General features: G+C 47.1%; 1 protein-coding gene across 4 annotated transcripts; it reads right to left on the bottom strand.

Moving 5' to 3' along the window:
- Positions 1-621: 621 nt before the first annotated feature.
- SMOX (spermine oxidase) lies at positions 622-59487 on the bottom strand. 4 transcript variants are annotated; one of them, XM_083458823.1, is made up of 7 exons: positions 59261-59487; positions 25209-25443; positions 17392-17618; positions 6238-6393; positions 5169-5871; positions 2383-2543; positions 622-1147 (listed from the first exon to the last, which is right to left on the bottom strand). In XM_083458823.1, the coding sequence occupies exons 2-7, from the start codon at positions 25414-25416 to the stop codon at positions 1010-1012; spliced, it is 1593 nt and encodes a 530-aa protein (XP_083314949.1). In that variant the 5' UTR covers positions 25417-25443; positions 59261-59487; the 3' UTR covers positions 622-1009. The 4 variants fall into 4 exon arrangements, with proteins under 4 accessions (XP_083314949.1, XP_083314947.1, XP_083314950.1 ...); XM_083458821.1 differs by having other exon boundaries at positions 6238-6411; positions 59261-59471; XM_083458824.1 differs by having other exon boundaries at positions 6238-6415; positions 59261-59445.
- Between the last annotated feature and the right edge of the window lie 60268 nt (positions 59488-119755).

Below are 119755 nucleotides of genomic sequence, written 5' to 3'. Positions count from 1 at the left end.
CAGCAACTGCAAGGCTGAACTTGCAAAACCAAATTCGGCAAAGAAAGCAATGAACCACAGGATCACCACGGAGGACGCCACTGAATCATAGAATCATAGAATCATAGAGTTGGAAGAGACCACAAGGGCCATCGAGTCCAACCCCCTGCCAAGCAGGAAACACCATCAGAGCACTCCTGACATATGGTTGTCAAGCCTCTGCTTAAAGACCTCCAAAGTAGGAGACTCCACCACACTCCTGGGCAGCAAATTCCACTGTCGAACAGCTCTTACTGTCAGGAAGTTCTTCCTAATGTTTAGGTGGAATCTTCTTTCTTGTAGTTTGGATCCATTGCTCCGTGTCCGCTTCTCTGGAGCAGCAGAAAACAACCTTTCTCCCTCCTCTATGTGACATCCTTTTATATATTTGAACATGGCTATCATATCACCCCTTAACCTCCTCTTCTCCAGGCTAAACATGCCCAGCTCCCTTAGCCGTTCCTCATAAGGCATCGTTTCCAGGCCTTTGACCATTTTGGTTGCCCTCCTCCTTTGGTTGCTATGCTTTGACCTAGAAAAACGCTGATGAGTGTGATCTAGTCTTGGACAAGCCCCGCTGAAATGGAGCCACACAAGAGCACAGTGGTTATGACAACATTTATTGAAATATAGAAGGCACTTACAATACCAGGGACCTGGGGAAGAGGGGCAGGGGGGAGAGAAGCACCAGATGTGCAATCAGAAATCAAAATTACACCAAAAGAAAAGAAAAGAAAAAGAGAGATAGCTTTCACTCAGACAGGAAGAGCAACCTTTTCCTGTTGACAGATACAGTACATGGAAATAAACTACCATCAGTCAACTACGGGTCAAAATAATTAAGACTTTTATAGAGATATATAGATATAAAAAGATAAAAATGTGTTGTTTTTTTAATTCGTTTGTTTTTTTAGAAAAGGAAAAAAGAAAGAAAGACTTCTTTAAACACACAACCGTAAAAGGAATCACGAGTTAGTGGTTCAGGCCCCTCTCAGCTTCTGCATTGCAAGAGGTCTTGGTACATTTCAAGGAGGTGGTTTGCCTCCCTCTGGCCAGAAAGCAAAGCACCATGGGTAGTGGAATAATACTTCCTGTGGGTGGCCTCGCCCGAAAACATCACCTGCATAGGCTGGAGATCCAGGGAGGGAGGGGAGAGGTTGGGGACAGGGGGAGAGAACAAACGTCAGGGAAAGATATTTGGAGAGATAAAAATGTCAGGGGGAGGCAAGGACTGGACGCAGGCAAGAACACACACGGAACTGCATGGATGCTGGCGCTTCTCCATTCATGCAATAAAGGGCTTTCATGAGATGTGCAGAGCCAAAGGCGTCTTGAAAGACAACAGCCCTTTGCAGACACACACACAAACACAAACGCACCATGTTCCGTGAACGCATGGTGGGGGGTTTTTTTGGGGGGGGAGAGACCTGAACACCTTGGGCAAAGGATACTACTGCCTGAGTGGGGTGTGTTGAACTTTTCAAATTCCAAAAACGAGGGGTGCAAAAAAAACCGCTGTAACATGACATGGGAAGTCAAAATTTGCGTAAAACGTGTAAAAAAGCTGCATAGGAAATCAGGGTGGATAAAACCAAAGATTTTCTTTTTTAATTTAAATTGGATTTTTAAAATAAAATGCTTTTGGAGGAAAAATCTTTCTAAAGATGTTTTCTATTTAAGTTACATTATAGTCCAAAGGCCATTCATCAGGAAATAAGGATTTGTTTTAAGTTCTGCATCTGTGCTAAAACTCAGTCAGAGTTTTGTTTTGTTTTTAAATTGTTTAACCACATCAGTTAACAAACATGGATACATAGTTAAATGAATTGTTTAAATTGTTATTAAGGAAATGATTATTTTTCTCCTTCCAAGAAAGTACAGCAGAAAAGTTGTCCAAATATAAAGAGTGAACTTATTAAACCTTAATTACTACTACTACTACTACTACTACTACACACTGCCCTGATAGTTTACAAAATGGCAGCATAAAAATACTATCTTAAATAAATGCTATGAAGACAGCTTAGCCCAGTGGTTCCATCGACCAACGCATAGCTTGGATCCTGCAATCGCCCTTGCATGTTCTTTGGGGCTAAGATTTAGGGACTGGAGGATCCGGCCTACAATTCTCAAGCTGTTTTAAATGCTAACTAGAAAGGCTTTTAAGTCGATTAATTTGTTTAACATTGGCAATAGGACAGAAAGTGACCGTTTGCCCTTAGTCCTTTCTACTGCACCCCAGACAAAAAAAAAAAATTGCACTCTTCCCAGTTTTAATAATTCGTTGCGGATTTTTTCCTACCCAACAGCCCGTTTTTCAAATGAGCGTACTTTCAAGGGGTTCGTTTCCGGGATAATACTTACAACCGTCTTGGAGCTCTCGGTATAAGGCAGTGGCTTTGCGAGTTTCTCCACGTCCGCTCCGCTAGACCCAACTTGAGTGTAGGAATAGGAGCCGCGGAAGTAAGGATTGCTGCCCCACGAGGATCGCAAGATCCGCCGAGGTTTCGGAATGTCCGGATTCCCTAGACCGAAAGAGAAGGCGCAAAGTCGTCAGGGGAAGAGGCCTGGAAAAATAATCCAAGTTCAGCTAACCAGATATATATGGCATGGCCCTGTGAAAATATGCACACACTTCACTGACAGTCACTCCTGGTGGTTCAGATAAACATTGGATGGATTAATTGAAAGAGTCATGTTCTGGAGGAAATCAGTGTACTGCAATCCATGTTTCTAGTACAGTGGTACCTCTGGATGCGAATGGGATCCGTTCCGGAGTCCCATTCGCATCCAGAAGCGAACGCAACCCGCGTCTGTGTGGGTCGCGATTTGCCGCTTCCACGCATGCACGTGATGTCATTTTGACCGTCTGTGCATGCGCGAGCGGCGAAACCTGGAAGTAACACACTCCGTTACTTCCGGGTCGCCGCAGCACGCAACCTGAAAATACTTATCCCAAAGCGACTTCAACTCGAGGTATGACTGTATGAGTTTTTATCTTGGGTTGGAGTATTGAGGGACTGGACTGTAGCAGGTGCATTCTCTGCCATCTCCTGAGATGGGGTACTGTTTCAGGGTTTTTCTTGGGGTCAAGACTTAGTTTCAAAGGTGCCACCTTGATTATGTTCTTGTATTTTTATCATCCGTCTATCTCAGGAGACAACGGATAGGTGCACCTTTGGGGGTGAAGTCAAACTTTTGGGTTCTTTTTTGGCTGGTGCAGAAATTCAGTTCTCTTGTCAAGTGATACACTGAGCTCCATACACCCATTGAAGCAGGCAGACAGTGGCAGGTCAGCACTTATTGGACCGGGGACTGCAGATCTTAAGACTGGCAGTAGCTGACCAGTGAGACACGATGATCTTTCTCACCGACAAAGACAACCTGAGGCACTCACCCCTTACGCCAATCAAGTTGAGTTTTCAACTCTCGGGTTGTTTTCGCTGTGTTTGCAGCAGCAAAGTGTTATGCTTAGACTTTATTGTGAATTATCAGTGCACTGTTTAATTTTATTGTCCGTTGATTAATGTGAGATTAATCTATTGTTTATATGACTATTTAAGTTTTATTCCAGCTCCAGAAAGGAATACAGTAGTACCTCGGGTTACAGAAGCTTCAGGTTACAGACGCTTCAGGTTACAGACTCCACTAACCCAGAAATAGTACCTCGGGTTAAGAACTTTGCTTCAGGATGAGAACAGAAATTGTACTCCAGCGGCTCGGCAGCAGCGGGAGGCCCCATTAGCTAAAGTGGTGCTTCAGGTTAAGAACAGTTTCAGGTTAAGAACGGACCTCCAGAACAAATTAAGTACTTAACCCAAGGTACCACTGTATAGGAAACTGCATTCTATCAGGTCAGACCAGCGGCTGTCCAGGTTTCCAGGTAGGAGACATTCACAGTCCTGCTAGGAGGTGCTGGCGACTGAACCTGGATGTTGCAAAGCAGATGTTCTATCTCTGAACTACAGCCTTTTCCTCAGATGAGCCCCACTCTGCAATGGAACAGGAGATCACCACACTCCAAGATGGGTGGCCTGCTGGCAACTGCATTTGTGGCAACTGATTATTGACCTCAGACCAAAGGTGTGGCTCAATTCCAGTGCTGAAGCCGTCTGAGTACTATCACAGAAGACCAGCAACGTGGAAAGATCAAAAGGAGAGCTGAGATTTTAGCACGGCTAAAATCATCCTCAGGAACACAGTTGCACCTGCGAGCACCTGAATGGTTGGGCAGCAGCCAGAAGATACAGCAATCCTGTGAACTTGAAAGCTTCTGGCTCCCCTAAAATCCAGGCAGCTAACATCCGAGGGCTTAGCCGACAAAGGCCGTGTACAAGAAACTAAGTTGTTTTGAACAAGGCACCACTTTAATCAGGTTTACAAAGAGCCGCAGTTGTCAATGGCTCGTAGCCTGCCTGAAGTCTGGGGTGTTTGGACAGCAAATCCAAATAATCCATTATGCTAACGTGTGGGGGAAATCAAAGTCCCCCTAGATAAATAGTTTCTGGGATGAAAGGGGCACCAAGCACAAGTGATCACGAATGGAAAAGATGACAGAGTCTAGCTCTGACCCTGTCCGCAGGCGAAGTTCATGGGATAATTTTCCCAGGAGGAGCCATGGCAGCATTTTCCAAGCTGCGCACCAGGGTCCTCTGAAATTTACCAAGAGTCCTAAGTAATGAGAAGATCAATAATGATGAACAAAGTCAGAACTCAATTGCAGAGCTTTGCACACCTGCAATTAGTACCACCCCTTTAATGAAGCATGGTGAACTGAGGCGGAGACGTATGTTTGCCTAAGGCAACCCATTAAGTGTGTAGAAAAGCTAAAATCTGAGCATGACACATTAACCCATATCCTTATTTTACCATGGTCGCATCCGCACCAGACCTTTAAAGCAGTCCCGTGCCACTTCAATAATCATGGCTCCCCACAAAGAACCCTGGGAGCTGTGGTTCGTGAAGGATGCTAAGAGTTGCTGGGAGAACCCTCACAGAGCTGCAATCCTCAGCATCCTTAGTAAACTACACTTCCCATGATGCTCTGGGAAAGTCATGACAGCTCTAAATGCGTTACCTCCCACCCCACCTGGCCCAGACCTTTCCGCTCTCCGGACCCAAACGCAAAGGCAGTGGGGGCAGCCGCAGACCTGTAAATTTACGCAGCATCTCAGTGCAAGTCTCTGCTACGGTTTCATCGTCACATTTCTCCATGATCAGGGCCTCCTCCCCGCAGATCCAGCCGCTCAGCACGTGGCCGTAGCGCTCAGGCGGGTAGAGGACGTCGAAGCTGCAGATCTTCTTGTACCACATCCCCTCGGGGTAGGTGAGGCTCTCTGCCTCGGCCTCGTCCTCCCACACGAACTGGATGCTGTTGCACTCGGGGCTCCAGAAGGGCTCCTCGAACTCCAGGAAGATCTTGTCCGTGGTGCTGATGCCCAGCTTCTGGATAGCCATCACCTTCTCCTCGGGCAGCCGGGGGTGGAACATGTTCTCGTGGTGCTTCTTCAGCACCCCTAAGGACACCGTTACGATGACGTGGTCGGCCAGGATGAACTCGCAGTCCTCGCACTCCACGCAGACGTGGTAGCCCACGTCCCGCTCCCCCGTGCGGTCGCTGTTGTGGTCGGCCACCCCCTCGATCTCCTTGCTGACCGACTGGTTCCAGTGGATGCACTTGACCGGCTTGTTCAGCTGGATGACCGACTCCGGGATGGCGCGGGAGAGGATCTCCACGATCTTCATGAAGCCGCACGGGATGATGTGGTGGGCCCCGGGGATTTCGGTCCACTCCCCGAATTCGCTGAGCGACACCTCGTCCATGCTGTGGGAGCTGCTCTCACAACTCTCCACCTAGGGAAAAGCGGGCAAAGAAGAAGGGCTTTCAGATGGGGGCTGTTCTTCTCCTAGTGCGGCTTACAACAGAAAATCACAACAGGAAAAAACACAAAATTCGTAACAGGAATAAAGACAAGGGCAACCTAGTAACTCCTCTGCCCAACAATAGATTTTAAAAGGGCAATGAAGGCCTGGTTAAAGAGGAACATTTTCACCTGGCACCTAAAGGTGTATAATGAAGGCACCAGTCAAACTGCCCCGGGCAGAGAATTCCACAAATGGAGTGTTGAAAATCTCAGCCACGTGCCAACTTGCTATTGCCAGCCTATGCTATATGGTGCTGCAACGTCTCAAGCAAACTCCCGCCATCGCTGTCCATACCTTAAGGTATTGCTGGATCATGGCAAGCTTCAGCCTCCTGATCGTCTCCGAGTCGTCCGGATCGGCTTTGATGCGCTTGCGCACGACATCTCGCGTGAAGACGCCCACGCTGTTCTTGCTCTCGGCATTGACTGGTTTACCACTCTGGAAGAACTCCTGAGTCAGGTTATAGACCTGTCTCGAGACAGGGAGAGGGGACACACAAAGGGGGTTAACAACACCATACGTCCAGACGTGGTGGGAATGCAAACCAGCACAGCTGTTTCAGGAAATGGTTGCTGGAAAAGTTTCTTTCATTATGGGACAAGAGTATTAAATATGCTTATAGGTTACCAGAAGAATCTACTAGCTATGGACATACAAATATTTTCCATGTTTGCAGCTAGAAATATATTAACACAACATTCTAAAACAGCTACATTAGCAAGGAATGCAATGCGTCAGATGTGTTGTGCGTTCCACAGCTACCTTAGAGCAAACCAGACACTAAAAACAGTATTAAACGTAAGTCCAACTGATGAATGCCTGCTTTTGCTCGTGTAGATACAGTCGTACCCTGGAAGTCGAATGCCTTGCAAGTCAAAGCCCTGGTTTCCGAATGCTTTGGAAGTCGAACGAACTTCCAGAATGGATTCCGTTCAACTTCCAAGGTACAACTGTATAAACTATTTGCCTGGGATTTAGAGGAAACCCAGGGGAAACTGCACATTTACCTTATAACATAAATACTAATTATACAAAATACTTTGCATCTATATAGTGCTTCCTTGACTGTTGTTGTTTTCTTTATACCCTGCCCATCTGGCTGGGTTTCCCCAGCCACTCTGGGCGGCTTTCAGCATATATAAAACATAGTAAAGTATCAAACATTAAAAACTTCCCTAAACAGGGCTGCCTTCAAATGTCTTCTAAAAGTCAGATAGTTGTTTATTTCCTTGACATCTGATGGGAGGGCATTCCACAGGGCGGGCACCACTACCGAGAAGGCCCTCTGCCTGCAACTTCGCTTCTCGCAGGGAGGGAACCGCCAGAAGAAACTCAAAAGAGTTTCACATATTTAATCACCAAACTGACATCGTAGAAGCTCCATCCCACCCTATAACGAGCTATCCGCCAGGCTATCTGGGCTGCAGAAGCAAATGCAATCTTTTAAAAGCAGCAACGCAGCCCAGACTGGGCCATTTTAGCCTCAAACAGTGTTGCAATTCTAAACATTCTGAGCATTTTCCACAGACAGAGTTCTTGCCATCCCGATTCGCTCTCCACATGAAACTAGCCACCGGAACATGGATAATAAGCTCTGTGTCAACATGCATGGTAAGCAGAGAGAGAAAAACAACCTTTGATGGCCAGTAATTCGGGGGAACTAATCAGCCAAGGCGGGTGATGTGACCTTGATCACGTAGCTACAGAAACATGATCAAGGGCCTGGTGTTTCCAACTACAGAGGCTTGCTAAAAGTTAAGGGGGCACCCAGCTTCCTCCTCCTGTTGCATTAAATGGAACTGGGGGATTTCACCAGGGACCACCCCTCTTGCTTTGGGGAGATCAGAACCCCTGGCTTACACGAAGACATCAAAGTCGCTGCAACCCTTGGCTTCAGCAGAACACCAGGCAGCTTGCATAAGCCGCTCGCTGGCCGTAAGAAGATTGCACGTTCACAAGGAGAGCAAAACCACATTAAAATACATTAAGTAACTGGGCAGAGGCACAATTAGCCACAGCCTGTTTTCGACTGCCCTTCCCTTTTCCTTTGTACAAAAAGGGCCTACTTTTTAAAACTTCAAACACTTATCTGAACCAATTGCTGAAGAACCCCAAGAGGAGGGAGGAGGGGGAGAGCTTAAGTCAGCTGCATGACCCTAATTCCCTGCATTTTGAGTGGCGCTAGGAATGTTCTAAGAGGATCTAACTAATACATCTCCAAAGTAGCCCCCATAGCTTTTCGCAGGCAGGCTCAGTGCTGGAAACCTCTAACGCTGGAGCCCTTGGCAAACTTACATGGGAGGCAGCAGCACAGAACAGTACAGAGGGGCTTCCTTCCGAGTAAACACACATAGGACTGTGGAACACAGAACTGTAGAGCTGGAAGGGACCACGAGGGTCAATGCAGGAATCTTTTGCCCAACGTGGGACCCAACACACACATATATGAGAAACCGTCAAGTGAAAAGGACAGATATCAAGTCTGGCTCACGGTACAGGGCTTGACCTCTTCATGTTATTTTAAATACATTTCTGAGCACAATTCAAGGTGTTGGTGCTGACCTTTAAAGCCCTAAACGGCCTCGGTCCTGTATGCCTGAAGGAGCGTCTCCACCCCCATCGTTCAGCCCAGACACTGAGGTCCAGCGCTGAGGGCCTTCTGGCGGTTCCCTCGCTGCGAGAAGTGAGGTTACCGGGAACCAGGCAGAGGACCTTCTTGGCAGTAGCACCCGCCCTGTGGAACGCCCTCCTGCCAGATGTCAAAGAGAAAAACAACTGCCAGACTTTTAGAAGACATCGGAAGGCAGCCCTGTTTAGGGAGGTTTTAAATGTCTGACGCTGTATTGTTTTTAATATTCAGTTGGAAGCCGCCCAGAGTAGCTGGGGAAACCCAGCCCGATGGGTGGGGTATAAATATATATTATTATTATTATTATTATTATTATTATTATTATTATTATTACAAAGCAGGAAACCCAGGTCTGACTCTCCACTCACGTCTTGTGGCCAAGGCTCAGTTCAGTGCAGCCACATGTTGGTGCTTATCTATTTGGAAAGCTGCACCTCCCACACCAGGGAACGCAGGAAGCAGGCTTAATACTGAGTAAGCCCATTGGTTTATCTAGCTGAGCATGGTCAACGCTGATTGGCAGCAGCTCTTAGCGTTTCAGGCAGGGGTCTCCACCAGGAGACGGAACCTGGTGCCTTCGGCGTTCAAAGCAAATGCCCGCCCACTGAGCCGCCTCCCTTTGCCAAATGTGTGATGGATGCACAGGGGCAAGCTACCACTCTTGGCTTCCGGCAAGAACGTAAGGAGAGCCTGCAGGATCAGGCCAGTGGCCCATCTAGTCCAGCATCCTGTTCTCAGAGTGGCCAACAATGTGCCTTTGGGAAACCAGCTGCTCTTGAACACAAGAGCAGCACTCTCTCCTCCTGTGGTTTCCAGTGACTTGGATTCAGAAGCACTGAACTGTGGAGATGGAGAGAGAAGCAGTACCATTATGACTAGTAGCCATGGCTAGCCCTCTCCTCCATGAATACAGTGGTACCTCGGGTTACATACGCTTCAGGTTACATACGCTTCAGGTTACAGACTCCGCTAAGCCAGAAATAGTACCTCGGGTTAAGAACTTTGCTTCAGGATGAGAACAGAAATCGTGCTCCGGCGGCAGCAGGAGGCCCCATAGGCTAAAGTGGTGCTTCAGGTTAAGAACAGTTTCAGGTTAAGAACGGACCTCTGGAACGAATTAAGTACTTAACCCAAGGTACCACTGTATGTGTTATCTTCTTTTAAAAGGCTTCTAGATTGATGTGAAATCGGCTATGATACACCGGGCCAAAGATTTGGGATATAATATACAGCTAAAAGAATGGGAGAGGTTGTGGAAAGAAAGAATAAAATTTACAGCATGTAATGCTTTGAAAAGAGAATATGATGAAAATGATGTATAGATGGTATATTACACCTGTGAAATTAGCTAAAATGTATAAGACAAGTAATAAATGTTGGAAACGTGAAGAAAAAGAAGGATCATTTTATCATATGTGGTGGGAATATAAGAAAGTAAAAAACTTCTGGGAAATGATATATAATGAGATGAAAAAGATGTTGAAATAATACTTTTTTTTAACCCAGAAGCATTTTTACTTGGTATTATAAGTGAGGGCATTAATAGACAGGACATTAAACTGTTTTTATACGCAGCAACAGCAGCAAGAGTATTGTTGGCCCAGAAATGGAAGCAAAAGAATTACCAACAAAAGAAGAATGGCGGACGAAACTAATGGACTACGCAGAATTGGATAAGATGACAGCAAGGATTTGAAACCTGCGGGACCAGAGATTCACAGAAGATTGGAAGAAATATACGAACTATTTGAAAAGCAACTGTAATCAACAAATTATGCTAGTAGGACTACAAGAAGTTTTGTAAGGAGGAATATATGAAATATTGCAAAGAGGATAAAGAAGAGAGACATTAGTTATGATACTTAAATGTAATAGTGAAAGTAAGAAATGTAAATTAAGTGGGGAAGATTGGAGAATTTTCAGACGTGATTGATGGAAGTAAAAAAAAATTGTATAAGATATAAAAGCATGTTTAATAATTGTTGAAAATGATATGCTAAAAAATTTATATATGTGTTTGTGTGTGTATAAAAAGAGTGGCCCTCCCTGTCTCCTGTAACTTTCAGGCACTAGTGTTCAGAAGCAACGCTGCCTTCAGCTGTGGAGAGAGAGCTATCACACTATTTGGTGTGATTCCAAATGATCCTTTCCCCCTTTCACATGCACAGGCAGCAAAGTGCCAATTTATGAGTGACGGATCTCATGAACTGCCTCTCCCTAGGTGGCCTCATGCACGTCTCAACCTCTCTACCTAATCCACTTTCTCGAGGACCCGGAGAGGATAAAATGAGACAAAGCACAGTAAAGCAGATTTGCACGAGTCAAGAAACAGGACCTTAGAAAACCCTGAAACTTGGACAGGGGGGGTGTCAGGTGGGGGCTGGAACTGTGGCTGGCCAAAGGAGGATCCGAAAGAGAAACCCACCAGGCCAGCGGAGACAAACTTAAGAGCAACAGTCCCAAGTGGGTCATGACGGATTGCTAGGGTCACCAGACTTTCTTGTGCCTGTACGAACAACTGCAGGCTGGAGACTGCCTGTACGAACAACTGCAGGCTGGAGACCTTTCTCTGTTTATATGTTTGTTTTGCAACAGGGAAAAGCTTAAATAAAAACTTATTAAAAACAACAACAACAACAACAATTGCAAGCTGGGGAATCTGTTGTGCACACCACACAAACTGCAGCAGTGCACACATGCACAACCACACACCCGTGTTTTCCCTCCCCGCACGCAAAATGACAATTAAGTAGGGAGGAAGAAGTGAATTAGGCCTGGAAAAAGGTGTTTTTGCTCTCGTCCACTCTTAACTGGAGTGGGACACGGGTGGCGCTGTTGGGATTCGCAGGATACTGGATAAGTCTGCAGGCTTCAACAGGATGATGCAATACTCTACTGGGTCAGAGTGACTCAGCAGGAGTGTGATTAGTGTAATTGGCTATCACCTGTTTTAAAAAGGAAAGCCTGTTTAACAGTGTTGTTGGTGGTTGTGCTGTAGTGTGGTGGTGCTGTGGTGGAGAGTATTCGTTTGTAAGTACTCTGTTTGGACTGTTTCATTTGTAAATGCCTGTATATAACTCACATTAAAAAGGACTGCACTGAAAAACCTGGAACTCTTAATGCTTTGCTGAAAACGCCGCGTGGAATACGCGACAGGGTTATGGGCCCAGCACGCTTCCGCTGCGCAAGAGTACAGGTGGCAGTTATCTAGCCGTGAGTGCTGGAGGTGAGCTGCAGGGATGGAGCAGTCCCGAATTGGCGTGTTGCTGGAGAAGCTGACAGCCACGAACTACAGCACCTGGTCGGTCCGCATGCAACACTTCCTCAAGCGTGAGGGCCTGTGGAAAGTGGTGGAAGAGCCACCGCAGCCCCCTGAGGAGGATGAGAAGGATGAGAAAGCTTTGGCTACGATCATCCTTGGAGTGGACGACAGCCAGCTAGTCTATGTAGCTGATAAGGTGACGGCAAGTGAGGCATGGAATGCGCTCAAGGCTGTCCATGTGCGAGAGACAGCTGGCTCACTGATAACACTGACCAGGAGACTGTACCGGTGTCGGAAGAAACCGGGGGACTCCCTGGTAAACCACCTAAAATTCCTAACAGGCTGTTTCCAGGAGCTAGCCTTAAGAGGGAGGCCTGTGGGGGAAGAGGACAAAGTCTTTATAGTCTTGAGTTCCCTTGATGACAGCTATGATATGCTGGTCAACTCCCTCGAGTCTGTAGAGACTGATAAGCTGACTCTGGAATACGTGACCGGACGGTTGTATGCAGAGGAGGACAGGCGTGCCGAGCGAAAGATGACCTCAGCCCAGCTGTTGGAGCATCCCAGAGGGAACAACAGCCGGGAAGAGCAGAGGTGTCGGGAGCCGGAGAAACAGCCAGGAGGAGCTGCTGCAGACCAGCCGGTGGTCAACAAAGTAAAAAGGTGTTTTTGCTGCAAGTCCAGTGGACATCTGCTGCGGGACTGCCCGAGAAAGCAACAAAAACAGCGGAAGCACAAGTGGCAGCAGAGGGAGTCTACCGCTTGGGTGTCTGCAGATGGTCAAGAAAATGAGGAGCTGTGGGTTCTGGACAGTGGAGCTTCTCAAACCTTTTGTAAAAGAAAAGGATTGCTAACTGATGCTAGGGCTTCAAACAAAAAACATGTAAGTCTTGCTACGGGCCAGAAAGCTAATGTGGTTTGTGAGGGGGAGGTTGTGTTCCCACAGCTGGGACACACATTCAGGAATGTGTTGTGTGTGCCTAGTCTGCAAAACAATCTCCTGAGCATTCCTGACTTGGCAAAAGCAGGCTTTGAAGTAAATTTTGTGGGAGACCAGTGCCAGATAAAGCAAAATGGGGCAGTGTTGGCAAATGCTAGCCTTAGAACTAATATGTATGTACTGCAGTGTGAATCTAAGGTTGCAAATGTGCAAAATGTCCCGACCCATGATATGTGTATTCATCTCCTGCACAGGCGTCTGGCACATGCTAGCTATAAGGTGCTAAACAAAACATTGGAGTTGTGTGGGGGGATGAAAAACATAAAAAGTTGTGATAATTACTTAGACTGCAATATCTGCAAGGAGGTTAAAAGCAGGGCTTGCCCAGTAGCAAGAGCAAGCCAGAGAGAAACCAAAAAAAACCACTGGAGTTGATTCATGCTGATGTAACTGGTCCTTTTCCACCTAGTGTCTCCCACAACAAGTATTGTTTGATCCTAGTGGATGATTTTTCTAGATTTGGCTGGGTCTATCCATTAAAGCAAAAGTCTGACGTTGCCCAAACTTTGAAGTTCTGGGTAAGAAGGGTAGAAAGGCAACTTGGTGAAAAGGTGTCCTCTATTCAATCAGACAGGGGAGGGGAGTTTATGGCAAGCTCCCTAAGAAACTGGTTGCGTTCCCAAGGGATTAAACATAGGCTTACCAATGTGGCCACGCCTCAGGAGAACGGAGTAGCAGAGCGTAGAGGAGGTGTCTTGCAGACACAAATGAAAGCATTGTTAGCAGATGCAAATCTTCCAATTAAGTACTGGGCTGAAAGTATTAAGACCGCGAATTATATTGGGAATCGCTTGTGGTCAAGGGTACTAGATGACATACCCTATAAAATTCTCTATAACAAAAGTCCCAGTTTGCAACATTTAAGAATCTTTGGGACAAAGGCATGGGTTGACATACCTGTGAAAAACCGGAGAAAAGGTGGGAAAAGGGCACAGCAGTTGCTATTTCTTGGGTATGAAAGTGGTACGAAAGCCTACAGGTTTGAAGATGATAAAAACCTTTTGAGTTATAGTAGATCAGCCAGCTTTAATGAGCAAAGAAATTGGCCCAAGATACATGCAAACCTGCTGCCAGAAAAAGTTTTACTGCCGAGCATACCTGATAAGGCAGTTGAAACAAAGCTAAGAATTGGCAGCTCTCCCAGAGAAACTGAAAGGGAGGAAGTAAAGGTTGAGCATTTTTCTCCAGCTGCTAGCATGGAGCAGGGGAGAGAAGAAAGTGCAACAGGGACAGGAGGAGGTAGATCTCCAGAGTCAATCCACCCCAAAAGCAGTCCTGAAGGTAGCCCAGGGGGTGAGATTAATGAACCAAGGAGGTCTGCAAGAAGTAATAAAGGTCAACCTCCAGACCGTTATGGGTTCCCAGCCACCATAAACCAGGTTTGTGTAACTGAGCCAGAAAACTTTGAAGAAGTGCAAGAGTTACCTACTCTAGAGAAAGAGGCGTGGTTAAAGGCAATGCAGGCAGAGTATAACTCTCTGCTAAACAACAATGTGTTTGTACCTACAGAATTGCCTGAAGGTAAAAAGCCCATAAGTTGTAAGTGGGTTTTTAAAGTGAAAAAGCTGGCTGATGGTAGTTGTCAGAGGAAAGCCAGGTTGGTTGCACGGGGCTTTACACAGAGGAAAATGATACATTATGATGAAGTGTTTGCCCCAACAGCAAAGGCTGAAACAGTAAAATCAGTTTTAGCAATGGCAAGTCTGAGAGGGTTAAAAGTTAATCATTTTGATGTTGCCTCAGCATATTTAAATGCTCCTATTGACGCCGAGGTATATTTACAGCAAATACCAGGTTATGAGCTGGAAAAAGACAGCATGGTGTTAAAACTGCAAAGGGCACTATACGGTTTACACCAAAGTGCACGTCTATGGCATGAATGCATAGACACAACTTTGAAAAAGATGGGATTCAAACAAAGCCTGGCTGATTCCTGTTTATATTCAGCAATGGTGCAAGGAAGTGTTTGTTATTTACTTTTGTATGTTGATGATATCTGTCTAATAACAACTGCACAAAAGCAAGTGTCTTGGTTTATAAACAGCCTAGGTAACAAATACAAGCTGAAGTATTTGGGAGAGATTCAGAATTACTTAGGAGTAGAGGTTCAGAGAAATGAAGAGGGCGTTTACTCTCTGAGTCAGAAGGAAAAAATCGAAAAGTTACTGAAGACATATAGAATGGAGAGGGCAAATGAGGTTGACACTCCCATAACTACCCAGTACAAAAATGAACCAGAAGGGCAAAAATGTGAGAATGCAACAGCGTTTCATTCTCTGTTGGGTTCTCTGTTATATTTAAGTTGTTGGACAAGACCCGACATAACATTGGCAGTGCACATGTTAAGCCAAAGAAGTGCAGACCCGGCTCAGAGAGATTGGGTAGCACTTAAAAGAATCCTAAGGTATCTGAAAGGCACAAAAGATTACAAACTGGTGCTGGATACAGGACATGATCAGCAAGTGTATGCATACGCTGATGCCAGCTGGGGAGACAGAGAAAATGGAAAGTCTACCACTGGCTATGCCATATATATTGGAAATGCCCTGGTTCAGTGGAAATCCCAGAAACAAACATTTGTTGCCACAAGTACTTGTGAAGCAGAGTACTCAGCCATAAGCGAATGTGTATCACAAGTAGAGTGGTTTGCTTGCCTAACAAAAGAGCTTGGAATACCTTCTAAAATGCCAATCACTGTGCTAAGTGACAACATGGCTGCACAACAGCTTGCCAACCAACAGAACTTTAAGAGCAAGAGTAAACATATTGCGATAAGATACGGAAATGTGAAAAATGCTTTGGAAAGAAATGTGTTAAAGGTACAGCACTGTAACACAAAATGTAATGTGGCAGATTTGTATACAAAATGTTTGGATGCTCCTAAATTTCGAGACTTAAGAGAATTATTGGGTCTCAAGCCTTTGACTTAAGGAGGAGTGTTGGGATTCGCAGGATACTGGATAAGTCTGCAGGCTTCAACAGGATGATGCAATACTCTACTGGGTCAGAGTGACTCAGCAGGAGTGTGATTAGTGTAATTGGCTATCACCTGTTTTAAAAAGGAAAGCCTGTTTAACAGTGTTGTTGGTGGTTGTGCTGTAGTGTGGTGGTGCTGTGGTGGAGAGTATTCGTTTGTAAGTACTCTGTTTGGACTGTTTCATTTGTAAATGCCTGTATATAACTCACATTAAAAAGGACTGCACTGAAAAACCTGGAACTCTTAATGCTTTGCTGAAAACGCCGCGTGGAATACGCGACAGGCGCTGTGGGTTAAACCACAGAGCCTAGGACTTGCCGATCAGAAGGTCGGTGGTTCAAATCCCTGCAACGGGGTGAGCTCCCGTTGTTCGGTCCCTGCTTCTGCCAACCTAGCAGTTCGAAAGCACGTCAAAGTGCAAGTAGATAAATAGGTACCGCTCCAGCGGGAAGGTAAACGGCATTTCCGTGTGCTGCTCTGGTTCGCCAGAAGCGGCTTAGTCATGCTGGCCACATGACCCAGAAGCTGTACGCCGGCTCCCTCAGCTAATAAAGCAAGATGAACACTGCAACCCGAGTTGGCCACGACTGGACCTAATGGTCAGGGGTCCCTTTACCTTTACTCTTAACTGGGGATGGGGGTAGGACATGACTGTCCTGTACAGCATAGCTGGGGAGGCAAGAGTTAACCTTCTAACACCAGTTGCAATTTCCAGGAAGATCCTTCTGTTTTACACACACTTACACACACACTGCAATGATTAGGCTAAAAAAAAGACCTTCTGTTGGCTTCAAAATAAGGCCAGCCCCTAGGTTAATTGAGGGGAGACACAATCTGCAATGGGTGGGTAGGTGGGGTGTTAGAAGTGGGAAGGAAAGAGTTAACTCCCCCCAGCTGAGACACACACCAACAGCAGGGGATAAAATGCCTCTCCTTGATTGTTATTAGACCTGAAAGAAACCTTCTCTTGCAGTCAATTGAAAGCTTCTTAGGTTTCAAATTGTGGCTGGGAGTGGGGTCGCCATTTCTGGCCCACTGGGTTGTGTTATTTTGTCAGGGAGATAATAATAATAACAATAATAATAATAATTTATTATTTATACCCCGCCCATCTGGCTGGGTTTCCCCAGCCACTCTGGGCGGCTTCCAACAAAACACTAAAATACAATAAGCTATTAAACATTAAAAGCTTCCCTAAACTGGGCTGCCTTCAGATGTCTTCTAAAAGTCTGGTAGTTATTTTTCTCTTTGACATCTGATGGGAGGGCGTTCCACAGGGTGGGTGCCACTACCGAGAAGGCCCTCTGCCAGGATCCCAAAACAACCCCATTCCCTCATCCCTCTGCCATCATTACGCTTCAGAAAAGCCTTGTGTCGATAGAAGGAAGCTTTGCTCAAGCGTAATTTCAGCAGGGAGACGGGGGGGGGGGATATTACATGCAGATGTGTCTCTGTGGGGGGAACACACCTAAGCGACCCCTTCTTTGAAAAGCTCCCTGGTCAACCCTGAAACCGTGCAAACTGCTCTGCTGGGTCCGTACTGCCTACAAATTTGCTTTAGGAACTCATCGGCGACAAACCTCGTTGTATAAATCACTGAATTCTTCAACCACATCTTTCGGGATCCTTTGACCGTTGTTGGTGAGGTGATAAGCCACCCCATTCTTGGAGTACAGGCTGATGCGGCCCACACTCCTCTCGCCATCTGTCGTCTCTTCGAGTAAGCCATTATCTTCTGCTAGATGATAGATGGGGTTTCCATTGGAACCGTGGATCCACGTAGCTCCCAGTTCAAAAGTAGCGTTTTCTATGGTGGGAGGGAGAGAAGGAAGTCCTACGTTAGGATGCTTGAAGAATAATAATAATAATAATAAATAATAATAATAATAATAATAATAATAATAATAATAATAATAATAACAATAATAATAATAATTTATTATTTATACCCCGCCCATCTGGCTGGGTTTCCCCAGCCACTCTGGGCGGCTTCCAACAAAACACTAAAATACAATAAGCTATTAAACTGGGCTGCCTTCAGATGTCTTCTGAAAGTCTGGTAGTTGTTGTTCTCTTTGACATCTGGTGGGAGGGTGTTCCACAGGGCGGGTGCCACTACCGAGAAGGCCCTCTGCCTGGTTCCCAGTAACCTCACTTCTCGCAATGAGGGAACCGCCAGAAGGCCCTCGGAGCTGGACCTCAGTGTCCGGGCAGAACGATGGGGGTGGAGATGCTCCTTCAGGCAAAGGCAAAGCCAAGGGCTGTCACGGAAAACCAGCTGCAAACAGAGATGGTCCCCATGTCTTCCCACTGACCAATACTAGCCTTTGCCATAGGAACCTAAGATGAGCCTGGCTGGATCAGGCCAATGGCCCATATCTAGTCCAGCATCCTGTTCTCACAGTGTGGGAACGGTTTCCTATGGGAAACCAGCAATCAGGATTCGAACACAGAGCCCTCTCCCTTCCACAGAGCACTGCTGCCTCTCATCCTGGCTAGTAGCCATCGATAGCCCTCTCTTCCTCCGTTAGTTGGTAACCACACCTGTCTCTTCGGGAAGCAAGTTCTGCAGTTTAATTACGTGAACAAATATATTTTATCCATCCTGAATCTGCCAACACTCACGTTTCCTTGGATGTCCATAAGTTCTAGTGTCTTGAGAGAGGAAGAAAAGGTTTTCTCTATCCAGTAGCTGCTGGATAGCTCAGTTGGTAGACCAAGAGACACTCTCTCTCTCTCTCTCTCTCTCTCTCTCTTTCTTTCTTTCTTTCGTATTATTAAGTTAATTTATATACTACCCTATACCCGGGAGTCTCAGGTCGGTTCACAGAATAAATTCAAGATATAAAGCCACAAAATACATAATAAAAATAAAAACAACCCAATAGAGTCCCCCCACCCAAAAAGAAAACACGTTTTAAAAGGGGATAGGATGTAAATCATATCAACCAAAGACCTGATTAAAAAGGAACGTTTTTGCCTGGCACCTAAAGGTGTATAATGAAGGAGTCGGGTGAACCTCCCGGGGAAGAGCATTCCACAGACAGGGAGCCACTGCAGAGAAGGCCCTGTTCTTGTGTTGCCACCCTCCGGACCTCTCAAGGAGGAAGCGCACAAAGAAGGGCCTCAGAAGATGATCTCAGGGTCCAGGTAGGTTCATATGGAAAGAAGCGGTCCTTGAGGTGTTGCGCTCCTGAGCCATTTAAGGCTTTATAGGTCAAAACCAGCACTTTGAATTGGGCCCGGAAACTAATTGGTAGCCAGTGTACTCGGACCAGGATTGGTGTAAGATGCTCAAACCATCTTGCTCCGGTGAGCAACCTGGCCGCTGAATTCTGCACCAGCTGAAGTTTCTTAATCCCAGGGTTGTGAGTTTGAGCCCCACGTTGGACAAAATATTCCTGCATTGCAGGGGGTTGGACTAGATGACCCACGTGGTCCCTTCCAACTCTATTGATTCCATGACAATTTCTCCATGCCACACATAATTTTGCAAACTTCTGTCCTGTCGCCTGCTACTCGCCACTTCTCTGAACAGAAAAGTCCCAAATGCGGCAACTTATTGCCTTATTGTGGAAGGAAGAGTGTTAAGGTATATAGAAGTGTATATGTGGTTAATTTGAATATGTTATTATTGAATATTATTGAATATGTATATTATTGAATATTGTATACCCAATGTATCAGCCGCCTGGGGGATTTCACTGTTTGTGTTTTGCTGGTTGGTAAAAAATGAAATTAAAAAATAAATAAATAAGGGAATTCCCATGCGCACTGAGGCGGGGGCATCTATGAAAGCGAGACACTCGCTCTGACGGCGGGACCATCGGCTCTGCCGCAATCCGCCTTCCTTGCAAAGATGCCAGGAGAGCCGCACGCCCGGGGATGCTCACGATGGCTTCAGAAGTGCCGAGGACACCGGCTGAAACGTCCTCGTTTCCGTACAGCATCAGATGTGCAAAGCAGAGAAGAGGGACGAGTCAGGCTAAAAATAACCGAGGCCACCTGTAATGTTTACTAACTCATTAAGCCAGAGTCCTCAAAGCAGATGAGCTTGGTGCAAACGTACAACATCAAAGTGTGACGTTAATCACATCCTTTTAGACAACAGATGTTCCTGCTGACTAAAAGACCCCTTGGAGGCATGGAAGGGGGAAAGTACGCAGTCTCCTGCAATTAATGCAACAACTACCGCAGTCATGGATATGTTTTAAACAAAGGCTGCAATCACCTACATCCAGCATGCTTTTGCTGCTGTTTTTCTTTTCCCTGAGCTGGGAACGAATGGATATTTCCATAGGAATATAACAAAACATGGGAGGCGGGTGGCGCTGTGGGTTAAACCACAGAGCCTAGGGCTTGCCGATCAGAAGGTCGGCAGTTCAAATCCCCCGATGGGGTGAGCTCCCGTTGCTCGGTCCCAGCTCCTGCCAACCTAGCAGTTTGAAAGCACGTCAAAGTGCAAGTAGATAAATAGGTACCGGTGTGGCAGGAAGGTAAACGGCGTTTCCGTGTGCTTCTCTGGTTCACCAGAAGCGGCTTAGTCATGCTGGCCACATGATCCAGAAGCTGTACGCCGGCTCCCTCGGCCAATACAGCGAGATGAGCGCTACAACCCCAGAGTCGTCCGCGACTGGACCTAATGGTCAGGGATCCCTTTACTTTTATAACAAAACAACCCTGCGCCCCCCCCAAGGGCGGGGGTTTTCTGCCAGAACTTCCCTTGTGTATGGCTAAAACAAGGCCTCTGCAATCACAGGAAGAAATGGGGGTGGGGTCAGACAGGTCTCATGGGAGAGGTTTGAGATTACCAACAGATAGGGGGTCCCAAAGTATAAGGTGCCACCTCACTGAAAGGAGAGCCAGTGTGGTGTAGTGGTTAAGAGCGGTAGTCACGTAATCTGGGAAACCGCGTTCGCGTCTCCGCTCCTCCACATGCAGCTGCTGGGTGACCTTGGGCCAGTCACACTTCTCTGAAGTCTCTCAGCCCCACTCACCTCACAGAGTGTTTGTTGTGGGGGAGGAAGGGAAAGGAGAATGTTAGCCGCTTTGAGACTCCTGAAGGGGAGTGAAAGGCGGGAAATCAAATCCAAACTCCTCCTCCTCCTCCTCTTCTTCTTCTTCTTCTTCTTCTTCTTCTTCTTCTTCTTCTTCTTGTAGACGGGGAACTGTAACAGTGGCTGTTCCCACGCCCTTCGGCCCTACAAGAATGCTGAATTTTGTGCATGAAGTTGTGGGTTGCACAGAGCCAGGGCAGTACAGTGGTACCTCGGATTACACACGCTTCAGGTTACATTCGCTTCAGGTTACAGACTCTGCTAACCCAGAAATAGTACCTCGGGTTAAGAACTTTGAGATGAGAACAGAAATTGTGCTCTGGCGGCGCAGCAGCAGCAGGAAGCCCCATTAGCTAAAGTGGTGCTTCAGGTTAAGCACAGTTTCAGGTTAAGAACAGACCTCCGGAACAAATTAAGTACTTAACCCGAGGTACCACTGTACAGACTCCCCAACGTGCAAAAGCAAAGAAGCGCACAGAATCTGCTACAAAATCTGGGCAGCTGTGCTATTTTTTGAGGCTCCTGCCCTCTTGTATGCAGAGAAGCCTTCTATATATAAAGGCCACAGCCAGGAAACATCCCGCAGGTGTACTGAGTGACGCGATGGCTCCCTTAAGGGCTCGGGGCATGGAGCACTTCCCTTCTGTCTGGCAGCACACCCTGCCAGGGGGGCTATTTTTGACACAGCGTATCGGCAGTGGACGACCCACTTCCCATCCGCAGGCCGGTGCCAAGCGTTCAGCAGCAACTCCTGAATGAAAGGGCGGATGTCGGGCTTGCAAGGCATCCTTTCCCCTCCACTTCCCTCAGATGTTCGGCTTTTAATTTACTGCTGGTGTGTTTATCAACTGAACCGCAGGGCGTGATGTCAGGGCTTCTGCAAGGAGCAGGAAGTGGGGGCTTGACTAGGGCCCCTTTCTCCGGTGATTATAACAGGGGCACGGCCAAATACAGTAGTAAAGGAAACCAGCTCACTGTCATGAGAAAGGCAGAGAAGGAAGTCATTTGCAGCGCAGCCAGGACATGCTCTGCCCAAAGTTCCCCCAGAGCATCCTCCCGTTGTGGGTCAGTGGTGGATCAGCTGCCTTGCATGCGGAAGGTCTCGGGTTCGATCCCCGGCATCTCCAAGAGAGACACTTGCCTGAACCACTGGAGAGTCCGTATAGACAATACAGTGGTACCTCGGGTTAAGTACTTAATTCGTTCCGGACGTCCGTTCTTAACCTGAAACTGTTCTTAACCTGAAGCACCACTTTAGATAATGGGGCCTCCTGCTACTGCCGCGCCGCCGCAGCACGATTTCTGTTCTTATCCTGAAGCAAAGTTCTTAACTACTTCTGCATTTGCGGAGTCTGTAACCTGAAGCGTATGTAAGCCAAGGTACCACTGTACTGAGAAAGACAAACGAATGGCTTGACTCTGTGTTAAGTCAAAAATGTGGATGAATGACCTGCCCGCAGACTGTCTCACCAGAGTGGTGCATGCTCTGGTTATGTCCCGCTTGGACTACTGCAATACGCTCTACGTGGGGCTACCTTTGAAGGTGACCCGGAAACTGCAACTAATCCAGAATGCGGCAGCTAGACTGGTGACTGGGAGTGGCCGCCAAGACCACATAACACAGGTCCTGAAAGACCTACATTGGCTCCCAGTAGGTTTCCGAGCACAATTCAAAGTGTTGGTGCTAACCTTTAAAGCCCTAAATGGTTTTGGCCCAGGATACCTGAAGGAGCATCTCCACCCCCATCGTTCTGCCCGGACACTGAGGTCCCGCTCTGAGGGCCTTCTGGCGGTTCCCTTATTGCGAGAAGCAAAGCTACAGGGAACCAGGCAGAGGGCCTTCTTGGTAGTGGCGCCCTCCCTGTGGAACACCCTCCCATCAGATATCAAGGAAATAAACAACTATCTGACTTTTGGAAGACATCTGAAGGCAGCCCTGTTCAGGGAAGTTTTTAATGTCTGATGTTTTATCGCTTTATTATTTTTATTATCACTAATTCTATTGGGAGCTGCCCAGAGTGGCTGGAGAAACCCAGCCAGGTGGGCAGGGTATAAATTGTTGTTGTTGTTGTTGTTCTATTACTTTAACTGTTCCTTGGTACAGCAAAGTTTCACCCATCCTCACGACTCCTCTCTATCCTTCCTTCAGACAAGCAAGACAAGCATTGTTCAGGGTTCAAGGACACATTTCAGCTGGGCAATGACACTCAAGGAGGATGCAGAATATAGCTGGCATCATGGATGCAGAGGAATGGTGGGAGGCAGCAGCTGGGGGACCCCCAAGGCACAAAGGCTCAGAGCCTGGGGATTGGTGGTGGCACAACAATGAGTGGTCGGAGGGGGAAAGCGGGAAGAGGAAGAGCCGGAAGCCAAAGAGATAACGGGGCTTAGTGAGCAAGGAGAGTCTGTGGCAGAGAAAAGCCCAGAATCAGAGGCTGAAGCAGGAGAACAGGGAGGCCAAAAATGGGTCAGGCTTTTAATTTCTCCTTCCTGCTGCAACAAGCTCCCCTTCCTGCTAGCCTCCAAGAACCAGGAGAGGCATGAAGAGGGAGGAGCAAACACAGACACACAGGCGCAGTCTTAGATTACATGGGGGGGGGGAGGAAACCCTGGAGAGGAGGAGACATAGCCGGCTGTGGGGAGGCCGGGACCTATAGTCTCAGCAATGGCTTCATGGGGCACCATCTGAGTTGCTGTGGTCATTACGCAGATCCTGTTTTGCTAATAGTTCACTCCAGCTTTCTCGGTGTGATTTACCGCAAGTTTGCTCCGGTCAGCTGGTGAGGGTTGGGGATGTGGGGCACAGCTGAGGAGGTGAAGGGAGCGTCCCAAGGGCCAAGTGGAGGGGCACATTTGGCCCCTGTGTTCCCCGCCCTGCATTGACAGGCAGTGCTGCTCCAAGGTTTCATAGAGAAATCTTTTCATCCCTACTTGGAGCTTCCAGGGACGGAACCTGGGACCTTTGGCACTCAGGTGCTAATCACTGAACCCTAAGGATGCTAGATAGGTCTCTGTTAGCCCTTCCGGATAGCCAGCCAAAATAAAAAGAGGCTGGCAGGTGTGTTATGGAACAAGCACAAAATATTATCCTCAGCCTGCAGATCGATCCCTACACACGGACAGAGATGGAGGAGAGTGTGAACAGCCCATAATATGAAAGAGGTAGTCTGTGATCTCTCTTCCCAAAGCTCAGGAATATTTCTCTGCCAGCAGAGAGCAACGCTTCACACATCTGATGGTGTGGGTTTCAGCTCGGGAAAGGTTCTGCCGCCACAGATCAGATAAGCCTTTAAGCAGTCACAAGCCTCCTTTGTTTTTGCTGTAACAGACTCAACACCGCTCCCCTCTGGAATGCATGCAATTTATAGGGACACAAATGCGGAAGGAGTGGGGGGGCGTTTACGCTGCGCGTCACCATTCTGGCCAATGGTACGGCTTTAGATTTGCATGCCAAGCCGGCTGCAGCAAGTACAGCTCGAAAACCCACGTGTGAAAACAAAGAGCATTTGAGATAACAACTACAGTGATCCTCGTGCACCGAGACGAGCGAAGGAACTTTTTTTTTTTTTGAAGCAAAATGAAATGGAAAAGGCACGAGGCCATGGTAAATCCTGGGATAATTTGCAGAGCCCAGTGAACTGGGCATAAAGGACCCCACCCTCTAATAAAACACTCTGAGTAGTATTTATCATTTTTGCTAGGAAAAGAGAGGGAGAATCTTCCTACACTGTTCGGACTGGACAAATTCACGGAGGACACATCAATCAGCTGTAACAAGCATCACATTAAACAAAATGTAGGGGGTTTCATTCTAGCCAGCCAGCCAGCACCTCCTCTGGGACACTCCATTACGTTCCCGCCACCCCTATCCCCACAGCATTCTACAGCCCCTGAACTCACTCGGTCCTCCTCTTTGGGTTATTTCTGAACCTCCTCCCCTTCAATATTGTCTTCTCCTAAATATGTTTTTGTACTTCTGCCTACTTTGGGGTTTCCCCACAAGCCTTGCCTGCCAATTCCTCCCTCTCATACATGGATAGTGCCGTTTCTGGCTACATAAGGAACAGCACAAACTTCTGACAATCATAAATAGGGGGAATGACAATAGCTCAATGCCCCTAGGTCCAGAGGCACTAAACCTAAGTGCAAGGGGCACACACCATGGAGGGGGACTCTTGGCTGTCATGCTCAGTTGCCCGTGAGATTCCCAGAGACTGACCACCATGAGAAACAGGTCACAAGGGCTAAACGGACCTTAATGTTGAGTCCCCTTCTTATGGTGATTATGCAAAGGCTGGTCAAGAACCGGAAGCCACGTTGCAAGGAAATGATTCCCTTACCGAGCTTCACGCTTTGTATCCTGCCTCCGATTCGGTCAGACGCTTCGAGGACAGTCACATCCGTGAAACCATTCTCCAGGAGGGTTTTTGTCGCAGAGAGGCCCGCGAGCCCAGCACCGATAACTACTATTCGCGGCTGTCGCTTTCTCCGTAGGCCACTACTAAGAGGATCATCAGTGCTGTCTGCAGATATTTCACTACTTTGCATGCCGTCCAAGCTCTCTTTCTAAGGAACCTGCCAAGAAAGGGGACACAAAGTAGTTTCGGAGCATTAGGCTGGCAATTTTCTCTTCCTATCGCCCTCTTTTCCCTTCCCTTCAGGTCGCTTTTCAATCTCCCTGTTCCAGCAATAAATTCTGGAGAAACACTGGCGTCCCAGGACTCGAGGATCCCGAAACAAGAGCCAAACCTTCTCAATGGGAGATACTGAAAGGAAAGCAAGACCGACCTGGAATATAAATGCCTCTGATTCTGCCGGAATGAAAGGCTTGGTGAATACAAAAGCATCCACCAAAGATGATATTTTCAGAAAATTCACATGCATTTTTGCCCTTGCATGTCTTTTTATAGACATATAGACCCTCCCGAGGTGCCAATCTTGCGGTAGAGGAAAACCCAGACGCCACACACACACATTTTGTGAAAAACCTGCAGAGCAAAGGAATGATTCAGCCTTCCTTCTGCCTCTCTGGCAACCGCAAAACATAAGCTTCGGGGCATAAAGATAAGGGGCATGGCAGCTGACCTGGTTGGAAAAGAGCAAGGAAGCTAAATATGAAAACACACAGCCACTTCACATGAGAAATTGTAGCTGAGCATCTATCAGTGCTAAGCTGTAGGCAGTAGGTAGAGAGGACCTCATTGTCACAAGGGAAACACACAGAAATATTTCAGAGTCCAGAAGAGAAATTATGAACCAGGGATCTTGCAGGAAATTCTTTTAACAGCCCTCCCTACCTCCAGGAGGGCCAAACAGTTGGGTGAAGAGGACTGGGGGGGGGGCAGCCACACCCACCCACCAGAGCCAAAGGCAGCTCATGAGACATGTGCCCTTCTCTTCCAGGGTTTCAAGCTGGCAGCAAATGCAGACAATTTATCACTACCCATGAACAGCCCATCACCCACTAAACCCCCTGCTGTGATGATGCCGGCTTGAAATCCCCCCTCCCCTCCCCCCCCCCAAAAAAAACCAGAGAGAAAGTTGGCAGGCCATAAATACAGAGAAGATGTCCATACCCCACCCCACCCCATTCTCTGATCCAGACAGGGAAGAGTCCGTGGGTTAGACACAACCCTTTCCTCGTTCGCTGTGCAAATCCGCAGGAAAGACAATTGAGGACGCAGTGCCAAAAAAAGGTCTGAACTTCTAAAACAAGTTAAGTGGCATGTAAGCTAAGTTGATGATAGGGCCTTGGAGCCAGGAGCATTTCAAGTTCAAATTACACAGTGTGCCACGCTTATGAGTGCATAAAGAGCCACACAGTAGCAGAGAATTCTGAGCTGAAACCTGGAATAGCATGCCCATCTAAAATCCCACCCAGCTGTTGGTTATCTGAGGTGCTGCAAAGATACAAGAGTACTGTGTCCAGTTCTGGGCACCACAATTCAAGAAGGACACTGACAAACTGGAACGTGTCCAGAGGAGGGCAACCAAAATGGTCAAAGGCCTGGAAACGATGCCTTATGAGGAACGGCTAAGGGAGCTGGGCATGTTTAGCCTGGAGAAGAGGAGGTTAAGGGGTGATATGATAGCCATGTTCAAATATATAAAAGGATGTCACATAGAGGAAGGAGAAAGGTTGTTTTCTGCTGCTCCAGAGAAGCGGACACGGAGCAATGGATCCAAACTACAAGAAAGAAGATTCCACCTAAACATTAGGAAGAACTTCCTGACAGTAAGAGCTGTTCGACAGTGGAATTTGCTGCCAAGGAGTGTGGTGGAGTCTCCTTCTTTCGAGGTCTTTAAGCAGAGGCTTGACAACCATATGTCAGGAGTGCTCTGATGGTGTTTCCTGCTTGGCAGGGGGTTGGACTCGATGGCCCTTGTGGTCTCTTCTAACTCTATGATTCTATGATTCTATGATTCTAAGATCCTCCTTGCATGACGAGTCCTGAGATGAAGGGGAATTGTTTTTGCTTTCTGGTCTTGGGCTACTGGTAGCCCAACTAGTTCTTGCAGATCCATGTAGCATTATTGCACACGCAGCGGCAGAGACTGCAACTCCGAATGGAGAAAACGCGTAAAAGGGCACAGCAATTTGCCTCCCAAGATTGCAGCAACTCAAGGGGCCAAGCTGTGAGAATGTCTGCGGTCAGCTTCTGTGGGGGAAGAGGAAGTTGTCGGTTTCACTGGGACAAAGATATCACAGGAGGAGTTGTGTCAGGGCAGGCTGAGGCCTGGGAAAAAGTTGCAGGCAATATGAAAAGATCCCAGAGACACGTCAGCTGAATAAAGGCTGCAGGGCTAGACGCTGGGAGTTGGACTAGATGACCCTCGGACTCTACAATTCTATGATTCTAAGTAACGTCTTACAGACATCCCATGTGGATGTTGAAAGTTGCTCGAGACAGGGAGCTTGTGGAAGACAGAAAATAAGAGCCAAAGAGTCTGTCTCCCAGGTGTGAGGTGCAAAGGCAAAAGCAGAGAGGTGTTAAGAAAATGTTTTCTTTCCCCTTCCTCTCTACCCTCTGCTGTTTTTTCATTGGCCCCCACCTGTTTGTACAAATTTTTCAAAAGCTACACAAATATAAAAAAGGAAACCAGACCACGGCTGGCAAACACATCACGCTTCTGAAATGCCATTTGTGCAATTTCCTGTATCAACCAAATGCGACAGATTTGGGTTGTTTTGAAAGGCGGCGTTTTCACAGCCTGCTTCATCTCACCCATCTTTAGCCAACAAAGCTGGAAAGTAATGGAATGAGGCGATCAATACAAGCATTGCGCCGAGAACATCAAGGGCCAATTCAATCAGTGAGACAAGCTCTGCTTGCCCAAGACATCCGTGAATGCCACAATGAGATGCTGACATCAAAAGAACCCTAAAAAGAAGTTGTTGCATAAGTACCGTCAGAAGCCAAAGGAAGAATTTGAAAGCTTGGACCAGCGAGCTCTTCCAATATCAGCATCACACTGCAGAAAGAACTATGGTGAGGCTTGGCTTCAAAACAAACTGAAGGCGTATCAGGTTGCGATAAAATGTAATATTGTTGTTTAAAGCGATAGCCGAGGACTCACATTTTGAGAGACATTTAAAATGTTTTCAGGATGTCCAGCACGTACAAGGTACACCCACACTGGGTATTTTCCACACAACTAGTTCTGCGGGTTAGCGTGAAACTGTAGAAAGGGGCTTTCAATAAATAATGGGTCTATAATGAACTAGGGTTTGCCGTTCAGAAGGTCGGCAGTTCAAATCCCCACAACAGGGTGAGCTCCCGTTGTTTGGCCCCAGCTCCTGCCAGTTTGAAAGCACGCAGTGCAAGTAGATAAATAGGTACCGCTCCGGCGGGAAGGTAAACGGTGTTTCTGTGCACTGCTCTGGTTTGCCAGAAGCGGCTTAGTCATGCTGGCCACATGCTGCACACCGGCTCCATCGGCCAATAAAGCGAGATGAGCGCCACAACCCCAGAGTCATCTGCGACTGGACCCAATGCTCAGGGGTCCCTTTACCTTTACCTTAATGAACTTGCAAATCAGCCACTCGTCTGGTTACCTGCAGCAAGTAGGAATCACCTCCAGGAAACCAAGTAGGGAACTTTCAGCAAACTGGAAGAAAGTTGGTTCTTTTTCTCCCCTCTCACCAGCTAGGCATTCCATGTGCCACAAATGACAAATATAATTAGGGAGGGGAGCTAGCAAGTTTTGTAGCCATTTCCCAACTTGCTAAAAGTTCCATTGTGGCCTGGAGAAATTCTATTCCACTATGATTAGATTAGCCGGGACTCAGAGACAATGCTATCAGCTCCATTACTAACAGATAGGCAGGAGCCCAGACCGAAGTGACTTCAAAGTCGCATCCGACTCTCAGTCATATCTGATGATTCCTATAAGGCCACCTGGAAACTTGAGAAGACCACCAGGAAAGGAAAAAGTGGAAGAAGTTGCCCTAATAGCCCCCAAGCATTTCCTGACAATCAACCCAAGGGTTTGGTGGGGAGAGGAGGTGTTTTCGAAGGAGGGGGTGCAGAGAAAGGCCAAGGGATGAAAATGCCTCCTTAAAAAGTCCAGTGTAGACATTACTGAGCAAAACAGTCTGATTCCGTATAAGGAAGCTTCCCATACAAATGTGTTCTATTTCATTTCCCAAAGTGGAAGTCAATTCTTGGGGAGCTTGGTGCTGATTTCCACGCTCATGCTGAAACTGCAGAACTGCAGAATTGACGTGGCTCCAGCACCAAAGCCGATTCAGGGTCCGTGCTTCTATTTTTGCCAGTTGTTGTTTTTTTTAGCTGACAGTGGCCTGTTGCCTGCTCCAAATCTTGCAGTTGGGAAGGGCTACAAAAGTGAAGCATGGCATTTTTGACCTGTAAAGGGGCGGGGGTGGGGGGTTGCCCTTCCAGCCAGCTCACACCACTTCTGTTCAGGTTTCATCCACCCAAATGCAGAAGACAAACATACAGAGCGAGCTCTACAAATATGACACACGCACATCCTGCTTAGGCAAGTTAGCCCAGGAGCAGCCCGGTCCACCCTGTCTGGCATTCTCTTTGGAGGAAAAAGGCTATTAGGAGTGATGAAATCTTGGCGCTTTATGCAGTTTGCAGAAGGCAAACAGTTCTGGATCTGGCCAGCGCCTGGGTAGATGACTGCCTTGGGAACCCCATATAACAGCCTGGAGTTCTGTGATGAAAGAAAGGCAGGGTGGGAATGTACTAAGCCATTATCAACTCACTGGACTTAAATGGCAGGTTGTCTCTTTAGGCAAACAGCACGCTGCCTGGAAGAGAACGCCGTGTGCTCTCACCAGTGGGCAAGAGAAACACAAAGAGACATGCAGGATCCTGCCCTGCCTCTCCAGGAACGACATATAAAACATTTTGTGCAATGTCCCTTTTCCCGGGTTAATCGGCATTCCACAAAGGAAGCCTGGGTGAATCCCGACACCTGCTGTTCTGAACTGCTGCAGGCTGCAACTCTTGTCGCACTGAACGTGTCAGCCAGAATTGTTCTATGCAGGGTTTTATTAGTTTTCAAAACTTTACTGCAAAGTTAAAATAATAGTAAGAGAAATATGAAATGAAATAAAGGGAAGGGGGGGACACACAAGCTTCACAGCTGTTACCTCATAAAAACAAAGTCATTCTCAAGAGACTACACAATGAATTAGATGTTACAACAAAAACTGGCCTGATACAGAGAGAGCGCAGAAGAAGTGTTGTGAATGCCATATAAAGCCGTTTTTCATCACTTGCCATTCCTGATTGGCCTGTTATATAAGTAACAAATGGCTGCAAAACCCTATGGATTTTGCACCCCGAGATACCCTTAGTTTATGAGTCAATTTCTCAGAAATAAAAACAAACGCTACCACGTTGAACCAAATGAGAAAAGCCCAATGACTTGTCCCAGCCCTGTGATATGGTCAAACGAGCAGCTAGCAAAACAATGAGTGGTTTACATGTTAAGTCTGTCTTTGATGCATCCAAAACTGTCACAGTTTGGGTTCTAAAGGGCTACTGTTTCAGAAATTTCCTTTAGCACCTCTTCCCAAAATTTGCACACCTGTTTGCAAGACCATGACCATATAGCTGCATTTTTAAGGTGCAAGTTTACTCTCAAATGCTTCATAGTAGCCACCTTTGTGACAACCTTGTAATGTAAGTAACTAATACTAAGGATGAGCGATACTGACCTACCCCTGGGTACCAAACGAATTCATGGCAAGGAACCTCGGGCGGCTTAGATCCTGTCTAAAATATACATACTGAGTCAGGGACAGGTGCATATTAAAATAAGAGAATCAAAGAATCCTTTGTATGCAGTATGGTGCATCATTTTAAGGGGCGAAGCTTAATTTTTGCATATTTCTTAAATGAAGGGCCTTAAAAATATGTTTTTGGGTGCAAGGAATTAAAATCTGCTGTTATTTTTTTGTAAGTCTATCTTAGCTTAGTAAGTCTATCTTTGATGAAGAAGCACATAAACTGCTTTCAGAAAACCAAACAGTTTTAATGTTACCTTCAGAAAATGTCATGTAATGATTAATTGATTGCTTGGTTGGTTGATAAACAAACACACATACATACATAACTGCAAATACTTTGCAATCATACTTAATGATTTCTATGCAATTTTACACACATCACACTTGCCAAGCAAAACTAAACTATATTAATCTAACTGAAATATCTTTTGAACTCCCCAAGTCCTGTTACAACTTTTTAGCGCCCCACATTAGGGGAAATTTGAAAGTTGGAAAAGTCAACATTTCAGAATGTGAGGAATGCTGAGGAAGAGAAGATGCTAGCAGGGTGGCCATCGGGAACCACAAAGCTTCTGTGAACTGAAATTGTTTTGCGTTGTAGATCTGATGCTTTTGACTTTCAACGCTGGCTGTTTAAGAGGGACAAGCAGTCCATTGCGGAGGATGCAACTGCACCGACACAACCCACAAGGACAAGTTTTCCAGATGCTTTCAGGCAGGGGCGGGGAAAACCGTTCAGCCCGAGAGCTGCATTCCCTTCTCAACAACCTTCTGCAGGACATGGGATCATGCAAGCCACTGGCAGGAGCAGAGCAAACAATCCAGAACAAATTCAAGCTTCAAGGAAAACATTTCAGATCCTTCTCTATGTGACAATTTGTTTTCCCCATAGTGACCTACATACTCAATTGATAGAGCTACCCCATAGCAGAATTACTCTAAGAAAGCAGGGTGGTGTAGTGGTTAAGAGTGCCGGACCAGGACCTGGGAGATCAGGGTTCGAATCCCCACCCCGTCAGAATGCTCACTGGGTGACCTTGGGCCAGTCACGGCCTCTGAAGCTACTTCGCAGGGTCGTTGTAGGGATTAACTGAGGAGGGGGGTGAGCCACTGTTCCCTGGGGCAAAGGGTGAGATATGAATGCAATAAATAAGCTCTTCTGCTTACCTGCTTAAGAAGGATGGGTGGGCCAGCCAGATGGAGATGCCAGTTGCCAGCTTGGCATCCAGGTATCTCCACGTGGTCACAATTGGACCAGTGCCAGTTGCAAAACGCGCCTGGCGTCTGGGAAATTTCTAGCACTGATAAGAGCTACATGTGGAAGTCCCACCGCTGAGACAGTAAGCAACTTCATTGAGCCGCCTCAAAGGCCTAAGTGGTGGAAATGGCAGGATGTAAAACTGTTTAATAAACACATCCCGACGAGGAAATGTCTTTACGAATGATTTTTTGAGGCAGACCAGCACGATCACAGGAAAAGTGAATCGGGCATGAAATAAGTAACAGCTGGGATGAAATATTATGTTACAGCTGATGTGCCAGTTAATTTTTTTAATGTTTTCATTTATTGACAATGTTTTAAAGCCACCTTTCATCAATACATGGTATCAGGGTGGAATGCAATCATAAAATTCTAAAACCAAAAACACAGGCAATATAAACACAGATAAAAAAGAGCCGGTAAAAAATAACAGGCTGTTTATATAAATATCAGGAGCTTTATCTGCTTATCTGTTTTCCTGCTGTTTTAATTGATGTTTGAATGTTTCCCAGCCTGGAACATTCAGACACAGGATGTTGAAATTCAGACTGTAAGCTTGTCAGGGCAGGGCTCTATTTGTCTTGTCTGCGGTAAAGCACCCTGTACTGTCTTGACTCCCACCCAATACAGAATAATAAGCTCATCAGCCAGGGATGGCGTCAGCTTCTAGGAAGCCTTTGCGCATCTCTGCCCGAGAGGGCCCCATAAGCAGTCCAGATGTGGCAGAGCCTAGAGGCACATGCAAACTTAAGAGAGTGCCCCCAGTGTTCTCTCGAAGAACACAAAGAGGATTTGGAGATGCACCTCACATGTGGGGCTTAGCCAGACTGGGCCTAGAGTCAAGCGAGAACCAAGAACGCAAGAATCAAGAATGCTCTTGGGGAGTGGGCCCCTTAACTGCTGGGGGAGGTCCTGACAGATACCCAACTCTGCCAACCTCTGGCACCGACGCCACACAGGCAGCTTCTCCCACCAGCACTCACTACTTGAAAGGAGCAAGGGAGAGAGGAAATGAATAATTTCTGGGCTGAAGAACTATTAATATAAATGCTGATCAAAGCCTTGCAGATTCCCACCACTGCTCTCCACCTAGTTTCACTGGTGCCATGCCCCTGGGGCAAAACGAACTTGTTCCTAGCCAAATCACCACAAGGCCACTTTCAATTCCAGCGCGCGCACACACACACACACAAAACCCCAGCGAAGTTGTTGACAAGCAGAAGTTTATTTAACAAGCCACCAAGCGCGTTGGCATATGGTCTGAACACTTCCGACTACGAGGGTGGAATTGATTGCTACCATATGGGCAGAGCATATTACCTGCCAAGGGGCACTTCCAAAAACACTACTCAGAGCAGGCAGAAGCCTCCAAACACTCAAATTAAGGCATGTTCAGCCAGGTAAAGAGGCATGAATCATGTCCTTGGAGAACTCAAATAACCCCCCGCCTCCCGTCTACAAGGGCCCTCAGATCTCAGAAAACGACGGTATGTAAGTGGCCCAAGTTAGAGTAACCTCCGGCAAAGCAGCACATATGAGGGCCAACAACTGGGTTCAGGGCCTGGTCACTTAGCAGCAAAAGTGGAGCTCATTATCCAGTCCAGCTGGGGATTAGGAAGATGAGAGAAAGAGGCAGGAGCTGCAGTCAAAATCCAAAAGAAAAAGGGGGCCATAGTAAGAAAAGGAAACAGAACTGGAGAGATCAGCTCAGGCAAAAGCGGAGGAGCAGACACGGCTTGTCTCCACTGTCTGTCCTACTCAGAGTAGACCCACTGAAAATAATGGGCACAGTGAACTTCGGTCCATTAATTTAAACGGGTCTACTCCGAGAATAGTTTAGTTGGATACAGCTCTCTATGTGCAATCTCTTCAGCAAGAGGGGAAGGATGCTGCAGCAGTGGGTCTCCTGCACTGGCAGGGAGCCAAACTAGGGGGCGCTCTCTTTGAGTTCCTTTATCCAACTCTATGGTAACATGGGTGAAACACGTCATATTTGGAAGTCTAGGGAAATGTGTAAAAAGTGCTGGGCTGGGTTCAGCTAAGTTGCTGAGCTAATGGAAGAGTGTAACTAAGTCTGGCTAGTGCAATAGGGCTTTCTCCCCTGTTCTTTATCCCCTGCGACCCTTGCATCCTCCCCAAATCTGCTTAGGTGGGGAGATGCCCTGGAAGAGGGCACAGTGGGGAGGAGACGGGAGATGACTTGGTCTGATAAGCAGAAATGCTCACACTGATAGAACAATCGCTTTAGCACAACACTGACTTCCACCCATCAACTCCATGGATCAGCAACTGGTGAGTCGGGACCTAATGAAAGGCTGATGCCATCACCGTTCTCCTTTGTTTAAGTCATTTCAAAGAGAAGGATAAAGACAGGAGTGAGCAGAAGAGGGGGGGGTGAAATGCACAGAGGGAGAAGGAGGCCAAAATGAGAGGATGACTTATTCTACAGGAGGGGTAGCCAGTGTAGTCCTCCCCAGTTGTTTCGGATTTCAACTCCTAGCATCCCAGATGATTGGCCATGTTGAGTGGGACTGATGGGAGCTTTCGGAGGACATTGCATTGGCTACCCCTGTTCTACACACCGGGTCGTCTGAGGTCTGAAAACACTCACTAGTCTAGAATGCATTATTAGAAGAAGTCGTGTTTCAAAGGAAGGAACACTGGAGCAAATTGGCTCTCAATGAATGTGGTGGCCATTTCTTTGGCATCTTACTGGCCAACCATTCTGACCTGCCTTGTTTTGAGCAGCAAAATGTAGAAACACTGACCTAAAAGAGAATGGGCGGCTTTCCCCGGGGTCAACTTCCTTATTATTTCTTAAAAGGGAAGGGAAATTTGCACATGAACGAAGTCTTTCCAGTTGGACATTTTGCTCTCTCTTTTTTAAAGACTCAGGAGGAAGCAAAGTCTGCCAGTCTATAAAAGGACTTTTCGTCGTCCTTCACAACCTTCTCTAGGAAAATGAAAGGTTACCCGCAAAGGGACCGCAGGGCTGTGACGGGACACTCTTTCCTTTGCCAGCGTCACCCCGGGGAGAAAGGAGAGGGAGTCAAAGACCGGCCTTTTCCACAGGATGGTTTTGGGACGGGCTGGCAGCAATTCTCAAGTGAAGTGCCTTTTTTAAAAAAAACAGCAGCATCCCAAACTGCTTAGCTCAGCAATGCTGAATTGTGCTGCTTGTTTGCGCAGTCATTTAAATTTTAAAATGTTGCTGCTCAACATTGTGACTCAGCTGAAAATAAAAGGCAGGGACAAATGTGAAATCAGCTGGGTGTGAGGAAGAAGCGAGGCGGGTGGAGTTCACAAGATGCTCAGGGTCTGGAAACCAGCGAGAGGAAACGGCAGGTGCCAATACACACACAGCAGTCGCACGGAACACTTTCTTCAGAACTGCTGGAGATCACGTTTTCCCAGCGCTCTAATCACAATATTTACCCGGAATGTGCCATTCCTTTTCCCAGGCCAGTCAGCGCATCCATCGCTATTCAGGAGAGTGTGCAGAGCCCAAGGTCTCCCAGGCATGTATTCCAAGAGTGCTAAGAACATTAGAAGAGTCCTGCTGGGTTGCAGCAAAGTTCCATCAAATCCAGATTTGTATTTGCAACCGAAGCTGGGCAGATGCCACCTAGAAGCTCTACCCTGTTACTGGCTCCCAACCTTGTCAACAATTTAAGAAGGAAGTTGACAAGCTGGAACATGTGCAGAGGAGGGCAACCAAGATGGTCAAGGGGCTGGAAACCAAGCCTTATGAGGAATGGTTGAAGGAGTTGGGTATGTTTAGCATGGAAAAGATGAGACTGAGAGGAGATATGAGAGCCATCTTCAAATATCTCAAGGGCTGTCATATAGAAGATGGAACAAAGCTTGTTTTCTCCTGCTCTGGAGGGTAGGACCTGAACCAACGGCTTCAAGTTGACACCAAACTGGGAGGGGTGGCTAACACCCCAGAGGACAGGATCACACTTCAAAACGAAATTGACAGATTAGAGAACTGGGACAAAACAAACAAGATGAATTTTAACAGGGAGAAATGTAAAGTATTGCACTTGGGCAAAAAAAATGAGAGGCACAAATACAAGATGGGTGACACCTGGCTTGAGAGCAGTACATGTGAAAAGGATCTAGGAGTCTTGGTTGACCACAAACTTGACATGAGCCAACAGTGTGACGTGGCAGCTAAAAAAGCCAATGCAATTCTGGGCTGCATCAATAGGAGTATAGCATCTAGATCAAGGGAAGTAATAGTGCCACTGTATTCTGCTATGGTCAGACCTCACCTGGAGTACTGTGTCCAGTTCTGGGCACCACAATTCAAGAAGGACACTGACAAACTGGAACGTGTCCAGAGGAGGGCAACCAAAATGGTCAAAGGCCTGGAAACGATGCCTTATGAGGAACGGCTAAGGGAGCTGGGCATGTTTAGCCTGGAGAAGAGGAGGTTAAGGGGTGATATGATAGCCATGTTCAAATATATAAAAGGATGTCACACAGAGGAGGGAGAAAGGTTGTTTTCTGCTGCTCCAGAGAAGCGGACACGGAGCAATGGATCCAAACTACAAGAAAGAAGATTCCACCTAAACATTAGGAAGAACTTCCTGACAGTAAGAGCTGTTCGACAGTGGAATTTGCTGCCCAGGAGTGTGGTGGAGTCTCCTTCTTTGGAGGTCTTTAAGCAGAGGCTTGACAACAATATGTCAGGAGTGCTCTGATGGTGTTTCCTGCTTGGCAGGGGGTTGGACTCGATGGCCCTTGTGGTCTCTTCCAACTCTAGGATTCTATGATTCTAAGTTACAAGACAGGAGATTCTGACTCAACATCAGGAAGAACTTTCTGACAGTAAGAGCTGCTCAACAGTGGAACAGACTCCCTCGGAAGGTTGTGGCCTCCCATTCCTTGGAGGTTTTTAAGCAGAGGTTGGGTGGCCATCTATCACTGGTGATCTAGTTGAGATTCCCGCATTCTATGATTCTGTATAGCACTTAGGGCAATAGCTCTCAACGGGTGTGGTGCACCACACTGGTGTGGCAGGAGAGGATGGCAAGTGCGGGGGTGGGGGGAGATCCAAGGACAATCTACAGAACATTTAAACATTTCAGTATGAGGTCCAGCACTGAGGTCCAGCACCGAGGGCCTTCTGGCAGTTCCCTCACTGCGAGGTTACAGGGAATCATGCAGAGGGCCTTCTCGGTGGTGGCACCCGCCCTGTAGAACGCCCTCCCACCAGATGTCAAAGAGAACAACAACTACCAGACTTTTAGAAGACATCTGAAGGCAGCCCTGTTTAGGGAAGCTTTTAATGTTTGACGCATTACTGTATTTTAATATTTTGTTGGAAGCCGCCCAGAGTGGCTGGGGAATATTATTATTGTTATTGTTATTATAGTATAGCATAGCATAGTATAAAAAATATAATGAGAGAATATGGAAAGGTATTTTTTTCAAAATGAGAGAAAGAGCAGCAAATGATACTGAGGACAGTCCTAGTTGTGTTTTCCAGTGTATTTCTTATCAATTAAGAAATCAGTGTGGCACAGGCAATTTTTCATTCTGAAAGTGCAGCCCAGAGAAAAAAAGTTTGAGAACCACTGACTTAGCAGTATACCGCCTCTTGAGCACTGAATTTACATGAGTGACAACTGTTAATAGACTTATCCTCCGTGATTTATCCCAACCTTTTCCCCAAAGCCATCTTAGCTGGCGGCCGATCCTGATACCTTGCAGCAGAAAAATCCCAGAAGTTAAATCCCAGAAGTTAAGTTCTTTCTTGGGAGCTTACGATAAGCAATCGTTCACCATTTTATGATCACTTTAAGTTTCGTTGCCAGATATTTTGTAAAAAAAAAATTGCATTTTTCTTTTTTGATTATTTTAGAAGCAGAGATCTCTCCCAGTGTATTGCTCCAGCGGGCAATGTCGCCCCAACTCAGCACAAGCAAATGCCTGACCGTTTCATGCGACTTTTTCCTTCCCTTTACATTTATTTTTCAAGATGTTTGCATCCCTACTCAGGTGCTGGAGCACTCTCACCCTGATTTTTCCTTTTTTAAAGAGATGGCGTGCAGAAAAATATGAGTAGAGCTCTCTGCTGCCGAGCCACAACACACAACCACCCATCATTTGGCAATGGGCTGTGGATACTACTCTCCCAGCACTGAATCACACCCAGGTTCACATATAGAACAGAGGAAAAGATCCAGGAATTTTATATCACCTGTTCCAAGGCAAATTTAAAGACAGACGCCACCAAACACCATGCAGATGAACAGGCTTCTCAGCTGCTGCGTGGCAGCCTTGAAAGATCAAGAGGAAACAAGTGCAGCCTCAAACGAAATTAAACCATTACACCAATCCAATCTTCAAAGCCACCTTTGAACTGAGATCCAGATGCTTTCTGTGCTATGAAAGGAGAGGATTTGCAGGAAGGGAGAAGTGTAAGCCTCATGTGGACTCAGATACTCAGCTGTGCCGCTGGGATGTTTTGCAGGTGGCCAAATTGAGCAGCAGGGATTGTGAAAGAGTTAAGAGCAGCACTGCATTGTGGTTTGGATGTGGGTGGGCAGCAGATCAGTGGTGGAGCACATGCGGCGTATGTGAAGAAGGCCCCAGTTTCAATCCCTGGCCTCTCCAGTTCAAGAGGACCACAGTAGCAGACCTCTGGAGACCCTGGAAAGCCACTGCCAGGCACAACCCAGCAAACTTTCCAGACCCGTTCCCCTCCAGATTTTCTGCACTACAACTCCCAGCAAGCCTCAGGGAGCAACACTGCTGGCTGGGAATATTGGGAGTTGTGGTCCAATGCACCAGGTTGGGGAAGGCTAGGTAGACAATACTGGGCCAGATGGACCAGCAATCAGGCCCCATCTGCACTATACATTTAAAGCAGCATCATACCACATTAAACAGTCATGAGTTCCCCCAAAGAATCCTGGGAACTGGAATCTGTTGAGGGTTATTAGGAGACCCCTGTTCTGCTCAGAGAGCTACAATTCCCAGAGCAGTTTAACGATCAACCCCTCTTCCAAGGGAACTCATGTTCACGTAGTGTGCATGAGATGGGCTGCAACAGGAACTATGGGCAGCACAAACATTACTGCAGGGTTCGGCAAGCAACTGGTTCAGTTTCCTCCCTCTTGGGTACAACAGGGCAGGACAGGTGCAGTTATACAGCACCTAGCACTGCCCCGAACCAATTCTCAAGTAATAAAAGCCTAGATCGAAAGGTAAACGTTATGACATCCGATCACCATGATGTAACATTGTGGATTTTGCCTTGGAGCAATGCTTCATCACAGCATTACTGTATTTTTTGCTCTGTAAGACTCACTTTTCCCCTCCTAAAAAGTAAGGGGAAATGTGTGTGCGTCTTATGGAGAGAATGCAGGCTGCGCAGCTATCCCAGAAGCCAGAACAGCAAGAGGGGTTGCTGCTTTCACTGCGCAGCGATCCCTCTTGCTGTTCTGGCTTCTGAGATTCAGAATATTTTTTTTCTTGTTTTCCTCCTCCAAAAACTAGGTGCGTCTTGTGGTCTAGTGCGTCTTATAGAGCGAAAAATACGGTAGCAGATGAATGTTAAGGGCCAGGACAAGAGGTCTCCATTTCTCAATACAAAGACCTTTATAGAATATTCTGAATAAGGCTCACCTTTCCCCAACTCCAAGCTGGAGACAATAGAACCTAGTAGGTATGTACAAAAAAGAAACTGCAGTTTAGAGACTCGAGGCAAGTGGAGAGGGGTGGGTTCTGGAAAGGACTCGTGGGGGAAGTCCCTCAGTAGGGATTCTGAAGCGCAGCAGTGAACCTGCTGTAGGGAGTGATTAAACTACCTCGCCCACCTATGCTCAGCTTGTATTTTTGTTGTTAAAAACGCAACTATTACGGAAGCACCTTAGAGCTCCAGTCGGGATAGCTCAGTCAGCAGAGCATAATCTCAGGGTCATGGATTTGAGCCTCACCTTGGGCAAAATATTCCTCCATCGCAGGGGTTTGGACTAGATGGTCCTCGGACCCAACTCTGCAATTCTATTATTCCATTATCTCTCCCTCCGGAAGAAACTAAACTAGCTTAAGCACTGTGTCCCTAAAATGTCACGCTCTCTGTGGAAGACTAGTGTGTGTAACAGTGCCTTGGCATTGTTGTTGTTGTTAATTGCTTTTTTGCTCAGAACAACTTACCAAAAAAAAAAAAAGGATGCACACATGCCAAAATTTCCTACAATCGCAGGTAAGCCTTAGATGTGTTATTACAATGCAACTCTTAAGCTCCCAGACTCACTGGTCACAATCCCTGAACCAAGCCAGGTTCTCTTAACGTTCCTGACTAGGTCTCTAAAACACAAAGTGCTGTGGTTTTGTGTGTGTGAATCACTGCAGAGAAAACCCTAAAGAAGTACTTACACATCCATTTGAAGCTTTCGGTGAACTCCTCCAGACTGCAGCAATCAAGTTGAAACCAGATTTAACCATGCTTACAGCAGACCCACCGAGATCAAGGGGATTTAAGTCAGGGATGACTATGCTCAGTCCCACGGATTTCAACACGCCAACTCATGTGACTAAACCTGGGTATAGCCCATTGTTTCCAAAGTCTCGGGCTTTTTCTACAAGTATAGCTGAGCGTGAGAAAACAAAGGCGCTTCCAAGAGAACGTATAGCAGAAAGTGACAAGGGCCTATCCATTAATTGCAACGCTACAAGAAATTACGAAGTTGCAATATGCGGCAGGGCAGGGCGGTCATGCACCAACCTGCAACTTTCCCCCACATCCCAAGTTCTGCAGGGATATGTAGCTCAGAGGTTCCACTCTGACTCTCCTTCCAAGTCACCTTTTCGATGTACGCCCTAAATAAAAGCATGCATAGGGGAAGTCGGACCAAGAAGCAGCCCACAGGTATCCATCTACTTAAGGGGCATAGCCCTACCTTACCTTACAAAGATGTTCTGAAGAGAAGCGAGAGAAACAGCATCACCCTGCACATTGCACTTCTAATGGGAAACGTTTTGGCAAACTTTGCTGCGCTGCCGAAAGCCAAGCAGTTGCTGTTTTCCGTTCCCCGGAAAAATGCTCTCTTGCTTTGAAGACAACCTGGCTTGTCTTCCGACGCAGCCGCTTCTTATGCCCTCAGAAACAGCTCCTCATTGTAAATACACCGGAGTGGATGTTATCTGATTATGCAATCATATCTGATCAAAACCCTGCTAAATTCTTGGCTTGCAACCACATTACTTGGCAATACATCCCATGTGTTAATTAGGTTATTTCCTTTTGGCATTTTTGAACTTGCATTTTAATACCAACTGTTGTACGCCAAACAGGGCTCTGTTTTGTTCCTCTGCCTTTTATTTTCCCCTCTTAAGAGTAACCAAAAAGCTTCTTAGCTTCTCCTTTTGTTCACGCTCAATGTTCTTAGAAAGGAGTTACGAAGCGCTACAAAAAGCAATGATTTCTAGATTCTTGTGCAATCAGATCTTTACAAGCCTTAGAATGCACCACTGATTTTTATTTTTATTTTGAAAAGCATTCAGCAAACAAATGTTTACTTGCCAATAGTGACAACCAAATTTACAGCCTACTATTCACCTGCATTTCCATGTTCCCCAGTTGGCTTCTCTTAGCCTCCTAACGGGCTATTTAAAAGGAGGGGAGCCACTCTGTCCCTCCTGACCTTTGCATTTTGATGCTGGTTGCAAAGAAAGGGACTTCCCTTCTGAAAAGAGCATTCCAGGCCTCTTAACTCACCTGCCTGGATTTTCTATTTGCCTATGGCTGTCAGGCAGTTAGTTCAAACCATGACTAGCTTAAAAACTATCTGACCTCATAGCCGCAGGCACAGAACATAAACTAGTATACAGCCAGCATTCCTAACTCCTTCTGAAGCTGGACAAATTACGATCCTAAATAAGCTTTGACAGAGTTGCAATCGTGGTGGATCAGGGGGATGCTATGGACGTAGTTTATCTTGATTTTGGTAAGACTTTTGACAAAGCCCCCCATAACAGGCATGTTATTTTTTGCTCTTTCGGCACCTTGGGAACTAACAAGTTTTAATGTGGAATTTGCTGCCAAGGAGTGTGGGGGAGTCTCTTTCTTTGGAGGTCTTTAAGCAGAGACTTGACAACCATATGTCAGGAGTGCTCTGATGGTGTTTCCTGCTTGGCAGGGGGTTGGACTCGATGGCCCTTGTGGTCTCTTCCAACTCTATGATTCTATGAGCTTCAAAGGCAACATATCTCCACCCGAATCATTTTAAGCTGCTAAAAGGGCTAAGCTCTGCCCAACCAGGCAGAAGAAGAGAAAATGGAAGTCACTTGGCCCTTCTAGAACATCTCATAACACTCTGTGCATAGAGCTCACTTGGGTTTGCCCCAACGCTTTCTAAGGCACTTCCATTTTATGGCTTTCAGATACAGACCAGCACATTTTCTGTCCAAAAGCTCCCCAAATCAGCACTCTCACCCCACCCACCCCCCAAATATCAACATCATTCCCTATCCAGAAACTCCTGTGTGTCGTATTGAAACTTTCTTTTTTGTAAGGGGAGATTTTGTTTATTACATTTATCACATTCCTCTCACTGGGCCACGGATTAGCTGTCCCGGCTGACTCTAGACGGTCTCTGGGTTCTGTTACATATTGCTACAATCACCAATGTTTCATTTTCCAATGCACTTTTCTGCTGGTAAGGTGACCCCCTAAATAAAGCCACATCTTATCAAGACGGCTATGCAATTGGGCCCTTGTAGGAGGCATGGTACACCTCGGGTCTGTGAAAAGCCAAAACGCCTTCAAATATCCTACGAGATCGCCTGGGTTGCACAATTTTGAAAGAGCTATTCCAGTAGCAGCAGCAAAACATATATATATATATATATATATATATATATATATATGCAGGTTTTGGTGTCTTCGGGTGTCTTCCCGTGTAAGAGTTGGGGTGTCTAGGCGACGTTTCGACGAGGTCTCACTCGTCATCTTCAGGCTGGTGCTTTCGGCTTCTTGTTACTGGAACAGAGCAGGATCTCAGTGTTTGAGTTCCTATAAATACTGTTGAGGGGGTGTGGTATATAGCCTCCAACGTTCTGGGCAGAGGGGAAGTTCCCAGGTTAGTGTGTCTTTTCTTCTTTTGTTCCTTAATTACTTGAGGGATATCTTGAGTGATTTCTTGAGTGATATTCTGAGTACCACTTAGGTGGGTCATTAAGTGTGGATTAGTTGCTAAAGCTTTCGTGTCTTGACCTCTTGAGCTTGTGAAGAGTTTTTCTGAGAAGATGGCTGTACTGTACTTAGTTGTGCTCTGGCTTGGCTTCGTGTATAGGGGCGAGCTGTGGTTTTGTGCCCTGTGCCAGCCAGATCTGTGTAGGGATTGCAGAGGGGTGCAGCATCCGGAGGTGCCACTATGGTTTGGCTACTGGATGGAGTCTGTAATTTATCTGTGGAGAGGGTCTGGGTTTGGGTCTGGTGTGGTTGATTGGTGATGGCGTTCTGTGTGCCTCTGGTTCTGGTGTCGGTTTTTGTGGGGAGGGCTAATTTCCAGATGTCTGGCAGGCGGGACGTGTCGTCACGCTTGTTCATGTTGTGGGGGTGTTTCTCTATCTCGATGGCTTCCATGATTATTCTCTTGTGGTGATGTTCCATGTTAAAGAGCAATTTGGAATCTGCAAAATTAATTTCGTGTCCTGTTTCTTTCATGTGTTGGAAAAGAGAGGAGGTTTTTTCTTCTTTTTTGACGGCATTCTTGTGTTCTGCGATACGTGCATTTATTCGTCTGTTTGTTTGTCCAATGTACGTGGCTGGGCAGACTTTGCAGGGTATTTCATAGACCCCTTGGTTTTCCAACTGGATTTTATCTTTGGGGTTTCTGAGGATATTGGCTATTTTTTGGTTGGTGCAAAAGGCTGTTTTGATATTGTGTTTATGGAGGATTTTGCTAATTTTATCTGTAGTGCCCTTGATATAAGGAAGGAGGGCCATGCCATTGTTTTCTTCTGTGTCTTGGTTTTTGGGGGGTGTTTCTTTTTGGATTAGCTTCGTAACCCTGTTTTGCTGGTATCCATTGGCGATTAACACATTTGAGAGATTCTGTAACTCAGTTGTCAAGTGGTCTTTGTCAGCCAGGCGTTTGGTTCTAGAGATGAGAGTCTTGGCTACGGAGTTTATTTGTGCAGGGTGGTGGTGTGATTGTGCATGTAAGTAGCGGTTGGTGTGTGTTTTTTTCCGGTAGATAGTGTGTCCTAAGGAGCCATCAGGTTTTTTGTAGATTAGGACGTCAAGGAAGGGAAGTTGGTTGTTGGCTTCTATTTCCATAGTGAATTGTATTTTGGGGTGTAGGCTGTTGAGATGTGTGAGGAAGCTATCTAGTTTTTCTTTCCCGTGTGGCCAAATTACAAAGGTGTCGTCAACATATCTGAGCCAAAGTTTGGGTTTGTGTTCTGACTTGTCTAAAGCATTGGTTTCAAAGTGTTCCATGTACAAATTTGCGATGACCGGTGAGAGGGGTGATCCCATAGGTGCTCCTTCTATCTGTTTGTATCTTTGTCCATTGTGGATGAAGTACGTGTTGGTTAGGCAGTGGTTGGTCAGGTCCAGGATGTATTCGGGGGGATTGTATTTGTTTTGAATGGCTGTCAAGGCTTCATTAATGGGCACTTGAGTGAAGAGAGATACAACATCGAAGCTCACAAGTAGGTCATCGGGATGTAGGTTTTGCTTCTTTATTGTTTCTATGAACTGGAAGGAGTTAGTAACGTGTGAAGCGATGGATTCTGCATAGGGCTGAAGTTGCTTAGCGAGAAATTTAGCGAGATTTTGTAGAGGTGAGCCTATGGAGCTGACTATTGGTCTGAGTGGTGTTCCTTCTTTGTGTATCTTGGGGAGACCGTAGAGTTTGGGGCATCTGGATGATTTTTCTCTGGGGATGATTCTTAGCTGGATTTCTTCACTGATAGGAGAGGCTTTTATTTTGGATTTGGTGGTTTTTTCCAGATAGGTGGTGGGATCTGTTTTTATAGGTTGGTAGGTAGGGTCTTGGAGTAGATTTGATAGTTTTGCTTGGTAGTCCGATGTGTTCATCACAACAGTGGCATTACCTTTGTCTGCTGGGAGAATGATTATGTTGTTGTCTTTCCTCAGGTTGGTGAGTGCTTTCTGTTCTTCTTTGTGTAAATTGCTTCTGGGTGGTTTGCTGGAGCAGAGGATGTTGGTGACTTCAAGTCTGATTTTATTGGCTTCATCTGGGTCGATTTTGGTTAGGCTAGCTTCGACTCCGCATATGATGTTTTCCGTGGGGATGCGTCTCGGGGCGACTGCAAAGTTGAAACCTTTGGAGAGTACTTTGGTTTCAGTTGGGGTGAGGATCCTGTCTGATATGTTATGTACTGTTTGTTTCATGGGTTGTTGTGGAGGGTGGCTGGGCTTCTGGCGTTTCTCTAGTTTGTGGAGTTTGTTGGTGTGTCTGTCTGTCTTATGTGAGGTCTCAGTTTCAGCTCTCCAGACGGCTAGTTGTTTGCATTTGTCCCAGAGTGCAGGGTGGATTTTGTTACAAAGTTTGAGGTGAAGAGTGAGCAGATCTTTGTTGGTTTGGTTTAGTAGGTATCTTTTCTTATGTATTTCGTTTCTGATTAGGGATAGTTCAGTTCGTTTCAGGATCCTTTCGGTAGCTGGGGTTTTAGAGTGGAATTTAAGTTGGAAGCATGTGGGAATTAAGTTGTTGTCTCGGCAGTTGCGTAGGAACTTCGACCCAGATGAAGCCAATAAAATCAGACTTGAAGTCACCAACATCCTCTGCTCCAGCAAACCACCCAGAAGCAATTTACACAAAGAAGAACAGAAAGCACTCACCAACCTGAGGAAAGACAACAACATAATCATTCTCCCAGCAGACAAAGGTAATGCCACTGTTGTGATGAACACATCGGACTACCAAGCAAAACTATCAAATCTACTCCAAGACCCTACCTACCAACCTATAAAAACAGATCCCACCACCTATCTGGAAAAAACCACCAAATCCAAAATAAAAGCCTCTCCTATCAGTGAAGAAATCCAGCTAAGAATCATCCCCAGAGAAAAATCATCCAGATGCCCCAAACTCTACGGTCTCCCCAAGATACACAAAGAAGGAACACCACTCAGACCAATAGTCAGCTCCATAGGCTCACCTCTACAAAATCTCGCTAAATTTCTCGCTAAGCAACTTCAGCCCTATGCAGAATCCATCGCTTCACACGTTACTAACTCCTTCCAGTTCATAGAAACAATAAAGAAGCAAAACCTACATCCCGATGACCTACTTGTGAGCTTCGATGTTGTATCTCTCTTCACTCAAGTGCCCATTAATGAAGCCTTGACAGCCATTCAAAACAAATACAATCCCCCCGAATACATCCTGGACCTGACCAACCACTGCCTAACCAACACGTACTTCATCCACAATGGACAAAGATACAAACAGATAGAAGGAGCACCTATGGGATCACCCCTCTCACCGGTCATCGCAAATTTGTACATGGAACACTTTGAAACCAATGCTTTAGACAAGTCAGAACACAAACCCAAACTTTGGCTCAGATATGTTGACGACACCTTTGTAATTTGGCCACACGGGAAAGAAAAACTAGATAGCTTCCTCACACATCTCAACAGCCTACACCCCAAAATACAATTCACTATGGAAATAGAAGCCAACAACCAACTTCCCTTCCTTGACGTCCTAATCTACAAAAAACCTGATGGCTCCTTAGGACACACTATCTACCGGAAAAAAACACACACCAACCGCTACTTACATGCACAATCACACCACCACCCTGCACAAATAAACTCCGTAGCCAAGACTCTCATCTCTAGAACCAAACGCCTGGCTGACAAAGACCACTTGACAACTGAGTTACAGAATCTCTCAAATGTGTTAATCGCCAATGGATACCAGCAAAACAGGGTTACGAAGCTAATCCAAAAAGAAACACCCCCCAAAAACCAAGACACAGAAGAAAACAATGGCATGGCCCTCCTTCCTTATATCAAGGGCACTACAGATAAAATTAGCAAAATCCTCCATAAACACAATATCAAAACAGCCTTTTGCACCAACCAAAAAATAGCCAATATCCTCAGAAACCCCAAAGATAAAATCCAGTTGGAAAACCAAGGGGTCTATGAAATACCCTGCAAAGTCTGCCCAGCCACGTACATTGGACAAACAAACAGACGAATAAATGCACGTATCGCAGAACACAAGAATGCCGTCAAAAAAGAAGAAAAAACCTCCTCTCTTTTCCAACACATGAAAGAAACAGGACACGAAATTAATTTTGCAGATTCCAAATTGCTCTTTAACATGGAACATCACCACAAGAGAATAATCATGGAAGCCATCGAGATAGAGAAACACCCCCACAACATGAACAAGCGTGACGACACGTCCCGCCTGCCAGACATCTGGAAATTAGCCCTCCCCACAAAAACCGACACCAGAACCAGAGGCACACAGAACGCCATCACCAATCAACCACACCAGACCCAAACCCAGACCCTCTCCACAGATAAATTACAGACTCCATCCAGTAGCCAAACCATAGTGGCACCTCCGGATGCTGCACCCCTCTGCAATCCCTACACAGATCTGGCTGGCACAGGGCACAAAACCACAGCTCGCCCCTATACACGAAGCCAAGCCAGAGCACAACTAAGTACAGTACAGCCATCTTCTCAGAAAAACTCTTCACAAGCTCAAGAGGTCAAGACACGAAAGCTTTAGCAACTAATCCACACTTAATGACCCACCTAAGTGGTACTCAGAATATCACTCAAGAAATCACTCAAGATATCCCTCAAGTAATTAAGGAACAAAAGAAGAAAAGACACACTAACCTGGGAACTTCCCCTCTGCCCAGAACGTTGGAGGCTATATACCACACCCCCTCAACAGTATTTATAGGAACTCAAACACTGAGATCCTGCTCTGTTCCAGTAACAAGAAGCCGAAAGCACCAGCCTGAAGATGACGAGTGAGACCTCGTCGAAACGTCGCCTAGACACCCCAACTCTTACACGGGAAGACACCCGAAGACACCAAAACCTGCATTCCTGTACCCGTGAAAATCTACGAAAGCAAATATATATATATATATATATATATATATATATATAAAGCATATCTTGCCTATAGAGTTCTGGCGAACTTCCCGTTGGCCTCAGGCTATAACCACAATTACTCAGTTTTTTAAAAGAATAGAGGAGGCAGGAAAGACACTGATTTTTGCCTGGTGCCTTTGGGTTCACAAGCTCTTGCCCCTAGCTTCACTGAAAACCGTGAAGAGAAATGGCAGCCTGACTCACAGGGTGCTGGTGGGGGGTCAGCCAAGTTCAAAGCTGCAATGGCTTTGCACATTCAAAAGCCCAAAGGTCAGCCATGATACATTTCTGTTTGGATGGACCTGGCGATTCTGGCTGCAACTGCACGTGTACCGACCACTGGGGCCAAACTGCAGATCTTCACACCCGAGTCCGACTCGAAGGCTGCGTTCTCCAGAGCCACGCCAACTCCAACACCCCAAGATCAGGTGCAACAGGCTGAAGGCCAGACAAAAGGGCATAAAACTGGGCTCCTAGCATTTGTGGCAGGATCCGGCCACCCAAGGCTGCATCTTGTCTGCCAGCTACAAGGGTCGTCATTGTGCCGCCCTATTCTCCTCTGGAAAGAGGCCTGAGCACCCTTCTTCCCTGCCAGAATACTGCCCCATAATTCTCGATATTTTACTTTTATCTGCTGAAATGAGGATTGTCCTCCTTGAATAGCCTAATTACCTGCACGCTGGCAGCACGCTATGTGAATTAGATTAGGTAACTCAACAGGCGCATCTTCCAAGAAAGTGTTTTCACTCCCAAAATAGGGAGATGTGAGGAACAGGATAAAAACCATGTTTAGCTCTTCCAGAAGTCTCACAAGCATTCATGATCAAGGCCGACAAACATCAAGTATAAGTGTGTGCATGTGTGTGCGTGCGCGTGTGTAAAGACCAAAGCGTGTCCAAGCAGCTCCTCTTCTTTTTATGGGACGTTTTAAAAAAGCAAACCTAAATGACATGTTTTGGGCCTTTGATGCAGAATGTTAATTGGGACTGCAGCTTTCAAGGTGCAGCAGAGCACTTCCGGGGTTTTGCCTGCGGCCTTTTGAGGCCATAAGCTTGTGAAAATGCTCATCGTCCCTGAACGGCGATTTTAAGCAAGCAGAAAATGGTGAAAGGTGTGTGGCCTGTTGTGCAAGACATCAGCCATAAGCCACACAGCTGTCGAGCATCTTTGGAGCAAGCCCCACCCCCAAGCACCTTTTTTTGTAGTTTATCGACTTTCGTTTACTTGGGAGCGTGGAATTTGTTAGGTCAAATGGTGCAGGGTAGATTGCCCCGGCCTCCTGGCCCTGCTGCCAAACTCACTCAGCTGCTTGTCATCCGCTGGGGTCGCCCTCGAGCTCATGGAGTGGGCTCCCTCCTCCCTAGATTGCTCCAAATCTAAATCCCTGGCTAGCTTCCCCTAGCTGATAAGGCAGCTAATTAGATCAGGTGGTCCTCATTTGAATAAAGTACAAGGAGCGGTGGCTCAACTACTATCCAAATTTGAAAGAGGGCAACCACCTTAGCCCCTGGGAATGGGGACCGTGGGGTTTTTTTTAATCAAGGGAGTGATAAGGATGTGGGGAGGGAAATCACATGCTTAAACTTTTTTTAAAATCCCCTTTAGAATATCTAACATTTCAAGGAGACTGCTGACTAAAGCTTCTTCCCCTTTCGATGCACAGAGAGCTTATCAGCAGTTTGAAAATTGTACACTCGGGCAAGAGTTGCAACATAGCGCTTAGCCGTTGATGCCCCTGCAACAGTAATGTGGTTCTTTGGCCATTTCCTGCTCTTTTATGCTTACACAGCAAAAGGCAGGGGATGCTAAGGTCTCATCTGTGGACAGAGGGGATCACAGTCATTTTGGGGCAACTAAATCCACAGCACCCCTTGGAGCCTGCTAACATAATCAAGGACCACCTCTCTCCATATGAGCCTATGTGGACCCTGCAAGGACCATTTGAGGGTCTTCTTCAGCTGGTGCAGAATTCAGTGGCCAGGTTGCTCGCCGGAGCAGGACGGTTTGAGCATCTTACACCAATCCTGGTCCGATTGCACTGGCTACCAATTAGTTTCCAGGCCCAATTCAAAGTGCTGGTTTTGACCTATAAAGCCTTAAACGGCTCAGGACTGCAATACCTCAAGGACCGCCTCTTTCCATATGAAACTACCCGAACCCTGAGATCATCTTCTGAGGCCCTCCTTCATGTGTCTCAAGAGGTCTGGAGGGTGGCAACATGAGAACGGGGCCTTCTCTGCAGTGGCTCCCCATCGGTGGAATGCTCTCCCCAGGGACGTTCGCCTGGCGCCTTCATTATACACCTTTAGGCGCCAGGCAAAAACATTCCTTTTTAACCAGGCCTTTGGTTGATCTGATTTACAGCCTATGCCCTTTTAAATGTGTTTGTGGGAAAGGAATTTATTGATTTGTGGTGGTGGTGTTTTTATTGTGTTTTATTGTGCTTTTATGCCGTGAATTCCCCTGAGATCTACAGATCAAGGTGGGTATACAGATTTAATAAATTATAATATAATATATACGGGAGGCACTGTGGTCTAAACCACTAAGCCTCTTGGGATTGCCGATCAGAATATTGGTGGTTCGAATCCCTGCGACAGGGTGAGCTCCTGTTTCTCGGCCCCCGCTTCTGTCAACCTAGCAGTTCAAAAGCACGTCAAAGTGCAAGTAGATAAATAGGTACTGATCCGGTGGGAAGGTAAATGGCGTTTCCATGCGCTGCTCTGGTTTCGCCAGAAGTGGCTTAGTCATGCTGGCCACATGACCCAGAAAAACAGTCTGCGGTCAAACGTCGGCTCTCTCAGCCAGTAAAGCGAGAAGAGCACCACAACCCCAGAATCGTCTGCGACTGGACTTAACTGTCAGGGGTCCTTTACCTTTACCTTTTAATATAATATCATATAAAGACAGGACTACACCAAAGTACCAGTTCCACCCTCTTTAACTGTAAGTTTATGGAAATGGAATAACCTAGAAATGGTCTTCACAGCAACCCATGATCAAGACTCCACATAGCTGGATGCCTCTGGATGACTGTAGTAGCTAGCAGCTCTGACAGCTGCTACAGCCACTCACAGGGTGCCCCTTTCCATCAATCTCAACAGCAGCATAAACCAACCTCTGTCGGGACCCAGAATCTTCTTGCAACAGAGAGGAACTGGTTCGTATGACTTCCACAGCACCCTTATTTCTCTTTGCTGCCAGAGGGCTGCTCAGAGGGCTGGGAGAAGGCACTCAGTGGATGCTACAGGCACTCAGAGGCTTCAGATATTCACCTTCGTGGATACCTGCACGAACCAGCCTGTAACTCCAGGCCCTGCGTCACACTAGGCAAAAACTGCCGCAATGATATGGCGTTGGATTACAAAAGCAAGAGGTGATGACTGCCCACTTACATAAATAAATGTTCCCTACACGGCGTAATTTAGTGGGACAGTGCTTTACAGCATCACCAAAAAAGATCCCTGCCCCAACAAGCTTACACTGTTGAGGTGTGACTCTAAAGTAAGAAGAGAACAGAAAAGAGGCTGTTGGGAGAAGCAAGCGTAATAAGGTGTGTGTTTGTTGAAGTTTGCTGTGGTTGTAGAAGAGTGGAGGTTACGCAAGGGCTTTGAAGAAAGGTGGGCCCCAAAGAGACGTATTTGCTCAAAACACAAAGCCGTGTGTTCACCCACTGAGCTTGATGACCGCCTGCCCTGCACAGAATGCCTTTGAAGCCGTGTCTTAATACAACTAGCTTTTCCAGGAGGCTATCAAATCCTTGAAGTAAATGGAAGAGGAACCACTTTGGCTGTGGAGCACCACCAGGTATGTTTTCATCATTCAAATTCACTTCGATTTGTAAAACTGCACACGTCTGACGTGGAAACTACCGATGAGATATGCAGAAGCCGCTCTCTCTCCCTCTCTCAGTAACAGCTGTCACAAGGTCACCTTTCAGAGGAGGAGAAGAATTTAAATGGGTAGAAAAAGTGGTTCATGTAGAAAAGAAAGATTCAAAATGCTTAGAAGCTAAAAAGTACCTAAAGGAAATGGAATCCGTGGGCCACGGCAAATATTACAAAATTAGATTGCATCTAAGACCCTAATGTCAGAGACAGACTCTTGTCTTCTTAAGCCTGGAAAGGTGAACCTGTAAGCCTCCAGATGTTGGACAATAAATGCATACCCCCAAAAAATATTGCCCATGCTTGCTGGGGCTGATGGGGGCACCGGATTCCCCAAGTTAAATGAAATAAATTAAGGCTGCCATCCTATGCAAGCATACCTGTACGTCTCATTGAACTTGCTAAGACTTACATGCAAGTGGACATGGATAGGGTAGCATTGTAAATTTAAAAGCCATACATGAGATAACATCAATCATTAGGTTCTTTCAATTGATCTTAAGTTATAATGCGTCCCACTAAATGCTCTCAAAATATGGTTGGGCATTTAACCCATCAAGAAATAATTTGGTACTGGGTACTCCAGCATCAGTTAAAGAACAGGCAAGGATTTTTAAAGCATTTGATTTATTAGAACAAAAACTAAATACTTCCGTCATCGTGCATGCTAATCACAAAAGCAAAATAGTTAACTATGGCTGTGTTGCAATGAAACCAAGCTAAAAATGTGGTGAAACTGATAAATGCTGTCACATTTATAATATAACATGTGGTTCTGGTCCCTCCATCTCAAAAAGATTATCAGAGAGCTAGAAAAGGTATGGAAAGAGGGCGACTAAAAATGATCAGGTAGTGGAAGCTAAAGTCTTTGGGGTATTTTGCTTTTTTAAGAAATGACTAAGGGGGTGCAAAAATTATGCATAGCGTGGAGAAAGTGAATAGAGAGAAGTTTTTCTCCCTCTCTTGTAGTACTAGTTCCGCAGATCACACAATGGTACTGCCCCCCAATAAATTCAGAACAAAGTTGAATATTTCCTAACACAGCACAATAATAAATTTACCAAATTTGTTGCCGCAAAATGTGACGAGGGCTATAACGGCTCAGATGACCTTTAAAGGGGAGGTTGGACAGATTCAGATAAATGGAGCTTCCCAGATTTTGAGGCAACATGAATACCACTTGCTGGGTGGCAACAGGGGGCAAGGACTATTGCCTTTGAGTTCTGCCACTGGGCTTCCTGGCAGCTTCTGCCTAGCCACAGTGGAAAAAAGGGGGACGGACTAGATGGGACTTCAGTCCAATCCAAGTGGGTTGCTCTCATATTAAGATTTCCACTGCTGCTCAGTGTTTGCCTGACTTGGGGGAAAGATGCTCTCACAAGGCTCCTTGCTGGCAAAATAAAAGACCATGATGAAATGTCGAGGGCAATCCGACAGCAGAACATCCATGCCTTTGTGGAATATTGGCAATATCTGACCCTGATCATTAAACAGGTGGCCAACTGACCGGTCGACTGACAGTATTTGACCTATCAATTGACTTAAATGTGCTGACCTTTTCTCAAAATGTTAATGTATAACAAGAGGAGCAGAAGAGCAGGAATTTAGATGCTGTTAGATTACACTCTCTCAGAAAACCAAAGCCTTTTTTTTTCTTTTTTGCTTGTTAGACCACATTTTCTATTTTTAGAAGACACCAAAACACCATATCCAAGTGAGAAAATTGATTTAAAACCTGGGTTCAAAAGATATTAACATCCCTAAGCATAAACATTATTTAGCAGTCATCGAGTGCCTGCAATTTTCTACCTTTAGCTAAAACAACAACTGGCAGCATGGTCCTAAGCATATTTATGCAGAAATATATTCCCCCAGAGTTCAATAAGGCTTACTCTCTAGCAAGTGTGTTTAAAATTGCAGCCAGATTGGTGCAGCTGTTTTGATTCAGACATTGTGTTTTGGATAATCCACCAATATGCTGTTTAACCAAGTACCTCCAATCAACACATGTTTAAATACTGTAATATTTTAAATATCTAACCAGCTGTAAACAAGACTGCATTCTTTCAGCTGCAACAGATCAGATGTGGTAATTCTAAATTAGCTGTGCAGTCATTGGGCCAGCAGCCCTTGTGCTCTGAGCCCAATCTGTAAAATGGAACAAGTGTTAAGACCCTCCTCCAACCATTACAGTATTATTTTTTAATATCATTTACAGATTGTCACCTATCCTGCCAGGGGCACTGTTTGAAAATGAAAGAAAGCTCAATACATAGCACAAAGAATGATCAGTGTCAATACAAAAACAAGATATAAAAGAAGCACGAGCTTTTTTTACAACCTACCAAATTCTATAGATCCACTGTGTCCTTAACTTAACCCCACACGTTATTATTTAACGTGCTTCACACCAAGCAAAGCAGCACTATGCAAACATGAGATTAACAGGGTGAAAAGGAGGACAGCCTTCTGACCTAAACTTTGGTCTTAGTAGCAGATGAGAAAGTAAAAGAACAGATTAATAGGAAGCTCCCTTACACCTTAATGCCTTGTTGGGAGCTTCCCAGAATGGCTGGGACAACACAGTCAGAAGGGCGGCATATTCTTACTATTACTATTATTACTATTATTACTATTATTACTATTATTATTATTATTACCCAGTCAGCACCACCCACACAGACACACAGACTGGGTTTCAGAGATGCCAAGGATTGAACCTGCAACCTTCTGAAGCCAAAAGAGAGACATTATCACTTCCCCAAATGAGCGCATACACAGAGTACTAAGAGAAGCTGCTGAATTGCAACTCATTACCAAACTTAAAACTATGGAGAGACCTGGTTTGAACAAAGACATTGGATTCTTATCTCATTATACATGACTAAGCCATTTCTCACCTTCTCACCCCTTGCCTTTTCCTGTAAGACCTATTGCAGTCGTTAAGAGTCGTCAACAGGCTCATCTCGGCTATCTGCCAATCTCCCATTCCCACCACCCTTCTGAGTAACACCCCTCCCCACCTTCTCACTATATAGAAGGATTTGGCAACTTCCTGTTTCAGTGTATCTGAAGAAGTGTGCATGCACACGAAAGCTCATACCAAGAACTAACTTAGTTGGTCTTTAAGGTGCTACTGGAAGGAATTTTTTTTATTTAGAGTACTAAGAGGTCAACTACACATGACACGCAAGCATGTATTAATAGGGGGTGCTGCTTTTAAAAGATAAAAAGAAAGAAAAGCAGCTTTGAGATGGAATGTGGGGTTTACAGCACAGAAGAAACAAGGGAGACGACAAGCGCTTCTCAGCTCCAAACAGCACCCCAACACCACCACAGCTCCTTCCCTGGTTCAACAACGGTTATTTTTGCCTTATACCAATGGTGTTCAGGTACTGGCAAGAAACCGAGGCTGCAATCCTGTGCGTGCTTGCTTGAGAGCAAGTCGCATTCAACTCAGTGGAACTTATCAGTCAATGTGACTACACTTCGGCTACACATGTTAGTACAATCCCGATATCCTCCGCAACAAGGTCTCCAAACACACCCACATTTATTAACTCAACTCTAGGAAATCCAGGTGTATCAAAAGTAAGGTGAAATTAACCAGCTGCTCCTTTATTATCGACAGCAATTCAGGTTCTTCCTGGGAGAATAAGGCTGCAAACCTAGACCCACTTGCTGGGACTTGCTTCCCAGTAGACGTATGTAGGTTTGCACTGCAGGAGAGTGTTACCAGGAGAAAGTTGGATGTAGCCAGTAAAAATAAAATAAAATAAGAGCCAATGTGCAACACCCCAGCTCCTTCACTGTAAAGTCTCAACTGCCTAGTCCATATATCTGGGCCATTTTACCCCTTATTTTTATCTGTACGTATTAATAAAGCATCATTAGCATGACTGAGATTACATATGTACAAGTGCTTTGAAAGGTGTACTTGAAATGTGCTATGTAAATCCCCACATGCAACAAGGCTGGGGCTTGATCGACACCTTTTCTCAGCAAAGCAGAGCTGAAAAACGTGTGCGCTTTGTGGGTGCCCCCCACCCACCCACCCACCCACTTCCATGGTTGCTATTTGCACAGTAACCCTAAAACAACACTGTCACATCATGCTTAAAAAAACCAAAAACCTTACGCAGCTGCCAGAACCTATACACCTCCCCATACATGCAGGCTGAGCTTTACATGACTTTCCCCCAAAAAAGGTCCATCGTGCTTGAATTTGTCTTCCAATGGTTATTAGCAATGACAGGTAAAGGGCACAGCAGACAGCTTCACTCAGAATACCAGATGCTTGGGGGGGGGGGGTTTGAGGAATAACAAAGGAAAAGGACACACACCTTCAATCCCCCATTTGTGAGGTTTCAGGCTGTCCCCTGCTGGAAACAGAGCACTGGACTAGATGCGACCGATGGATTAAGTTCATTATCAAACGTTTAATGGAAGATCTTGAGTATGCCTGACTTATTTCCCCTCTTGTCTGCTTTAACTGCGCTGCTGTTTTCATATAAATCAGCAATTTGAGCTGGCCGAACTACAACCCTCTCGCAGACGAGGCATTCTCTGGAACGTTTCCATCAGCACATAATGCTGTACATACACCCGGCTAGCACATTATCTCAGCACAAAGCATGCCCGGCTGATGCCGCTGAAGCCAGTGACGAAACCCTCCTCTAGCAGTCTTATTGGGGGGAAAGCAAGGCTTTGTTTGCAGATGTCTGCCTTCTTTCCTTCCTTCAAATCCATACACACACACACACACACACACACACACGCACACCCCAAAGAAAAGCACAACGGTGGGAAATCTACCACTCGGCCAATCTCTCCTACTATGCTCAACGATTCCTTCACATTTTAGGCAAACGGGATACCTAATGTTAGCAGGGTGTAAAGGAGAAATCAGAAGAGGAGAAAACAGAGAGACACACACCCCTTAAGAGCGCTGCAGCATTGACAAATACCACCTACCTATTAAAGAGCAGCACAGAACCTCACATTTGTTCTGGTTTTAATATAAATTTAGGGGGGGCAGGGAAGGAGCTTGGTGCATGTGAATTTAAAAAGCCCCACAAACCCTCTCTTTCTGCTTTTGTGTCCATCATCTTGAGCGCATGCATCCCTTGCAGAAGCAAGCCAGGGCATCTGATTGTAAATGAGCGTACACATGTTATCTTGCAGAAACTGACTGCTCTCGTATTTCATCTTTTGTGACATTTGGAAGGGGAAAGAGAGAGAAATAATATCAGAGGGCAATTAACGGGAGGATAAAGAAGTCTTTATTCTCTGGGAAAGGGCTGGGTATGTTGTTGCTCTTGCTACTGGAATCTCACATGCTCTCATGCAGACACAGAAAGAGGAAATGATCCTGAAAAAAGGCAGGAGGTGGGGCGGTGGGAGGGAGAAAAATAGAGAGATGTGTCATTAGGAACTAAGGTGAAAAGAAAAGGAAGGAGATCCTTTGTGGGTGTAACTAAGCAGGGAGGTTTCTGGTCCCCAATCTGAGCCGTCAAACAAATGGGGTGGCACTTGTCTACAGTAAGGGACAAAACAAACATCTGCCCCCATGTTACCCCCCCCCCAAACAAACAACCTTGAGCTTCAGGGAGGCTCAGAAATCATTGACAAAAGGGTTCACTCATCACCTTAAAGAATAACAGCAGCACCACAAGCACACCACCCTACCGAATGGGAGATACTGGGGGCAGGGGCTTCAATACCTGAAACGATAAGGGGAATGCTATTCTCCCCCCCCCAAAAAAAAAATTAAATTGGGGAAGGGAGGGAGAGAAAGGGGAGGATAGGTACCTGCAGTCTCCAACAGGACCCCTCTGCACTCCAGGCTCCCAAGCAGATTCTGGGGGAGGAACTGTGCAACAAACACCCCCCCTCCCCTTTAAAATAAATAAGAACATCCCCATTTCTCCCACCCACCCAAAGCGAAAAGCCTAAGAAGTGATCAAAGTGAAAGGGGAAAGGGAAGAAAGAGAGCTTTGCTACCTCATATGACAATAGGTAGAACACACACACACGGAAATGAGACTGAGGAGATATTGAGGAGAGGGGCTACACAGCCCCCCCCCCAAAGAAATAACTGGAAAACTCTTTTTTTCCCCAGTCTGAAAATTGGGGGGGGGGGGTTATTGCCTCTTGCGAGAATAAGGCCACCACACATCTCCCATCCTATTAGAAATGGGGAAGGGGTCCCCCTGGAATAATAGAAACAGGACTTCACCCACCTAAGCTGAGGATAAAGCAGAGGGGAGGGGGGCGCCTTTACTGCCCGACGCAAACACACACCTAGATCTAGGGGGAGTCCCTAGATAAAATGATAACGAGCCCCTTCCCCAAAACTGTGGGCAGGAAGGGTCCTCTCCTCCTAAAGGTTCTCAGTGGGCACCCCAATATTTAGGGGAGCCCCCACATAACGGTTCTCAATAGCACCCCAAGACTGATGGGTGGTCGTCCTCAGAATGCTCAAGATCACCCCAGGATTGGGGTGGGCACCTCACAATGGTTATCTCCGGGGTACCCCAAGATTTGGGGCGTCCCCTCACAATGGGTATCTCCGGGGTACCCCAAGATTTGGGGGACGCCCCAGAACGGTCCTCGAGAGTACCTCGGGGGTTTCTTTTTGGGGGGCGCCTCAAGCCTGCGGAGAAATGAGTGGGGGTGGGGGCGCCCCTGCCTCGCGGGAGTAGGGGGGACCCTTCCCCCTCTGCCCCCCAATAATGAGCAGAGAAAGGAGCTGCCTGGAGGAGGGGGCGAAGGGAGGAAGGAAGGGGCGCTCCAGGAAGAGAGGGGAGTCGGCTGTGGGTGCCGGGCACCCCGGGGTCCGCCTCTACCTCTCTCTTGCGGTGCCGGGGGAGAAGCGGGCAGGCGGTGGGTCGGTGGGGCGAGCGGGGCTCTCGGCTTCGCTGCGGGCGGTGCTGGCGGCGTCGCCCTGCGGACCCCGCGACGACGGCAGCTGCTGGCTCTGCGGCGGCGAGGCGACGACCGGCGGCCTGCCTGCTCCTCGGCGGCCCGGCCTCCTCCTCCGCCTCCGCCGCCGACCACGGACCGCCCACCGCCCGGCTCCTCCTCGCGGGCGGGCCCGCCGCCGCCGCCGCCGCCGCCGCCGGCCCGGCTTCGGGGCCCAGCCTGGCTCCGAAGGGCCTCCATGGCGCCGGCAAAAGCGGAGAAACGGAGCCGACGGAGCCGCAGCTAAGCGGCCTCCCTCCTTCTCCTCCTCTTCTGCATCCGCGCGCACGGGGGTTCCTGAGCGCGTGCAGAGTTCCCCCGCCTCTGGCGGTGGTTTGCCGGCCACTGGGCCCTTCCTTAAGACTGGGGAGGGACCCCAAGGGGAATCCAGTCCTACGGTTGCCACCCATAGGGGCCAGCTCCTTGGGGGGGCACGCACAAAACTCCCCAACCCCCCAACAAGAGGGGCCGGGCACCCATGTGTTTTGGCGCCAGGGCCATGCAGCTATATGGCACCCACCTGGCCTTTACAACGCAGGATTGTCCCGTATTTCAGTGTAAAATGCTAGGGCCTGCATGGATACAGTTTTGTCCTCTATTTCAGGTCTTTTCTTTCTTTCTCTCTCTCTCTCTGCCAAAAAAAAATATATATAGAAAATTGTCCAGTTGGTCCTTAGAGACCAACTAAGTTTATTCTGGGTATAAGCTTTCGTATGCATGGATCTTTTCCTCTGCGCTACATGTGAACCTGGGTGTGATCCAGCGCCGGGAGAGCAGTATCCATGGTCCATTGCCGCATGATGGATGGTTGTGTGTTGTGGCTCTGCTACCTGCCTGCTCTCTCTGCCAAGTTCGGGATTCCCTACAAATGCATGTGTTTGAAAGGACACGTGAAAAGTCACGTATTTCAGCTCTGGGTAGCCAAGCACAGACAGATTTACAAATTCGTGTGTGTGTGTGGCAAATTCCAGGACTTTGGGACACCCATAGTTCCACCCCCACACCCCCTTAAATTGGGTAGGAAGCCTGTGGTTCTCTATTGTTATGGCTTTGGACCACAGTTATCATCATTCCATGACCATTGGCCATTCTGACTCGGGCTGTTTGGAACTGGAGTCCCAACTGAAGAAGAAGAAGTAGAGTTTGGATTTGATATCCCGCTTTATCCCAACCCTAAGAGTCTCAAAGCGGCTAACATTCTCCTTTCCCTTCCTCCCCCACAACAAACACTCTGTGAGGTGAGTGGGGCTGAGAGACTTCAGAGAAGTGTGACTAGCCCAAGGTGGCTACATGTGGAGGAGCGGGGAATCGAACCCAGTTCACCAGATTACGAATCTACCGCTCTTAATCGCAATTAATGGCTTGCTGCAGAAGCAACGGCCTTGCCTGCTTTGCTTCTCCGTCCCTACCCACCTCCTCAGGGTTTATCATCCACATAGCATGCACTCTCAGCAGTTTCCCCACAGAAGTGTGGGGAAGGCAGCCAAGGGAAGGGCCTTCTCTGTGGCAGCCCCCAAATTGTGGAACTCACCTTCCTTGGAGGTTGTGGATTCTCCTTCTTTGGAGGTTCTTAAGCAGAGGTTGGATGGTCATCTCTCTTTAGCTAAGAATCCTGCGTTGCAGGGGGTTGGACTAGATGACCTCTGGTTACCCTTCCAACTATGATTCTATGAACTCCCTCCCTACAGAGGTGTGTCTACCATTTTCAGTGTACAGCTTCCAGCATATGCTGTAGAATTGCCTCTTTACCTTGGCCTTTGACACGTTAAGGTGTTTCATTTTTGTGGGACCTGCCTGTTTCGTTGAATTTATACCCTTCGCTTCAATGTTTAATGGTTTTACTTCTTTTAGCATCGTAACAATTCTATGTGTTTTCATAGCTATACTATATTGCATTAGTCTACCCTGGAACCAGGTGAGAAATCTTACAAATAAGCTTGTGCAGGGAAAATAAACCACAGTCATGTTAAATCCGAACAGGAGTTTATTTACTCCCAAGAACACCACCATCTGTAGACAATGTTTGTTCTTGGCTCGCTAGTCGTGGGTTGTCTGAATGCTAAGACTAAGCCAGGGTTTGTAGCTTGCTTCTCCTTTGAGCAACTAGAGAGTAAGGTGACCGAGATCAGTGCATTTACATCGTGGTAAATCATTAACTCTGATTTTACCATGTTGTGTGAGCTGAGTAGGTGCCTCAGATCAAGCATGGGAGTTGCTGAAGGTGCATCAGGATCTGCTAGTAGATCTCTCAGGTAATTTCAGAATAAATCAGCCATTCCAATGAAAAAGCAGCAGCAAAATAGTCTTCCTCTGAAGGTGGAAAGCTTGCTGTGAAAACCAGGAGTGGGTTTTTGCAGGACCGGACTGTGCACTCAGCTCTGACGCTCTTCAGAGGAACCCTGCCCCATAATTCTAAGAATATACCCCACTGCTGTTTCCCACCTGCATCCAGCTAGGGAATCTCAAACAAAATGGTCAAAGGCCTGGAAACGATGCCTTATGAGGAACGGCTAAGGGAGCTGGGCATGTTTAGCCTGGAGAAGAGGAGGTTAAGGGGTGATATGATAGCCATGTTCAAATATATAAAAGGATGTCACATAGAGGAGGGAGAAAGGTTGTTTTCTGCTGCTCCAGAGAAGCGGACACGGAGCAATGGATCCAAACTACAAGAAAGAAGATTCCACCTAAACATTAGGAAGAACTTCCTGACAGTAAGAGCTGTTCGACAGTGGAATTTGCTGCCAAGGAGTGTGGTGGAGTCTCCTTCTTTGGAGGTCTTTAAGCAGAGTCTTGACAACCATATGTCAGGAGTGCTCTGATGGTGTTTCCTGCTTGGCAGGGGGCTGGACTCGATGGCCCTTGGGGTCTCTTCCAACTCTATGATTCTATGATTCTTCCTCTGAAGGTGGAAAGCTTGCTGTGAAAACCAGGAGTGGGTTTTTGCAGGACCGGACTGTGCACTCAGCTCTGACGCTGTCCAGAGGCACCCTGCCCTATAATTCTAAGAATATACCCCACTGCTGTTTTCCACCTGCATCCAGCTAGGGAATCTCAATGATCTAGTAACAAAAAATACCCAGTAAGTTTGAAGTCTGCCCACCTATGTTTGACTCGGGCAGGGCACATACAAAGATGCCTTTCCCATAAATGTTTTTTCTCCTCTCCAGAAAACGACCTAAGGACCTGGTGGCTCGGAGCACATCCTTCTCACTGACTATCCTCTAAGTGGGATTTTGTTTCTCCTTCCTAGAGGAAAGAAAAAGACCCAAGGATACAGCATCGGAGCATGCACAAAGTGCCATTCCCTTGGGCAGAACCAGTTCTTTGTTTGTTACATCTGTTGCTTGTTTCTCAAGGACCTCAGAGCAACGTTTTGTACTAGTAAGAAGCCTGCAAAGAAGTTAGGCAGAGAAAGAGTGACTCACTCAGCAAGCGTCAGAGCCGAGGAGGAAGTTGAATCTCGGGTTTCCGGCATCCAAACACAGTGCGCTCCAGTTATTACATCACACTTCATTCAAAGTGTGTTTCCTACCAAAGAAAGGACCTAAGGACAAGTGCCTCTTAGCATGTTCTGAGTTTGCCCTAGGTCTGTTTTTAAAAACAGAAGTTTAACAGCAGGATCTGCAGCAAAATGTTGCCATTTATCCTCACCTAAGAAGAGGATGCGGGTGGCACTGTGGGTTAAACCACAAAGCCTAGGGCTTGCCGATCAGAAGGTCTGCGGTCCGAATCCCTGCGTGAGCTCCCGTTGCTCAGTCCCTGCTCCTGCCAACCTAGCAGTTCGAAAGCACACCAGTGCAAGTAGATAAATAGGTACCGCTCCAGCGGGAAGGTAAGCAGTGTTTCCGTGCGCTGCTCTGGTTCGCCAGAAGCGGCTTAGTCATGCTGGCCACATAACCTGAAAGCTGTACGCCGGCTCCCTCGGCCAGTAAAGCAAGATGAGCGCCGCAACTCCAGAGTCGTCCACGACCAGACGTAATTGTCATGGGTCCCTTTACCTTTAAGAAGAGTTGAACCTGGGCTAGCTCAGTCAGCATAGCATGAGACTCTACCTCAGGGTTTGGGGTTCAAGCTACAGGTTGGACAAAAAGATTCCTGCCTGGTGGGGTTGGACTGGTGGGGATGACCCTCGTGGTCCCTTCCAACTCTATGATTCTATGAAAAAATAAGCCCCCCAGTTCATTCCAGGCAGGCCCTTCTCCAGGATATTCCATTGCATACATGCCTTTTCTATTTTTTCTTTTCCAACTGACAGTTAACATTCTGTGGCTACGGGGCGTGATCAGTCCTTGCTGGTCTCCTTTTGGGGAGATTTTTGCCCGCTTAGGTCTTTTTCAAAGAGTTTTTGTACTTCCCTTAAGCAGACCCTCTTGTTTCTTACTGGCCCCATTTTGGCTCCAGTCCTGTTGGCCTGAGTTCACTGTTAGAGGGACTCCTTCTTTCCCCTGCAGATGTATGCACAACAGATTCAAAAAAAAGGAAGTTGCTGTCAAAACATCTTTGGACTACGCACACATTACCGGCATAAATGCAAGGAGGTCAGGGAGTTTTTCACGCTGTGTTTCAAATAGCAATTGCACATCATGATAGACATCGGTACAGTGTGATGCGTTTTCAAGTCACCCACTCTCTAGCCACACCAGTGGGCGAAGAAGTAGTATTGGTGTCTTCATATTGCTTACATTTTCAACTCCGATCAAAGGTCATTTGGGAAAGAGGGTGGGATGCATCAGAACACAGCATTTCTTGAGATACAGGATAGATATGGATTGTGGCTGATGCCGTGTGCCACAAACCAACTGTGTGAGCACACTGGGAGCATGCACAGCCTTGGCATAAATGTGCATTGTTTGACAGTGTGCTTATGCAAACTGGGAGAGAAAACCAATCACATTTTGAAGGTAGCCTCATCTTCTAACAGGAAGGATGCTTATCAGGTAAGGAGTGGTGTCTTGAATCCCACTTTGAGGGACGGGAAAAATCTGGGTGTGTACAAGACGCAACATTGCGGGATGTGAGTTGGCCGTCCCATTGCCACATCACCCTGACCTCCTCAAACTCCACAGTGTAACCAAAGGAATTTCTTAATTCTCAGATTTTTATCTTAGCAAACAGCATGCATTAGTACACAAACGACAAAATTGTTAGGACTCTGCTGAATACAAAGTCGTCATTTCTCTTTTCTAAAACAGTTCAGTGCCAAAACCCTTTCAGGCAGCATAAAATGAGTCGTTGTGCATGCCAGAACCAATGAAAGGTTATTATTTTTTCATACAGGTGGATGGCTTATTTCCATTGGCAGCTAAGTTGATTTGAAGAGAATTCCATGCAGATCTAAAACAGGTTTTTGCAGGTCCCCAAACTGAAGCACTTGATTCTCTGGAGGAACCTTGAGGAAGCAGGCAAGCGATGAGGCCAAGAATTTTTTTAAAAAAATCAAATGCCTGCCATTATTTGTAGTCCCGCAAATCTACCTGACTTTGAGTCCTTCAACTATTCCAAACATCTTACAGACAGTAATCTACAACTATCCTGTAAGGTAGGCTAGCACAATTACCACCATGCTATAGAGGTGGAGGTGGGGAGGAATTGCAGCTTAGATAATGGTTTGCCTAATGTCACTTACTAGGGATGCGGGTGGCGCTGTGGTCTAAACCAATGAGCCCAGGGCTTTCCGATCAGGTTGGCAGTTCGAATCGCACAACACAATGAGCTCCCATTGCTCGGTCCCAGCTCCTGCCCACCTAGCAGTTTGAAAGCACGTCAAAGTACAAGTAGATAAATAGGCACTGCTCTGACGGGAAGGTAAACGGCGTTTCCATGCACTGCTCTTGTTCATCAGAAGCGGCTTAGTCATGCTGGCCACATGACTCAGAAAAACTGTCTGCGAACAAACGCCGGCTTCCTTGGCCTATAGAGCGAGATGAGCGCCGCAACCCCAGAGTCGTTCACGACTGGACTTAACTGTCAGGGGTCCTTTACCTTTAATGTCAATTACTACATAAATATACTTAGGATTTCTGTGCAAATAGTATTGCTGAATGCAGTGGGATTTCCTTCCAGGTAAATCTTCATGGGCCCAAGCTGCATTTCATTTTGCTGAGATTTGAACCCAAGACTTTGTGTCTCATAGCCCACGCTCTTGCAGCGCAAGCCTTGGAAGTAAGTCCAAGTAATTCTGGAAATGTCATCTTCTGGTGACCTGTTTCCAGTTTGGTATAGCTAGATGGAGCATTGACCTGACTCTATATAAGGCAGTTTCCCGTTTCCCTACCCCCAAGAAAGTATTAGCAGGATAGTAGTCTTACCAACTACAGGACAGGTCCAGGCATCCTGTTCATTGAGCATTCAGCATGATTTGTTTGCAGGGAGATTAGAGGCTGTTGGCTATTTAAGGAGCATTTGTTCTGATTTGTTTGCAGAGAGGCTAGATGACATTGCATCAGAGCAGGTGCTATTCTGCAGTTCTCCCAACCGTTGCGTTCCTTATAGCAAAAAGCCCAATCTTTTGGCAAAACAGCAGCTCCAAATCGGCTTTAATTGTGCAACCCGAATATACCAGTGCATGACTGAATCCCACCCCAAACGGGCTGGAAGTGCCCTATATCTGTTACCTACCTTATCGAACAGCAGTCGTTTGACCTGGTATGAAAATACTTTGCTTCTTCTGTATGGTCCACGCTGGCCCTTGTAGAGTGAACTCTTTCTGCTCACTCCTCGGGCTGAGAAGAAAATAGGACACCAAACCAGCGCTGTCTGGGGCAAATTCTGCAGCGACAGGAGCAGGGAATCAAATCAGGCTACTGCCGTCTGGTGCAAACGCTACAGCAGCAAGAGCAAAGCCTGCAGTGATCCCAGTAATTCCAGCAATAAACTGGCAACATGAGCACACCCATAGGAATCAGAAACCAGGCGAGCTAGCTTGATACTGGTGAAATGTGCGGCTAGTACTGGTTGGGATGATGGTGTATTGAGACCGAGGAGATCATCTGTTTTACCTTGCGGTGCTAAGCAGCATTTTGCAAATGACATGATACCTGCTCCCTACCGATCCTACCAGAATTTCAAACCGCCAGTGATTCCTCCAGGGCAGGGGGGAAGTTTAGAAGGAAAATGGCGCCGCCTTGATATCCGAAGCTTCTCCTTATTTATAGCACTGAAGCGCTTGAAGAAAGTTTCATTCTTCACTCAGACATGCCCCTCTGATTCGCAATCATCTCTAGCATTGCCAAGAATGATGTCACAAACAGCTGAGACGGGGAAAAGGTATAAAGATGGAGAGAGGCAGACGTCACACTTCAAGAGAGGCCAGCGTGGGTTTTCCACCGTCGGAACAAGCCCAGCTTTGCTGCCTGCATGACAGATGTGCATGACAGATGTGCATTCTTCAAGTCAAACCCTCGGTCAGCTCTCATTCTCTCCCCACCAACCTGACTTTCAGCTGGCCCACCCAGTTCTTCTGTTCCTTTTCTGAAGCACCACATGCACATTTGTACATCTTTCCATCAATTGTTTATTAAGATGAAAAGGGATCATTTTAAAAAGCTGTTGCAAAACAGCTCCAGGGACTGGGGAGAGATTTCTTGATGATGTAACCAGTGTCAATCCAATGGCCCTGTTTGCAGCCGGCCTTTTTTGTAGTAAACACCACCCCCAGGGAGACCCATCTTCAATGATTTGGCTCCAAGAAAATGTGTTTTTGTTTTTCCAGAGTTTTCCTGGGCCGACCTTTGGTCCAGTTTGTTCCCATTCCTTGGACTTGTCCTCCAGTCCTTTGGTCTCTTCGGGTGTCCTGGACCCAAGTTGTTAAGGGACTTGTGAATTAATACAAGAAACTTGAACCTGCCCCCAAAAGCACATGGCCAGCCAGTGCAAGGCTTTGAGCACCAGAGTTGCGCTCTGGTGATAATCTGTCCCCACCGACAGTCTAGGTGCAGCTTGTCGCAAGAGCTGGAATCAACAACCCCAGCAGGACAGGAAAGGAAGTTGCTGAAATGCAGAGACAAGCTGGGTGCAGCTGTCCAGGTAGAAAGAACAGCTGGAGGGTCAGAGAGCAGACGGGATTCTTTGGGCGTAGCCCTCTAAAGTCTCGCAAGACAGGTCCTGGTGACAAGCTGCTTTGGAGACGGAGACAGAGAAGGAACAAAAAGTCGTCCGCTCTGTGTCTCTCAAAGTGTTCAGCTGTGCTTGCGCCAATGGACACCTGGTGCTTGACTCAGCATAAACACCGCCTAATGGCACAGCCTGGAGCCAAGTTACTTCTTGGTGCCACAGAGCCACATCACTATGATTGCCAGGCACAGCAGCAGTTTGTGCTGACACCTTTGACTGTGGTGACGCATGGAGGGAGGGAGGGAGGGAGGGAGGGTTGTGGGACTGGCCTGTCCAGAGGGCTGAAATCCCATTAGAGGAGGTTGATATAATCTACTCTTGGGGTGTAGGGTTGCACCAGTGCAGCAGGTTCTGTTGCTCACTGTTCATTTTCACCTGGCTCCCTTGGAACCCACTCAGCGTTTAGAAACCTTTTCTTTGCCAACACCAGCCAAACAATACTACTTATCCCACCTGATTTCCCAAAGAAAATCAAGACAGTTCGCCAGGGCATAACACAGCGATATAAAACACATAGGAGCCTCCAAATTAAACCTGAATCATAGAATTGTAGAGTTGGAAGGGTCATCTAGTCCAACCCCCGGCAATGCAGTGATGTCATCTTGATCATACATGACAGGTGGCCGTCCAGCCTCTCCTTAAGAACAACTGTTAACCGAGAAGTCCAAGGGCTCCCTTGGACAAAAAAGCAAGGACACCAACCAGGAAAATTGGAGCAAAACAGCAGCCAGTCGGCTTGGTCTTTATTGAAAATGTCACGACAGGACTTCAACTCACTGCAAGACGAAGCAAGATGGAAGTCCTGAACAAAAGAGCCCCCAAACTTTTATTACCTGCTAATCCCCATGTTACACCCCCCAAACTACATCATGGTTACATCATGAAAGGGGAGGTCTGGTAGCAGTAGTCTGAGCATCCTGGACCCTGCCCTATGGTTCTCCTTGCCCTCCACCAAACACTCATCAAGTGTAACAAAAGAAATATTTACATTTCCCTGTTTCCCAGCCAAGTGAATCACACCCTTTTGTCTTCATCTGGGTTTGTTATTTCTGGAATGGCTACCTGTCTGGCACTCACATACAGTATCAGGATGCCAGGAATTATCACTCAGGCAGAGGAGCTGCTGAGTAGCTGAGCTCACATGTCTATATGAATTTCTGAAGTTTTCCCAGTGAGCCAGTGCATAGATACATTTATCAGCGAATTGTTACATCTGGTATCCTGCAGCAAAGGCCCTTTGAATAGATAAGAAGAAACTGTGATGAGGTGTTTTATGGGGACAAATCACAAAAGTGATTGTGCTGATTTTGGTAGTGGGCTGCATGTGCATGATATCTGCTGGAGGGGCAACCCCCCCCAACCTATACATAAATTCCTGCAACACCTCCAAGGAAGGAGAGAATTGAAATGCAATTGTTTTAAATATTAAAAGTTAAGGTGAACCATTCAAGGCCCCATTACCTTGAGACATTGCCTTTCTCAAAACTACATAGGGCCTTTGTTGAACTAAGGTTCCAACAAAAAATACATATTGTGCAAAACTTTCTTTTATCTGTCTCGAATCTTCCAACATCCAGCTTCAATGGACATCCATGAGATCTAGTGTGATGAAGAAGAGAGAGAATACTTTCCTTTATCCATGCCAGGCCTCATCTTATAAACTTCTGCCAAAGCAATTCTTAGGTTCTGTGATAGGAATTCTGAGGTCTTAGATATATGTTCAGTGTTCATAAGTGTACCAACCAAGCACCTACATAGATCAGCACAGGAAGACCGACCTGGAACCATTTTTGATTCCCAAACTGTCCCAAACTGACCAAATGTTTTCTCTGCAAGGTCAAAGGAAAATGGAAAAGCCTCCCCATTGTCTTTTCCTTCACAAATCCTGTCTTAAGGGTATGTCTGTGTTTGAATAGGGTGTGAGCCTGTGACCTGGTCCAGGAACTAAGTATTTATCACTACAAAAGACTGGCCAGGCTCCCCAGGCAATCCAATCAAGTAACCTGCCAGACAGGAGATAAACAATGACAGGAGAAAAACAACATTTAAATTTCTGTTTTAGACCGCCTTTTGTGATGTAGGTGTGATGTATCTGAGCGGTGGTCTTAGGTTACACCCCTTCTGTGATGTATGTATGATGTTTCTGGGGGTGGTCTTGATCTACAGGGTGGCAATTTCAAATGTCTATATAAGGCCTTGCGTGCCATTGTTCTGGGTTCCTCCTCCCTCCTTCGTGTGGTGAGTGAGGACCCTGTTGCAACAGATCAATAAAGATCAGGCTTACTAGCTGCTTTGCTTCTCAATATTCTCTGGTTGGCCTCTGCTATTTTCTCCTACCAATAGGAAACCTACGTAAGGACTCTATATGGGTTCTTGGATACCCCATAAGGGAAAATGGCAATTTTTGTTTACAACAGTTCCAACCACATCCCAGCTCTGCAACTCTACAGTTCTATGCACCTGGGCCTTCCCTTAGAGGTGCACATCCCTGCTACCCATTTAGAAGAAGAGTTTGAAGAGTTTGGATTTGATATCCCGCCTTTCACTCCCCTTCAGGAGTCTCAAAGCGGCTAACATTCTCCTTTCCCTTCCTCCCCCACAACAAACACTCTGTGAGGTGAGTGGGGCTGAGAGACTTCAAAGAAGTGTGACTGGCCCAAGGTCACCCAGCAGCTACATGTGGAGAAGCGGAGACACGAACCCGGTTTCCCAGATTAAGTGACTACCGCTCTTAACCACTACACCACACTGGCTCCCATTTAGGGCAGAATCTGACATTATAAGGCAAAAAGGGGTGTGCCCCTTGACGTCCCTACAAGAAGCCTTTCTCCTGCTTGTGCCAGAGTCAGGGCTACTGAGGGTGGAAGCATCACATGAGGCCAGACCTTCCAAGTGTCCCTATTTTTCCAGGGACAGCCCCGGATTTACAGAAGACAGCCCAGTTTCTGATTTGAGCCTGGAATGTCCCGTTTTCCCTTAGGACATACGTATTTCCATCAGAGAGTGTATGAAGCTTTGCGACCCCCAAATCAAGGAGATAAGTAACTGTGCCGCCTTTAGAAGACATCTGAAGACAGCCCCGGAAGCAGGAAAGTTGCAGTCGGTTTAGATCTTGATTTACTGTATAGCCACTTCCGGCTTGCCCAGGAGGTGGGGTTGCGGGCTTCACGCCCACCCCACGTGAGTGGGGGCTGGTCGCAGCCCCCGCGAGAGCAGGGGAATCCCGGCCAGGCCTGCCCCCCCAGCCAGCCAATCAGCTGGCTGGGGGGCATGGCCTGTCCTATTTAGGGTCGGCGCAGAGGGGGCTCGCCCTCTTTTTGCTGGCTAGCCCTCACGTTTTCCCACCCTCCCTCCCTTTAAGTGGGCTTTAGGTAGGTCTTTGACTTTGCTATGGACTTCGGTCTGTCGCCGCAAGGGGCATGGTAGGAATTTTTCCCAATTGGCAATTTCTAGCCTTTTTGGTTTTTCGCCTACCTCGTAGCAACTCGTCACAACTTCTCAGCATTGGAGGTAGGCATTGGTAAGAAGGGGTTAAGAGGATGTGGGGGGGGGAGGAACGCCATCACCTCCCCCCAGTGAGCGAAGGGTGGTCTGTTAAAGGACTCTGGGGGGCGTGGCCCTGTCCGAAGCCTATGGAGGTGAGGGCCAAAGGCACGCCCCAGAGCGGTGACCCGGGGGAGCTCCTAGTCGACGTGCCTCGGCGGGAGACTCCCCCGATTAGTGTTAACCCTTCCCCGTGTCTCCAGCAAATGGGCTGGAGCCGGATAGTCGTTAGGACCAATGCCTAAGCCAATGCCTCTCATTCCTGAATGCAATAAAGTTGTGGCCTAATTCGCCCAATTAACCTTATATTATGGTGTCTCGTGTCTTTATTTATCCTGGTGGGGGGCAGGAACTCGCCACGCAATCCACAATAACCTAGTGAGGTAGCCTGGGCCAAGAAAGCGAAGGACTTCGGCGGAGCCTAAAGCTACCTAACAAACTTCAGTGCTCCACCAGAGATCCGATAAACATTCTATGACCTTTGATATTATTTTTATTGTCTCTGGAATTTTTTATAATGTTTTACAGTCATACGTTACAGCCATTTCAAGTTGCGTTTTTGGGTTTTTTTTTTATTACAGACTGCCGAAATCCGCAAGTACTGGAACGGCTTGCTTCCGGGTTTCGGCGGTCGCACATGCGCAGAAGCTCTAAATCACGCTTTGCACATGTGCAGAAGCGCCGAATCGCAACCCGCACACGTGCAGATGTGCTGCTGCCGGTTGCAAACGCTGCAGGTTGCGAACGCTGCGAGTTGCGAACGTGCATCGCACACAGACACATTTGCAACCCGAGCGTCCACTGTATTACGTTTATATATGTAAATATTGGAATCTTCCCAGAGTGGCTGGGGCAATGCAGTCAAATGGGCAGAGTATAAATAATAAAATTGTTGTTGTTATGGAATAGGACGTCCTTATTTTCATCAGAGATGTGCTGGAGGGTATGTGAGGCTGTCAGTTGTAGCAGCAGCTCCACGCTCCTTGCAAAGCAAGTCACAGCACCATAGCAAGCTGCCTTACAATGAATCTGACCACTGGTCTATCTAGTTCAGTGCTGTTTGCACTGACTGGCAGCAGCACTCCACCTTTTCAGGCAGGATTCTCTCCCAGTCCTTTCTGAAGAAGCCGGAGGATGAACCAGGAAACTTCTGCGCAAGATGCACTGGGCTACAACCGTTCCCCAGAGCGCTGCTGTCGATAGTTCCTGATCAATGCCACCTTCCTCCGAGATGCAGAAACGCCTGGCCTTCGAGGGGGAAACACTCCCTTAAAGAGTTTCAGATGACACTTTTCCCCAGCCCATACGGAAAAGATTTTCCTTTGCCGCCGGCTGGGTTATTTTAAAACCCTTTTGGCATCGCGCTGATTTGGCCAGGCCTCTCCTTAATACCTCGCATTGTTCACACACACGCATAAACACACCACTCGAAAGCTTGCTTCGATTAAAAGAAAAGGGTTTGCCAAGCTGCGGGCCTGGAAGATTACGAGTCGCCGACAGGGCAGCCACGTGTCAGGCAGCGAAGACAGGAAGTGCCTCCTACTTGACCTTTGCTCGCAGTAGGAAAAGGAGACCGTTTCGTGGCAGGTCATTGAAGTGATCTAATCATTATGGCTTCTCCAGTGCAATGCAATCAATTGCACATGTGGGCTCTCGTCTCTCCAGTTACGTCTAAAGAAAGGCTTTATGTAGGTCAGGAAAAAAGGCAAGCCCAGGCCATGCTCCTTATTCTAATCATAGGAACCAACTTGAAATATACTCGGGGTCCTGTAGTGATTTCATGCTCTTTTTTACAGCTTGTAAAACAGTGATTGAATTGCCCCCCAAACCTCAGGCTTTTATATACATTATTTACACAATGAGTCCTGTCTGATTGGCTGAGTCCGCTTCCCTCCTGGAGCCTGATTGGTCTTTTCCTGCAGGCCAATCAGTTGTTGCATTCTGGGATCCTACTTGCCTATTGATCTAGGATCCAAGCTTAGATTGGCTGAGGCTGCTTCCCTCCTGGAGCCTGATTGGTCTTTTCCTGCAGGCCAATCAGTTGTTGCATTCTGGGATCCTACTTGCCTATTGATCTAGGATCCAAGCTTAGTACATAACTCCTAGAGGCCAAAGTGGGCTTTGCCCCCCCCCCCACAAATTATTTGAGGGGGCTGGGCCTCCCCAAAGTTGATGGGCATTGCCATTCAAATGGTATGCAGGTACCACGTCATGTGATCGGTTATGTGGGGCGGGGCCTATCTGTCCCCCCCCCCCAATATTTTATTCAAGTTGGCACCCCTGATTCCAAGGAATAGGAACAGAGGTGGATTTAGGGCAGAGCGAGTGGTTCCAGCGCACTGGGCACCGAGCTTAGGGGGTCACCGCAGGGCATCACAACTTTGTTGCTGTTGTTTAGTTGTTTAGTCGTGTCCCACTCTTCATGACCCCATGGACCAGAGCACACCAGGCACTTCTGTCTTCCACTGCCTCCCGCAGTTTGGACAAACTCATGCTGGTAGCTTCGAGAACACTGTCCAACCATCTGGTCCTCTGCCGTCCCCTTCTCCTAGTGCCCTCAATCTTTCCCAACATCAGGGTCTTTTCCAGGGAGTCTTCTCTTCTCAGGAGGTGTCAAAGTCTTGGAGCCTCAGCTTCAGGATCTGTCCTTCCAGTGAGCACTCAGGGCTGATTTCCTTCAGAATGGAGAGGTTTGATCTTCTTGCAGTCCATGGGACTCTCAAGAGTCTCCTCCAACACCATAATTCAAAAGCATCAATTCTTTGGCAATCAGCCTTCTTTATGGTCCAGCTCTCACTTCCATACATCACTACTAGGAAAACCATAGCTTTTACTATACGGACCTTTGTCAGCAAGGTGATGTCTCTACTTTTTAAGATGCTGTCTAGATTTGCCATTGCTTTTCTCTCAAGAAGCAGGAGTCTTTTAATTTTTGGCTGCTGTCACCATCTGCAGTGATCATGGAGCCCAAGAAAGTAAAATCTCTCACTGCCTCCATTTCTTCCCCTTCTATTTGCCAGGAGGTGATGGACCCAGTGGCCATGATCTTCGTTTTTTTGATGTTGAGCTTCAGACCATATTTTGCACTCTCCTCTTTCACCCTCATTAAAAGGTTCTTTAATTCCTCTTCACTTTCTGCCATCAAGGTTGTGTCATCTGCATATCTGAGGTTGTTGATATTTCTTCCAGCAATCTTAATTCCAGCTAGGGATTAGTCCAGCCCAGCCTTTTGCATGATGAATTCGCATCACAACTATGGGATCACAATTTGAGCAGAATGGAAGGTGAGAGGCGGGGGGCAAATTTTGGGCACCGCTGAAATTTCAAAGACCAAAGTCCGCACCGGATAGGAACCGAGGAAGATGCCTTCTACTGCACCAGACCGTTGGCTCTTCCACCTCAGTGCTGTCAACTCAGACTGGCAGCAGCACTCCAGGATTTTAAGCAGGATTCTCTCCCAGCCCTATCAGAGCCACATCCGCACCAGACATCTGAAGCACTATTGTACCGCTTTAACTGCCACAGTTCCCCACCACCACCACCAAGCATTCCCGGAAATCCTAGTTTATTGAGGGTTTGTCAGAATATTGTGGGGCACAGAGACTTGAATCTGCTTGCCTGTACCCTGGGTCTGAGAACCAGCGGTGCCATGCGCCTTCTGGCCTGTGTCTCCCCTCATCCTGATTCCCGTTTAATCCAGTATGATAGATGCCATTCTCTTCTCTTAAGCTCACGCCGAAGGGCCGCATGCAGAAGTTTCTCAGCCTACTTGGATAACAGACCCCATGGCGCATGGTACCAGGCCTGCCTGCACATTACTGTGCCATAGTACCTAGCGTCAAGGCATGATTCCCTTGCAAAAAAAAAATATGGACAATAAACGTCATTCCCCAGTCTCCTTATGGCCGCCCTCCAATGCCCCAGGTAACAGCTCTGGAGGTAAACAGAGGAGGAAGAACCTATTTGTAGTTGCTTAGCAACCAGAAGGTGTGGGCCTCTGAGTCACTTCCTGGGTGGGTGGAGGATGAAGGATCTCCTGTGGTTGCTTGGCAACCACAAGGTGAACCTGGAAAAATTGGGGGAAGATAAGTTCTTTAATAAGTGTAGGGCAAGTGTCAGAAAACTGCGCCCATCATGGCTCCCTGGCACATTTCTGCCATTTTTTAATGGAGACAGTAGCACATCCTTGGCCTTCCATACATTTTGAACTACAACTCCCATCAGCCAGTTCCAAAACATCTGGCTGGCAAAGGATGCAGTAGTTCAAATAACACTAGGCTGAAAACAGATTGAAACTCAATCCTCTAAACATCTGGGTAGTCTTGTCTAAGCAAGAATGTTTTTAGGTAAAGGGACCCCTGACCATTAGGTCCAGTCGTGGCTGACTCTGGGGTTGTGGTGCTCATCTCGCTCTATAGGCCAAGGGAGCCGGCGTACAGCTTCCGGGTCATGTGGCCAGCATGACTAAGCCGCTTCTGGGGAACCAGAGCAGCACATGGAAACACCGTTTACCTTCCCGCCCAAGTGGTACCTATTTATCTACTTGCACTTTGACATGCTTGCACTTTGACACTGCTAAATTGGCAGGAGCAGGGACCGAGCAACGGGAGATCACCCTGACGCAGGGATTCGAACCATGACCTTCTGATCGGCAAGTCCTAGGCTCTGTGCTTTAACCCACACCGCCACCCGCGTCCCTAAGGGTGTTTTTAGCAGACACCAAAAAGACTGCAGCAAAGTTGCCTGTCTGGTGTCCATAGGCAGGGAGTTCCCAAGGACAGATGAGGCCACGGTTAAAGATCAAGTTCTTACAAATTCAGAATGGGTATTACAGACCTTCCAAGTGTCCCTATTTTCCAGGGACAGTCCTGGGTTTACAGAAGCTGTCCCAGTTTCTGATTTGATCCCAGAATGTCCCACTTTTCCTTAGGACATCCCTATTTTCATTGGAGAAATGTTGGAAGTTATGGAGTTATTCGAAACCCAAGCCATTTGAAGGCAATCCTACATAGGGAATGTTTTGTTTTTAATGTTTAATTATTATGTTTTTTATATATGTTGGATACTGCCCAGAGTGGCTGGGCAACCCAGTCAGATGGCCTGGGTATAAATAGGAAAATTATCATTATGGAATGGGACATCCCTATTTTCATCGGAGAAATGTTGGAGGGTATGGAGATATACAACCCCTGAACCTAGGAAATAAATAACTATACAGCCTTTAGAAGACATCTGAAGGCAACCCTGTATAGAGAAATTCTTTAATGTTTAATGTTTTATTATGGTTTATATATGTTGGAGGGATCAACGTGGGTGGTGCTGTGGTCTAAACCACTGAGCCTCTTTGGCTTGCCGACCAGAAGGTTTGGGGTGAGCTCCCGTTGCTCGGTTCCTGCTCCTGCCAACCTAGCAGTTCAAAAGCATGCCAAATAGTGCAAGTAGATAAATAGGTACCAATCTAGCGGGAAAGTAAACGGCATTTCCGTGTACTGCTCTAGTTTCGGCTTAGTCATGCTGGCCACATGACCCGGGTAAACTGCGGACAAACACCAGCTCCCTCGGCCTATAAAGTGAGATGAGCGCTGCAACCCCAGAGTCATCTGTGACTGGACTTAACTGCCAGGGGTCCTTTACCTTTTATATACGTTGGAAGCTGCCCAAAGTGGCTGGGAGTATAAATAATAAAGTGATGATGATGATGATTATGATTAGCAACGTGCCTATTTTCAGTGAAGAAATGTTGGAGGGTATGATAGTAACACAGAGCCTTCCAAACTTTTCATGTTGGTGACACACTTTTTGGACACGCATCATTTCGCAACACAGTAATTAAGTTTTACTGGCAAAGTGGATGTTAAATTAACCCCTTTCAAGCCCCAGGAGGAGCACGGACAGCGTTCACGCGACACACCTACGCACTGCAGCTGACACACTAATGTGTCACGACACACAGTTTGGAAAGCTCTTTAACAACACCTTGAACTTGGCCGAGTGGCAAACCGGCAGCCCATACAGATCTCTGAGCACGGGCGTTGCATGCTGACAATGCCTCACTCCCGTCAGCAATCGTGCTGCAGCCTTCTGCACTAACTGCAACTTCTGGGTGTAGGTCTCGTTTTGGCATGAAAACTGCCTTGGTCACCTTGTAGGATGGCCAAGAAGCAGGGTGTGTGTGAGAGAGAGACCCTATTCATTCTCCTGGACCTCTGATTTAACTTTCCGTACAATCAAAAATGAAACCCTTCTGAATTGACTGTCCAAAATGGGTGCAGGAGGTCTTGCTCAGAGGTAGTTCCACACCTTTTTGGATGGTCACATTCCTGATGAAGAAGGAGACAATCCTTCAGATTATCCTAGTCCGAGGCTGTTTGTGAATCCTTCTCCACGAATCTTGGCCACCTCATGAGAAGAGAAGACTCCCTGGAAAAGACCCTGATGTTGGGAAAGATGGAGGGCACAAGGAGAAGGGGACGACAGAGGACGAGATGGTTGGACAGTGTTCTCGAAGCTACAAACATGAGTTTGACCAAACTGTGGGAGGCAGTGAAAGACAGGAGTGCCTGGCGTGCTCTGGTCCATGGGGTGACGAAGAGTCGGATACGACTAAACGACTAAATAACAACACGAGTCCACCTAGCCTTTTCCCTCGGGGCCATCTCAAAAGTATTGCTGGGTACCATCCATTTCAATGTATCTCAACCTGGGTAAGTCATAAAGAATAAAAGGATAGTTGCCAAGGAATATAGCCAAGAAATTCATTGCAGGAAGTAAAATGGACGGATCTTCTGCCCCAACTCAGAAGAATATTTAGCACAATGGTTTATCCAGGTCTTCCTGCTTCACCACTGAAACCAACCACTGCAGTTCACATAGGCGCCGACTCCATGGGGCCTGAGGGGGCCCGAGCCCCCTCAAAAATTCATTTGGGGGGGCTTAGCCCCCCCAATAATCTCAGGCGGCGGTGGGCACGTCCGCGGCTTTTATGGGGCGCCCGGCGCGCACCAGCTCAATAACGGGCACCGGCGCGGCGGGGGGCGCCGGGCCGGGGGAGGGGGGCGGCCGGCCTGTCTCCTTGGCAACCCCATTGAGCAGCGCCGGCTCCCCCGGGAGGGCCATCCCCCCGCGCCGCCGATCGCCAACACCGTCGACGCTGTGGCTGCCCGAGCCCGAGCCTGAGCCCGAGCCTGAGCCCAAGCCCGTCAGTCAGTCAGTCAGGAAGGAAGGAAGGAGAAATGGGGAGGGAGACGAGGGAGGAAAATTGCGCGCAGGGTGAAGAAAGGAGAAGGGCGAACGAGACCAGCTTCCAACCCAAAAAAGGGCTGGAAGACTGGGAGGATGAAGGATCGGGAAAGAAAGCGACGACTTCCCCGCCTGCGACGTCGCCCGCTTGTCATTGGCAGCGCAGCGGGCGCCCAGAGGGGCTGGGCACCGGCGCAGGGCCGCTCCGCAGCCGCGGAGGACAGCTGCGCGGCTAGCAAGGTGCGCCGCGTAGAGCGCGGCCCTTGTGTGGCCCGGTGGCCAGGCAAGCTCGGGCGGGGACCCCCATGCGAATCTAAGACGGGAGAAGAGGGCAGAGCAAAGGGGGTCCCTTCCCCAACCTCCGGCTCTGAGACTTCCCTGCGTCCCAGAAAAGCGAAATGATTTTCTCTTCTTTTTTTTTTAATAAATATTTTATTAAGTTTTCAAATACAAAGTTAGAAACATACACTGAAGAAAAAAGTAAAAGAACAAGAAAAAGAAAAAAAGAAAAAGAAGAAAAGAAAACCAACCATTCAACACATTTTTTATATAACTAACTGGACTTCCTCGCATCTCCCTTACCCTGCATTCTTTATAATAAAGATATCAGCAAATTATTACCTTGTTTCATACCTTATTTTGTACTTTTCAAATACTATACCTCTAAATTTAACATACTTTTCATCAGTTACTTATATCTTAAATTAAACATAGTATTACCTTAGATTTTGACCTTTTCTTACTTAAAATATAATTTCCTGTTTCCCAAATCTAATTGCTGAAGCTATAGTTTCCGAATTGTGTAAATTTTTAACATTCATACAACTTATATTGTTTTTGTAAATAGTCCTTAAATTTTTTCCAGTCCTCTTCCGTTGTTTCTTCTCCCAAATCTCGGATTCTGCCAGTCATTTCAGCCAGTTCCATGTAGTCCATCAATTGCATCTGCCACTCTTCCAGTGTGGGCAAATCTTGTGTCTTCCAATATTTTGCGATAAGTATTCTTGCTGCTGTAGTTGCATACATAAAGAAAGTTCTATCCTTCTTTAACACTTTCTGGCCAACAATGCCCAAGAGGAAGGCCTCTGGTTTCTTGAGAAAGGTATACTTAAATACCTTTTTTAACTCATTATAGATCATTTCCAGAAGGCCTTCACTTTTGGACAAGTCCACCAGAGGTGAAAGAATGTCCCTTCAGCCTCCTTACATTTCCAACATTTATTATCAGACAGGTGATATATTTTTGCAAGCTTGACTGGGGTCATGTACCACCTATAAATCATTTTCATAATATTTTCCTTCAAGGCATTACATGCCGTGAATTTCATTCCGGTGGTCCATAACCTTTCCCAGTCCTCAAACATGATGTTATGGACTGGAGAGGGTCGCAGGGGGCTGCTTTAGCCCCGCGCACGTTCTCCCGGCTGGAGAGGTGAAGCGCGGCTATGGCAGGAGCCTCTACAGCCCCACGTCACCTCTCCAGGCGGGAGAGGGTCGCAGGGGGCTGCTTTAGCCCCGCGCACGTTCTCCTGGCTGGAGAGGTGAAGCGCGGCTATGGCAGGAGCCTCTACAGCCCCACGTCACCTCTCCAGCCAGGAGAGGGTCGCAGGGGGCTGCTTTAGCCCCGCGCACGTTCTCCCGGCTGGAGAGGTGAAGCGTGGCTATGGCAGGAGCCTCTACAGCCCCACGCCACCTCTCCAGCCGGGAGAGCGCGCACGGGGCTAAAGAAGCACCCCGCGACCCTCTCCTGGCTGGAGAGGTGACACGCAGCTTTAGAGGCTCCTGCCATAGCCGCGCGTCACCTCTCCAGCCGGGAGAGCGCGCGCAGGGCTAAAGCAACCCCCCGCGACCCTCTCCTGGGTGGAGAGGTGACGTGCGGCTATGGCAGGAGCCTCTCCGCTGCGCCTTTCCGCTGCTCCCTGACCTGCTCTTTGGGGCTGGTGGTGGGCTTCCCCCCGCCAGCCCCAAAGAGCAGGTCAAAAGAAACCTGAAGCCTGGAGAGCGAGAGGGGTCAGTGCACGCCGACCCCTCTCGCTCTCCAGGCTTCCAAGGTAGCCACCTGAACGCACCTTAAACGGCACCTTGTTTTAGAGCAGGAAAACAAGAGGGGGAAAGTTCTCCCCCTCTCTGTGCAGCGCCTCCTGCCGCTTCACTGAAGGGGCGCTGGGCAGAGAGGGGGAGAATTTTTTTTCTTGTTCTCCCCCCTCTAAAATAAAGTGCGTCCTATTGTCCGGTGCGTCCAATGGTGCGAAAAATACGGTAATTAGTCCACTCTTTCCCACTTTAGACACCACCATACACACAGTTACATTTGGCAAACACATGATTTTAAAGAAGATTGGAAAATGTTTGCAGAATACTTAAAAACTCAGTGTAAATATGTTAAAACTCAAGTAGGATTTGAGTATGAACAGCAGTGGGGGTGAACTTTTTCTTTTGTGATAAGGTGAAGGTACAGAGTAACTATAATATGCAGCATAAATTGAATTTTGAGGGAACGACTGAGGAAGGGAGGGGAAGTCGTTGGTGGAATGGTTGATTGCTAAATTTAAAATGTTGTTGAAATGTTTATTTGTTAAAAAAATATTTTTAAAATTATAAAAATTTGGCAAACATGGATTGACATCTACAGTTGCACCCGTGACATGCACAAACAAACATATTGTGTATACAGTGGTACCTCAGGTTACATACGCTTCAGGTTACATACGCTTCAGGTTACAGACCGCTAACCCAGAAATATTACCTCAGGTTAAGAACTTTGCTTCAGGATGAGAACAGAAATTGCGCGGCGGCAGCAAGAGGCCCCATTAGCTCAAGTGGTGCTTCAGGTTAAGAACAGTTTCAGGTTAAGTACGAACCTTCGGAACAAATTAAGTACTCAATACATGCATGCAATCGCTTCAAAGGATTGTCAGGTACAGAACCAAAATATATTTGGTCCCGAAAGTTCTCCTCACAAGTGAAAACTTTCATGTCAAATATCTCCAACATGCTCTTGGAATATTTGCCAAATATTAGACGTCTGTGTTTGACACCTGAAGGCAAATATCATATGTATTTGATAGCACTCTCAGAAATGGACATGCAATGGCATTAGTAATTGACAGTATTTCTCAGCAGACATGCAGCAGTATATAATGCCGGGGGGGGGGGGGCATTTGAAAATTTATGGGATTTGATGCTTGCCAAAATCAAAATAGCCAAGGAGGTATTGATAAATCTCTAGAAGATCCTAATTTGGAGACGTAAGTTCTTATTCAAGATATGACTCTGAATTACAGATTCGGCATTCAAACTCTGGCAAAGGTTTAAATTTCTCCCATTTTGAAGATTCACACATCATTCTTTGAAGGTCTTGCTGATGTCTTGATCACTTTTGCAGCTGCAAAATATACCACAAGAAGCACTTGTTTGAGGTTTAAAAGAGGACCTACGTGGAAGTAAATAAAATTGCAATGTGAAGCAGAAAACTGCCCCTGAAATGCTCAGGTGTTCCCCAAAACAGGTCCTATAATTGTAACTGCTTGAGGCATAAAGACACATCCTTCATTCTCTTGCCAGGACTTCTTTTATATTTTAGTCCCTTCCTTAGATGAAGTTGCACCCAACTTCTGCATTTTCAAAAAATTCAGGGCTGAAGGAAACTTTCTACCCCATCCCTGCAAAACCAACTCCTTCAAAATTTCTGACCTTGCTATTTAGTTTCATTCCATTCAGGCGGAAAATTCCCTTTTCCTATTGGCAGCAGGTCTCATCTCAATCCCTGGACATACAAAAATCGACTCTCCACTGTCAAGCAAGCTCCTCCACCCCGGCAGTAAGACACAAGCGCATTCCTTTCGAGGGTGCCGCGCATACCCTGACGTCTTGTTGCTCTGGAAACTGTCCCTGGACATCCTTGTCCTTTGCAACGTGTCATGCCGAGGACGCGAAAGGTTATGAAAGCATCTCTGGCATTTAGCAGGAAATTGTGCATCTGGCTGGCCAGATTGGGGGGAGAGGAGGGAGGTGAATCCTGACAAGACGGAAGTAGTGTTTTCGGGGGACAGGGGGCGGGTGGGTGTGGAGGACTCCCTGGTCCTGAATGGGGTAACTGTGTCCCTGAAGGACAGGTGTGCCTGGAAGTCATTTTGGACTCACAGCTGTCCATGGAGGCGCAGGTTAATTCTGTGTCCAGGGCAGCTGTCTACCAGCTCCATCTGGTACACAGGATGAGACCCTACCTGCCTGCGGACTGTCTCGCCAGAGTGGTGCATGTTCTGGTTATCTCCTGCTTGGACTACTGCAATGCGCTCTGAGTGGGGCTACGTTTGAGGGTGACCCAGAAACTACAGTTAATCCAGAATGCGGCAGCTAGACTGGTGACTGGGAGTGGCTGCCGAGACCATATAACAGCGATCCTGAAAGACCTACATTTGTTCCCAGTACATTTCCGAGCACAATTCAAAGTGTTGGTGCTGACCTTTAAAGCCCTAAACAGCCTCGGTCCTGTATACCTGAAGGAGCGTCTCCACCCCCATCGTTCAGCCCGGACACTGAGGTCCAGCGCCAAGGGCCTTCTGGTGGTTCCCTCCCTACGAGAAGAGAAGTTACAGGGAACCAGGCAGAGGGCCTTCTCGGTAGTGGCACCTGCCCTGTGGAATGCCCTCCCATCAGATATCAAGGAAATAAAAAACTATCTGACTTTTAGAAGACATCTGAAGGCAGCCCTGTTTAGGGAAGTTTTTAATGTTTAATAAGCTATTGTATTTTAGTGTTCTGTTGGAAGCCGCCCAGAGTGGCTGGGGAAACCCAGCCAGATGGGTGGAGTGTAAATAAATTATTATTATTATTATTAATTACATCTCATTAAAGAGCTACAGTGGACGGCAAGGAACCTCAAAATTATACCAGGGGTTGAGAAACGTCAGGCCAGGGGCACACTGTGGCCCTCAAGACCTCTCTACCTAGCCCCCAGGAGGATTCTCCACAGGCTACACACCCCTCTTCAGCCACACTCTCTTTCCCCAGGCCACACCCCTCAACCAACTTTGCAATGCAACCTCCTCAAGTGTTTTTGCCTGGCAGGAATATGTCCTTAAACTTAGATTGTGACTTGGCTGGATGGAGGGCTGTGTGAGAACATGTAAAAGCACGTGGCCCAGCTGTGCCCCTACCTGGACAGGGATAACCTCTAGGTTACAATACTGCAATGCGTTATATCTGGGGTTGTCCCTGAAGACAATTCAGAAACTTCAGCTGGTGCAGAATTTGGCAGCCATGCTGGTCACTGGAGGTCAGATTGCGAGCGCAGGGAAAGGTCCTTCTTTGTGTGCCCCCTTCACGAGAGATCTGGAGGGTGGCAACATGGGAACAGGCCTTTTCTGTGGGGTCTCCCCATTTGTGGAATTCTCTCCCCTTGGAGGCTCGCCTGGCACCTTCTCTACATATCTTTAGGCGCCAGGCCAATACGTTCCTCTTCTTCCAGTCCATTGGTTAAATAAACAATCTATGGTCTTTTAAACCAGGGGTATTGTTTTGTTTGTTATTGTGTTATGTAAAGGTAAATGGACCCCTGACCATTAGGTCCAGTCATGGCCGACTCTGGGGTTGCGGCGCTCATCTCGCTTTATTGGCCGAGAGAGCCGGTGTACAGCTTCCAGGTCATGTGGCCAGCATGACTAAGCCGCTTCTGGGGAACCAGAGCAGCGCATGGAAACGCCGTTTACCTTCCCGCCGGAGCAGTACCTATTTATCAACTTGCACCTTGACGTGTTTTCGAACTGCTAGGTTGGCAGGAGCAGGGACCAAGCAATGGGAGCTCACCCCGTCGCAGGGATTCGAACCGTAGACCTTCTGATCGGCAAGTTCTAGGCTCTGTGGTTTAACCCACAGCGCCACCCGCGTCCCTAGTGCCTGCTTAATTCCTTGCGGCGGGCAGTTCCGTAGAGTCTGCTTGACTCCTCATTGACCTGAGTCATGCTTCTGGCCCATAGGCCACCCGCTTCTGATGGAGTTCTCTGCCCCCAGAACATGCGGCCTCCAGAAGTTTGCGCAGCAGGAAACCTGGACCTCAGTCTGGAAAGCAATACTCTTCTCTAAGTGGACCTTTGCTCAACAAGCGTTTCCGACTTGGAAGGATGTACGCAAACAGACACTTGCCTTTCTAAACAGGTGCATGTTCCTGGCTGAGTGAGAAAGGTTGTCCTTCCTGACTCTGGATCAGACAATAAACACATCTCTTCCTGCAAATACCAGAAGCCAGGGACCTAGCAACAGGAGCTCACCCCGTCCCGGGGATCTGAACCACCGACCTTCTGATTGGCAAGTCCTAGGCTCTGTGGTTTAACCCACAGCGCCACCCACGTCCCCCATTGTGTTATCTACTTTTGTGTTTTTATACTGTAACCCACCTGTGATCCTCGCTTGAGGTGTTGTGTTCAAACCAGGTTGACACATCTTTAGTGTATCAGATTCAAAATAGATCAGGGGAGGGACAGATACCAAAACCTACTGCTCGAATACTCCCCCATTTCTGAGTTTGTTACGTCTCTATGTTTCAGAGCTAAGAAAGATCATAGCTGAGACACAAGAGTAGACAGACACTCCTGGGGTAGATGGATGAATCATCTGGCTCAGAATTTGGAATTTTATGATAAAGGAATAATGTGGTCAGGTGGAAAAGAGGGAAGAGCTTCTGCAACCAGGAATGGAAGAATCTGTCAATGTGAGTTCTGCCCAGTTCCTTCTTTTTTCCAATCTCAAGTCCAGTTGACCACCCTCCCACACCTGTTTGCAATTCTTTTTAAAGCCCTTATAAAAAAATTTTCAGAAATCTGGTGCATGTTTCTCCTCATATGCCTTTTTCTGAAGATGATTTTGCCTCTTGCAATGCATTTTTGTACATTATCTTCACCAATAGGATGCCTTTTGCGCATGCGTTCCCATGAAATATTTATTTTCGTACGCACATTTTGTTTTATTTTTGGTTGGAGAACTGCATGGCAAAATTCAGGGAAGAGCCAAATTTTGAACTCGAGTTGTGCTCTGATTCATATATTTCTTTTGGAAAGTGCAAATCAGGTTGTCTCACATTAAAATGCAAACCAAACTCAAAGTCCCCCCCCCCCTTCAATCCCACCCCCAACTTTGATAGCTGAAAGGGAATTTCAGGATTTGTAGCTCAGATGAGAAGTTACGCCTGCTAAAATCCCCTCTTGTGATCGCAGGAACCCTCTGCATCGCTCGCATCTGCCCACTCTAGTAACAAAGGACTTTGGAAAATGAATGCAGTAAATGTTATTCTTTGCAGATTTCCTCCTGAAGTCTGATAAACAACCCTTATCCTTTTAAATGCCATTGCATGTCACTGGAGGTCAAAACAGAACATGTTTGCTACTTCTTCTTCTTCTTCTTCTTCTTCTTTTGGTTCTTTTTCTTCTTCTTTTCCGAGATGACTGAAGACAGGGACGATGACCCTATCTGTGGCTTCCTTGTGGAGTTTCAGCAGCTGTGAACAAAAGCTGGCCAAATTTGCAACAGCTGCCTTAAAAGGGAGTCACTGCCAGCCTCTGTTCCAGGAAGCAAACACATGGACGTTGCCACAAACCTGACAAGGCCAAAGGGCTTCTCCTCCCCTTCAGATGTTGTCCTTTAGTTAAGACCATCCTGGTCCTACACACTGGTCTTCTCCAACCTGGTGCCCACGCCCAAGTTGTTTTGGGGACTACAACGCCTACGCTAGCTGGGGGCTGACATGAATTGCAACCCAAAACATCTAGAGGGCATCGGGGTGGCAAAAGCTGGTGTTATGGGTGCTCCCCAGCCAAAGGAATGCACACAGCAGATAGTTAATTCCTTTGGCTTGGAATCAACTTGATCCCCTTCCCCTCTTTCCTCTTTCCTCTTTCCTTTTTCTTTTCTCCTTCTGTGATGGAACTCCTATTTGGGGACTTCCTTGGCTTTTTTCTGGCCCACATAGGACCAGTCTGGATAGACGGCCTTGGTGAAGATTTGACGTTTTCATCCCAAAAAAGTTTTTGATTTGAGTTTCTACTGAAATGAGGCTGCATTTTAATGTTGTATTTTAATCTGGTTTTTAAGTTGTATTTTAATCAACCTTTTAAGTGTATTTTTATTAAGGGTTTTCTGGATTTACAAAGGTTTGTGCAATGTCTCTTGTTGTTTTTTTCCCACGTAACACTTTTCTTTTTTTACAAATCAGTTTCATTTGTTGAGACATTAGGAGGAAGAGGGGGAAAGAGGGGGAGGGGAAAATATGAGTGGGGGTGGGGTCGGGTGGCGCTGTTTCTATTTTACTCAATATATGTGGGGTTTTGTGCCAGCATTGCTTGCGTGGGTCCTCTGCTGTTCACTTGTGTTCCTTTGGTGGTGAGAGAGGTTGGGGTTGGCCTAGGGCAGTGTTTCCCAAACGTTTTTGGGCAACGGCACACCTGTTTACTTAAAAAAAATCTCGCGGCACACCACCATTAAAGCCCCGCCCCGTGACGTCAGCGCGCAGCATCACGCCGGGAGGGACGCACAAAAGTGAAAGTTTTTTCCCTCCCCCTTGCTGGGGAACCTCCAAGCTTTGGGGGTGGGAGGAGGCAGCAGAGCGAGGGACTGAGGGACGGCGGCAACTGAGGCGGCGGCGGCTGTTGTGGTGGTGGCGGCGATAGCGGGCGGAGGAGGGGGCGGCGGCGGGGCTTGAGGAGCCGTCGCCGGGAGTTGCTGCTGCTGCTGCTGCTGCTGCTGCCCGGACATGCCGGCCTCCTCCTCCTCCACTGTCTCGCGCTCCTCCCTTTTGCACGCGCTGCCCCGCCGCTCGGCACCACCACCGCGGAGCCGCCCCCGGCTCGACGCGGATCCTCGCTGCCGCCTCAGTTGCCGCCGTCCCTCAGTCCCTCGCTCGGAATTCAGCTCGGAATTCAGCCTGAGGAAAACCCCAAGTCCCCACATTTCTAGTTTCCCGCGCCCTTTAAAGGGCGATACGAGCCCCACGGCAGGCAGGCAGAGCTGGGAAGGGGGTTTCCAGGGGACACGGCAGCTCCTCGAAAGGCTTCTCTCAGCTGCGCTCAATCCGCCTCGGAGAGGATTTCCCCTCCGGTCCCATGCGTTCGTTTGGGGCATCGCTCCGGCTGCTCCCTCTCCCGCCGCGCAGGAGCGATGCCTCTCTCTGGCTCTCCCTCCGCGCAGGCTGAGGGAGGGAGGGAGGGGCGCGTGTGACCCGTCTCTGCTGGGAGACCAAACCCAGCGAGGCAGAGTCGCGCGGAGGCGCCCAGGCAGCGCTGCCGGCTGCGAGGAGGAGCGCCAGGCAGCAGCAGGAGGCGCGGCCTCTCCTCGCCGCCGCCGCCCCGCCTCTCGCCGCCCGACTCGCCCGCCTCCCTCCAGGCATCTCGCAGCACACGAGGCAACGTCTCACGGCACACTCGTGTGCCGCGGAACACCGGTTGGGAAACACTGGCCTAGGGTGTGGTTGTTCATTTGTGGTTGGCTGTGGTGGTCTTTGTTTTCATGTGTGAGAGGGGTGGGTGGGTGTTTTGGATCAGGTTAGCCATATTGATTTGTATGCTGTTGGTGGATTTTTGTCGTTGTCTTGTTGGGCTGTGTATGTGATAAAGGGGAGCCATACCAGGGTGAAGGCGTCTTCTTCTATTTGTCCCCGTGTCAGTTTCAGTTTATTGGTTAATTTTTCTAGTAAGACTGTTTCCCATACTATTTGGTACCATTGGTCCATGCTTACTCCTGACAGGTCTCTCCAGTGTCTGGTTATGATGTTTCTGGCTGCTGAAAGTAGGTGGGTTATAAGTTCTTTGTGGTGTAAGTGGGCATTGTTGTCTTGGAATATGTTCAGTAGGGCCATTTCTGGGGTGATTTCTAATACTTGCTTGGTTATTTTACATATTTCTCATATGACTGTTGTCCAGAATAGTTGGATTTTGGGACACTCCCACCACATGTGGAGGTGGTATTTTAATCAATTGTTTTATACCTGGTGTTAGCCGCCCTGAGCCTGGTCTTGGCTGGGAAGGGCGTGGTACAAATAAAATTTATTATGATGATTATTATGATTATGATTATTATTATCAGAGCAGATACTTAAGAGTAGTTTCTATGGCATCAAATAACCACACACACCAGCCTAGCGTTGTCATGGTCTGGCTGGATGCTGAGGATTGGTGGGGGGCACCAGCTAGGGAGCCCCCAAGGGAACCCACGGGGGGGAGGAGGAGGCTCAGAGCCAGGGGATTGGTGGTGGGGCAAAAATGAGTGGTCAGAGGGAGAAGAGGGAGCAGACTGTACGAGGAGGTTCCAAAAGCTTAGTCGGAGGCAACAGGGCTTAGTGAGCAGGAGGAGGCTGTGTCAGAGAGCAGTCCAGGCTCAAAGGCAGGAGAGGAGAGGGGCCAGGAGAGAGGGATGAGGGAGGCTGCTGAAGAAGCCAGGGTGTCTCTCCCTCCTGCTGCGACCAGCTCCTCTCTCCCCAGGTCTCCTAGACCAAGGTAGAAGAATGAAGAGGGCAGGGCAATGAGAGATAAGACAAAGGAGTCTTAGGCTGCTGGGAAAGGAACCAGGAGAGGAGCAGTAGCAGTGGGCATTAGTTGGCCACTGAAGATGCTGGTCTAGTTGTGCATTTGGCATGAGAACAGTAGGCTCTTCTTAAGCGTGTGCATGTGCGTGTCATTTTAGGGGGAGAAACTTGATTTTGGCAGATTTCTTCCACGATGGGTCTTTAAAATACAGTGGTACCTCGGGTTACAGACACTTCAGGTTACAGACGCTTCGGGTTAAGAACTTTGGCTGAGGATGAGAACAGAAATTGCATGGCGGCAGCGGAAGGCCTGGTTAGCTAAAGCAGCACCTCAGGTTAAGAACAGTTTCAGGTTAAGAACAGACCTCCAGAACAAATTAAGTTCTTAACCTGAGGTACCACTGTATCTTTTTGGTTGTGCAGAATTCAAATCTGCTATTATTTTTGTGATTGGACAACACTGAGCTTGGGAAGTCTACATCAGATGAAGAAGCACATAAACTGCTTTTGGAAAACCAAACAATTTTAATTGTGCCTTCTGAAAATGTCATGGAATGCTAAATAAATAATAGTATTAATAACAATAATATTACTGCAATTAACTGGCGAGATTTCCATGCAATTTTACGCACATTTAACTTACAAGCAAAACCAAATGATATTAATTTGATTCAGTCCTTTAGTTCTAGAAAACTACGCTGCTGCTACACATCCAAAAGTTGTTAGACAAAGTGCCACACTTTTAACCAGTGCTCTTCTTCTAGAAAAAAGGGGGATGATACTGCCTTGAGCACCCCCAGGAAAAAAAGCACCAATTTAACCAAAATATTTGGTTTGGTTTGTTTTTTAAAAATATTCAAAATTATAACAAGAGATATTATCCAAAAACATACCATCCTTGATCCCCCCTATTCTTCCTCCCTCCTCCCTCCCCCCTCCCCCACAAAACCCACTCACCCCCACCCCCAACTTCCCTCAGTTCCAGTCTTTGGTTTCTCTAAGAATGCTGTTTGCTGCATGTTACAAAGTTGTATAGATCCTTAAACTATTTAGATGATTATTATCAATAAAAAGTTTGTGAATGTTTATTCAAAACCTGCCAAGGAGTCCAGTTCGCTTTGTTGCGTCTTCAGATGAAGGGTTCCCATTCATCCTTAAAGTCACAGTTATCCTTATCCCGTAGCTTATATGTCAGTTTTGCCAGTTCTGCATAGTCCGTCAATTCTTCTTGCCATGATTCTTTAGTTGGGGTTTCTTCAGTCTTCCATCCTTGTGCTACCAGAACTCTCGCGGCCGTTGTCGCATACATGAAGATGTTTTTCAACTTTTTTGGCAGGTCTTTCACTACAACCCCCAACAAAAATGCCTCAGGGTTTTTAACAAATGTTAAATTGAACATTTTCTTCAATTCGTTGTAAATCATTTCCCAAATTTTTAAAATTACCTTACAATCCCACCACATATGATAAAATGTCCCCTTCTTTTCCTTACACTTCCAACATATATTTGAACTAATTTTGTACATTTTCCCTAACTGCACTGGTGTTGTATACCATCTGTACATCATCTTCATGTACTGTAATTCTCCTTCAATAGGGAACAATCTGTAAATTTTAAGTCAGTTTTCCATAATTTAACCCAATCTTCCATCATAATATCCACCAAAATATTCTGAATTCCCAAGTCATGTTACAACTTTTTTTTAGCACCGCTCACTTTTGGAATTTGAAAATTCAACACAGCCTAAATCTCACGTCCTTACGCACATGGCTCTGGCAAGCAGATCTAGCAAAATACAAAGCAGATCCAATAGCCCTGACATCTATATTAAGCACACACAGAAAAAGAAAGAGAGAGAAAGTGCTCTTAAAATGTACTGCTTTCTTGCAACATAACCCTAAATATATCCAAAGAGTGAGCCTTGGAACTGTGCGCATTTTGGCCTCTGCTTTCGTCCCCAAATCCCACTCGGCCCGGGAACAACACCCTTCCACAGAAAGCAGATTAGACTTGCCTAAAGCCTTGACGTTTCCCAAGGAACGGTGGGAAGCCAAAAGCTCTGTAGTCAACAAAAGTTCAGGCCAAACAATTCCAGGCAACTGCAGTTTTTCTTTGGCAGAGAGGTGCCCTGGAGGGAGATGGGCCTGCTGCCAGAGCTTTTGTCATTTGCAACCCGCAGGCTCCGCGCTTTCGGGGCGGAAACACTCAGCGCAAGCCTCTCTTGCAGTTTTACAGCTTAGTCAGCCGCCGCCGAAGGGGCCACGTTTAACCTTTTAAGGTCACTGCCAGCGAGGCTAAGCAAGCACGGGCACGGGTTTCTTGAACAAAGCTCCAGGATACACCTGCTTGCCCCACTGCACAACACAGCCCTACAGCTTGTGACCCAAATACCTATATAGCAGGGATGGGGAGAACGCATTCTCTTCTAAGCAACCTTCTGGGGGGCCACATGCTAGTGGTAGGTGGGGCCAGAGGCAAAAGCTGGCATCTGGGATGCTAGCTGAGACCCTGCCTGCCTGTGCCCCGTCGTGCCAGAGTGGTACATGCCCTAGTTATCTCCCACTTTGACTCCTGCAGCAGGCTCTACGTGGGGCTACCTTTGAAGGTGACTCAGAAACTACAACTAATCCAAAATACAGTGGTACTGAAATATACTCGGAGTCCTGTAGTGATTTCATGCTCTTTATTGCAGCGATTGAATTGCCCCCCAAACCTTAGGCTTTTATATACATTATTTACACAATGAGTCCCGTCTGATTGGCTGATTCTGCTTCCCTCCTGGAGCCTGATTGGTCTTTTCCTGCAGGCCAATCAGTTGTTGCATTCTATGATCCTACCAGCCTAATAGGCTGATTAACTTCCTCCTGGAGCCTGATTGGTCTTCTCCTGCAAGCCAATCAGTTGTTGCATTCTGGGATCCTACTTGTCTATTGTTCTAGGATCCAAGGTTAGAACAGGTACCTGGTTTTTGAACGTCTTTGTTGATGAACATTTCGGCGTAGGACACCATAAACTCAGAAGTAAATGTTTCGGTTTTCGAATGCACCTCGGAAGTCGAACATGAAACGCAGCTTCCGTATTGAGTTTTCCGAATTGAGTTTTCCGTTTTGAGGCTTTCGTACTGAGTTTTCGGTTTGCGAATGTTTCAGAACTCGAACGGTCTTCTGGAACAGATTACATTCAAAAACCGAGGTACCACTGTATGGGACTGGGAGCGGCCACCAGGACCATATAACACTGGTCCTAAAGCATCTACACTGGATCCCGGTACGTTTCTGAGCACAATTCAAAGTGTTGTTTGGCCCTGCATACTTGAAGGAGTGTCTCCACTCCCATCGTTCAGCCCGGACACTGAGGTCTAGCTCTGAGGGCCTTCTAATGGTTCCCTCCCTGCAAGACGGGAATCTACAGAGAGCCTTCTTGGCAGTGGTGCCCTCCCTGTGGAACGCCCTCCCATCAGATGTCAATGAGATAAGCAGCTATCTGACATTTAGAAGACATCTTAAGGCAGCCCTGTATAGAGAAGCTTTTAATGTTTGATGTCTTGCTGTGCTTTAATTTGTTGTAAGACACCCAGAGTGGCTGAGGGAACTGAGGGCTAATGTGTTGTTGTTGTTGTTGTTGTTGTTGTTGTTGTTGTTGTTGTTGTTCTTGAAAGCTGCATGCACACTCTTCTTATTTAAACAAACATTAAGGGCACTCTTGCCCATCTGAAGATTTAAGCTCTCCCCCTGGAACAGCCCAGGCAAACCTGGACACTTCAGGTCAGCCCTAGAGGTCTGGCACCCCTAAGCATAGGGTGCTGCCTCCATCCCATAACTGTAGCATCTAGACCATCACTCGAGTCCAACAGCATCCTGAGTGAATTGCAGCTGCCAACTGGAACTAGGGCAGACGTAGCAAATGTCTGTGATCTTCCAGGATTCACTTTGCCTCCTGCAATGTGCTCCCTTCGACAGTTACGAAACAAACAGTCCCAAGGCTTCTGGTATTTACAGGAAGGGATGTGTTTATTGTCTGATCCTGAGTCAGGAAGGACAACCCTTCTCACCCAGCCAGGAACATGCACCTGTTTAGAGAGGCAAGTGTCTGTTTGCGTACATCCTTCCAAGTCGGAAACTCTTGTTGAGTAAAAGGTCCATGTAGAGAAGAGTACTGAGGGATGGGGAGCTTTCCAGACTGAGGTCCAGGTTTCCTGCTGCGCAAACTTCTGGAGGCCACATGTTCTGGGGGCAGAGAACTCCATCAGAAGCGGGTGGCCTACAGGCCGGAAGCACGACTCAGGTCAATGAGGAGTCAAGCAGACCCGACTCTACGGAACTGCCCACCACAAGAAATTAAGCAGTCACTATCCCTAGTGAAAAAGGGATGCAGGTGGTGCTGTGGGTTAAACCACAGAGTCTAGGGCTTGCTGATCGGAAGGTCGGCGGTTCGAATCCCCCCGATGGGGTGAGCTCCCGTTGCTCGGTCCCTGCTCCTGCCAACCTAGCAGTTCGAAAGCACATCAAAGTGCAAGTAGATAAATAGGTACCACTCCAGTGGGAAGGTAAACGGCGTTTCCGTGCGCTGCTCTGGTTTGCCAGAAGCGGCTTAGTCATGCTGGCTACATGATCCGGAAGCTGTACGCTGGCTCCCTCGGCCAATAAAGCGAGATGAGCGTCGCAACCCCAGAGTCGGCCACAACTGGACCTAATGGTCAGGGGTCCCTTTACCTTTATCCCTAGTGAGTTTCAGATGTCTGGTGAAAAGTCTTTCATTTCAGGAGGCCTTTGCTCTACAAATGCTTCCTATGTGTGTGTCTGAGATGGTAAATCTTTGAGTTTTTACGTTTTGGAGGTTTAGTTTATGTTTTTAATTTGGATGTGTTGCATATGCTATTGTTGTAAGCCGCCTTGAGACCTATGCAGGGAAAATTGGTATATATAAGCATTTAAGTAAAGTCCTGCATTGGAGAGTCCTTTTGAATTACTACACTCCCAAATCCTCCAAGTGTCCCTATTTTCCAGGGACAGTTCCAGATTTAGAGAAACCATCCCAATTTCTGATATGATCCTGGAATGTCCTGATTTTCCTTAGGATGCCCCTATTTTCATTCGAGAAATTTTGGAAGATATGGAGTTATCCGACCCCTGAGCCGTCTGAAGGCAATCCTGTATAGGGAAGGGTGTTGTTTTTTTTAAATGTTTAATGATTTATTATGTTTTTATATATGTTGGAAGCTGCCCAGAGTGGCTGGGGCAACCATGTCAGATGGGCTGGGTATAAATAGTAAAATTATCATTGTGGAATGAGACTCCCTATTTTCATCTGAGAAATGTAGGAGGGCATGCAGTCTACCACATTCCACCCCCTCATTTCCTCCCAGCCACCTTGGACATCTCCACCTTCTGCGTTGAAGGACTTTCCTTCCTCGCGGGGGAAGTAATCAAGGTCAGAGACAGTTGTAGGTGATCGTGCCTCTTAAAGTCATCCTTGTTCCTCTCCACCCTTTCCTGTTTTCAGATCCTCTGAGAAATATCTCCATTGTCTGTCTTGACCTTCACCATCCATCCGTTTCTGCTTCTGATTATTTCTGACTCTTGAATTCCCAGAAGAGAGAGGGAGCTTCTTAACACTTTTCTTCCCTGGGTGACGCTGAGGCCACCTCTACTTTATGAGGAGGGGAACAATCCTCCTTTCTCTCTCTTTTTTTATTAAAAAAAATATTCTATTTCTATTTATACTTATCAAAAGATATACAAAACTTCATACCCAATAAAAAGTATCTTTTTATAATACACCAGAATGAAATGTTATAAATATCTAATCTAAAAAGAAACAGGAGCGAAAAGAAGAAGAGAAAGACAAAAAAAGAAAGAGGGGGAAGGGAAAAGAGAGAAAAAGAAAATAAAATGGAAAACAATAAAAAGTATTTTGGTTCTCTGTCTGTCAGCTTAGTATTCACTCACTAATACCCAACTATTCTATTTTCTGTAAGCTAATATCTTTTCAATCTTGAAATCCAGATGTTACAAGTTCATTTTCTATTTCATGCAAAAGGCCCATAAGAAGTTTTCATCCAACCATCTTCCTTTATCCAAGTCGTTTATTAAAAATATTGAATAACAACAGGCCCAGGGGAAAACCCTACAGCAACCCACTTGTCACTTTTCCCCAGGATGACAAGGAACCATTGATGACCACTCTTTGGGTTTGGTCAGTCAACCATCTACAAATCCACCTTACAGTTACTGCATCCAGCCCATGTTTTAGCAGCTTTTCCACATGAATATCATGGGGGACGTTGTCAAAAGCCTTACTGAAATCAAGATATACTACATCCACAGCATTCCCCTCATCCACCAGGCTTGTAACACTATCCAAAAAATGAGATCTGTCTGGCATGACTTGTTTTTGAGAAACCCATGTTGGGTCTTAGCAATCGCAGCAGCCTTTTCTAAGTGCTCGCAGACTGACCATCAAAGCAATTGTTGTTGTTGTTGTTGTTTAGTCATTTAGTCGTGTCCGACTCTTCGTGACCCCATGGACCAGAGCATGCCAGGCACTCCTGTCTTCCACTGCCTCCCGCAGTTTGGTCAAACTCATGCTGGTACCTTCGAGAACACTGTCCAACCATCTCGTCCTCTGTCGCCCCCTTCTCCTTGTGCCCTCCATCTTTTCCAACATCAGGGTCTTTTCCAGGGAGTCTTCTCTTCTCATGAGGTGGCCAAAGTACTGGAGCCTCAGCTTCAGGATCTGTCCTTCCAGTGAGCACTCAGGGCTGATTTCCTTCAGAATAGATCAGTTTGTTCTTCTTGCAGTCCATGGGACTCTCAAGAGTCTCCTCCAGCACCATAATTCAAAAGCATCAACTTTTCGGCGATCAGCCTTCTTTATGGTTCAGCTCTCACTTCCATGAATTTAGCAAGGGCTGGAAATGACACCAACTAGCTTGGGCCCAAGCTTGCTGGTTAAATGCCAAGCCCCCTCGGACTTCTGCTACTGCTCGGCAGAAATTGGGGTGGACCGTAACACCACCCTGCTCCACTGAACAAATTCTACAGAGAGGGAAGGAGGGGGGAAAGAATTCTAAATCCTACAGATGAGAAGCACACTCTCGATAACTCTGATTTTCTACTTTAATCCGTTTCAAACTTGGCAAGAATGGGAATTAGCAAACAGCCATAACAAACCCCTGTGCGCCGCAGCTTATGTCAACAGGAGATGCGGAATTACAAAATTGCTCAGGAAAATGCAAGGAATTTCCTGAAGCTGCCAACCCTCCTGGTAGGAGCCAAATATATATGTAAGATGCGTAAGATGTCAGCATTGTTCTGATAAGATTCAAAATCAGAAGAGATAAAAGTCTTTACCGGTTAAGGCCACGACACCAGACTTCCATCTGTGCGACTTCATGGTCATGGGCACCATTTATTTATTTATTTATTTATTTAGTTAGTTAGTTAGTTGAATATTTATGCTCTGCACTCTCATAAAATATATCAAGGTAGCTCATAGCATGAAATCCAATAAAACCAACCTAGGAAATATCAATAAGACACAATTGCAAATGTCAATAAAACCATCAGTAGATACTTCCCCTTCATGCGAAGGCAGTCTCCAGTGGATTGAGTGGATGGAGCCAAGCCAAAGATGCTCTCTTGGCTTCCATCCAAGAGAGGACAAAGGGACTGTCTCCTTATGAGATAGTTTCCAGGTGTATGTTACTTTTCTAAGCTAAGTCTGCCTTCTGGGATCCAACTGTGAACAGAATGTGAGTAAAATCTTTTTATACTTTTATAGAAGACTGTGTCGTGTCTTATCTTTTATGAGGGAATAAGGGGGAAATACCAGAACAGCTATTATAGAGGCTTTAGCGAGCCTGAGCTAACGCATCTGCTGTGAGTTTAAAAAGGGGAATGTTACTCTGCTAAATTGTGAACTTGTTAACACAAGATGGAAAGGCTATAATCAAGTAATATATCCTCTCCTGCATCCCTGAACATTCCCACAGCCTGGAGGACTCTCTAGGAGATGGAGGCGAGGAGAGGAGGCTGAGGAAACACTCCACAAGGGTGAGAGGCTGCCAGCTCTGCAGGGGTGACACAACTGGGCTCCTGAGATTGCAGTTGGCCAAGGGAGCCGTGGACTCAAAAAGGTTGAAAACACTTGAAGTAGAGGATTTTCCACAGGTCAGGGCTCAGCCCTTAGTGAAGAACCCTGGAACCCCCAGGAAATGGGGAACCACCAGAAATGACCTTTCAGAGGATCTCAGAGATGGAGGTGGCATAGAAAGAATCAAATGGTCCTGACAACACATTGGGCCAAAGTTATTTGGGGCTTTGTGCAGCTCTGCCAGTAACATGCCCTCCAATATTTATCCAATGAAAATAGCTACATCCATCATCATCATCATCATTATTATTATTATTATTATTAATACCCCACCCATCTGACTGGGTTGCCCCAGACACTTTGGGCAGCTTCTGACATATATAAAAACATAAGAAAACATTAAACTAGGCATAGGCACATTTTTAAAAACAGTCGTAAGGGAGAACTTATTGTTAGGAGTTTCCCAAATGTCTCTGGGCAGCACTAGAAGCCTCATGTGCACCACAGAGGCCCTTTCATGAAAGGCTGCTGAAAGGGGAACCCACACAAGTCACTAGCTATTCATTCCCACCACAGTGCAGCTTCTCAGACCAGATCTAGGACTGACTGTCCTGAGCCAAGAGGCACAAAGTCACTTTGCTGGTTCTAGGAGGGGAAGAGTGGCTTTGTTTTGTTTTTTGCATTCTTCAAATCAAGAATACACAAACACAAACACACACGCGCACACACACACACACACAAACCACACACACACACACACACACACACATATATTGTTTTCACCTTTTACAAATATTTTAACAATAAATCCACACCCAAAATTATCTCCATTTCTTTCGACTTCCCTCCCCTCCTTTCTGTGGTTACTTACGTTTGTATCTTTTTATAACTGCATATCCAGTTCAAACCTGTTTACTAATTTCCCCTTATGTTCAATTATTTCTTACTGCACGAGCTTATGTCAATCCTGCTAATATTTTATTTTATTTTTTCAATTTTTTTATTGATTTTCCAAAAAGCTTTTTTAGACAAACAAACAAATAGACAAACAAACTTAAATCTCAACCGTATTTAAACCAAACTTAATAACATTGTTAAGTGACTTCCTCGTATCCCCCTGGTTGGATTTCATTGTATATCATTTTAACGGTTTTCCAAAACCAATATTCTTATAAAATTAACTTCATCACTTAACATCTTTCTTTCTTTACAATCAACATTAAACATATTAATTCATCACACCCCATGTTTAAATCCTAGGCCTATCTGGTATTTGCAAGCTTTTCCAATTAATTTAGCTTAACATATTTAACTAAATAGTCTTTAAATTTCCTCCATTCCTCAATCCTGCTAATATTTTAAGTTGTTTACAATGTGTCTTCAAATAATCAACAAATTTTCCCCATTCCGTTTTTAAAAGACTCTCTTCTTGGTTTCTTATTCTTCCCGTGAGTTTTGCCAATTCTGCAGAGGCCATTGACTTTGCTTGCCATTCATTCTTCCTTGGGTGGGACAGTAACTTCAGCACAATATCCCTGCACAAAAAGCAGCCTGGCAGCTGTGGTTGCAGACATAAACAGATTTTTTTTCCTGGTCTTTCATTATATCCTGTCCTATTATCCCTAAAAGAATAGCTTCTTCTTTTTCTTTAGTAAAAGTTACCTTCAACATTTTTTTCAGTTCCTTATAAATCATTTCCCAACCATATGCAGTTGAAGGAGAGCTGGCTAGAATTGAGCAAGTAAAATCAAAGCAAGGTGGACTGCTTAAAAGCTCTCCCCCCCCCTTTTTTTTTTTGCACCAGATCTGCTTTGGGTTACCTGGTACAGAAAGAGCTTTTTTCCCCTTTAATGTTTTTATAGCAATTTCAACATAACAACATATCAAAATATATCATATTCATTATTTTTCCCCTTCCCCCCAAACCCTCCCTCCCTCCCCCAGAGACTCCCCTCAGCTCCTGACTCTGATTTCTCAACCCATCTTATTCTCTGCATGTTATAAAATTATACAAATCCTCACACTATCTGTCTACCATGTTGTCAATCAATAAATCTGTGTACAGTGGTGCCCCACAAGACGAATGCCTCGCAAGACGGAAAACTCGCTAGACGAAAGAGTTTTCCGTTTTGGAGGTGCTTCGCAAAACGAATTTCCTATGGGCTTGCTTCACAAGACGACAATGTCTTGCGAGTTCCTGCTGGTTCCCCCCCCCTTTTTCTAAGCCGCTAAGCCACTTATCAGCTGATCCGATCAGCAGATAAGCTGCTAAAAGCCGCTAATAGCACTAATAGCGCTAATCCGCTAATCCGTCAATGGGCTTGCTTCGCAAGACGAAAAAACCGCTAGACGAAGAGAATCACAGAACGGATTCTTTTCATCTTGCGAGGCGCCACTGTATGTTTATTCAAAACCTGCCAAGGAGTCCACTTCATTTTGTTGTCTTTTTAAGTAATTTGTGAAAAGTTCCCATTCTTCTTTAAAGTCACAGTTGTCCTTATCTCACAGTTTGTATGTCAGTTTAGCCAATTCTGTGTAGTTCATAAATTTCTCTTGCCACTGTTCTTTCGTCGGGGTTTCCTCATTCTTCCATCCTTGTGCTATCAAGATTCTTGCCGCTGTTGTTGCATAAATAAATTCTTTGTTTTCCTTGGCAGGTCTTGTCCTACAATCCCTAACAAAAATGCTTCTGGTTTTTTAACAAATGTCCTTTTAAACATTTTCATCAATTCAATATATATCATTTCCCAAAATTTTTTAACTTTTCTACATTCCCACTGTTATGTACTGAAGTTATCACCCTGGGCCGGCAGGGGGATACTGTAGATAGTTTTCACTCAGGTCCGCATATGCAAATAAGGAATTGAAAGTGATGTTCAGTGATTGGATAGTTACAGAAGGTTGTTACTGTTGCTTTGTAGTTGAGCTCTATATAAGCAGGTTGGCTGAACCCTTCAGCCCAGTTGTGTTCTGGGCCTGTGAATAAACAAGAGCTGTGTCATCTGATATGTTCACCCACAACTGAACACCCACCACATATGATAAAAAGTCCCTACTTTTTGGTACAGAAAGAGCTTTTAAGCTCTCTGCCTTGCTGCAACGGGAGCAGCGGGTAAGGTCAACTGAGTGCACCAGCTGTGGGAGGCTCTTGTGAGACCTCACAGGGCAATCTGCGCTCCCACTAAAATCTCACGCAAGCACCTCTCTCCTTCCAGAGGCGGATTTAGGGGGGCATGACCAGTTCACCTGCACTGGTGCCACGCTGGAAGGGCATCGCAGAGGGGACTGCAACGATGACAGGGGTGCCAAATTTTTGTGTTGCAGAGGGCGCTGCTGGAATTTGAAAGCCCAAAGTCTGCCACTCCTGGTGAACCAAGCAGCCTTGCCCTTCACCCCAGCAAGACCTCTATACCTGAAGGGGCGTCTCCACCCCCATTGTTCAGCCTGGACACTGAGATCCAGCACCGAGGGCCTTCTGGCGGTTCCCTCATTGTGAGAAGTAAGGTTACAGGGAACCAGAGGGCCTTCTCGGTAGTGGCGCCCGTCCTGTGGAACACTCTCCCACCAGATGTGAAGGAAATAAGCAGCTATCTTATCTTTAAAAGACATCTGAAGGCAGCCCTGTTTAGGGAAGTTTTTAATATTTAATGATGTATTGCAGTGTTTCCCAACCTTTTTTGGGCAAAGGCACACTTGTTTGATGAAAAAAATCTCGAGGCACACCACCATCACAGCCCCGTGACGTCAGCGCGCAGCGTCGCGCCGGGAGGGACGCACGAAAGTGTAAGTTTCAATTTTTTTCCCTCCCCTCCTGTGTAAAGGGGAATGCACTCTGCTAAGTAAAGGCACTTGCCACAGGGCCACGCAGCCAAGGGGTCTAACTCTGCAGGGAAAAGCTTCCTGTCTTTCCTCTGCCCCCCCCCCACCGGAAAGGGATGGTGGCTGCAGGCTCTGCCCCCCCCCTTAACATCTGCAAAATGATTAAGGCTGATACATTGTGTTACAGGATTTTATCTAGGTAACTTCCCTGAGCTGTCAAGTTGAAAGGGTACATTCAGGCATATTTGCAACATTTAACAACTTTAAAGATGTGCCCCCCCTGTAATTTCCATAACAGTTGGAAGGTCAAAAATATAACCTCCTATGACAACTCCTGCAACCCATGAGCTTTCAGACAAAGATCATGCATGGACAAATGTAAAGATCTTTGGAAAGTATTGATCGAAACCACAGTAACAAACGAATCAATGTATCTTCAAGGGAAAGAATAAGTAGATCCATTTGCATATATAGCTCTGTAGGCTTAATTATATTCCATTGCTATTTTGTTATTGCTCTTTTCCTCTGCTTCTATTTATTTTTAATGCATGTAACCTTTTTATTCCCCCTCCCCCCCCCCGCCAATTTAACTCCTTGTAATACTCTCAATAAAATATAAAGAAACAAGAAAGGAGATTCCCACAAAACATTAGGAAGGCCTTTCTGGTGGTGAGAGCAGTCAGACAGGGGAAGGGGCTTTTAGGGAGAGGTGGGGGGGGGGCATCTGCCAGGGATGCTTTAGCTGTGAGTCCTGAATTGCTGGGGGTTGGACTGGATGACCTTTGGGTTCTTTCCGGCTGCAAATTCTACCTGCCTTCCCCCCTCCAATTGATCAACACACAGAGATGCAGGTGGCCAGGGAACCACCTGTGCACACCTGAGCCTGCAAGGGGCAGTCAAGCCCCCTTCACCGCCTGCCCCCCCGCCAGCCCCCTCTCCCCTCCTCCCTAGGCGGCAGCTCCGCCATGACCACAAACGGCGGCGGCAGCAGCAGCCGCGCGCGGCCCGGGCTCCCCTCGCCGGCCGCGGGAGCCAAGGCGCGTGACGAGGGAGCCAAGGCGCGCGATGATTTTCTTAAATTATATCAGCGGCGCCCGGCAGAGCAGCCCTCTCGGCCACGGCAGCCCGGCTCTCCCAGCCCCCGGGGGCCGCCCTCCTCCCTCGCGCACCCGCAGCGTTCCCGCCCGGAGAGGCGGCGGCGGCAGCAGCAGCAGCAGCAGCAGCAGCCGCGCGCGGCCCGGGTTCCCCTCGCCGGCTGCGGGAGCCAAGGCGCGCGACGAGGGAGCCAAGGCGCGCGGCTCTCCCAGCCCCCGGGGGCCGCCCTCCTCCCTCGCGCACCCGCAGCGTTCCCGCCCGGAGAGGTGGCGGCGGCAGCAGCAGCAGCAGCCGCGCGCGGCCCGGGTTCCCCTCGCCGGCCGCGGGAGCCAAGGCGCGCGACGAGGGAGCCAAGGCGCGCGGCTCTCCCAGCCCCCGGGGGCCGCCCTCCTCCCTCGCGCACCCGCAGCGTTCCCGCCCGGAGAGGCGGCGGCGGCGGCAGCAGCAGCAGCCGCGCGCGGCCCGGGTTCCCCTCGCCGGCCGCGGGAGCCAAGGCGCGCGACGAGGGAGCCAAGGCGCGCGATAATTTTTTTAATTATTGGGGGGGCGCCTATGAATGAGAGGCGGGCGCTGTGGACGGAAGCGCTGCCCGCCGAGCTCGCAGGCAGCCAGGCAGGCAGACGGCGGGAGCCCCGCGCTGGGCGGCCTCTCCTCGCTGCCGCCGCCCCGCCTCTCGCCGCCCGACTCGCCCGCCTCCCTCCCACGGAACACAAGGCAACGTTCCACGGCACACTAGTGTGCCGCGGAACACCGGTTGGGAAACACTGATGTATTGTTTTTAACACTTGATTGGGAGCCGCCCAGAGTGGCTGGGGAAACTCAGCCAGATGGGCGGGGTATTAATAATAATAATAATAATAATAATAATAATAATAATAATAATTAGACTTAAAACACTCTTTTCATGCTGGGTCTGCTTGGGTTACCCAGCATGAAATGAGCTTTTTCTCTACTCCTTACCCGCTAGCTGTTAGGCAGCTCCAGGGGTCTGCGTATACAGTGGTACCTTGGTGCTCAGACTTAATCCGCTCCGGAACTCCACTCGAAAACCAAGGCGTGCTTTCCTGTAGAAAGTAATGCAAAGTGGATGAATCTGTTGGAGGCTTCTAAAAGCAACCCCTAAAACAGCAATTTAACATGAATTTTACTCTCTAACGAGACCACTGATCCATAAAATGAAGGCAATAAACAATGTACTGCAGTCACACAGTCAATCAATCAGTAGCTGAACTGGGTTCCATGCAGTCACAAAAAGAAAAACAAAATAGCCACAAAAAATGCAAAATAAATAGCAAAAACAGACAGACCTCAGCGTAACACTCAAATCGTCAGCGTAACATTCAAAATGGAAGTGTGATACCCAAATCAGAAGTGTGGCACTCAAATCAGAAGCATACCGTATTTTTCGCTCTATAACACGCACCCGACCATAACACGCACGTAGTTTTTAGAGGAGGAAAACAAGAAAAAAAATATTCTAAACGAAACAGTGGATGTATGATTTTTGTGGTTCATGCTGTGGCCACATACATGTGATCTGACAGTGAGTTTGGAGTAGCCCAATGCAAAAATCCTGAGGATCCATGTGGATCCATGCTTTGTAACCACATTTTTGCACCACTGCGGCCCCAGGGAACAGTGGGTGCGTGTTTTTTTGGTGCAAGATGTAGCCATGGACATGCTATGTGATCTGATGGTGAATTTGGGGTGACCCAGTGCAAAAATCCTGAGGATCCATGTGGATCCGTGCTTTGTAACCACGTTTTAAGTGGGGAGGGAAGGAAAAGCGCTCAAGGGACAAGGAACACGCGTGGGGTGTGTGGAGAAGGATGCTGCTAATAATGCAGAAGAGGGGTTTAAGGGGAGAAGGAACACGCGTGGGGTGGGTGGAGAAGGATGCTGCTAATAATGCAGAAGAGGGGCTTAAGGCGAGAAGGCTCCTCTCCTCTCCCGCTTTGCTCCTTTAAAGCAAGCAGGCTCTGCTTTTCTCCCTCCTCCCCACTCATCCCCGGCTTAGCGAGCTGAAAAACTTTGCTGCTATGTAGCGAGCTGAGTGGGGAGGAGAGAGGGACAGAGAGCCTGCTTGCTTTAAAGGAACCAACCGGACAGGAGCTGCTTACACTCGCTTTACTCCTTTAAAGAAGCAGGCTCTCTGTCCCTCTCTCCTCCCCACTCAGCGGCTCTTCTCCCGCTTTGCTGTTTCAAAGCGAGCCACAGAGGAGGGAAGGAAGGGGAACCATGGATCCTCTGCTCACGACTGCAGCAGATCCCCCCGCCATCCGTAGGCATTCCCTCCATAACACGCACAGACATTTCCCCTTACTTTCTGGGAGAAAAATAGTGAGTGTTATGGTGCAAAAAATACAGTAACACTCAAACCGGAGTACGTTCAGCTTCTGAAAAAGTTCACAAACCAGAACACTTCCGGGTTTGCAGTGTTTGGGTTCCAAGGCATTTGAGAACCAAGGTACCACTGTATGTGATTTTTGTGTATATGAAGAACCCCTGGAACTGAACCCCCACCTTAGATGTGTCCATACCATACTGAACCAGACAGACAAACAGTATGGCCTGGGCTCAGGTAGCTTGCTGTGTTTTACATCCAGCAGAATCAAGTGGTAAAGCTTTTCCTGGACTGTACCACTTCAGGCAGCAGGGGGGTGTTGGGGAAAAGGTTTTCCTCCTCGAATGCATCCACTTCCTACCTACGGTGGCAGGCTTTGTGCGTACGCAATCCAGGGAAACATTTGTCACTGGATTCTGCTGGTTTTGTATAACCTGAATCATTTCAGGTCAGCATTTCACAAGAATCGAGGAGCTCAACTGTCCCATTTCAGACTGCAGACGGACAGTTTCCTCTTTGAGGGCTCCCTTTTTAGCAGGACAGGGGATGCGGGTGGCGCTGTGGGTTAAACCACAGAGCCTAGGACTTGCCAATCAGAATGTCAGCGGTTCGAATCCCCGCGACGGGGTGAGCTCCCATTGCTCGGTCCCTGCTCCTGCCAACCTAGCAGTTCAACAGCATGTCAAAGTGCAAGTAGATAAATAGGTACCACTCCAGCGGGAAGGTAAACGGTGTTTCCGTGCGCTGCTCTGGTTCGCCAGAAGCAGCTTAGTCTTGCTGGCCACATGACCCAGAAGCTGTACGCCGGCTCCCTCGTCCAATAAAGCGAGATGAGCGCCGCAGCCCCAGAGTCGGTCACGACTGGACCTAATGGTCAGGGGTCCCTTTACCTTTTACCTTTTAGCAGGATAAAGAGAGCAAAGCAGAAAACAGGTGTACTGTTTGGGGTTTTGGTGAGGGAGCATTAAAAGTGGTTCAGTCCTTGCAAATCTTTACCATTTCGCTCTGCCAAGAGTGTAGCACGAAACCTGCCTTCTGACTCAGCCCTTCTTGAACTAGCCAGGTGGCCTAGAAGGGGAAAACCAGGGCTTTCCCCTCACATCCTACCTTGGAAGTGCAACGCAGCTTCTCTTTACTGCCTGCCAGCTTAATGAGGATGGCGTTTTCCACCCACAACAGATGGAGATCAGCCTTTGCTGCAGGCAGGATGGCTACCTGGGAATTGCGAGCGTGCAATTTCTCTCTTTTGGAGCCATGAGTCACTCTGCTTCTCTCATGCTGAATCAGGAAGGATCTGAGAGTTCCTGTCCCTTTCCAGCCCTTGTACATCTCATCTCCTTAATAGCTTCCTCTACCCTTGAGTTAATTTATCGGGCGGCAGAGAGGGAGGGGCACCTCCGGCAGATTAGAGGTTTCCGAAATTTCTCATGAATTGAACCGGCTTCCCAGCTACTGGGAACGAGAATCAGCAGCCACTTTGCTTTGGCAGTTATGAGGATCAAATGAACACTTTCCCCAAACCACACCAGCCATTTCGGAACATCAGAAGCTGCCTTACCAGGCCATTGGGGCCATCTAGTTCAGTATTGTCTACACTGACTGGTAGCAGCTATCCAGGGTTTCAGGAAGGGGGCACGATTCTCAGCCAGGGGTGCCAACTTGAATAAAATAGGGGGGCAGGTAAACCCCACTCTGCATAATCGATCACATGATGTGGCACATGCACACCATTCGAATGGCAATGCCCATTAACCTGCGGGGGGGTTGGGGATCAAATATTTTATTGAGTGGAGACCGAAGGGACCTCAGCACCCAGGAGTTGGTTCCTATGTCCTCAGCACATCCTCTACCCCTGAGCTGTGGCTGTTCCTCTACAGCAGGGGTCAGCAAACTTTTTCAGCAGGGGGCCAGTCCACCGTCCCTCAGACCTCGTGGGGGGGGCAGACTATATTTTTTTTGGGGGGGGAATAAATATGAATGAATTCTTAGGCCCCACAAATAACCCAGAGATGCATTCTAAATAAAAGGACACATTCTACTCATGTAAAAACATGCTGATTCCTGGACTGTCCACGGGCCGGATTGAGAAGACAGTTGGGCCGGATCCGGCCCCCGGGCCTTAGCTTGCCTACCCATGCTCTACAGCCCATCTCCCCAAATGCTATATGCATGAGCGAAAGTCTACTGACCATGTTAAGGGAAGTAATAGTCACACCCTATTCTGCCTTGGTCAGTATCTCTCAACGTGGTGGAGGACAAGGGACCAAGGGGGGAGAGGGGGGGAGGGGGCAGGCAGGCAGGTGGGTGGGTGGGTGGGCATGGAAGGTTTCAGCCTCCTCCACCCACTCAAGATTGCGGGGCTTAGCCCCATCCCAGCATACATGGGTGGCGCTGAAGACATCTCGGCCCTATAGAGTTGGCTCCTATGGCTGTGATTCTTTGCTCCACAGCTCGCAAGAAAAGCCACCTCACCCCAATCCTCTCCTCCACTACCACCCCCCTCCGCGCCACCAAGAAAGGGGAAGGACCGTACAACAGCACCTTGTAAAGCTGTAGTCAAGTTTAAAGCCAGAAAATCAGGTAGCTCCGATACAGAGGAGGCGGCACCGTGTCCTCAGCTAACCTCACAAACGCCTCCCTGATGGCTTGCGTCTTGTGCTTAGCTTACTAAGCTGGTTTTCTCAAGGGACAAAGGGAAAGCTTGTCCTGGTGTTTGGCGATTTGGGTCAGTGCTTAAGAAGAGGGAGAAAGAATGAATGGAGGGAAATAAGAGCCCAGTCCTCTTGCTTGTCTGTGTGCTGCAGTGCAAAGCTTAGAAGAACAGAGACCATCTCAACCCTTGGTTAGGGCGCTGGGACTGGTGGCCTCGGTGATGGCAGCAAAGAGGCGGACAGTTCCTTGAGAACTGGTGCTCACAATCCCACTGGAGGCAGAGGAGCCATCCCTGCTCCAGGAAGAACAGCAGGAGGCAGGCGGGAAGACCTAGAGAAGGTCTAGGATTGCCATCTTTCCCCCCATCACAGCTCTTATCCTGGACCACGGGCACAGTGTGAAGTTGCCATGACCCACGCTGTGACCCTGGGAACACATTTTTGAGACTGCTCCTGTGTGATGCTAACTTCTCCCCCGTCCTTTTCATGCATCTCCTGGTTCTGGGAGACAAGGACTGGCTGGAGCTTGTTGCGGCAAGAGCGGGAGACACCCATGTCTCTTCGCCAGACTGACTCACCCTGGCCTCCCCTCTCTCCTGCCTCAGCTTCTGCCTCTGATTCTGAACTTCTCTCTGCCACAGACTCTCCCCGCTCACTAAACCCTGTTACGATACGATAATACGATAATCTTTATTGTCATTGTCCCATACAGAACAACGAAATTGAAAAATCTACATAAGACATTCAAAACCCAACAAGCCTGCTATCCCAGTCTGGTTAGCCCCTTAAAAACTCTGATACCCCATTTTTAAATACAATATACTCCCATACAGACTCCTTACAATGTGTTTAAAACCAAAATCGCATTTGGGTAGAAACTGTTTCTCAGGCGGCTAGTTCTAGTCTTTATAACCCTGTACCTTCTTCCAGAGGGCAGAAGTTGAAAGAGATAATTTCCGAGGTGCACACTATCGTGCGCTATCTCTGCAGCTTTCTTATGGCACCTGGAAGCATAGATTTGACCCAAGGTGGGAAGAGTGAACCCAATTATTCTCTCCGCAGTCTCTTCGGCTTTGACACCACCTCTTCCCAGCCATCTCCCTCTTCTCCCTCTGGCCATTCATCATTCTCCCACCACCAATTCCCTGGCTCTGAGCCTTCTTCCCTTGGGGGTACCCCAGCTGGTTTCTCCCACCATTCTTCTGTGCCCAACCAGTCTATGATACCCTGCTGGGAAGCCCACAAGCAAGAAGCCCACAACATCTCCTTCCTTCTTGGCTTCTCCAGCAACCAGTACTCAGAGTATGCGCCTGGAGGTAGCGCATAGCCAACAGGGTGGTGGCCTTTGATGGAAGTGTGGAAACATAGCCAGCTCCCAACCTGTCGAGGAAGCGGATGCCAGCTTTAGGCACCTCCAATAAATCAAGACACCTTCCACCGAACTCAGGAAGCGACCCATAAACTTCCCCAGTGGCACGTCTATCAGGACACAAACATTTCCTCCCACCCGCCTCTCCAACGGCTTCCTCTAGAAACAACAACAACACACAAAACGCTTATTTTAGACGACACGGTTGAAGCCTGGGAAAGAGGCCTGGGAAAAGGAAGACCCGTTTCCTTGTCCACCTTAGGCTTGGTTAAGGTTGGGTTGTGGCTCGGAGAAAAATAGGCAGCTCTGATGACTCGAGGGTTGCTCAGCCCATGGCCTGACTTGCCCTGTCACATGCACCTTGCTAGCAGTGGCTGAGGTTGTGACTGTATCAGGGCCACGCCAGATAGGATGGTGCGCCGGTGGGTGCCCAGGGCGTGCCGACATAACCGCAGCGTGCACATGTGATGTCAGCATGCCCCGCAGTGTGCTGATGTCACTTGTGCATGTTCTGGCAAGCTGGTGATGTGATGCAGGCATGCCCCACAGCATGCATGTGCCACCAAGTAGAACCTGGGGGAGAGGTCTTCACTGAATATTTGTGGGTACCTGGGCCCGCAGAGCCAAGCATAGGTGGCGCCTATGGTTCCTGACCATTGGCTGTCCTGGCTGATAGAAGGAGGAGACCAGGAACATCTGAGTTTCCCTGTTCCTGTCCCATGCCACAGACATGATGAAATTCTTTTCTGGGAAGGCTCTCAGGAAAGGAACTAGGCCAGCGGTTCTCTTAAGGAACGAGGCCAGTAGTTCTCAAAGGCTGTGGCATTTCAACGCAGTATGGTATAGTCAGTGGCGTAGCGTGGGTTGTCAGCACCCGGGGCAAGGCAAGTAATTTGCGCCCCCTAACCCGTGGATTTGCGCCCCATAACCCATGGATTTGCGCCCCCTAACCCTAACCCCCAGATGTTGTGCCCCCTAACCCCCAGATGTTGTGCCCGGTGCGGCCGGGCCCCCCTGCACCCCCCACGCTACGCCACTGGGTATAGTATAGTAGCAAAACAATTCTTTTCATTTGCAGTCTCTTTCCAAAATGAGAGCAAGAGCAAGGTTTCCTTGTGTTGATGAGGAGACTAGTGTTTCAAATTAAAAGGTAAAGGTAAAGGGACCCCTGACCATTAGGTCCAGTCGTGGCCGACTCTGGGGGTTGTGGCGCTCATCTCGCTTTATTGGCCGAGGGAGCCGGCATACAGCTTCCGGGTCATGTGGCCAGCATGACTAAGCCACTTCTGGTGAACCAGAGCAGTGCACAGAAACGCCGTTTACCTTCCCACCAGAGCGGTACCTATTTATCTACTTGCAGTTTGATGTGCTTTCGAGCTGCTAGGTTGGCAGGAGCAGGGACCGAACAACGGGAGCTCACCCCGTTGCGGGGTTTCAAATTAGACCTACTAGAAATATAATATAAATCTATTAAATTTATATTACATAAATGTAAATATACATGCAAAAGCAAGCTCACATCCTGGTGTGACATGAGAGGGTGACGAATGTGACGGGGAGATTCAAGGACAATCAAAGAAACATTTAAACATTTCAGTGTCATATAGTATTGTCTTAAAATACCAGTATGTCTTTTTATTTGCAGAATATGGAAATATGTCTTTTCAAAACCAGAGCAGGAGCATCGCGGGATACTGAGGGCAACCCTAATTGTGATCGAGAATTGCCATTCAAACTGAGCGCTGGAGAATTGCATGAGCTATTCTTCTACAGTTCTCCACGACATATTATTGTAAACAGGGATTTCCAACTCCGAAAAATCAGAAAAGAGAAAGGCTTCTTTGTGCTGACGAGGAGAAGGGTTCATCTAAGTCTCAAATTAGACCTAATATAAATAAGATTGCCCAGCAAAATCAAGCTCACACCTCACACTGAGTTTTTATACATATTTAAAATATATATGTAAGAGGCTCGTCCTTAATTATATTTTGGGAAGGATTCATGTTCTTTTGTAGCTGCATCATCAGACTTTATTGGGCAGCCAAATGCAGGTTGTAGCCAAAAACAAACAAATGAAAAACAGACAGGTCTCAAATACATATTTTTATATACTTTCTGAATGTCCCATAATCGTATGATGAAGTAATTGTGCTCTGCGTTATGAATCAAGCACGGCTAGGAGTCATTTCTTTTTGCTTCCCAATGTATCCCTTATCAATTAAAAAAAAAAATTCAGTGTGGCACAAGCAAAGTGTGATCCAGAAAATAAAAGGTTTGAGAAGCGCTAAACTGGAACCATATTCCTGCATGGATGGCTTATAACACAAGAATGGATAACAAAGAGCAGTTTGACAGTGAAGTGGATGACCTTGGAAAGGGGTGGAATCTTCTTCCTGGGAGGGTTTTGAAGCTGGGTGGAGATTCTTCAGCAGCAATTCCTGCATTTCTGGGGCTTGGACTAGATCCCTATGATTCTGTGCAATCAGACCGTTGGTCCATCTGGCTCAAGGAAAGCTTGGAAGATGCTACATTAGGTCCTTGTTTCTTGTAGGATTTGGTACACAAGCAAGCAGATCAGCAGGGTTTGAAAAGAGTGTTGACAAGACTGATGGGAGGCAGGCCTGCCGGTGCCTGCTAGTCGTCGCGTTCAAAAATAGAACCTCCATGTCCAGAAGCACTGTATCTCATGGGGACCAGATGCTGGGGAGCCAGAAAAAAACAAGAGGTCGAGAAACACACATATTTTTTCCTCAATAAGATCTGTATTGTTTTAACTTCAAGATTGTTGTTGTTGTTGCTGTTTCTTATTACTTACCCCGCCTATCTGGCTGGGTTTCCCTAGCCACTCTGGGTGGCTCCCAGCAAAATATTAAAAATAAAATCAAACATTAAAAACTTCCCTAAACAGGGCTGCCTTCAGATGTCTTCTAAAAGTCAGATAGTTGTTTATTTCCTTGACATCTGCTGGGAGTGCGTTCCACAGAGCAGGTGCCACTACCGAGAAGGCCCTCTGCCTGGTTCCCTTAACTTGGCTTCTTGCAGTGAGGGAACCGCCAGAAGGTCCTTGGAGCTGGACCTCAGTGTCAGGGCTGAACGATGGGGGTGGAGACGCTCCTTCAGGTATACAGGACCGAGGCCATTTAGGGCTTTAAAGGTCAGCACCAACACTTTGAATTGTGCTTGGAAACGTACTGGGAGCCAATGAAAGTCTTTCAGGACCAGTGTGCTATGGTCTCGGCGGCCACTCCCAGTCACCAGTCGAGCTGCCGCATTCTGGATTAGCTAGTGCCTTGAACTGGTAGCCCACTGGCAGCCCTTGCAGTGTCCTATGTGCTTTGAACCCACCTTGCAGCTCCAAATAGCTAAGGCAACCACATTCTGCACTGGCTGCAGCCTCCAAACCATCTATGTACACAGGCAGAGAGAGAGAAAATGTGTTACTGCAGGTGGTTCTGCTCCTCAGAATTTTAAACTCGGTCAATACTCCACATCCAAGCAATTTCCTGCCTCGTGAAAACATCAGGAGGTTTAATTAGCGTTCACAAGCCGTTAGGCTTCCTCTGGAAATGGACATCCCAGGAGTTCAAAGTGTTAATAATTAGAGCCCAGGTCCTTTCCGCTTTCCTGATCCTTCAGTGACCTCCTAGCCTCATTTGGGCTTCATATGCAGTTATCTTCAGAGCGGCTTAGAATCCTAGAATTGTAGAGTTGGAAGGGACCCTGACGGTCATCTAGTCCAACCCCCTGAAATGCAGGAATCTCAGCTAAAGCATCCACGATTAAGCAGAGATTGGATGGCCATCTGTCAGGGATGCTTTAGTTGAGATTCCTGCATTGCAAGGGGGTTGGGCTAGATGACCCCCGGGGTCCCTGCAAACCCTACAATTCGGTGCTTCCGTGACAGGTGGCTTTTAACCCTTACAGCTTCCTGAACAAAAGGCACTTACCTGTGCAGCAGAATAAGAAAGGGATGGGGTGGTAGAGTCCAGGTAGGGGCCAGAATGGGCTGTGCCACCTACAGATCAGAGTCTTAGCCAGTTGCTCCGCTGTGTAAAACTAAGAGATCGGTGAATCTGCCTGTTTCTAATCTTAAATTTCAATTCAACACATTTCCACACCAGTTTGCAAAAACAAATTTAACATCTTTCTCTAGATATACCGGGGGGGCGTGGGTTGCATGCGGTTTTGCATAGCATACCCATTTCCGCAAGCCGTTTCCCATAATATAACGCATTGCGATGCTGTTTTAACAATCATTTGAACATTTCCTTTGGAAAACAGAGGGAATCAAACAGTTTCTCCGTCCCAGGGGTGCATCAATACAACGGCTAGCACATTTGCAAAGCTAAGCAGGGTCCAGTATGATTTCAAATTGGATGGGGGACCAACTGCGTGTTGAGATTCCAGCATTGCAGGGGGTTGGGCTAGATGACCCTCAGGTCCCTTCCAACTCTACAATTCTAGGATGCTATGATTCTGTACAGCAAGGACAGGGAGCCTGAGGCCCTTTGGGTGTTATTGGCCTAGACCTCCTACCATCCCTAACCATTGGCCATGCTGGCTATGGCTGATGGGAGTTGGAGTCCAGCAGCACCTGGAGGACCCACACTCAAAACCAAGTATAACCAAGCTTCATAGCAGTATCAAACTGGCCATCATTGGAGACCGTATACTGGGCTAGAGAGACCGCTGATCAGATCAGGCAGGGCTCTTTTTTTTTTTTTTTTAAATATTTTATTAAGGATTTTCTTGTTTTACAGAAGTGTAGTGCCTCATATATATTTTTCCCCATGTAACATTTTTACAAATCCGTTTCATTTGTTGAGGCATTAGGGGGAGAAGAAAATAAAAATAAAAATAAAAAAAGGAGAGAAAAGAGAAAGGGGGGTGGAGAGAGGGAAGATGGATAAGGGTGGGGTTGGGTGGCGGTGTTTCTATTATGTTTAATGTATGTAGAGTTTGGTGTCAGCGTGCTTGTGTTGTTCACTTGTGTTCCTTTGGTGGTGAGAGAGGTTGGGGTTGGCCTAGGGTGTGATTGTTTGCTTGTGATTGGCTGTGGTGATCTTTGTTTTCGTGTGTGAGTGAGGTGGGTGGGTGTTTTGGATCAGGTTAGCCATATTGATTTGTATGCTGTTGGTGGATTATTGTCATTGTCCTGTTGGGCTGTGTGTGTGATAAAGGGGAGCCATACCGGGGTGAAGGCATCTTCTTCTGTTTGTCCCCGTGTCAGTTTCAGTTTATTAGTTAATTTTTCTAGTAGGGCTGTTTCCCATACTATTTGATACCATTGGTCCATGCCTACTCCTGACAGGTCTCTCCAGTGTCTGGTTATGGTGTTTCTGGCTGCTGAGAGCAGGTGGGTTATGAGTTCTTTGTGGTGTAAATGGGCATTGTTGTCTTGGAAGATGTTTAGTAGGGCCAATTCTGGGGTGGTGTCTATTACTTGCTTAGTTATTTTACAAATTTCTTGTATGGCTGTTGTCCAGAATAGTTGGATTTTGGGACACTCCCACCACATGTGGAAGTATGTGCCTGTGGAGGTGCACCCTCTCCAGCATTTTGGTGAGGTTCCTGGGTGTATTAGCGCTAGTTTCCTTGGTGTTAGGTACCACCTGTAGGTGAGTTTCAGTGTGAGTTCTTTTCTTTTCGTTGATATGGATTTAAAGGGGGGTTTAGACCACATTCTGGTCCATTGAGTGGGGTTTATCTCATAGCCTATGTCATTCTCCCATTGCTTTTTGATTGCGTCTAGGGGATTTGCGAGATTTTGGAGTAGTATTTTGTATATTGCGGATACCATCCCTTTACCGTTTCCCTTTGTTGCTAGGAGGAGGTTTTCGAAGGTTGTCAGGGGCCTAGTTGCTGCTGATTTTACTGTTGGGTTGTTTAAGAGGGCATGTAGTTGGTGTTGTGTTAACCAGGGCATTTGGGTGTCTTCTAGTTTGTCTTGTATTTCTTGTGTTGACAAGGGTTTGTTATTTTTATAAAAGTCTATTAGGCGATACAAGCCTTTGGTTCGCCAGGTTTTTATCTTGAGGTTTTGTGCTGCATGGTGGAATAATGGGTGGTACGCCAGGGGGATTAGTGGGGATGGGGTTGGGGATAGTTTGCCTATTTGTGTTTTCCATGCTTTGAGCATGGTCTGTGTGTACCTGTTAAGTGTTGTGGGAATTTTCTTTAGTTTGTTTGGGAGGAGTGGGTATGCTGTGGTGCAGGTGTTTTCAATTGTGTCCCTCTCTAGGTGTACCCATTGTTTTGTCTCATCTTCTAGTATATATGGGATTATATGGCGTATTTGGTTGGCGTTGTAATATGCTTCTATGTTGGGGATTCCCCATCCTCCTTCTGAGGTGGGGAGGTGCAGGTATTTGGGGCTTATTCTTGGTTTTTTATGTGAGAAGATGAAAGAGTGTAGTTTTCTCTGCCAACTGTGAAGTTGGGTTGAGGGGATCCAGATTGGGAGGGTTTGGAATAGGTAGGTTAGTTTTGGGAGTGTGGTCATTTTGATCATGGCTATTTTGTCTGAGAGAGTGAGGTTCATGTTATTCCATCTCTTTAGGTCTTTGTTAATTTGTCGCCACAGGGGCTTGTAGTTGTGGAGGTACAATTTATTGAGGTTTCTGGTTATTTGTACCCCTAGGTATCTGAACTTGGTGTGGCAAAGTTTTATTTTGGTGACCTTCGTGAGTTCTTTTTGGGTGTGAGGAGGGGTATTGAAGCACATAGCTTCTGACTTTGTGAAATTTACCTGTAGGCCCGACACCATTGCAAATGCGTTGAGTTCTCTGATTAGGGAGGTTGCTGTGCTTATGGGGTCTGGTGTTGTGACCATTAGGTCATCTGCAAAGAGCCCTAATTTATAGGTCCTGCCTTTTATTTCCACTCCCTTGATGTCTGTGGCTGCTCGGATGCGGATTGCTAGGGGTTCCAGAGCCAGGATAAATAGGAAGGGAGACAGTGGGCATCCTTGTTTCGTGCCTCTTTGGATAGCTATAGTGTCAGAATCCATATTGTTAGTTCTGCATTTTGCTGAGGCTTGGGAGTATATTTGTTTGAGGATTTGTAGGAAGTTGGGGCCAAATTTCATGTTAGTTAGTACTGCTAATATGTATTTCCACTCCAAGCAATCAAAGGCTTTGAGTATGTCTAGGGACATAATTGTCAATGGGAGTTTGGTTGCCTTGCTGTGTTCGATCAGGTTCAGTAGTTTCCTGATGGGGTCTGTTATATTGCGGCCAGGGACAAAGCCAGTCTGGTCTGGGGCTATTAACTTGTGTAGGAAGATTTTTAGGCGGTTGGCCAAGATTGATGTGAATATCTTGTAGTCTTGGTTTATTAATGAGATTGGGCGGTATGATTCTACTTTGAGGCTGTCTTTTAGTGGTTTTGGGATGGAGACTATTTTGGAGTGGGTCCAGGTTTTGGGGATGGGGCCCCCTTTTATGATGTCGTTGAATAGGCGGGTCATGTAGGGCATCAAGGGTTCTTTGAATTTCTTATAGAATTCTGCTGTGAAGCCGTCTGGGCCTGGGGCTTTGTGTGGTTTCAAGTTTTTGAGGACCGCATCTATTTCCTCTGGGGTGATAGGGCTATCCATGAATTCCTGTTCCTCATCAGTTAGGGTAGGCATGGTCAGTCCTGCTAGAAATTTTTTGATTTCTCTCTCTGGTGGGTTATGAGAGGTGTATAGGTTGGAGTAAAATTCTGCAAATTCTGAAATTATTTCTTTGGGGGAGAATGTTATGTTGCCGTCTTTTTTGGTGATGCAGTGTATTCTTGTTTTGAGTGCTTTTTTTCTACATCTATTTGCTAGTAATCTGGAGTTTTTCCCTCCATATTCATAGAAACGTTGTTTAGAGTATAGAATGTTGATCATTGTTTTGTTGGTTTCTAAGGAGTCTAGTTCTCTCCTTTTCTGTTCTATAAGTTTGAGGAGTTTTTTAGATCCTGTTTGTTTGTAGCGTGATAAGAGGACTGTGATGTCTTGTTCTATTTTGCTAATTTTTGAGGAGGTTTGTTTTTTAAGGAATGTTTTCTCTTTTATGCAAGCTCCTCTGGTGACCGCTTTCATTGCGTCCCATAGGAGGGGGGTTGTTGTATTGTTTACATCGTTTTCTTTGAAGTAGTTTTGGAGGGTTTTTGTGAGACTCTCTCTAATTTGTTTGTTTGTAGTTAGGATGGGACTGAAGGACCATGATGGGGTGGTTAGTGTTCCTTCTCCTATTTTAACAGTGACTTCTACTGGGGCGTGATCTGTGATTTTAATGTTACCTATGTTTGTTGATTCTACTGAGGGAATCAGACCCTGTGTGAGTAGAATGCTGTCCAGTCTGGACACTGTATCATGGCGTCCCGATTGGAATGTATGGCTGATGTCTCCCGGGTTTTGCTCAAGGCAGGGCTCTTTTTGCATCCACCGGCGCGTGTTTTTTTTGCAAAACATCTCACATTAAAGCACCCATTTCCTGTGAACTGGAAAAATTGCAGGGAAGATTATTTTTAACCTTGACAGCCAAAGAGCTCGCAGAAATATGCCATGGAAACGAATAGTAAACATTATATTGCATCCCACATTGGGTAGACACCTTCCCATAGTCTAAGTTTAGGTATGTTAACTAATAAGAATGCAGAATTTAGGAAACGGCAAGCAGACCAATGGGGAGATGAGTTTCTCCATTTGGGGAAAGGAGAAGCACACAAATAAACAAACAAAAAATGGGCAAGGGCCTTGTGACTTTAAAAGCATATTTGCATTCAGTGTTCAGGTTTTATTACATGCAAATGAGGAGGCTGGTTATTGGGATTGTGGCAGTTGTGGAAGGGAAACATAGCCCTGCCATGATGCAGAAGAAAATCCCTTCTTCCAAGCTAATATTTGCATTGGCAGCCACAGTGGTGGTGGGATTTGCTCCCAATGCAAATATGTACTTACTTAACTTACTTAAGGGTTTTATAGCTCGTGTTCTGCTATATGCCTCAAAGCAGTTTACGGGGGAGGTGGGACACGCGGAATGAAACAGGCAATATCTGAAATTAAAATCGTAGACTGGAGCAGAAAGCTGGAACGACTGTTGCAAAGGCTGGATTACTGCTGTTCCCTCTCTGTGGGGCTACCCTGGGGGGTGCAGCGGGTGCAAAATGCAGCAATTGGACCACATATTGGGGCAGCATATCACCCCACTGCTGAAAGAATGGTCAACTAGCTGCCGAGCTAAGTTCAAGTACTGGTTTTGGCTTACAATGCCATCCATAGCTTCGGATACCTAAAAGATCGTCTTAAATCTTCTTCTTCTTCTTCTTCTTTCTTCTTCTTCTTCTTCTTCTTCGGCGATCACTCATAGCTGAGGAAGATTGTCTTCCATGAACATGGTCTTAACAGTGAGTCTGTAAGTGACTGTGGAGGCCAATTCTGGAGCCACATGTCCTTCCACAGTGGGGACATAGGTTTCCAGGTGGGAGTTGATCATGGTGAGGGTTTGCCAAGTGTGCCTTCCTTTTAGCGCATTTCTCCCTTTCGTCCTGAGTTTGAGTGTCTTCAAAGCCCATGATACCTTTGGTAAAGGCTGTTCTCCAATTGGAGCTCTCGCAGGTCAGTGTTTCTCAGTTGTCAGTGTTTATAGTACATTTTTTTAAGATTTGCCTTGAGAGAGTCTTTAAACCTCTTTTGTTGACCAACCACATTACACTTTCCATTTTTAAGTTCGGAATAGAGTACTTGCTTTGGAAGACGATCATCAGGCATCCGCACAACATGACCAGCCCAACAAAGTTGATGTTGAAGAATCATTGCTTCGACACTGGTGATTTTTGTTTCTTCCAGTGCACTGTCATTGGTTCGCCTGTCTTCCCAAGTGATGTGTAAAAACTATTGGAGACACCGTTGATGAAATTTTTCAAGGAGCTGGAGATGGCGTTTGTAAGTGGTCCATGTTTCACAAGCATACAGTAAGGTTGGTAGTACAATAGCTTTGTAAACAAGCATTTTGGTTTCCCTGCGAATGTCTCACTTGCTGACTTTGCAGGAGGGCCTTTTGCAGATACCGTCTTATCTGGTGGCAGGTGGAGGGTTTGAATTTCCAGGTGGGCGAGAGTACCAGAGTGGGAGAGTACCCTCACATTGTTTAACATCTACATGAAACCGCTGGGTGGGATTATCCTGAGGTTCAGAGTACGTTGTCAGCAATATGCTACTGACACTCAGCTCTTTCTCCTCTACATCTGCAGGTGAAGCAGTGGAAGTGCTGGACCAGCGTCTTGCCTCGGTAATGAACAGGATGAGAGCCAACAAACTGAAGCTCAATCCATATAAGACTGAGGTTCTGTTAGTGGGTAGTTCCCTAGACCAGATGTCTGGGAGATCACCTGCTCTTGATGGGGTTGCACTTTCCCTGAAGGAGCAGGTTCATAGTTTGGGGTACTCCTGGATCCTTTGCTGTCGCTCAAGGCTCAGGTGGCCTCAGTGGCCCGGAGTGCCTTCCATCAGCTTCGGCTGGTGGCCCAGCTATGCCCCCTATCTGGACAGGGATAGCCTAACTACTGTTGTCTATGCTCTGGTAACCTCAAGGTTAGATTACTGCAATGCGTTATACATAGGGCTGCCTCTGAAGGCGGTTCGGAAACTTCAGTCGGTGCAGAATTCAGCGGCCAAGTTGCTCACTGGAGCAAGATGGTTTGAGCATCTTACACCGATCCTGGTCCAACTGCACTGGCTACCAATTAGTTTCCAGGCCCAATCAAAGTGCTGGTTTTGACCTATAAAGCCTTAAACGGCTCAGGACCGCAATCCCTCAAGGACCACCCCTTTCCATATGAACCTACCTGGACCCTGAGATTATCTTCCGAGGCCCTCCTTTGTGTGCCCCCTCCTTGAGAGGTCCGAAGGGTGGCAACACAAGAACAGGGCCTTCTCTGCAGTGGCTCCCCGCCTGTGGAATGCTCTCCCCAGGGAAGTTCGCCTGGCACCTTCATTATACACCTTTAGGCACCAGGCAAAAATGTTCTTTTTTAACCAGGCCTTTGGTTGACTTAATCAACATCCCATACCCTTCTAAAATGTGGCTCTTTTGGGGGGTGTTATTCTTGGGTTATTGTTTTTATTTTTATTTTATATCCTTTCATGTGAACCACCTTGAGACCTCTGGGTATAGGGCAGTATATAAATTCAATAAATAATAAATAATAAATTGGAGCACGCAGGGGGTTGGAGTAGATTACCCTCGGGGTCCCTTCCAACTCTACAATTCTATGATGCTGCGATTCTATGGCCTTGTTTACAAAGCAGGAGACTCTTAATCACGGGGTCATGGGTTCCAGCCCCACATTGGGCATAAGATTCCTGCATTGGAGGGGGTTGGACTAGATGACCCTCGTGGTCCCTTCCAACTATACAGTTCTATGATTCTATGGAAGGTGTAATAAATGAAAATCTGGCCTTATTCCCTTATGGGGGACACAAGAGCCCTTATAGAGTCCTTTGTAGGTTCTCCATCAGTCGGAGAAAAGAACAGAGGCCAACCAGAGAATATTGAGAAGCAAAGCAGCTCGTAAGCCTGATCTTTATTGAACTGTTGCAACAGGGTGCTCCCCTCACACGCAGGAAAGGAG

The sequence above is a fragment of the Podarcis liolepis genome (genome assembly GCF_965112155.1).
Source record: "Podarcis liolepis genome assembly, chromosome: 9".
Classification (NCBI taxonomy): Eukaryota; Metazoa; Chordata; class Lepidosauria; order Squamata; family Lacertidae; genus Podarcis; species Podarcis liolepis.
Note: the sequence above shows the minus strand (reverse complement) of the source record. Positions and strands in the feature narration are given on the sequence as shown.

What these genes read in the sequence shown, in the direction of transcription:
- SMOX (XM_083458821.1), bottom strand. Translation starts at nt 25,416, where the DNA reads ATGCAAAGTAGTGAAATATCTGCAGACAGCACTGATGATCCTCTTAGT. An exon ending in TGATCCAGCAATACCTTAAG is followed by an intron (nt 5,872 to 6,237) that starts GTATGGACAGCG and finishes GCTTTTCCCTAG; the next exon opens with GTGGAGAGTTGTGAGAGCAG. An exon ending in CCGAGAGCTCCAAGACGGTT is followed by an intron (nt 1,148 to 2,382) that starts GTAAGTATTATC and finishes CTGGATCTCCAG; the next exon opens with CCTATGCAGGTGATGTTTTC.